At 43.8% G+C, this 136,414-nt stretch overlaps 1 protein-coding gene and 1 long non-coding RNA gene across 6 annotated transcripts; both read right to left on the bottom strand.

Moving 5' to 3' along the window:
- Nucleotides 1–42,752: 42,752 nt before the first annotated feature.
- Nucleotides 42,753–121,947, bottom strand: LOC129813879 (capping protein, Arp2/3 and myosin-I linker protein 3-like). Of its 3 annotated transcripts, none has more exons than XM_055866471.1 (40): nt 121,577–121,947; nt 119,667–119,761; nt 103,717–103,764; nt 103,489–103,548; nt 103,124–103,245; nt 99,684–99,778; nt 99,303–99,373; nt 98,624–98,697; nt 89,791–89,866; nt 89,553–89,641; nt 89,253–89,347; nt 86,619–86,705; nt 65,039–65,148; nt 64,873–64,950; nt 64,137–64,213; nt 60,896–61,000; nt 60,409–60,478; nt 60,236–60,317; nt 60,036–60,132; nt 59,889–59,943; nt 56,223–56,395; nt 55,825–55,893; nt 55,365–55,458; nt 55,080–55,178; nt 54,868–54,987; nt 51,970–52,083; nt 51,569–51,744; nt 51,386–51,473; nt 51,101–51,214; nt 50,951–51,017; nt 47,503–47,690; nt 46,631–46,710; nt 46,431–46,550; nt 46,093–46,270; nt 45,472–45,874; nt 45,245–45,354; nt 44,933–45,158; nt 44,712–44,780; nt 44,247–44,358; nt 42,753–43,544 (listed from the first exon to the last, which is right to left on the bottom strand). In XM_055866471.1, the coding sequence occupies exons 1-40, from the start codon at nt 121,632–121,634 to the stop codon at nt 43,538–43,540; spliced, it is 4,251 nt and encodes a 1,416-aa protein (XP_055722446.1). In that variant the 5' UTR covers nt 121,635–121,947; the 3' UTR covers nt 42,753–43,537. The 3 variants fall into 3 exon arrangements, with proteins under 3 accessions (XP_055722446.1, XP_055722448.1, XP_055722447.1); XM_055866473.1 differs by having other exon boundaries at nt 121,596–121,947; XM_055866472.1 differs by lacking the exon at nt 44,247–44,358.
- Nucleotides 121,948–129,186: 7,239 nt separating this feature from the next.
- Nucleotides 129,187–134,630, bottom strand: LOC129813878 (uncharacterized). Of its 3 annotated transcripts, XR_008753199.1 has the most exons (5): nt 132,791–134,625; nt 132,486–132,554; nt 130,988–131,133; nt 130,747–130,794; nt 129,187–130,566 (listed from the first exon to the last, which is right to left on the bottom strand). It is a non-coding gene; the product is annotated as an uncharacterized LOC129813878 (long non-coding RNA). The 3 variants fall into 3 exon arrangements; XR_008753198.1 differs by having other exon boundaries at nt 130,747–131,133; nt 132,791–134,630; XR_008753200.1 differs by lacking the exon at nt 130,747–130,794 and having other exon boundaries at nt 132,791–134,621.
- Between the last annotated feature and the right edge of the window lie 1,784 nt (nt 134,631–136,414).

Below are 136,414 nucleotides of genomic sequence, written 5' to 3'. Positions count from 1 at the left end.
ATGCCATTTTAAAAACATGGGATGCTCTTTGCTATAATATTATTGTCAGACCCAAGTATGGAGATTTAATTGGTCATTCCTTGTTAAAATGACATCTCCCTCTATTAATGAATGTGCTCCTATTGTCCCTGTTCAAGTTATTTTGTCCAACCTCCAGATAAAAACAAGCAATTCTCTATTAACACTTATAAGTCAAGGAATGTCTTTCTTCAAGGTTACAGGAAGGAGAAGGAGACTATGCCGACTGAAGGCCTAACAAATAGCCTATATGACCAGCCAGGTCACTCGAGATCCAAAGTGACATCCAACATTCATCCACGTCCCCAGGAAGTCGGGAGATGCCTTCAAAACCGGTCAGTCGAGGTAACAGTGAACGCTATTATCATGAAGTAAGCTTGCGGCTTGCTAGGGCGTTGTGGACAAGGATGGCGGATGGGGGTAAACCGCAAGCTTGTTCAATCCCAGCGATAGGCACTCATGTTAGATTTTTTTTTTTTACCCTACCCCAGACATTAACCCTTACCTTAATCAGTGGTGGAAAAGGTACCCAATTGTCATAGTTGAGTAAAAGTAAAGATACCTTAATAGAAAGTTACTCAAGTAAAAGTGAAAGTCACCCAGTAAAATACTACTTGAGTAAAAGTCTAAAAGTATTTGGTTTTAAATATACTTAAGTATCAAAAGTAAATGTAATTGATAAAATATTCTTAAGTATCAAAAGTAGTAGTAAAAGTATAAAGAATTTTAAATTCCTTATATTAATCAAAGCAGACAGCACCATTTTCTTGTTTAAAAAATGTACAGATAGTCAGGGGCACACTCCAACACTCCAACAATATTTACAAAATATGCATTTGTGTTTTGTGAGTCCGCCAGATCAGGAACAGTAGGGATGACCACATGTTCTCTTGATAAGTGCGTGAATTTCACAATCTTCCTGTCCTGCTTAGCATTCAAAATGTAACAAGAACTTTAGGTTGTCAGGAAAATTGGATGGAGTAAAAAGTACAATATTTTCTATAGGAATGTAGTGAAGTAAAAGTTGTCAAAAATATAAATAGTAAAGTAAAGTACAGATACCCCAAAAAACGACTTTAGTACTTTAAAGTATTTTTACTTAAGTACTTTACACCACTGACCTTAATCGTTCGGAATCTACATTTGATGTTTAAACCCCCCATGACAAACGTTGAATACAGAAGTCAAACTGTGACAAACCATGACATATTGTTGATATGACATGCTGTGTGATCTGAATGGGTGTGTGTGTGTGTATGTGTCGTCAAGTAATTTTCCCTTGAAGGCTTTGACAAGGTTGTACATCTGATGTGCAAAAAGGCCCTTCCCTTGTAGTTTAGAATTCAGTTCATTCATGAACAGATTGCCTCGCCTGGTTCACCAACTACTTCTCTGATAGAGTTCAGTGTGTCAAATCGGAGGGCCTGTTGTCCGGACCTCTGGCAGTCTCTATGGGGGTGCCACAGGGTTCAATCCTCGGGCTGACTCTCTTCTCTGTATACATCAACGATGTCGCTCTTGCTGCTGGTGATTCTTTGATACACCTCTACGCAGACGACATCATTCTATATACCTCTGGCCCTTCTTTAGACACTGTGTTAACTAACCTCCAGACGAGCTTCAATGCCATACAACTCTCCTTCCGTGGCCTCGAACTGCTCTTAAATGCAAGTAAAACTAAATGCATGCTCTTCAACCGATCGCTGCCCGCACCTGCCCGCCCATCCAGCATCACTACTCTGGACGGTTCTGACTTCTGAACTCTACAAATACCTAGGTGTCTGGCTAGACTGTAAACTCTCCTTACAGACTCACATTAAGCATCTCCAATCCAAAATTAAATCTAGAATCGGCTTCCTATTTCGCAACAAAGCATCCTTCACTCATGCTGCCAAACATACCCTCATAAAACTGGCCATCCTACCGATGTCATTTACAAAATATCCTCCAACCCTATACTCAACTAATTGGATGCAGTCAATCACAGTGCCATCCGTTTTGTCACCAAAGCCCCACATAGTACCCACCACTGTGACCTGTACGCTCTCGTTGGCTGGCTCTCGCTTCATACTCGTCGCCAAACACAATGGCTCCAGGTCATCTACAAGTCTCTGCTAGGTAAAGCCCCGCCTTATCTCAGCTCACTGGTCACCATAGCAGCACCCACCCATAGCACGTGCTCCAGGAGGTATATCTCACTGGTCACACCCAAAGCCAATTCTTCCTTTGGCCGCCTCTCCTTCCAGTTCTCTGCTGCCAATGATTGGAACAAACTGTAAAAATCACTGAAGCTGGAGACTCTTACCTCCCTCACTAGCTTTAAGCACCAGCTGTCAGAGCAGCTCACAGATCACTGCACCTGTACATAGCTCATCTGTAATTGCCTTACCTCCCTTATCCTACCTCATTTGCACATACTGTATATAGACTTTTTCTACTGTATTATTGACTGTATGTTTGTTTATTTCCTGTGTAACTCTGTGTTGTTGTATGTGTCGAACTGCTTTGCTTTATCTTGGCCAGGTCGCAGTTGCAAATGAGAACTTGTTCTCAATTAGCCTACCTGGTTAAATAAAGGTGAAATAAAAAATAAAAAAAGGGCCATGATGTCCACGGGGAAGGCAAAATCAGCCAACCATTCTTTATCTTGCAGTTCAGGGATATCCACATATTTTCCTTTCATTTGCAAAAACTTTGCAATCTCCGACTTCAGGTCCCACACCCTTTTAAGCACCTTCCCCAAACAGCCATCTCACGTTTGTGTGGTATGCATGACCCGACTCTGTCTCTTCCAACAGTGAGACAAACTACCTGTGGTTAACAGATTTTGCTCTTATGAAGTTTATCACTTTAGTGACTGTATCCACAACATGGCTCATTTTCAGAACACATTTACAGAACACCTCTTGATGAATGCAGTAAAATACTTTTCTGATCTGGGTTCAGCTCAGCTACTTGATCTTGTATCCTTTTCAAAAGGCCAACATTTTTTCCTGTCAAGTTTGGGCCCCCATCAGTGGTCACACTGGATAACTTTTCAAAACTCAGTTCCAGCTTTGCCACACACTTATTAACCTCCTCCAATAAATCTTTCCCTGTGGTTGTGCTCTTCATTGACTGCACTGAAGCAAGCTCCTCTGTAATTTCAAAGTCTGGGATTATGCCTCGTAAGAATATCAACAACTGTGCCGTGTCACGTGCATCACTGCTCTCATCCAGGGCCCAGGAGAAACAGGAGAAATCCTTTAACTTGTCTTTCAACTGTTCGTCTTGACAGGGAAACATTTTTAAACAGCTCTTCCTTGTCGGGGCAAAGTATTGCTGCAGAGTCAATGAAACATTCTTTAATGAATTTACCCTCAGTGAATGGCTTGATATGTTTAGCAATTCTATTTGACAGTACATAGCTAGCTCTCGCAATTCTGTTGTTCGCTGAATGCAGTTTTGTGAAAAGTCCCTGCTGGTTTTGCAACTGAGAAAGCAACTCTTTCGGTGCACTTGTCCTCTGCTCAGAAGACATATTCCTATATTTCTCTGCATGCTTCTTCTGGAAGTGTCGGGACAAGTTGTATTCTTTCAAGACAGTGATGCTCTCTTTGCACACTAAGCGCACAGCTTTCCCTGATACCTCAATAAAGAAATATTTCGATGTCCACTCTTGCTGGAACACCCTGCATTCATTGTCTACTTTGTTAGCTTTGAAAAACTTAGCTTTGACCTTTTTTTTGCACAATTTCTAGCTGGCTATTATTTGTAACTGTGACATGTGTCAGCCTGTCAGTCACTGTCTGTCCTCGTACAGTTGTCATTTATACGTGCCTTCAAAATAAATGTCCCACAAGCGGTGGGAGTTAAATCATTACACAAAGGCGAGTATTCATTGGGCTTTTAATTTGAATAACAAATATGTTTTTCAAAACTTTATGATCGCAAATTCTTTATGTGATCTAAGCATGATTCCACGGGCCACATTGAGTCAGGTCGCAGGCTGCACGCAGCCACCAGGGCCGACCTTACACTAAAAGGGCATTGTCACAATTTCACAGTATTTTTCCAATCTCAGTGTGTAAATATATATAAAACACAGAAAAAATATGTTTTTGACTGCACTGGGCCTTTAAGATTATGCACAGCATGCAATTAAGGCCCAGTTAGATGAAGGATCAATGGTATGTCCACTATATCAGTATTCTTCATGATTGTATTATTGGTTTGGGAGGCATGTTTATAATACTAACTGTGTTGTTCAATGATGGCATAAATGGTTCTCACCTGTCAATCATGTTGTTGTCTTCTCTGTGAGAGAAACCCTAACAATATATTTCATGCCCCTCTGCCTTCATTGCTGTAATTTCATTCCACACACACACACTTTACCACTTGATCAGCCCCCTGAATTACGCTCTCTTCATTTTTTTCTTCCTCTCCCTCTCTCTGCCAGGCCCCCCACCTAGTCTCTCCTCCCTGTGTGAGGAGTCTGAGTTGCTAAGTGACAATTGCAACGTGATTGGAAATCTAAGATTCTAAGCCTCTGCTTTTATGACACATCACATGTATGATGCTTTAACTCTTCTGTTTAAAGTGTCTCAAACACACACACAGTGACATATGTAGGCTAAAAGGTATAGCCTGTTAGAAGAAAAGTAATTGTGCCATAAACTGTGTAAGCATGTATGAAATCAAAATTGGTTGTGTAATTGCATTGTGTGTGTGTATGTGCTCATCTCACTGGATCAGCCTGAGTGGCAAGGTGTGCTGGGAGGAGGCGAGGAAAATGTGGTGGCAGCGCGGAGGTGATACGCCGGTGCAGGCTTCCCAAGCATTTCCTCTGACAATAGGAGGGCATGGAGCTGACGCACCACTGGGCAAGAAAACAAGAAGGAGAGGGGTGGGTTTCAGCAGGATGCTAAACACACCAACATGATGTCCGACATAGTGGTTGGACATCATACCTCCCAGAGTAGAGACTCCTATGTGTCGGGGAAGCAGACGAGTTGAGGTAGGAAAAGGGGCAACGGGAGACCCTTTCACGCCTGAATGATTGTTGGCTGGTAGGCGAGGCAGCAGAGCTGACACTGACGAATTCCAGGGTGTAGTAAGGCAGCCAGATGATGGCGAAGAACAGCGTGAAGAGGATCAGGAGCGCCGTGGCCTTCTTGTTGCGGTGGTCTGCAGTCATCGTGCCCCGGCATCAAAGCAGGTGGTTGATGATGAGTCCAGAGTTGAGGGCAATGCAAAGGAGCAGCGCCACGTAGTAGACCAGGAAGGCTGGCACCAGGAAACCCAGCCACAGACTACATACACCCACCGTCAAAATGGATATAGGTGGGGAATGGCCATGGTGACAGAGACTAGCGAGATCACTGCCACGATGCCGGCACTAAAAGAGCAGGAGAGAGGAGAACATATAGCGGAGGTGGATACAACTGAGTGTAGATGAGTAGTGTAATTCCATAATTCCATAATTCCATTCCTATACTTCCACTTCAGTGGGGCTGGTGGTGTTCTAGCAGGTGGGGCCACTATGCAGTACCTGAGCATCGACAAGGTTTTCAGACTAAATACTGTATATGCACTCCGGCCGTCAGGGATGTGATGAAGCCCGGCAGCATATTTTGCAGCATCAATTTTGAATTTGGAATGAAATTGTGAAATATGGTTAATTTCAGTCGATTTGCTTGTCCATAGAATTGAGTTGGAAGACTATTGTCCCTGGTTGGATTTCTCTTTTTATTGTTTTAAATATAGGATCATTCACGTGATGCTTTCAATGTTTTCATCCATTCCGCGCAAAATAAAGGTTAGGTCATGTCTTGCCTTCAGGTCTTGCCACCAATCTCCTCCTTGTGCGCTATTTTCGATAGTGCCCGTTATTGTTAACTTAAAATTCACCCTGTGAGAAGGATGCAGGGGTGACCAAAACAATGAACAAGCTGGCTGAGGTTTTTAAGCCAATATTTCTCATTCAATGACTATACTATGAAGTCACACAGATACGGTCCCCTAGCTCCCAGTCCTGGGAGCTGTCGCTGAGAGGGACGCAGGTCAGGGTGAGCAGGGTGCCCAGGTTGGCCAGGCTCAGTTTGAGGAGCAGCACGGAGCTGGGCTTGGAGCGTCGCCATGGGTTACACATCAGCACCAGCCACATAAGCAAATGACCTCCGACCCCCACCAGGAGGGAGAGCACTCTGACCAGGAGCAGCACCAGGGAGAAGGAGATGGTGGTGTTGGTGAACACCATGTTGAAGAGCGGGTTCACTATGGCTGGCATGGTGGTGGGAGACACTGCACTATAGAGGAGGGGTGACAGGAAAGGTGGAAGGAAAGGTTATAGGAGGGGTGGAAGGAAGGGTGATAGGAGGGGTGGAATCAAGGGTGATAGGAGGACTGGAAGGAAGGGTGATAGGAGGGGTTACATCTCAAGGATGATCAATGGAAACAGGATGCACCTGAGCTCAATTTCGAGTCTCATAGCAAAGGGTCTGGATTATGATGTAAGTAAGGTATTTCTGATTTTATTTTTATCTAAAAACCTGTTTTTGCTTTGTCATATGGGGCCACCCGGGCCTCCCGGGTGGCGCAGTGGTCTAGGGCACTGCATCGCAGTGCTAGCTGCGCCACCAGAGTCTCTGGGTTCGCGCCAAGGCTGGGCTGGGTTCGCGCCCAGGCTCTGTCGCAGCCGGCCGCAACCGGGAGGTCCGTGGGGCGATGCACAATTGGCATAGCGTCGTCCGGGTTAGGGTTAGGGAGGGTTTGGCCGGTAGGGATATCCTTGTCTCAATATGTAAAATGTAATAAAATGTATGCACTCTACTGTAAGTCGCTCTGGATAAGAGCGTCTGCTAAATGACAAAAATGTAAATGTAATGTATTGTGTGTAGATTGATGAGGAACATTTTTATAAAATCCATTTTAGAATAAGGCTGTAACGTAACAAAATGTGGAAAAAGGGAAGGGGTCTGAATACTTTCCGAATGCATTGTTGATACAGTATCTTGGTGAGAAATTTAATTTGGAATGGGAAATGTCCTGGAATTAGTCTCTCCTCCTTACAATACCCCAAAAAGTTTGGAGGGCTCTCTTTACCCTACTTTAAACTCTACTATTAGGCATTCCAGCTGAGGTCACTGACTATTTGTCTTGACTCTTCATCTGATATGCCTTAGCGGAAAATAAAGGAAGTCAAGTCACATCCAAATAAAATTCAGGATCTTCCTTCTTCTGGGATAAAGCAAAAAACGTCCTAATCTTTTATGGGATCTATTATAAAAAATAAATGGACTGTTTGGTACCAAATCAATAATTATCCGGGCACAACTTTCAATTTTAATGAGTCATCACCTTTTTGGAATAACAATTTTATTTTATCTGGCTTCATGCCCTTTACATTCCCTCATGGTCTCAGCAAGGTAGTGAAGGCCATCTTCAACATGCAAGGGCTTCTTTCCTTTCAAGGTCTGAAAGTCATATTCTCTCCCTAGTTCTTCCTGTTTTTTGTATTATATATACATTTTTTTATTATCTCAGACTCCGTACAGCATTGAAAACCTACGGTGTACCATGAGACACCAAACCAATCTCCCAATCTTTATTGAATTCACTTTCATGTTCAGTGGTGTCCTCATTGTATGATAGGTTAGTAACTCATAATATAAAACATCTACTTGTTATGGAGATCTGGGAGAAGGACCTACAAAGTGCAGGGTTTGAATGGGATTGGACCACGATATGGAGCGATATTTGTACCTCTTCTAAGAGACTTGCCCATCAACTTATTCATTTCAAATTTACTCAAAGGTTTTATTTTATCCAGAGCAAAGGCTCAAAATGAAGCTTGTGGATAGTGATTTATGTAATACATGTACCCAATCTGAAGTGGGCAATTAAATGCAAAGGTTTTGGAGCTGTGTACAGGTCAAGTCTCTTAGGGTTCATGTTGTTATTGTTTTAAATTGTATTCTTGGCAGGATCCTACCGGTTTGCCCATCCCTCCTCCTGGATTGTAGCCCTAGCATTTCCTTATTGTAACGTTCGTCTTGTGGTGCATGAACGGACCAAGGCGCAGCGGGTGATGAATACATACCGAATTTATTTACAACAAGACGAAAACACTAACGAACACTAGAACAAACTACAAAACAATAAACGAAGTCAACAGACTTGAAACAAATGAACTTACATATAGACGAAGAACAGACGAACAGGAACAGACTACCTAAAACGAACGAACAAACGAAACAGTCCCATGTAGATTACACAGACACAGGAACAATCACCCACAAACAAACAGTGAGAACAACCTACCTTAATATGGCTCTCAATCAGAGGAAACGTCAAACACCTGCCTCTAATTGAAAGCCATACCAGGCAACCCATTAACCCAACATAGAAAACACATAACATAGACTACCCACCCCAACTCACGCCCTGACCAATTAAACACATACCAAACAACAGAAAACAGGTCAGGAACATGACACTTATCTTATTCATTTACACATTTAAGTCATTTAGCAGACGCTCTTATCCAGAGCGACTTACAAGTACATACATTCATACTTTTTTATACTAGTCCCCCGTGGGAATCGAACCCACAACCCTGGTGTTGCAAGCGCCATGCTCTACCAACTGAGCCACACGGGACTTATCAAGAGAGGCGGATTGTTATGGCTGCATTAACAGCAGGCAAATATACTAGTTGGTTTGAACCGGGTATTTCCCTTTGCAGATGTTGGTTGCTTATGTACTTGGACATTGCGCAGCTGGAAAGATCCACTGCCAGACTGCGTGGGGCCAAGCCTAAAACTCTGGTCAATATGTCACATGCTATCTCCCACTGGCAAGAGCTAATTTAACAACAATGTGAGATAGCATTACCCTGCTCTGTTTTTTTCTCAGTTTACCTATGCGGCTCTGGGTTGGTTGGGAATTACATTTAAATAAACCGTTTTAATTGGGAAATACTGAAAACTATTTGTCTTCAATCTATGAGGTCATTAAAGATCCCATGGCACTTATCGTAAGAGTAGGGGTGTTAACCCCGGTGTCCTGGCTAAATTCCCAATCTGGCCCTCAAACCATCATGGTCACCTAATAATCCCCAGTTTACAATTGGCTCATTCATCCCCCTCCTCTCCCCTGTAACTATTCCCCAGGTCGTTGCTGCAAATGAGAACGTGTTCTCAGTCAACTTACCTGGTAAAATAACGGTAAAATAAAAAAAATAAAAAAATATTTCATTTAGTCGTTTTTCATTTGCATGTTGTTTTAGATATTTTTTTAGATTTTGTTTGTTTGTTTTCCCTTATTGAACTGTACATTGTTCAAACATTAGAGAGGCACACAAATTGATTTGAGGGAAGAATCAGACATGTTTTAATAATTTATATTATTATCACATTTATTATTAATCTATTAATAGTTTCTGTTTGTCTGGTTCTGGTTGGCTGCAACCTATTATAGCATCTCTCAACTGAATCACATCACAACATAGGCCCCACACGTCATCACACAAACACAAAAAGACATCACATCTGCTCTCAGGGAAAGCAGCAGTGCAGCAGCACAGCATGGACACAGACTGTTTAGACTACCCATCAGCCGTAACAGCATTATGTGTCTGAATGAGATTCAGGCTGAGGAAGGGAACAGGAACAAGCTGACCACTGGGAACCGACTGTTACTGTGGTAAACAACCTCCAGTTTTACCTTGTCAGCTTGATGAGTGAAGACACCTACCTGTATAGGTCCCCCCCCCAGGAGACTGAAAAGATTTGGCATTGGTCCCCAGATCCTCAAAAAGTTCTACAGCTGCACCATCGAGAGCATCCTGACCGCCTGGTATGGCAACTGCTTGGCATCCGACCGTAAGGTGCTACAGAGGGTAATACTGCCCAGTACATCACTGAGGCCCAAGTTTCCTGCCATCCAATACCTATATACTAGGCGGTGTCAGAGAAAGGCCCAAAAAATTGTCAAAGACTCCTGTCACCCATGTCATAGACTGTTTTCTCTGCTACCACACGGCAAGCGGTACCGGACCGCCAAGTCTAGGTCCAAAAGGCTACTTAACAGCTTCTACCCTAAAGCCATAAGACTGCTGAACAATTAATCAAATGGCCACCCAGACTATTTTCATTGACCCCCACCCCCTTGACTAACCTTGTAACCCCACACATTGACTTGGTACTGGTACAGGGGGTAAATATTTTCTTAAAACTGCATTGCTGGTTAAGGGCTTGTAAGTAAGCATTTCACAGTAAGGTCTACACCTGTGTGACAAATAAAATTTGATTTAATTTGAAAAATGGAACATCAAACATATGGAAACCACATTTGACTCCATTCCAGCCATCCCATAGCCACCTCTGCTAGAAATACACTGGACAAAAGTATGTGGATAACTGCTTATCAAGCATCTCATTCCGAAATCATGGGCATTAATATGGAGTTCGTCCCCCCTTTCCTGCTATAACAGCCTCCACTCTTCTGGTAAGGCTTTCCACTAGATTTTGGAACATTGCTGTGGGGACTTGCTTCCATTCAGCCACAAGCACATTAGTGAGGTCGGGCACTGATGTTGGGCGATTAGGCCTGGCTCGTAGTCAGCGTTCCAATTCATCCCAAAGCTATTCGATGGGGTTGAGGTCAGGGCTCTGTGCAGGCCAGTCAAGTTCTTCCACACTGATCTCGACAAACCATTTCTGTATGGACCTCACTTTCTGCATGGGGCATTGTCATGCTTAAACAGGAAAGGGCCTTCCCCAAACTGTTTCAACAAAGTTGGAAGCACAGAATCATCTAGAATGTCATTGTATGCTGTAGCATTAAGATTTCCCTTCACTGGAACTAAGGGGCCTAGCCTGAACCATAAAAAACAACCCCAGACCATTATTCCCCCTCCAACAAACTTTACAGTTGGCACTTTGCATTTGAGTAGGTAGCGTTCTCCTGGCATCCCCCAAACCCAGATGGTGAAGCGTGATTCATCACTCCAAATGAATGTGTTTCCACTGCTCCAGAGTCCAATGGCGGAGAGCTTTACACCACTCCAGCCGATGCTTGGCATTGTGCATGGTGACTTTAGGCTTGTGTGCAGCTGCTTGGCCAAGAAAATCAATTTCATGAAGCTCCCAAAGAACAGTTCTTGTACGGAAGGACGTTGCTTCCAGAGGCAGCTTGGAACTCGGTAGTCAGTGTTACAACCGAGGACAGAGGTGCTTCAGCACTCAGCGGTCCCGTTCTGTGAGCTTGTGTGGCATTCCACTTAGTGGCTGAGCTGTTGTTGCTCATAGACGTTTCCACTTCACAATAACAGCACTTAAAGTTGACCGGGTCAGCTCTAGCAGGGCAGAAATGTTATGAACTGACTTGTTGGAAAGGTGGCATCCTATGACAGTGCCACGTTGAAAGTCACTGAGCTCTTCAGTAGGGCCATCCTACAGCCAATGTTTTCCTAAGGAGATTGCATGTCTGTGTGCTTGATTTTGTACACCTGTCAGTAATGGGTGTGGCTGAAATAGCTTAATCCAGTTTTTGAACGGGTATCCACATACTTTTGTATATATTCTGTACATTGGGCCTAAAATGATTTGTTCCACATATTGGTACATTGAAATAAAATCCATTCTCCATTACGTACATTTAATAATAATAACATTCTGTAGGCAGACCAAAACATACAGATATGCTATATCTCTGGTTGAATAACTGAGATGATGCAGAACCATCTGCAGGAAAATAATCATCTCAAATGTTTTAAATTCCCCAGCAAAAAATGTACAAATTGTCACTAACATAAGGGGTAACAAATATAAAATCACTGACCACAAACAAAACAAACAGGTGGGTTTATATGCTCCCGAGTGGCGCAGCAGTATAAGCCACTGAATCTCAGTACAAGAGGCGTCAATACAGTCCCTGGTTTGAATCCAGGCTGTATCACATCCGGCCGTGATTGAGAGTCCTATAGGTCGGCACACAATTGGCAAAGCGTCGTCCGGGTTTGGTTGGGGTAGGCCGTCATTGTAAATAAGAACTTGTTATTAACAGACTTGCCTAGTTAAATAAAGGTTAAATAAAATAAATAAACATATAGAAGGGGTTCTGAAAGACACTCATGCGGGTGTCCACTACAAGTTGACTAGAAACCCCAACTGGAACCTAAAAGACACCCACCATGAGCACCCACTAAATTTGCCCAAGAACAGGGAAAACAAATTAAAACTCACTCCAAACTCAAAGACAGGAAGCAAATCAAAAAGTGGAGCAAAACAACAGGGAAGATCAAATTATTGTTTGTCTAGAAATCAAATAGGGAGAACAAACTAAAGATGTTAACCTTCCACATCACTCAAGACAACTGAAGCACTGGGCCAGCCACTCTCAATAGCACCTGGGCCAGCGCAGGTGAAATGCCAAACCACTAACAAGATGCCAAACCAGCACAGGTGTAACACATACTGACTAACGAGGTGACACCAATCGGTGCGCACCACGTGCTAACGTCCAACCTCTAAATATAAATGGATAAACCAAAGCCTGTAACAAGTTGAAAGTTACAGAACCAGTCAAAAGTTTGGACACACCTACTTATTTTTCTTTATTTTACTATTTTCTACATTGTAGAATAATAGTGAGGACATCAAAACTATGAAATAACACATATGGAATCATGTCATCACCAGGAAAATGTTAATCAAATCAAATCAAAATATATTTTAGATTTTAGATTATTCAAAGTAGCCACCCTTTGCCTTGATGACAGCTTAGCACACTCTTGGCATTCTATCAACCAGCTTCACCTGGAATAATTTTCCAACAGTCTTGAAGGAGTTCCCACATATGCTGAGCACTTGTTGGCTGCTTTTCCTTCACTCATAAATAACCCTTACACAGCCCTTACACACAGTGTGTTGGGTCATTGTCCTGTTGAAAAATAAATGATAGTCCCAATAAGCGCAAACCAGATGGGATGGCGAATTGCTGCAGAATGCTGTGGTAGCCATGCTGGTTAAGTGGTGCCTTGAATTCTAAATAAATAACTGACAGTCTCACCAGCAAAGCACCCCCACAACATAATATCTCCTAATCCATTCTTCACAGTGTGAACAATACATGTGGAGATCATCGGTTCATCTACTCTGCTTCTCACTGTCACAAACACACGGCGGTTGGAATCAAACATTTCAAATTTAGACTCAGACCAAAGGACAGATTTCCACCGGTCCACATGTCCATTTCTTGTGTTTTTTGGCCAAAGCAAGTCTTTCAACTTATTGGTGTCCTTTAGTAGTGGTTTCTTTGCAGCAATTCGACCATGAAGGCCTGATTCATGCAGTCTCCTCTGAACAGTTGATGTTGAATGTTGAGATGTGTCTGTTGAACTCGGTAAAGCGTTTATTTTGGCAGAAATTTCTGAGGCTGGTAACTCTAATGAACTTATCCTTTGCAGCAGAGGTAACTCTGTGTCTTCCTTTCCTATGGCGGTCCTCATGAGAGCCAGTTTCATCATAGCACTTGATGGTTTTTGCGACTGCACTTGAAGAAATGTTCAATGTTCTTGAAATTTTGCGGATTGTCTGATTTTCTTGTCTTAAAGTAATGATTTGGACTGTCATTTCTCTCTGCTTATTTGAGATGTTCTTGCCATAATATTGATCTTTTACCAAATAGGCCTATCTTCTGTATACCACCCTTACGTTATCACAACACAACTGATTGGCTCAAACGCATTAAGAAGGAAAGAAATTCCACAAATGTACTTTTAACCAGGCACACCTGTTAATTTAAATACATTCCAGGTGACTACCTCATGAAGCTGGTTGAGTGAACGCCAAGAGTGTGCAAAGCTGTCATCAATGTCAAAGGGTGGCTACTTTTTGCTTTCTACATGATTCCATATGTGTTATTTTATAGTTTTGATGTCTTCACTATTAGTAAAAATAAAGAAAAACCCTGGAATGAGTAGGTGTGTCCAAACTTTTGAATGGTACTGTATATATTGATGTATGGTAGCCGCTGACAAAGATACTGAGAATGTGTTTATATCATATTTAAAATGTTAACCCTCTGAACAAATGTGTGAAAAACACAGCAAAAATTAAAGACTGAGTGAAAGTAGGAGAGACAAAAGTGATAAAATGTAGAACAGAGATATGGAACGAGGTGAAAAGGGGGCTGAAGAAGGGTGAGGAATACAGACTAATGGAAAACAGACGGCTAAAATAATTGTGCATAGCTTTAGACACATTGACTTCTGGCTGAACTGAATTACAACAATTTATGGCCACTATTAAATCATCTCAACTTCACCGTGCTCATCATTTTGTATGTTTAACCAGGATTGTTTATTTAACACTTTGCAGTGATAATCCAAGGGGAATTCACTCTTATTCGATCCCATAACCATTACATGACATTATATAACTATGACTTCAATCATTATAACATCCAGTTGAAGTCAGAAGTTTACATATACCTTAGCCAAATACATTAAACTCAGTTTTTCACAATTCCTGACATTTAATCCCAGTAAAATGTCCTGTTTTAGGTCAGTTAGGATCACCACTTTATTTTAAGAATGTGAAATGTCAGAATAATAGTATTTCATCAGACCAGAAGACATGCCTCCAAAAAGTATGATCTTTGTCCCCTTGTGCAGATGCAAACCGTAGTCTGGCTTTTTTATGGCGGTTTTGGAGCAGTGGCTTCTTCCTTGCTGAGTGGCCTTTCAGGTTATGTCGATATAGGACTCGTTTTACTGTGGATATATATACTTTTGTACCTGTTTCCTCCAGCATCTTCACAAGGTCCTATTCTGTTGTTCTGGGATTGATTTGCACTTTTTGCACCAAAATACGTTAATCTCTAGGAGACAGAACGCGTCTCATTCCTGAGCGGTATGATGGCTGCGTGGTCCCATGGTGTTTATACTTGCGTACTATTGTTTGTGCAGATGAACATGGTACGTTCAGGCGTTTGGAAATTGCTCCCAAGGATGAACCAGAATTGGGGAGGTCTACAATTTTTTTTCTGAGGTCTTGGCTGATTTCTTTGATTTTCCCGTGATGTCAAGCAAAGAGGCACTGAGTTTGAAGGTTGGCCTTGAAATACATCCACAGGTACACCTCCACTTGACTCAAATTATGTCTTTTAGCCTATTAGAAGCTTCTAAAGCCATGACATCATTTTATGGAATTTTCCAAGCTGATTAAAGGCACAGTCAACTTAGTGTATGTGAACTTCTGACCCACTGGAATTGTGATACAGTGAATCATACGTGAAATAAGCTGTCTGTAAACAATTGTTGGAAAAATTACGTGTTTCGGCGCACAAAGTAGATGTCCTAATCGACTTTCCAAAACTATAGTTTGTTAACAAGAAATTGGTGGAGTGGTTGAAAAACGAGTTTTAATGACTCCACTCCAACCTAAGTGTATGTAAATTTCCGACTTCAACTGTAATTGGTGGAAACATAAATGAATATAAAGACAAGAGTGTGCATACTGAAATAACAGTAGGAAGATTGATAGACTGAAGGACTGTAGCAGAAGGCAGAGAAATCAGGTTGTTTATAGGTGTGTCACTCACCGTGACCAGGGTCCTGCTCAAGGGAAAATCCATCCTTTCACCATCAGAGGCTTTGCTGCGTACAAAGAGAGAGAGAGAAGAGGGCAAACACCTGTGTCCTTCCCTATATTGTCCCTCACTTGCCTCCCACCCTCTCACATACACTGTACACTCACATATGCGCATACACATGTGCATATGCACACACACACACACACACACACACACACACACACACACACACACACACACACACACACACACACACACACACACACACACACACACACACACACACACACACACACACACACACACACACACACACACACACGCACACAGTGTAGTTCACAGGTAATGAGCTGTGGCTCAAAGGCAGAGGTCTTAATCTGGTGTACAGTATTTTTCTGTCTGACCACTCAATAAAATTATTATATCAAATCAAACTGTATTTGTCACATGCGCCGAATACAACATGTGTAGACCTTACCGTGAAATGCTTACTGTAAGTAAGCCCTTAACCAACAGTGCAGTTGAAGAAAGAGTTAAGAAAATATTTACCAAAAAACGAAAGTAAAAAATTATAAAAAATATCACAATAAAGTAACAAAAACGAGGCTACATACAGGGTGTACCAGTACCGAGTCATTGTGCGGGGGTGTACAGGTTAGTCAAGGTATTTTGTACATGTAGATAGGGGTGAAGTGACTATGCATAGATAATAAACAGCGAGTAGCAGCAGTGTAAAAAAACAAATGGAGGGGGGTGTCAATGTAAATAATCCGGTGGCCATTTGATTAATTGCTCAGCAGTCTTATGGCTTGGGGTTTAGAAGCTGTTAATGAGCCTTTTGGACCTAGACTTGGCGCTCCAGTACCGATGCCGTACGGTAGCAGAGAAAACAGTCTATGACTTGGGTGACTGGAGTCTTTGACAATTTTTTGGGCTTCCTCTGACACCGCCTAGTGTATAGGTCCTGGATGGCAGGAAGCTTGGCCCCAGTGATGTACTGGGCCGTACGCACTACCCTCTGTAGCGCCTTTATAGTTATTAAAGGAGTCCTCCATCTCCATCTCCTATTTTCACGTTGTCCACCTCTTTTCCCCTGTTCTTTCGCTATCCCTTCTCCTTTTCCCCCAAACCCTCCCACATCCCCCACATGCTGACATTTATATCTCTCTGTCTATCTCCCATCTCCCTCTCTCTTCCCCAGCATATGTTTCACTTCTGTTATTTTCTCCCTTTGTCCCCCTCCTACTGCTGACCTTTCTTTCTCTCGGACTCCCTACCCCCTCTCTCTTCCCCTCCCTCCCCCTCCCTCTTTCCCTCTCCTCTGTTTGGTCCTCTAACCCAGTGGCAGTCTAAGATAAGAAATCCACCTTTTGTTAAGTAAACACTTTACAAACAAAACATCCAGGTGTGGAGGAGAGAGAAAGAGAGCGATAGATAGAGAGAAAAATAAGGAACATATTATACAGTAATATACAGTATGCTCACCGTACTGTCAAAAACATCCATTTGATACAGTATACGTCAAGAAACGACATATGCTGTGGGAGACAGCTAGGCAAGTGTGTTACCTAAACAATATTTATTTATGTTATAAATAAAGGAACGGAAGTTAAGCGAGCTTCTCCACATGATGTGTGTCTCAGACAGAAGCACTATGGCACTCTGTGGTACACAGGTTCATTTAAACTCATTATGAACCTTCCGCTGTTTACACACCATTGTCAAGTGCATCGCCAATATAACCTATCTACCACTATCACTTTCCTCTGCTGCTCAGGTGTGTGTATGTGTGTGTGCGTGCAAATCTGTGGGTGGTTGTGAATATTAAAAGTTTCCACTTAACTTGACAGGAAGCATAATGGTTTAGAATTATAGCTACTATTCTTCACAAAAGATCCAAGTCTAAAATGAACACACACAACTAACTCATATCTTCACTGGTTCCCCAAACCTAAATTGAGCTTTGTTCTGGCCTGAAAACAATTTAAATTGTGCTTTTCCATTAAGAATAATGCTTTTTCATCAAGGACTAGGCTAAATGTAGCCAGTATCTTATCTCCAATTCTAAATGCTTGCAATGTATTGAGGTATAAATGCCAAAAGCAACCTGTGTGTGGTGAGTACAACTCACATTGATAAAGAGCGCCACCAACTGGTGGTGGTCTCCAAAAGTGGCGCTGTATTTTTCCATCTCCACGCTCCTTCCAGCTGTAAGTCACAATCTTATTGATCAGTAAACACAAATCCAAAACTAAGTGACTTTCTGCCTGTTAAAGGTCAGAACAATAACCAGATAGTGATGCACTGAGAAAGAGATTCATTGATAGCAGACCAATAGTGGAAGCCATTGTTTGAACAGATAATGATTCTACAGATAAAGTGATGAAAGATGGGGCATGCATGTTCTACCCTGATGAACGCATTGACATTTTATATGAAATCTGTCAAGGTCACACAGAGATTATATGATTTATTTGTGGCCTCTAAGGTATTATTGCATGGCCCTACTGAAGGGAATTCATCTCATCTTGAGGGGACAATCATATCTGGCTTCACTAGAATGACAACTCACTGTTTGAAAACAGATCACTGGCGTGTAGGCTATACTCTATAATAATTAAAATTCAAGTAGTTTATTTGCCATTTGTAGGTATTAAAAGGAATAGATACATGTACATTGGAATTCTTTGTTGTATCGATATATAATATAGACTATACACTGTGTTCTTCAATTGGTAATTTTGACAAGACACGTATGGTCAAGAATAATTTTGGTCTTGACATGCCTTCAGAAAAGTACAAACCCCTTTACTTTTTCCCCATTTTGTTGTGTTACAGCCTCGCCCCTCCCAAAAAAGCAGACATTGAATATCCCTTTGAGCAACGTGAAGTTATTAATTACACTTTGGATAGTGTATCAATAAACCCAGTCAATACAAAGACACAGGCGTCCTTCCTAACTCAGTTGCCGTAACGGAAGGAAACCGCTCAGGGATTTCACCACGAGGCCAACAGTGACTTTAAAACAGTTAGAGTTTAATGGCTGTGACAGGAGAAAACTGAAGATGGATCAACAACATTGTAGCTACTTCCCAATACTAACCTAATTGAAAGAGTGAAAAGAAGGAAGCCAGTATAGAATACAAAGAGTCCAAAACATGCATCCTGTTTGCAAAAAGGCACTAAAATAATACTGCAAAACAATGTGTCAAAGAAATTAAATTTATGTCCTGAATGCAAAGTGTTATGTTTGGGGCAAATCCAACACAACACGTCACTGAGTATCACTCTTCAAATTGTCAAGCTTGGTGGTGGCTGCATCATGTTATGGGTATGCTTGTCATCGGCAAGGACTAGCAAGTTTTTTGGGGGATAAAAAGAAACAGAATAGAGCTAAGCACAGGCAAAATCCTAGAGGAAAACCTGGTTCCGTCTGCTTTCCAACAGAACCTGGGAGACAATTTCACCTTTCAGCAGGACAATAACCTAAAACACAAGGCCAAATCTACACTGGAGTTGCTTTCCAAGACAGCATTGAATCCTGCTGAGTGGCTTAGTTACAGTTGACTTAAATAAGATTGAAAATGTATGGCAATATTTTGCAAATGGCTGTCTATCAACGATCAACTTAACAGAGCTTGAAGAACTTTTAAAAGAATAATCTGTAAATATTGTACAATCCAGGTGTGCAAAGCTCTTAGAGACTTACCCAGAAAAAAACGTAGCTGTAATCGTTGATAAACGTGATTGTAACATTCATTGACTGAAGGGTGTGAATACGTGTGTAAATCAGATATTTCTGTATTTACTTTTCAATAAATATATATATTTTTTCCCTTTGCCATTATGGAGTATCATAATATATCATAGTGTGTAGTATCATAGTGTGTAGTTAAATGTAAAAAAATAAAAATAATTCTCAATTCAGGGACTAACAACAAAATGTGAAACAAGTCAAAGGGTATGAATACTTTCTGAAGGCACTGTATGCACCCTATACTCTGACAGTAAGAATGATTGTGTTGTGACTTTCAAAGTAACTTTTTTCAATTCAAGGTGATACCAAGAAATCTCATTATCAGCTATATAGGGAAAGGGAGATACCGAATTAGTTGTACAACAATGGATTCAACTGAAATGTGTCTTCTGTATTTAACCCAACCCCTCTGAATCAGAGGTACATAATATTTTTACAATCATGAAACCCCGTCATGGGATTATGCTAGAGTAACTGGAAGGCATTTTCAGGTGAAAGCCAACACGTCACGAACAGCCATTTGATACGGGTGTTCCCTTGAGTCTAGATTGATGGGAAAGGATGCTGCACAGTTGCGGTTACTTCCTTGTCAAACTAAGAATTTTAGGTTTCAAATGAATTGTTGCAGAGCACGTTGTTGGCAAGGAACTGATTGTATGGCATTTAGATCAGAGGTGGCTGGTGGAACTTAAAACTGTGAGGACAGGCTCATAGTAATGGCATTGTCTCAAACATAACACCTGGTTTCCAAGTGATAGATATCATTCTATTCATTATTTTGAGCCGTCCTCCCATTACCAACCGCCTCGGATTTAGATTGACATCGCTTACGCGAAAAGGTATTTAGACTCTTTACTGGAACAGGTGATGCTACTGCCTTGTGTATACAAGAGCAATTGTGAATTATAACAGTCAACACGTGGCATGTTGGCTAAGAGCTGATTGGAATGAGACAATCACTTGACTGGAAAACTGTATGTAGGCCTCCTGTTCATTAGGGCACACCATAGCATAAAATGTTTCCAATTAATCCTGGTGGTTTTTATAAAAACATTTTTTTAAACAAATGTTGTACATATTTATTTACACAACATGAATATTAATACAGGGCAAGATTAACAGGCTTTCCTGTAGACCCGAGACACTATTAAATTGGTATTCCATGAATTTCTGGAAAAGGAAAATAAATAATTAATAATACACACATTCAAGATCAGTGGCCCAAAAAATAAAATCACTAAATGAATTAATGTTAGGGACGAGAATGTTACAAACAGCACCCCATATAGGACTGACCTCCACAATGGAGAAGTGGTTGATAGCCGTGGTGAGCACACTGGCTAGGTTGTTCGCCACAGCACAATCTGGTACCTGTGAAGAAAAACATGTGTGTTTCCATGTTAGGCCTTTCCTGTAAAATTAAGCTATGCAAATGAATCACAACAAAAGCAGTTGAAAACAACAATGCTGATTTCATGTGGGTGTGAAGTGGTATTGGGCAAAGGAGCACTCCGTTGCTTGGAAGCGTCTAGCTCCTTCACGGCGTCTTCATATCCCAAGGTCACCTTCTTCAGCAGCTTGTGGTGGTTCAACACACTGCCGAGGTGAGATCTTGCATAGAGACCCAGACCGTGGGTGATTGACCGTCATCTTGAACTTCTTCCATTTTCTAATAATTGCGCCAACAGTTGTTGCCTTCTCACCAAGCTGCTTGCCTATTGTCCTGTAGCCCATCCCAGCCTTGTGCAGGTCTACAATTTTATCCCTGATGTCCTTACACAGCTCTCTGGTCTTGGCCATTGTGGAGAGGTTGGAGTCTGTTTGAGTGTGTGGACAGGTGTCTTTTATACAGGTAACGAGTTCAAACAGGTGCAGTTAATAAAGGTAATGAGTGGAGAACAGGAGGGCTTCTTAAAGAAAAACTAACAGGTCTGTGAGAGCCGGAATTCTTACTGGTTGGTAGGTGATCAAATACTTATGTCATACAATAAAACTAAAATTAATTACTAAAAAATCCTACAATGTAATTTTCTGGATTTTTGTTTTAGATTCCATCTCTCACAGTTGAAGTGTACCTATGATAAAAAATTACAGACCTCTACATGCTTTGTAAGTAGGAAAACCTGCAAAAGCGGCAGTGTATCAAATACTTGTTCACCCCACTGTATACCCAGGGTCGTTACAGTATATTTTGTGCAGAGTTGGATGGTGAACCGTGCATTGCATGACGTGCAATTTTGTACTGTTTCTATCAGAATAAAGCTCCATGACTGGTGCTACAAATTGGAGTTTGTGTTGATGATTGATTGTACACAACTCAAGAAGAGTACTGTTACAGTGGTGCTGTGACCGTTCTTCTGGATCGGATCATCCTTCGCTGGATTTCCATCTCAGAACTTCGCCGTGGTTGCCGTTGAAGAATCAGAATCAGAATCTGGATCCAAGATGGCGTAGCAGTGAAGACGTGTTTTTGTTTCGTCCTCTCGTGTACTTTTGTATTTTTCTTCTTATTTGTATATATTTCAATTTTATTTTAACTCTTTTCCATTTTTAATTCGATTATACCTTCCGGTAACCTGCCTCACCCAATGTGATACGGAATCTTTATTATTTTTAATTTTAGAACACATTCAAGAACCACCAGAAGCTAACAAGCTAATTAGCTACAAGCTATGTAGTCATTGTTAGCCACTGCTAGCGGCTTTTACCTTCTGCACAGATACCAGCCCTGTTTTTAGCCTGGATAATACTCACCGGTCTACCAGTATTGGACTGTCTCCACTACAATGCCGGATTCCTGCCGTAATCCTTGGACCACTACTTCTGGTCTTCACAGCTAGCTAGCACCCACCGTGGCACCCGGTACAGAAGCCATCCGTGAGCCAGGCGCATCTCCTGGCTAGCAAACTAAATTCTACAATACCTCTTTCGCCATCTGGCTTGGATCCTCTGTCGACACGGCGCCCCGCCGCACCACCACGACTGGTCTGCCGACGAATACTCCATCCGCTGTGCCTTTAACCGGCCTCCATCGGAGCAGATGCTCCTACTAGCCCCGGGCTACTAACTTTAAACGCTGTGTCGCCCGCGTGCTAGCGTAGTGGCCACTACTCCGCGGCTTCCCTGTTCCATCTACTGCTGCCCACTGGACACTATGATCACTTGGCTACATGGCTGATGCCTGCTGGACTGTCCATTAATCACGGTACTCCATTCAGTTTATTTTTTATCTGTCGGCCCCAGCCGACTCAGGCTCTGTGTGTATTTAATCCGCCCTTCTCTGCCTAGTCCTCGCCATTTTACCTGCTGTTGTTCTGTTAGCTGATTAGCTGTTGTTCTCTCACCTGTTGTCTTAGCTAGCTCTCCCAATCAACACCTGCGATTACTTTATGCCTCGCTGTATGTCTCTCTCAAATGTCAATATGCCTTGTATACCGTTGTTCAGATTAGTTATCATTGTTTTAGTCTACAATGGAGCGCCTAGTTCCACTCTTCATACCTCTGACACCTCCATTGTCGCACCTCCCACACATGCGGTGACCTCACCCATTATAACCAGCATGTCCAGAGATACAATCTCTCTTATCATCACCCGGTGCCTGGGCTTACCTCCGCTGTACCCGCACCCCACCATACCCCGGTCTGCACATTATGCCCTGAATCTATTCTACCACGCCCAGAAATCTGCTCCTTTTATTCTTTGTCCCCAACGCTCTAGGCGACCAGTTTTGATAGCCTTTAGCCGCACTCTCATCCTACTCCTCCTCTGTTCCTCGGGTGATGTGGAGGTAAACCCAGGCCCTGAATGTCCCCAGGCACCCTCATTGTTGACTTCTGTGATCGAAAGGCCTTGGTTTCATGCATGTCAACATCAGAAGCCTCCTCCCTAAGTTTGTTTTACTCACTGCTTTAGCACACTCTGCCAACCCTGATGTCCTTGCCGTGTCTGAATACTGGCTTAGGAAGGCCACCAAAAATTCTGAGATTTCCATACCCAACTATAACATTTTCCGTCAAGATAGAACTGCCAAAGGGGGAGGAGTTGCAATCTCAGAGATTGCCTGCAAAGTAATGTCATACTTTCCAGGTCCATACCCAAACAGTTCGAACTTCTAATTTTAAAAATTAATCTCTCCAGAAATAAGTCTCTCACTGTTGCCGCCTGCTACCGACCCCCCTCAGCTCCCAGCTGTGCCCTGGACACCATTTGTGAATTGATCACCAATCTAGCTTCAGAGTTTGTTCTGTTAGGTGACCTAAACTGGGATATGCTTAACACCCAGGCAGTCCTAAAATCTAAGCTAGATGCTCTCAATATCACACAAATCATCAAGGAACCCACCAGGTACAACCCTAAATCCGCAAACATGGGTACCCTCATAGACATTATCCTGACCAACTTGCCCTCCAAATACACCTCTGCTGTCTTCAATCAGGATCTCAGCGATCACTGCCTCATTGCCTGTATCCGCTACGGGTCCACGGTCAAACGACCACCCCTCATCACTGTCAAACGCTCCCTAAAACACTTCTGCGAGCAGGCCTTTCTAATCGACCTGGCCCGGGTATCCAGGAACGATATTGACCTCATCCCGTCAGTTGAGGATGCCTGGTCATTCTTTAAAAGTAACTTCCTCACCATCTTAGATAAGCATGCCCCGTTCAAAAAATGAAGAACTAAGAACAGATATAGCCCTTGGTTCACTCCAGATCTGAATGCCCTCGACCAGCACAAAAACATCCTGTGGCGGAGTGCAGTAGCATTGAATAGTCCCCGCGATATGCAACTGTTCAGGGAAGTCAGGAACCAATACACGCAGTCAGTCAGGAAAGCAAAGGCTAGCTTTTTCAAGCAGAAATTTGCATCCTGTAGCTCTAACTCCAAAAAGTTCTGGGACACTGTAAAGTCCATGGAGAACAAGAGCACCTCCTCCCAGCTGCCCACTTCACTGAAGCTAACACGGTCACCACCGATAAATCCATGATAATCGAAAACTTCAACTAGCATTTCTCAACGGCTGGCCATGCCTTCCTCCTGGCTACTCCAACCTCGGCCAACAGCTCCGCCCCCCCGCAGCTACTCGCCCAAGCGTCCCCAGCTTCTCCTTTACCCAAAACAAGATAGCAGATGATCTGAAAGAGCTGCAAAACCTGGACCCATACAAATCAGCTGGGCTTGACAATCTGGACCCTTTATTTCTGAAACTATCCGCCGCCATTGTCGTAACCCCTATTACCAGCCTGTTCAACCTCTCTTTCATATCGTCTGAGATCCCCAAGGATTGGAAAGCTGCCGCGGTCATCCCCCTCTTCAAAGGGGGAGACACCCTGGACCCAAACTGTTACAGACCTATATCCATCCTGCCCTGCCTATCTAAGGTCTTCGAAAGCCAAGTTAATAAACAGATCACTGACCATCTCGAATCCCACCGTACCTTCTCCGCTGTGCAATCCAGTTTCCGAACTGGTCACGGGTGCACCTCAGCCACGCTCAAGGTACTAAACGATATCATAACCGCCATCGATAAAAGACAGTACGGTGCAGCCGTCTTCATCGACCTGGCCATATTCTCATCGGCAGACTCAGTAGCCTCGGTTTTTCTGATGACTGCCTTGCCTGGTTCACCAACTACTTTGCAGACAGAGTTCAGTGTGTCAAATCGAAGGGCATGTTGTCTGGTCCTCTGGCAGTCTCTGTGGGGGTAACACAGGGTTCAATTCTCGGGCCGACTCTTTTCTCTGTATATATCAATGATGTTGCTCTTGCTGCGGGCGATTCCCTGATCCACCTCTACGCAGACAACACCATTCTGTATACTTCTGGCCCTTCCTTGGACACTGTGCTATCTAACCTCCAAACGAGCTTCAATGCCATACAACACTCCTTCCGTGGCCTCCAACTGCTCTTAAACGCTAGTAAAACCAAATGCATGCTTTTCAACCGTTCACTGCTTGCACTCGCCCGCCCGACTAGCATCCCCACCCTGGACGGTTCCGACCTAGAATATGTGGACATCTATAAATACCTAGGTGTCTTGCTAGACTGTAAACTCTCCTTACAGACTCATATTAAACATCTCCAATCCAAAATCAAATCTAAAATCGGCTTCCTATTTCACAACAAAGCCTCCTTCACTCACGCCACCAAACTTACCCTAGTAAAACTGACTATCCTACCGATCCTCGACTTCGGCGATCTCATCTACAAAATAGCTTCCAATACTCTACTCAGTAAACTAGATGCAGTTTATCATAGTGCCATCCGTTTTGTTACTAAAACACCTTATACCACCCACCACTGCAACCTGTATGCTCTAGTCGGCTGGCTCTCGCTACATATTCGTCGCCAGACCCACTGGCTCCAGGTCATCTATAAGTCCATGCTAGGTAAAGCTCCTCCTTATCTCAGTTCACTGGTCAAGATAACAACACCCACCCGTAGCACGCGCTCCAGCAGGTATATCTCACTGATCATCCCCAAAGCCAACACCTCATTTGGCCAGCTTTCCTTCCAGTTCTCTGCTGCCTGTGACTGGAACGAATTGCAAAAATCGCTGAAGTTGGAGACTTTTATTTCCCTAACCAACTTTAAACATCTGCTATCTGAGCAGCTAACCGATCACTGCAGCTGTACAAAGTCCATCTGTAAATAGCCCACCCAATTTACCTACCTCATCCCCTTACTGTTTTTATTTATTTACTTTTCTGCTCTTTTGCACACCAGTATCTCTACTTGCTCATGATCATCTGATGTTTTATCACTCCAGTGTTAATCTGTTAAATTGTAATTATTCGCTCCTATGGCCTATTTATTGCCTACCTCCTCATGCCTTATGCACACAATGTATATAGACTCTTTTTTCCCCCTACTGTGTTATTGACTTGTTTATTGTTTACTCCATGTGTAACTCTGTGTTGTTGTCTGTTCACACTGCTATGCTTTATCTTGGCCAGGTCGCAGTTGTAAATGACAACTTGTTCTCAAATAGCCTACCTGGTTAAATAAAGGTGAAAAAAATTAAATAAATAAATAAAAAGTGAAGACGTTGCTGGTGCAGTTTATGGCAGTATCGCATTTCGCCACAAGAGGGTGCTACTGCAACGTTTTATTATCGAAATGGATGATTTCTCTGGGTGAGACTCTCTTCACGGATAAACAATATAATTTGTGTTACTTGTTTATTTGCAATTCTAATGTATATCTGATATAAGTAGGGTAAGTTTTACCTGTGTACTAGATATAGGTTAGATTTTGACGTTTTACATGCTATTTACATTTTTATTAGTGTGTTGATTTCCCATTGTAAGATGGAAGGTGTTGGGAGAGGTAGGAGTCTGTCATTTAATCTGTCACCATCTGTTGGTAGGGGTTCAGACAAAATTCCAGTTTCTTCTACACCTACGCCTAAACTGGAGGGTTTTGGGAGTTTTGATGATAGTTTACCCATGGAAACGCACAAGGATGGGTATGAAAGAGTTTTGCCAAATACAGGGAGTGGGGAGGTCTCCATGGTTTTCATAGCAGACATAGTACAGCAGATTGGTCATTCCATTGGGGAGAACATTGCCTCCTGTTTGGAGTCAAAGGCAATTGTTGGACATGAGTGGGAGGATATGGCCATGGTTTACATGCATAAGAGGGGTGTATCTGTGATGGACCAAGCAGTTGAGGTCATGGGTAGGCTTATGGGAAGGGCCCGCGATGTTGTGAAAGTGGGCATACCCAGCAATCCCTCCGTTGATTTATCTAAAGGCCCGAGTCCCATCTTTGACATACTGAAACAACACTTTAGTGACACTGCTTTTTCAAGCCCCTCGCTGACTTTTATGTCACATTCCCTCTGACTGATGAACAACCATTTGAATATTGGCTCAGACTGAACAGGGCTATGGAGGTTGCTGAAGATTGTCTAAAGAGACAGAAGAAAAGTGTTGAAGACCCATCTCGTGAGCTCACAGTCATGTTCATCAGACATTGCCCTAACGCTGAACTGTCGCTTATCTTTAAGTGCAAGCCATTACAGCAGTGGACCGCTGCAGATGTTCATGAGAGGTTGGATGAATACAGTAGGGAGCAGAGGTACTCTCACTTATCTAAGGTGACCCTAGCCATCGCAACAATGAAGCAGGAAGTTGGTGCTGTCATGCCAATCACCATGCCTGCTGTGAGGCCCCACATAGAAGTACCTAATGCGTTGCCTTACCCAGCCCAGACTATTCAGGGCTCAGCTGAGCCAATGGAATGTATCCTTGCAATGCTGGAGCGTGTGTTGGAGCAGAGGCCACAACAGTCTGACCGTCAGTTCCAAACAGGGATTGGAGCAAAGTGAAGCCTAATGGGCCATGTAACGTGTGCGGGGATGCTGGACATGATACTTACTTTCAGTGCAGGGCCAATCACCTCTGCTTTCTTTGTCATGTAGCTGGCCACGCACGTTCTGCTCTCAGTGCCCCAAGGCCGCAGCTCTGAGCACAGCTGGTGGAGTCCCTACAGTAATCACTGCTCAGCTCCCGGAAAACTAGTAGGCCTGCATGTAGAAGGGGAGAGTGTTGGGCCTTTTGTAGAGTCCCCATCGGTGAGAGTTGTTGATTTGGAGTCTGTATATAAAAGTGTTTGTGACGAAATGGAGATTGAGAATAGTATCATAATGCAGAACACACAGAGACTTTCCCCATATGATGATTTATTCTATGCCAAGGTGTTAATAGGACGAGAAGTAGAAGTGAGAGCTATGCTTGACAGTGGGTCCATGGCTTGTACCTTGAGCTCTAGGGTCTTACCTGAACTGTTGCATGCAGGAGTGTTGAAAAGTCCATCATTGAGTCCTACAGAGGTAGTCTTGGTTGGTTGTGGTGGGTTGAAGACGAGGCCTTTGGGAGTATGTGAGCTGGAGATGGAGGTGTACGGATGTAGAGTTGCCGTGCCTACACTGGTGGTTGAATGCCGGATCTCCTAAAGCACTTGATTCGCCACCTGAAGACTAATGGAGCACTCTGGAAGAGGGTTTATACTCTGTGTGTGACGGGGGTGAGGAGAGCAAGCTAATCAACATTATGGCTAATGTGGAGAGATGGAGAGACGGTGAAGTACCTGACAAAGTAGGGTAGGCTGTGACTCTAGAGCCTATGGAGGAGCACTTAGTCTGGGGCAGACTACGAAACACTCAGAATCTATCAGCGGGCAGTGCTGTTCTCATTGAGCCCAGCAGTTCAAGGTCAACACGGGGGAATGGGTGGCTCCCTGTTAGAGTGATAAACCCTTCTCAGAAGACAGTGACATTGAGACGAAACGCCACTCTAGCCGATGTCTTTCCTTGCATGGCTCTAGAGGACTTTGACTGTTCGTGTGTGAATGATGATTCATCAGCAGCTTTACAGCAGCAAGTGCAGAGAATGGCTGATATACTCACTGACTGCCAAGATGACACTGACTGATGACGGTTCCAGCCAACTTCACGATACTGACAGACCTGACAGTTGAAGCAGTCCTGAGGTCTTACGTGACTTAGGTTTGACTGATATTGATGTCGACTCCTATCAAGTGTCTCCTGCTGGTAAGAAGAAACTCATCCAGCTCATAGCTGAGTACCAGTCCATTTTTTTCCAGGCACAAGTTGGATTGTGGAAAAGCTTTCGGATGTCTTCACCGCATTCAACTGAGTGATGAGAAACCCTTTCGGATGCCCTACCGACGCCTTTCACCAAATCATTATGAGAAGCTCAAACAAGCATTGAATGAGATGGAAGAACGTGAAATCATAAGGAAGTCTAGTTGTGAGTTCGCCTCTCCACTTGTCCTTGTATGGAAGAAGTCTGGAGACCTGAGACTCTGTACCGATTTTCGTTTTCTGAATGCTCGCACCATCAAAGACGCTCACCCACTGCCTCACCAGGCTGACGTGCTGGCCGCTTTAGGTGGAAATGCTTTTTTCTCGACAATGGACCTTACCTCTGGCTACTACAATGTGGAAGTGCATGAGGATGACCGGAGATTCACAGCTTTTACGTCGCCATTTGGATTGTGCGAATACAATCGTATGCCACAGGGGTTATGTAATAGTCCTGCAACCTTTATGAGGATGATGCTAAACATCTTTGGGGATCAGAACTTTCTTAGCCTGCTGTGTTACCTTGACGATGTCTTGGTCTATTGTGGTGGATTAATTTCTGTATTACCAGAGGAGAGAGAGCGAGACAAACTTCACACACCAGTCAGAGTTATACTTAAACTACTTCTTTAATAATAATTAAGCTTTGCAATAGCATTTGACTTTCAACAATTCACTATTTCTAATGAATTGTTGAGAGTGTCAACATAATGGCAACTGAGATATTTTATAGCAAAGATCCACCCCCCTAGTCGACATGACAAACCATAGATAATAGGAACTGTTCACAAAGAAAGACTTTTACTTGAGAGAGGAGTATCCCATAGCCAGATAGCATTCGCTATAAATTATCGTTCAGTTTGGTCTCTAAGACGAGGTTCTCGTTCCTGGTACTTCATAGTACAAAAACACCAGCTCATCCAATGGCATATATCAATTATCAACTCTAGATACTCCCATATCAAGTAAACCCCCTCTTGACCCCACTCCTGGACAAGCTCACTGAGGGGAGTGGGCCTCTAGGTCATACACTATCCCAGGATAAGTGTAAGATGAGAGAGGACCTACAATGTTTCCAGACACTGCCATACACCTCCCCCAATGGGAAAAGAAGGGAGTGACTGGCGCACAGACATTGTGGAGACAAGTAATTGGTTCCCCATTAATCACGCCATCCCGTCACATGGTTTAAGAATAGGTAAAAACACATTCACATATGAAGACAATGTTCCATTCTATCCTCTTCCCTTTCTGATATTCTGCATAGCACCAGGGACATGTGAAAGACAAGCCTGACCTCTCCCCTCTCTGGGCCCCAAGTCAATGAGCCCTAGCTGATGGAAAGTGCAACTGCCAACACTATAGTCCAAAGGGATACATTCTAATGACAAGTATCTCACATAAGCATATTATGCAAACAAAACATCTTATCTATGTTACCCAACTAATTCTGATTCATCCTTGGTTTCTCAAATGATTGCCTCGTCTGGTTCACCAACTACTTCTCTAATAGAGTTCAGTGTGTCAAATCGGAGGGTCTGTTGTCCGGGCCTCTGGCAGTCTCTATGGGGGTGCCACAGGGTACAATTCTTGGAGCGACTCTCTTCTCTGTATACATCAATGATGTCGCTCTTGCTGCTGGTGAGTCTCTGATCCACCTCTACGCAGACGACACCATTCTGTATACTTCTGGCCCTTCTTTGGACACTGTGTTAACTACCCTCCAGGCGAGCTTCAATGCCATACAACTCTCCTTCCGTGGCCTCCAATTGCTCTTAAATACAAGTAAAACTAAATGCATGCTCTTCAAACGATCGCTGCCTGCACCTGCCCGCCTGTCCAACATCACTACTCTGGACGGCTCTGACTTAGAATATGTGGACAACTACAAATACCTAGGTGTCTGGTTAGACTGTAAACTCTCCTTCCAGACTCACATCAAACATCTCCAATCCAAAGTTAAATCTAGAATTGGCTTCCTATTCCGCAACAAAGCATCCTTCACTCATGCTGCCAAACATACCATTGTAAAACTGACCATCCTACCAATCCTCGACTTCGGTGATGTCATTTACAAAATAGCCTCCAAAACCCTACTCAATAAATTGGATGCAGTCTATCACAGTGCCATCCGTTTTGTCACCAAAGCCCTATATACTACCCACCACTGCGACCTGTACACTCTCGTTGGCTGGCCCTCGCTTCATACTCGTCGCCAAACCCACTGGCTCCAGGTCATCTACAAGACCCTGCTAGGTAAGTCCCCCCTTATCTCAGCTCGCTGGTCACCATAGCAGCACCCACCTGTAGCACGAGCTCCAGCAGGTATATCTCTCTGGTCACCCCCAAAACCAACTCTTCCTTTGGCCGCCTCTCCTTCCAGTTCTCTGCTGCCAATGACTGGAACGAACTACCAAAATCTCTGAAACTGGAAACACTTATCTCCCCCACTAGCTTTAAGCACCAGCTGTCAGAGCAGCTCATAGATTACTGCACCTGTACATAGCCCATCTATAATTTAGCCCAAACAACTACCTCTTTCCCTACTATATTTATTTATTTATTTATTTTGCTCCTTTGCACCCCATTATTTATATCTCTACTTTGCACATTCGTCCACTGCAAATCAACCATTCCAGTGTTTTACTTGCTATATTGTATTTACTTCGCCACCATGGCCTTTTTTTGCCTTCACCTCCCTTATCTCACCTCACTTGCTCACACTGTATATAGACTTATTCTTCTACTGTATTATTGACTGTATGTTTGTTTTACTCCATGTGTAACTCTGTGTTGTTGTATGTGTCGAACTGCTTTACTTTATCTTGGCCAGGTCGTGTTCTCAACTTGCCTACCTGGTTAAATAAAGGTGAAATAAATCAAATAAAAAATAAAATCCGCCACACTATGCACCCACTGAAGATCTGGCTATACAGCGCCTGGAAATGGTTTTTGAGCGTCTCAAGGCTCACAACCTGAAGTTGGCGCCAAAAAAGTGTAACTTTCTGCAGAGGTCTATGAAGTTTCTGGGGCATATAATTAGTACGGATGGTGTAGCTACAGACCCTGAGAAGGTGAGGGCCATTACAGGAGTAACAGAAGCTGATCTGATGGAAGATGGCACTGACATTCCATCTCAGAAGAAATTGAGGTCATTCCTTGGGATGGTGGTGTATTATCAACAGTTCATTGAAGGTTGCTCGAGCATCGCAAAGCCTCTCTTTGGATTGACTACTGGACACAAGGCTCCTCGCTGGAAAAAGAAGCAACGCTCACCTGTCAGGAAGTTGATGGCTGCCGACTGTACAACAGAATGCAGACAGGCCTTACTCCAGCTAAAGCAAGCCTTACTGGACCAGGTTTTGTTGGCCCACCCCAACTTCAACAAACCCTTTCTACTCTCGGTGGATGCGTCCAGCAACGACTTAGGTGCTGTGCTGTCCCAGGTGCAGGAACAGGGAGCTACAGCGAGACCTATAGCCTTTGCGAGCAAGTCCCTCAGTTATGCGCAGTCGAGGTATCCTGCGCACAGGCTCAAGTTCTTTGCCATGAAATGGGCTATCTGTGACAAGTTCCACCACTGGCTACGGGGACAGCAGTTCACGGTATGGAAGGATAATGATCCCTTGACATACATTCTGACCAAAGCAAAGCTTGATGCTTGTGAACAGAGACGGGTCGCCAAGCTGGCGCCGTACGTGTTTGACATCAAGTACATCCCTGGAAAAATAAATGTTGTTGCAGATGCTTTGAGCAGAGAGCCCTTCGTACAACCCAGTGCACTCCATCGCCTGACAAATGTCCCGTTCCTAGACCTTACTAGCTGAAGCTAACGCTGTGCGCACAGACATAGTGCAAGATGTGTTTCGCTGGTCCAGCCACCCCTTTGACAAAGCCTCTGACTCGAACGAAGTGGTGATTAGCTGTCAGGCTACTGTTGACCCATCTGGTGCTTTATCAAGACATGAAGTTGCAGCTGTTCTTCATTCACAAAGGTGCTGCGTGGGTGAAGTGGGCTCACATGCACTGCTGTTGCCACAGCTTCCACAGGCTGCTATGCCATCAGAGCAGACCGATGTCGATGTTCTGCCACACGACCCACTGATGAGTAACAACGTGAGCGACTGATGAGTGACAACGTGATCAGCAGAGTGATCTTCTGTGTGGAGAGGGGGAGAAGAGCATCCCTGAGAGAGCGTGCGCATGAGAGTGTTGAGGTTTTGTGACTTCTCAGATGTTGGGACAAGTTGACCATGAAGATGGGTATACTGTATCTTGTTTCGAAGAATGTGGTTACAAAGAGGAAAACTTATCTGTATGTGGTTCCAGCCTCCATGAAAGCAATGGTGTTGAATGGTGTCAATGATGAAGCTGGCCACCAGGGCCAACTGAGAACAGTCTACCTGACTAGACAGAGGTTCTTCTGGCATGGCCTGGAGAGGGAGGTAAAAGCATATGTGAAGTGCTGCAGGAGATGCGTCGTGAGCAAGACTCCTGATCCGGAAGCAAGAGCTCCTCTTGGGAAAAGAGGGTGTCAAATAAGGGAGTTGCAAACATAGGATCTGTGCTCCAGTATTCTTTTAGGGAGGTCTTCTTCACTATCCCCATGAGAAGGACTGTCACCAGGACGGTATACATTTCACGAATTGTCGTTGTCACCATTTAGCAAGTTTCCCCCTCACCTCACTGGCTCTCTCTTCTCCTGTAGCTCCAAGGCATAGCAATTGGTCTCCTCTACTATGTCTCCCACCAGCTCCTCTGTCAGAAACAACTTGAAGCACTCTGCCTCAGATGGAAATGGCAAGGGGCGTTGCGCTCCAGACCGGGACTCATCAATGCAAACAGCAGAGCCAGTGGCGGTCAGTGCCGTTTAAGATGAGGGAGGACGATTTGTTTTTCATGAGTGGCCTTATTTCCATTGCAGCATATTGGATGACTCTCATTCATATTTATATTTTCATATAATTATTTTAATGATTTCTTCATTGGCAAAGTGGGCAAACTTAGGCAGGAAATGCCAACAAGAAAGAGTGAGCCATTGTATTCATGCATATAAAAACTAATAATGAAAGAAAAGCTTTGCAAGTTTGAATTATGTAAAGTTAGTGTGGGAGAGGTTTAACAATTATTGTTATGGATCAATAATGGCAAACCTCCTGGCATTGACAAGTTAGATGGAAAGCTACTGAGGATGGTAGCTGACTATAGGCCCTCCTATCAGTCATATCTTTAATCTGAGCCTAGAGAAAAGTCTTTGTCCTCAGGCCTGGAGGGAAGCCAAAGTAATTCCACTACCCAAAAGTGGTAAAGCGGCCTTTACTGGTTCTAACAGCAGACCTATAAGCTTGCTGCCAGCTCTTAGCAAACTGTTGGAAAAAATTGTGTTTGACCAAATACAATGCTCTTTCTCTGTAAACAAATTAACAAAAGACTTTCAGCATGCTTATAGAGAAGGGCACTCAACATGTACTGCACTGCCACAAATGACTGATGATTGGTTGAAAGAAATTGATAAAAAGAAGATTGTGGGAGCTGTACTGTTAGATTTCAGGGCAGCCTTAGATATTATTAACCATAACCTGTTGTTGAAAAAACTTGTGTTATGGCTTTTCAACCTCTGCAATATTGTGGATTCAGAGCTATCGATCTAATGGAACTCAAAGGGTTTTCTTTAATGGAAGCTTTTCTAATGTCAAACATGTAAAGTGTGGTGTACCGCAAGGCAGCTCTCTAGACCCTCTACTCTTTTCTATTTTTATCAATGACCTGCCACTGGTATTAAACAAAGCATGTGTGTTGAAGGGGTTAAACCAAGGCCTCATACCTTTTTAAAGGGTTAATAAATTGTGTTATGATAAACTGTAAGGTCTCCTCTCAGGAGACCTCTGTGTGTGTGTTAAAACCTGTTTTGAGTGATATGCCCTGCAGACACTATCAGAAGGCAGAAACCACCTCTGCTCATATTCCTCCTGTCTGAGGTGACTGTCTGAGGTTCTGGGAATACATCTGGTTTTCTGAGAACACAAGGCCACTGCAGGCTTGACGGAAACCGCCACCTGGCAGAAGATGCTTAGACGTATCTGTTGTGAAATGTCAATGGGGAGGCTATATAAGTTGCAGGATGTCTTAGACACCTTGCAGAACCCGGGGAGAGCTATCATATACTGTACTCTGTACCAACTTCTGCCTACAACTGTATTACTAAAGGATCATTTTAATACTTAAACAAAGAGTCTGTTTCCTTTCTACTATCAATATATACGTTTGATCGTTATATAGACCTGGTCATCTGTTGAAGAAATTGACCAACAGCGAGCTTGCCAGGAGCGAGTGACCACTTCGCTGGACTGACCATTGATCCACGTGCAAACGCTACAAAATTATAAGGTAAGCAGACGCCTGTTATATCTAAAGTCTGTAATGAAGACTGACATGAAAATATAATAACCATCTTAACCGTAAAAATATACATCGAGACACATACAGTATATATACACACAGAAATTCCCAGCCGTCCCGTCTTCAGTCAGCTGTTTGTATAATTTAAAAAAATAGAATATATATATACTGCAAATTTAGAAAAGATTAAATAAAAACTGAAATATCACATTTACATAAGTATTCAGACCCTTTACTCAGTACTTTGTTGAAGCACCTTTGTCATTGATTACAGCCTCGAGTCTTCTTGGGTATGACGCTACAAGCTTGGCACACCTGTATTTGGGGAGTTTCTCCCATTCTTCTCTGCAGATCCTCTCAAGCTCTGTCAGATTAGATTGGGAGCGTCGCTGCACAGCTATTTCAGGTCTTTCCAGAGATCTTCGATCAGGTTCAAGTCCTGGCTCTGGCTGGGCTACTCAAGGACATTCAGAGACTTGTCCCAAAGCCACTCCTGCGTTGTCTCAGCTGTGCGCTTATGTGTCTTAAACTGAGGAGTGGCTTCCGTCTGGCCACTCTACCATAAAGGCCTGATTGATGGAGTGCTGCAAAGATGGTTGTCCTTCTGGAAGGTTCTCCTATCTCCACAGAGGAACTCTAGAGCTCTAGACCATACTTGGTGACTGTCGTGGAAATATTTGCTCAATCATATTTCACAAATACCGGAGCCAGTGAGTTCAAATAGACTTCTATTACTACATAATAAAAATCGAGAATGAATGAATACAACATGAATACAACTCCCTTTCCAGTCTTGGCACACACGTTTTATACATTATTCCTCCTTACATCACACTCACAGTAACTCCTCTTAAGTTAAGTCAGAGCCAAGTCACAAACACACACAGCCATTTTTTCAGCCAAGGATAGGAGTCACAAAAAGCAGAAATATAGATAGAATTAATCGGAAGCTCTCTGCCAGACCACTCAGTAAAAGAGCTCCTATGAGCCCCTCCTTTAAAGTAGAATCCTAAAACCAGTATCTAAAGACGGTGACATCTAGTGGAAGCCCTAGGAAGTGCATGCACATCCATAACTAACAGGGATTTCAATTGGCATTGTTTTGAAAATCGATTTCTCACTTCCTGTTTGGATTTCTTCTCAGGTTTTTGTTTGCCATATGAGTTCTGTTATACTCACAGACATAATTCAAACAATTTTAGAAACTTCTGAGTGTTTTCTATCCAATACTACTAATAATATGCATATATTAGCATCTGGGACAGAGTCGGAGGCAGTTCAGTTTGGGCACGCAATTCAACCAAAAGTGAAAATGCTGCCCCCTATCCCTAAAAAGTTTTAAGGACTCATCCCATCTGGCATTTAGCCCCGTTATCTTATTGCCTTGCACTACGTTTAGTTTGGTTTCATATTAGAGCATGGAACCCGTAGAGCCACAGAAATAGACAGACCTGTTCTCAACTTAAGACAGGTGCATACATGTAGGACTCTAGCCACAGTCCTCGGTACTTCACAAAAAATAACCAGACATGTCATGCTGCTAACTCCTCTGAAAGGGACACCCATGTTCTGGGAAAAAAACAAGAGGTGTAACCATAGCAACAGTACATAGTACTGGACTTCCGGCGCCGACAGAGATGGCCGCCTCGCTTCGCGTTCCTAGGAAACTGCAGTATTTTTTTTTACCACAAGCATTTCGCTACACTCGCATTAACATCTGCTAACCATGTGTATGTGACAAATACAATTTGATTTGATTTGATTTAGGAGGCCATAACACAGTTACAGGAATAACCAGTCGTGTCCAACCCCAGACAGGTGCATGTCTAATGGTGTCTAATGACCCAGAGCACATATAGAGTACACTCGTTTTGCTGGCTCCTTCTGAAATAAATAATTGCCACATATGTACTGGAAAATTCACAATATGACCTCCCTGCAGTCTCATCTTTCCATATACTGTAGTGGTCATAATAGTTTGTAGGCCAAACCGTTCAGACGCTACAGACGTTTTTGAGAGAAGATCGATTTTTGGGATGTCTCTTGGTAGCCCTGCCACTTTCCACCGCAGATGCAGAAGGCTGACATTGGCGGTTTGAGACACAGCCCATGCAATATCTCTATCTTAAACAGATGGATTTTGATAGGGTTGTTTTTATTATGTAATTTGATTAATATGTGAGATACAGTTGAAGTCGGAAGTTTACATACACCTTAAGACATTTAAGCTGTTTTTCACAATTCCTGACATTTAATGCTAATAAAAACTCCCTGTCTTAGGTCAGTTAGGATCACCACTTTATTTTAAGAATGTTAAATGTCAGAATAATCGCAGAGTGAATGATTTATTTAAGCTTTTATTTCTTTTAACACATTCCCAGTGGGTCAGAAGTTTACATACACTCAATTAGTATTTGGTAGCAATGCCTTAAAATTGTTAAACTTGGGTCAAACGTTTCGGCTAGCCTTCCACAAGTTTCCTACAATAAGTTGGGTGAATTTTGGCCCATTCCTCCTGACAGAGCTGGTGTAACGGAGTCAGGTTTGTAGGCCTCCTTGCTCGCACACGCGTTTTCAGTTCTGCTCACAAATGTTCTATAGAATTGAGGTCAGGGCTTTGTGATGGCCACTCCAATACCTTGACTTTGTTGTCCTTAAAAGCCATTTGCCACAACTTTGGAAGTATGCTTGGGGTCATTGCCCATTTGGAAGACCCATTTGCGACCAAGGTTTAACTTCCTGACTGATGTCTTGAGATGTTGCTTCAATATATCCACATAATTTTCCTGCCTCATGATGCCATCTATTTTGTGAAGTGCACCAGCCCCTCCTGCAGCAAAGCACCCCCACAACATGAGGCTGCCACCCCGTTCTTCACAGTTGGAATGGTGTTCTTCGGCTTGCAGGCCTCCCCCTTTTTCCTCCAAACATAACGATGGTCATTATGGCCAAACAGTTCTATTTTTGTTTCATCAGACCAGAGGACATTTCTCCAAATAGTACGATTTTTGTCCCCATCTGCAGTTGCAAACAGTGGTCTGGCTTTTTATGGTGGTTTTGGAGCAGTGGCTTCTTCTTTGCTGAGCAGAATTTCAGGTTATGCCGATATAGGACTCGTTTTACTGTGGACATAGATACTTTTGTACCTGTTTCCTCCAGCATCTTCACAAGGATCTTTGCTGTTGTTCTGGGATTGATTTGCAGTTTTCGAACCGAATTATGTTAATCTCTAGGAGACAGAACGCGTCTCCTTCCGGAGCGGTATGACGGCTGCGTGGTCCCATGGTGTTTATACTTGCAAACTATTGCTTGTACAGATGAATGTGGTACCTTCAGGCATTTGGAAATTGCTCCCAAGGATGAACCAGACTTGTGAAGGTCTACAATTTTTTTTCTGAGGTCTTGGCTGATTTCTTTTGTTTTTCCCATGATATCAAGCAAAGAGGCAATGAGTTTGAAGGTAGGCCTTGAAATACATCCACAGATACACCTCCAATTGACTCAAATTATGTCAACTAGCCTATCAGAAGCTTCTAAAGACATGAAATTATTTTCTGGAATTTTCCAAGCTGCGTAAAGACAGTCAATTTAGTGTATGTAAACTCCCGACACACTGGATTTGTGATACAGTGAGTTATAAGTGAAATAATCTGTCTGTAAACAATTGTTTTCAACATTACTTGTGTTATGTACAAAGTAGATGTCCTAACCGACTTTCCAAAACTATAGTTTGTTAACAAGAAATTTGTGGAGTGGTTGAAAAACGAGTTTTAATGACTCCAACCTAAGTGCATGTCAACTTCCAACTTCAACTGTATATGTTTTTTTAGGGGGTTGATCAGCTTTGATATTGCAGATACAGTAGATGGTGGCTTTTATCATTGTAATTTTCTGCATCATTTTTTTAATCACCATATATTTTTTTGTAAATATGAAATATATATTTTTTGTAAAAATATATTTTCCTTTATTATTTCCCCTAACCCTACCACCCCTCCCCAGTAAACTAATGAACAACAACAGTTAGGCTTCTACTTCCAGTATATACATACTATAAACATTCCACAGACACAGTATATTTTAGATTAGTTATCTTTGTTTTTTTCTATTTGCCATATATATTTCAACTGTGCTGTGATGATTCACAAAACTTTTGAACCTATATACATTTTATGTACACAGTATATCTTACATTATATTTACTTGTGTACATTTGTATTATTTTCCAATTTAGTGGACTCTCCTGCACCCTCTTGTAATGAGGGAATGTACCTGCCCATGTTCGTGCAGCTGACACTACGTAATGGAGAGCATCTTAATGCAGAGGTCAACAAGGAGCTGGAGATCAGGGTCAAGGCACAGGCTACACACTCAATGTAAGGGACAATATCCATGAAGTCTGTATTACAATATTACACCCATGATCGTATTTCTACAGTGTATGTGTAGCATATGGGGATGTGTGAAACCTCCTTACTCTCTCCTTACTCCTTGCTCCTTACTTGCGTCGCCAAACTGTAAACTTTTCGGTGGCACTGACTGGTAAGGTGCTTTCAGGAGGGTGGTCACGTGTGCTAGCAAGGAAGAGGTCCTGGGTTTGATCCTCGGTGTGAGCCGAATCAGGTGGAAGTGTTACTCGCTAAGCAAGCAGCTTGACGTCATTTACACATGCTGCAAAACAGTTCACGTTCACTAAACTGTACCACTATAGCACTTTGGAACTATTTCAGTGATTTGAATAATATGGAATCAAGTACACTACATGACCAAAAGTATGTGGACGTATGCTCGTCGAACATCTCATTCCACAATCATAGGCATAAATATGGAGGTGGTCCCCCCTTTGCTGCTATAACACCCTCCACTCTTCTGGGGAGGCTTTCCACTAGATGTTGGAACATTGCTTTGGGGACTTGCTTCCGTTCAGCCACGAGAGCATCAGTGAGGTCGGGCACTGATGTTGGGCAATTAGGCCTGGCTCGCAGTCAGCGTTCCAATTCATCCCAAAGGTGTTCGATGGTGTTGAGGTCAGGGCTTTGTGCAGGCCAGTCAAGTTCTTCCACACCGATCTCAACAAACCATTTCTGTATGGACCTTGCTTTGTCATGCTGAAACAGGAAAGGGCTTTCCCCAAACTTGGAAGCACAGAATCATTTAGAATGTCATTGTATGCTGACACTGGAACTAAGGGGCCTAGACAACTGTAAAGTTTGGTGGAGAAGGAATCATGGTCTGGGGCTGTTAGGCCTGGCTAAAAAATTAAAAAAGGTAAAGCAGACATCCACCTCAAACCGACATCCACCTCACCTCAAAGCCCCAGACCATTATTCCTTCTCCACCAAACTTTACAGTTGGCACTATGCATTGGGGCACATAGCGTTCTCCTGGCATCCGCCAAAACCAGATTTGTCTGTCAGACTGACAGATGGTGAAGCGTGAGTCGTCACTCTAAAGAACGTGTTTCCACTGCTCCAGAGTCCAATGGCGGCGAGCTTTTCACCACTCCAGCCGACGCTTGGCATTGCACATGGTGATCTTTGGCTTGTGTGCAGCTGCTCAGCCATGGAAACCCATTTCATGAAGCTCCCAATGAACAGTTCTTGTGCTGACGTTGCTTCCAGAGGCAGTTTGGAACTTAGTAGTAAGTGTTGCAACTGAGGACAGAGATTTTTACACACTCAGCGTTCCCATTCTGTGAGCATGTGTGGCCTACCACTTCGCGGCTGAGCCATTGTTGCACTTAGACATTTCCCCTTCACAATAACAGCACCTGCAGTTGACCGGGGCAGCTTTAGCAGGGCAGAAATGTGATGAACTGACTTGTTGGAAAGGTGTCCACGTACTTTTGTATATATAGTTTATCTTGCTGTATGATTTTACTGTATTGTTTACTGTATAAGATCACCAAAAGGTCTAAACACCAAGAGTAAATCCTACTTCCTACTGATATCTCTGAATTATTTAGCGTGCTAAATCATCCAGTATAACTTCTGTATCCAAAAGTTAAACAATTTGCATAGAGAATGTACCCTCTCTCCTCTGTCAACATTTTTATCTTGTGAACAGTTCTTTCGCGCAATCTCTTCTGTTTGGCTTTTCTAATTTAATAATTTGTAAATGCATTATAAAACATCAAATGGGTGATAACAAATTGGTCAAAATAGTGTGATAGCCTGTCAGTGCTCGTCAAATGGTTAGCCACTATTTACCTCCAGCTATTAACCATTTGTAAATGCACTTACAAATATGCATAATATTGAACCCTCCAATGAGGAGATGGGAGAGGAAGGACTTGCAGCGCGATCTGCGTCAGAAATATACCTGATTTCTATTTTAGCCCTTGGCAATGCAGACGCTCGTGAGCAGTGTGTCCAATAATTGAATAACGTAGATTTCTACATTTATTTTGCAACGCGCACGCGCACGCGACGCGAGCGATGTGGTCAGCCTATTACACTTCAGCTCCACTATAAGCGCCCGTGCATCATTACAATGTGACATTCTACCTGCAACACGGAGAGTGTAGAGGACCAGAGGGGAAGAGCATCTTTATTATATCTTCCTCTACTGTACTGTACCATATTCATCGATTATGGGTAAGTACAATAGCTTTGGTTCAGTTTTTCACAAGAACTCAAATTGTTGCTGGTGATCCTCTAATTACACATGTTGCTTTTGTTTCCATTGTGAACATAGTCAATGTAGATACCGTTTCTGCTAGCTAGTAACTTATTGACTTCATAAATGTTAGTAAAATAACCAGTGGTGTCTAATTGAGGCCATTTGCAACCAAAATCAATTTTTTTTCTCATTATTTACAATTCACAAGTTAGAATGAACATAAGTATCAGCCGTCAAATTGAACCTCTGCGATTCTTGAGCTTGGACGCGAGTGCAACACGGGCAGCATAGCAGCTTTCATTGATTTCAAAGGAAGCATTCCCTCAACGGCTTATGTCTGACTGCAACGCTGGATGCCCAATGGCTGTAGTGTAGAAGGGCAGTTAGGTTGCTTCAACACAGGCAGCCCAATTCTGTTATTTTTTCACAATTGGTCTTTTGACCAATCACATCAGCTCTGAAAAATATCTGATGTGATTGGTCAAAAGACCAATTGGTGTAATTATATATATTTTTAAATCAGAATTGGGCTACTTGTCTAAACTCAGCCTGACTAACTTGTCTCATCCAAGTAATGGTTTCATCACTCAGCTCAAAGTATTTGGCCACCTCTGCTGGCACTATATAGCACTGCTCCAAAACCCATGGATGCAATTTTCCTAGTGGGCCAAATCTCACACACCCCAAAAATATATAAGAGTTCCTAATGCAGAAGTCAGGTTGGGGTGTTTTTTGTCCCCAAGAGAGTGCATCATCAGTTTGGTTCCTTTGGTAAAATCATTTTTTATTGATTGTTTAATCATATATGGATTTTTTGAAAATATACTAATTTCAGTCCTGTAAAATGTATTTAAAACAGATTCAAACAAACTGCAATTATGTTCCATTGATCAACTGATAGATTACTGTAATAATGATAAACAATACACATCATCGTCTCAATCTTCACTTATCATACACCATAGGGAAAACATCCTTAAAACATCCAATCATATTCATTATAACCTTATTGTAAATAAAAACATGAAGTTACCTGTTACCATGTAATGACTTAGTAATAACAATGGTTAGTGCAGTTTGTTTACTTATATTCAATATTGATATAATACTGGTTTAGAATAAATACCAACTCATTCTTACAGCAGCAGTATCACAAATTGTCAATGAAAGAAAGACGAGGGAGAATGAGAAATATGATCAAAGAATTTTGTACAACAAGAAGTGCAAGAAATAACAGCATGAGAATACCAGAGGGCCCTCAGACACCTGTGTGTGTGTGTCCTCTGTAAAGGAATGAAAGTGCAACTGAGTATGAGAAAGTTAAAAAATCATGCATGTTTAGCCAATATGAGTGAAATTACTACTGTATACGAGGATAACCACAGTTGGGTCTATGGTGACCAAGTTCATAACTTCCCTTTTCTATCTATCTGTCTCACGCTCACTTCACGTCTCACGCTCTCTTCACATCTCCCGACAGTTGTCCTGAACATTGTCTTTGCCTCCTGACGGTTGTTATCATGACGTCTCACCGGTGCCGGGCTCTGGACATTCAGGACCTAGACAGCACACAGACAGAGTTGAATGTCAGGGTCCTGGTTTGGTCTAATCTAATCTGCCATTAAAGGGATAATTCAACATTTTGGCAAATTAGGCCTTTTTTCTACTTAGATGCTCCTGTAGACGTCCAATCATTGTGCTAATGCTAATTAGAAATGGCTCCAGAAATGACATTTACCTTTCTTAATCTGACTCTGGTTAAGTAGAAAAATGGGCTTAATTGACAAAATGTCAACATTTGAGTCATTTAGCAGACGTTCTTATCCGGAGCGATTTTCAGGAGCAATTAGGGTTAAGTGCCTTGTTTCAGGGGCACAGACAGATTTTTCTCATAGTCAGCTCGAGGATTTGAACCAGCAACCTTTCAGTTAAGTGCCGAACGCTCTTAACCGCTAGACTACCTTCCGCAAAGAATCTCCCCAAACACTCATCCTGTCTGGGATTTTTCAACTAGATTTGAATGCCCATCATGGCCCAGTGTCTGGGACACAGTCAACTAGATGTTAATGGCCCAGTGTTTCCTGACCATGTGACACATTGGGTTAGGGTTAGACTGTCATGACATGTCAATTCTCTTTCACCCCTGAGCCATGAAAATAAGGCTTTGAACAGGCTCACACACACACACAAACAAACTACAGTATGACCATTCAGACATGCACATACGGTATGGGGCGAGGTCCAGAGATACAGATACATACACCCAGTGTCCAGAGATCTGTTTCTGTTCTGGGGGAGTCTGGGGTTTTTTCACAGGGGATTCGCGATCTGAGAACCCCCTCTCCAGATCATTGGGACTGTCCCGTTCCATGCCTGAAGGAAAATGATATGAGACACACACAGGGCCACACAGATGGTGACTGGGTCACACAAGGGCCTGTTGCAGGAATGTAGCAGTCATGATAAACATCCTAAGAGATCTACTGGAATGTCCATGGCAGAGCAATGGACCAAGTATATAACAGAGACAATGAGACTGCATTCAATGACTGAAATAACAAGAAAATAAATGCATCAAATCAGAAATCTGACTTGAAAATATATCGTAAAACAAGCACATTCGTGCAAACATCTGTAGACAAACATGCATGTACAGCACACATTCACACATGCAGTGAACCTGCTCACACACACACACACACACATGCTCTTGGTCACACACATACCTGCATCACATGAGTTTGCTTTCCTGTTGTGATGTGCCTTCAGTGGAAAACCATTTGTTCCTCCCTCATCTGATTGAATTGTCAAAATGTCAACCTTAGCCATCATCAACAACATTTTCATAGCCATTAATGATTTGTTGGTCAGGAAAGGAACCAATTATCATTACAATAAATAATAATTTCTTAAAACCATCTTCAATGGTATTTCATCACAGTGGTACCTTGACAACCAGCAGGTGGTAGACGCAGCTTGGTAGACGCAGGTGGCACAGGAGGCAGGCTTTTCATCTCATTAGTTCCTTCATCTTGAGTGACAGAAGGACCAGACAAATCAAAAGTGGGCTTGGCAGAGGCAGTTGGAACAGGAGGCGGGGTTCTCTCATTGGCTGTTTCCTCAGGTGGAGTGACAGCAGACGGTGTCGTTGGAGAAGTCTTATCTTTACCAGGCTGTGGAGAGAGAATGCACACGTAGTTAGATACAGACTACCGTACACAAACAACGATACAAGCAATTAGGGGAGACACACACCCACCTTTTCAGGAATGGGAGGACGCTGTCCTTCTGCTCCTCTATCTTTCTTTTCATTCTTCTCCTCTTCTACCCCGTCTCCATCTATCCATCCTACACCATCTGTTGCTTTCTCTTAAAAGGAAGAAAGTGTGAAACATAGGTTAAATTGTCATTTTGTTACAACTCTACATCCATGGCACATGCAGCACCCGGAGCCATAAAAGCATCTAGATATTTATGTTGCAGTACCGGAGCTCCCCTGCAGGTGTCTCTGTCTCATGCTGGCCAGACTGGGCTTGCTGCTCTGAGAAGGGGGTTCTGATTTCTGTCCACAGGGGGCTCCCTCCTGCCTGTCTAACGTCTCTGTCCCCTTTGTCCCTCTGTCCACCTCCTTCTGTGTGTCTGTCTGAGCGCTGGGCATCGGCAGGTCCTGACTGACTGGATCTGTCTGTCTGTCAGGCTGACTGTCAGGCTGTCTGTCTGTCAGAGAAGCGGAGGGCATTGCATGTCCATTGGCATGGGTCTCTGTCTGAATGTCTGATGTAGTCGATCTGTCAGTGTCTCTGTCCACTGGTCTGGTCTCAAAGCTACTGTCTGAGTCCTCATCTTCTGCTCCGATACAACTGTACACCATGCTGACCAGGTCTGAAGGCTGGAAGGTGGGAGAGAGAGGGAGAGAGCGAGGGAAAGAGAGAGAGAAAATTGTAAGGCTTAGACTGTGTTGTATGAAATAGATTACATAGAAAGTAAAAGCATACATGCTGTACTATGATAATGAGTGGGATAAACCAGGAGATGACTAGTCAGGTCAAGTAAAATTCTTGGCCCTATTCATGAGCTAGGGACAGACCTACAGTGGTATGTTCCTACCTGTCTCTGTGTGAGACAGTGGGGGCTGGGGCTGGCCCCCCTCATCCCAGGCAGTGGTACGCCCTGGATGGGCTTGGGGGGCGGCATCATCCTCCTATTGGCCCCCACCTCAATCATGGCCTCCACCTTCCCAGGATCCTTAGGGTGCTGAATCATAGAGTACACATTCTCTGAGACACTACAGAGAGAGAGAGACAGACAGACAGACAAACAGAGGGAGAGCGCGAGAGAGAGAGAAAGTTGATCCGTTTATTAAATAGTTGTTGGTAACAATTAATAAACCATTTATAACAAGGACATGTAATCATGTGTATGACTTTTCATGACTCCCTCCGTACTCCGTTTCCTGATTGGAGATGGTGGAATTGCGATTCTTGCGGAACCCAGAGAAGATTGACAGCACACTGCGTCTCTTCTTCCTCCTCAGGGACTGAGCATGATGAAGTGATGACAGCTGACTGGTGGGGAGAGATACAGATATGGGTACCGGGTCAGTGAGAGCACTAGTGTGTGTGTGTGTGTATTGTGTAAATCCTACCTGTCAGTCAGGACTCTCTTGGTGTAGAAATCAGGCAGTCCATCCTCCAGCAGGTTGACTCCTCCGTTCTCTGAACAGTGCTGAGAGGACAGAGATAACAGGCTTACAATACAGCCAAACACACACACACACACACACACACACACACACACACACACACACACACACACACACACACACACACACACACACACACACACACACACACACACACACACACACACACACACACACACACACACACACACACACACACACACTACAGCCACCAACAACATGTTTCCGTCTTACTGAAACTACTGCAGTGCTGACACAGCCAATTATAATTTACAATGACTGGCTGTAGGACTATTCCCTATATAGATCACTACTTTTGACTAGGTCCCATAAGGCTCTGGTCAAAAGAAGTGCAATATATAGAGAAACTGGGTGCCATTTGGGATGCAGCTGAGGAATCTGATAGCCTGCCAATAGAGAGCTCTATTCAGAGCTCAGGATTCCTCATGACTAGATCACTAACCTGGTTTAACGACTAAAAAAAACAAATAGACAAACGTTGCCTCGCAGATTGAAGAATGTCATAAACAATGTGACAGATTCACAGTCATAAAGGTACTTATTTTTGGAATGCCTCAGGCGTGAAAAAAAAACAGGATGACAAATTTGAGCATAAAAGGAAAGTGGATTTTAACTGTGAGGTAAATAGAAAATAAAGTAAACCCTGTTTGACTCAGATGCTAGGTCCAGCACCCACCCCTCGTCCATACCCCCTACGCACTTGTGAAGATATGAGAAGTTTGGACAGGTACAGTATTGTAGAAGCAATATGGTGGAAAGTCCTAGAGGTTGCTATGAGCCCAAAGGTGACTCACTGTGTCCAGAGGGACTTGTCCTCGGCTGTGCCTCCGAGGGGGGCGCGGCCTGGCGTGCGTCACGTGGCGCAGTGGTGCACCATGGGTAGGCAATGTGGATAGACACTCCCATGATGCTGAGCGGGACAGGGGGGCAGAGTGAGACAGGGCCGAGGGAGGAGGAGAGGAGGTGGGATCATCTCCCAGACCTGAGAGAGGGAAAGAGGGGTGGGCCAAATCAAATCACTTTTTTTTTGTCTCATGCGCCCTGAATACAACAAGTGTAGACTTTACCGTGAAATGCTTATGTACGGGCCCTTTCCCAACAATGCAAAGTTAAAAAGTAAAAGCAATGTGCGAAATAAAAAAGGAAATAGTAACACAATAAAATAACAATAGCGAGGCTATATACAAGGCGTACCGGTACCGAGTCAATGTGCAGGGATACGAGATAGTTGAGGTAATATGTACATACTGTATATGTAGGGGTAAAAGTGACTGGGCAATCAGGATAGATAATACACAGAGTAGCAGCAGCGTATGTGAAGGGTGTGAAAGTGTGTGTGTGTGTGTGTGTGTGTGAGGGTATGTAGTGTGAGTAAATAGTCTGGGTAGCAACTTGATTAACTGTTCAGCAGTATTATGGCTTGGGGGTTTAAGCTGTTCAGGAGCCTTTTTGTCCCAGACTTGGTGCTCCGGTATCGCTTGCAATGCGCTAGCAGAGAGAACAGTCTAAGACTTGAGTGGCTGCAGTCTGACAAATTTTAGGTCTTCCTCTGACCCCGCCTGGTATAGAGGTCCTGGATGGCACGCACTATCCTCTGTAGCGCCTTCAATCAATCAATTAATCAAGTTTATTTTATATAGCCCTTCGTACATCAGCTAATGTCTCGAAGTGCTGGACTGCCTTGCAGTCAGATACCAAGCAGTTGCTATACTAAGCAGTGATGCAACCAGTCAAGAAGCTTTCAATGGTAGACCTGTACAATCTTTTCAGCCTGAGGGGGATGAGGCGTTTTCATGGACCATGATAGGTCCATAGTGATGTGGACACCGAGGAACTTGAAGTTCTCAACCCACTCCATTACAGCCCTGTTGATGTGAATGGGGGGCATGCTTGGCCCTTCGGTTTTCTGTAGTCCACAATCAGTTCCTTTCTCTTGCTGACGTTGAGGCTGACAGGTCTCTGACCTCTTCCCTATAGGCTGTTTCATCATTGTCGGTGATCAAGGTTACCACTGTTTCGTCATCGGCAAACTTAATGATGGTGTTGTAGTTGTGTGCGGCTACGCAGTTGTGGGTGAACAGGGAGTACTGGAGGGGACTAAGGACGCACTCCTGAGGGGCCCCCGTGGTGAAGGTCAGTGTGTGTTGTTGTCTACCCCCGTCTACCCACCTGGGGGTGGCCTGTTAGGAAGTCCAGGATCCAGTTGCAGAGGGAGATGTTCAGTCCCAGGATCCTTAGCTTAGTGATGAGCTTGAAGGACACTATGGTGTTGAACACTGAGCTGTAGTCAATGAACAACATTCTCACGTAGGTGTTCTTTCGTCCAGGTAGGAAAGGACAGTGTGAAGGGCAATAGGGATTGCGTCATCTGTGGATCCGTTGGGGCAGTATGCGAATTGGAGTGGGTCCAGGTGATGGGAGCCATGACCCGCCTTTTAAAGCATTTCATGGCTACAGATGTGAGTGCTACGAGGCTGTAGTCATTTAGACAAGTTACCTTGGCATTCTTGGGCACAGAGACTATGGTGGTCTGCTTGAAACATGTAGGTATTACAGACTGGACCAGTGAGAGGTTGAAAATGTCAGTGAATACACATGCCAGCTGGTCAGCGTATGCTCTGAGTAGGCATCCTGATAATCCTTCTGGCCCTGCGGCCTTGTGAATGTTAACCTGTTTAAAGATTTTACTGACAACTGCTACGTAGAGCGTGATCACAGTCATCCTGAACAGCTGTGCTCTCATGCAAGGTACGGTGTTGCTTGCCTCGAAGTGAGCATAGAAAGCATTTAGCTTGTCTGGTAGGCTTGTGTCACTGGGCAGCCCGCGGCTGGGTTTCCCTTTGTAATTTATGATAGTTTGCAAGCCCTGCTACATCCAATGAGCGTCAGATCTGGTGAAGTAGGATTCTATCTTAGTTCAGTTGACTCTTTTTCTTGTTTGATGGGTCGTCGTAGTGGGATTTATTATTAAGATTTATTAAGTGTTCGATTTAGTGTCCAGCTCCTTCAAAGTGGCAGCTCTAGCCTTTAGTTCAGATGCGGATGTTGCCTGTAATCCATGGCTTCTGGTTGGGATATGTACGGTATGGTCAGTGAGGGGACGACGCCATCGATGTACTTACTGATGAAACCAGTGACTGATGTGGTAAACTCCTCAATACCATCGGATGAATCCCGGAACATATTCCAGTCTGTAGCTTAGCATCCGTGTCGTCGGACAAGTTCCATATTGAGGGAGTCACTGGTGCTTCCTGCTTTAGTTTTTGCTTGTAAGCAGGAATCAGGAGGATAGAGTTATGGTCATATTTGCCAAATGGAGGGTGAGGGAAAGCTTTGTATGAGTCTCTGTGTGGAGTAAAGGTAATCTAGAGTTTTCGCCTCTAGTTGCACAGGTGACATGCTGATAGAAACGAGGTGCAACGGATTTCAGTTTTCCTGCATTAAAATCACCAACCACTAGGAGCGCCACCTCTGGGTGAGCATTTTCTTGTTTGCGTATGGCCCTCCACAGCTCATTCAGTGCAGTCTTAGTGGCAGCATCGGTTGTTGTGGTAAATATACCACTACAAAAAATATAGATGAAAACTCTCTTGATAAATAGTATGGTATACAGCTTATCATGAGGTATTCTAACTCAGGTGAGCAGAACCTCAAGAGTTCCTTAATATTATAGATTAGAGACACACCAACCTTGAGTTTGCCCAACGCTGCCGTTCTGTCCTGCCGATGTATTGAAAAAACAGCTAGATTTATATTTTTCATGTCCTTGTTCAGACACGTCTCGGAGAAACATAGTATATTACAGTCCTTCAGATCATGTTGATAAGATAGTCTCGAACGGAGCTCATCCAGTTAATTCTCCAGTGACTGCACGTTCACCAATAGAACGGATGGTAGAAGCGGTTTATCCATTCACCAACATAGTCTCGTCAGGTGTCCTGCACGCCGGCCTCTATAACACAGCCTCCGAGTGTTAGGGATTTGGGCCTGGTCCGGAATGAGCTGTATGTCCTTTGCTGCCGACTCATTGAAGTAGAAATCCTCATCCAAATCGAGGTTAGTGATCACTGTTCTGATGTCCAGAAGCTATTTTCGGTCATAGGAAACAATATGTACAAAATAGTGCAACTAGTGAAACAGCTGCTGTTCTCTCCAGCGCCATTCTCGTCAAACTTATGTTAATGCACATATAATGCCCTGTAAAAAAGACTAATATTGATTTAGTTAATCAGGTGAGCTTACTCAGTCTGGTGGACACGGGCCGGATTCTTCGCGTTCTGGCGCTGCGCTTCTTGATGGCAATGGTGTCCTAGTAAGACAGAGAAAGGAAAGGAAACGTGATAGAGCAATGGAAAAATGCAATCATACACGCACAACCACCCACACACGTACGATGTTCATGCCCAGGCCTTCCTCATCAGGGAAGTCCAGTGAGTCTGTGATTCTGATGGTGTGTCTGCCTGTTCCACCATCATCCCAACGCTTCACATGGGACACCTGACGAAGCTGAGAAAACAAAGCCATCTACTTGTTAAGACTACATGAACTGGTGTGAGAAAAAGAGTAGACAAAACTGAGACTGCACTAAGTCACTGTTATAGATACATTTGCATATTTTTCAGCCAGATCAAGACTCTGAGACACAGATAGAGAGAGATAGTGTGCGTGTGTTAGTACCAGGGCTTTGTGAGTGGTGTAGAGTTCCTGAAGGATCTGATCCACTATGGAGTTGGTCAGATAGGAGACCACAGACAGCTTCACCTCCCTGAGAGAGAGAGAAAATACTTCCTTCAAATTCCTTCTTTCTCTTTAGTCTAGACCCTTTTCATCTCCTCTCGCATTTCTTCTTCCCACACTTACTCCAGGGCTCTGTTGATGTCCTGTGCTGCTCTCTCCATCAGGGCGGTGCGGATGGTGGAGCGAGGGATAGAGACGCGTTCTGAGATGGAGGAGAGCGGAGGGTTGAGTCTCTCTGCTGCAGAGGAGGACATGGGACACAGCTCCCGACACAGAGACACCATGGAGTCCACTATCACCTGGGAATAAACGGAAGTCAGTCATTATAGCAATCAATATGTTAGTCCCTAATTCAATAAGTCCTGTCTCTGATAAGAATCACAGTACCCGTATTTCCTTATCAGCAACCTTGACCAGGTTTCCTGGAAGGGAATACATCTATCCATCTACAGTATCTATTTCTGATTTAATCCATCATAGTCCAACTCCAACCATGCAGGGGAGAGGAGTGTTAAGTAGTCTACCTGTAGTTCCTTATCAGCAGCCTTGGTCAGCTCTCCTGCCAGAAAGTCCAGTTTCTGTCTGACAGGCCCATCCACTGAGAGAACATGAACCAGCTCACACAGAGACGGGTATAGCTGAGAGGGATAGAGAAGAGCTTAGAATATATAAACACACACATACAGTATAGCTGAGAGGGAGAGAGGGGAGCTTAGAATATATAAACACACACACACACAGTATAGCTGAGAGGGAGAGAGAAGAGCTTAGAATATATAAACACACACACACACACAGTATAGCTGAGAGGGAGGGAGAAGAGCTTAGAATATATAAACACACACACACAGTATAGCTGAGAGGGAGAGAGAGGAGCTTAGAATATATAAACACACAGTATAGCTGAGAGGGAGAGAGAGGAGCTTAGAATATATAAACACACACACAGTATAGCTGAGAGGGAGAGAGAGGAGCTTAGAATATATAAACACACACACACACACACACACACACACACACACACACACACACACACACACAGTATAGCTGAGAGGGAGGGAGAAGAGCTTAGAATATATAAACACACACACACAGTATAGCTGAGAGGGAGGGAGAAGAGCTTAGAATATAAACACACACACACAGTATAGCTGAGAGGGAGAGAGAAGAGCTTAGAATATATAAACACACACACACACAGTATAGCTGAGAGGGAGAGAGATGAGCTTAGAATATATAAACACACACACACACAGTATAGCTGAGAGGGAGAGAGAGGAGCTTAGAATATATAAACACACACACACACAGTATAGCTGAGAGGGAGAGAGAAGAGCTTAGAATATATAAACACACACACACAGTATAGCTGAGAGGGAGGGAGAAGAGCTTAGAATATATAAACACACACACACACAGTACAGCTGAGAGGGAGAGAGAGGAGCTTAGAATATATAAACACACACACACACACACACACAGTATAGCTGAGAGGGAGGGAGAAGAGTTTAGAATATATAAACACACACACACACAGTATAGCTGAGAGGGAGGGAGAAGAGCTTAGAATATATAAACACACACACACACAGTATAGCTGAGAGGGAGAGAGAGGAGCTTAGAATATATAAACACACACACACAGTATAGCTGAGAGGGAGAGAGAAGAGCTTAGAATATATAAACACACACACACAGTATAGCTGAGAGGGAGAGAGAGGAGCTTAGAATATATAAACACACACACACAGTATAGCTGAGAGGGAGAGAGAGGAGCTTAGAATATATAAACACACACACACACAGTATAGCTGAGAGGGAGGGAGAAGAGCTTAGAATATATAAACACACACACACAGAATAGCTGAGAGGGAGGGAGAAGAGCTTAGAATATATAAACACACACACACACAGTATAGCTGAGGGAGAGAGAAGAGCTTCGAATATATAAACACACACACACAGTATAGCTGAGAGGGAGAGAAAGGAGCTTCGAATATATAAACACACACACACACAGTATAGCTGAGAGGGAGAGAGAAGAGCTTAGAATATATAAACACACACACACACACAGTATAGCCGAGAGGGAGAGAAAGGAGCTTAGAATATATAAACACACACACACAGTATAGGTGAGAGGGAGGGAGAAGAGCGTAGAATATATAAACACACACACACACAGTATAGCTGAGAGGGAGAGAGAGGAGCTTAGAATATATAAACACACACACACAGTATAGCTGAGAGGGAGGGAGAAGAGCTTAGAATATATAAACACACACACACAGTATAGCTGAGAGGGAGAGAGAGGAGCTTAGAATATATAAACACACACACACACAGTATAGCTGAGAGGGAGGGAGAAGAGCTTAGAATATATAAACACACACACACACAGTATAGCTGAGAGGGAGGGAGAAGAGCTTAGAATATATAAACACACACACACACAGTATAGCTGAGAGGGAGAGAGAGGAGCTTAGAATATATAAACACACACACACAGTATAGCTGAGAGGGAGAGAGAAGAGCTTAGAATATATAAACACACACACACAGTATAGCTGAGAGGGAGAGAGAGGAGCTTAGAATATATAAACACACACACACAGTATAGCTGAGAGGGAGAGAGAGGAGCTTAGAATATATAAACACACACACACACAGTATAGCTGAGAGGGAGGGAGAAGAGCTTAGAATATATAAACACACACACACAGTATAGCTGAGAGGGAGGGAGAAGAGCTTAGAATATATAAACACACACACACAGTATAGCTGAGAGGGAGAGAGAAGAGCTTCGAATATATAAACACACACACACAGTATAGCCGAGAGGGAGAGAAAGGAGCTTAGAATATATAAACACACACACACAGTATAGCTGAGAGGGAGGGAGAAGAGCGTAGAATATATAAACACACACACACACAGTATAGCTGAGAGGGAGAGAGAGGAGCTTAGAATATATAAACACACACACACAGTATAGCTGAGAGGGAGAGAGAGGAGCTTAGAATATATAAACACACACACACACAGTATAGCTGAGAGGGAGGGAGAAGAGCTTAGAATATATAAACACACACACACACAGTATAGCTGAGAGGGAGAGAGAAGAGCTTAGAATATATAAACACACACACACAGTATAGCTGAGAGGGAGAGAGAGGAGCTTAGAATATATAAACACACACACACACAGTATAGCTGAGAGGGAGGGAGAAGAGTTTAGAATATATAAACACACACACACACAGTATAGCTGAGAGGGAGAGAGAAGAGCTTAGAATATATAAACACACAGTATAGCTGAGAGGGAGGGAGAAGAGCTTAGAATATATAAACACACACACACACACAGTATAGCTGAGAGGGACAGAAGGAGTGGTTTAGAATATACACTAACACACACTTACCGCACGAGAGTTTCTGGCCTCCTTCAGGACCTGTCTGGCAGCCTGCAGCTCCTGTCCTTCTTCTGAGCCTCGAAGAACACACATCTGCTGGTGTACGCGTACACACAGCCGCTCCATCACCTGACACACGCATACACACTGCCGTCAGTCTGTGGAGTTTTGACTTAAAGACTGTCTTCTCGTAAAAATCACAGTGCACACAGTATTCGTACCTGTTCAGCAGTGCTGGTGACCAGGCCCTGGTGTAGACGCAGAGCCTGTTTCTGAGAGAACCTCTGGGTCTGGTTGTTCCTCAGCAGAGCATGCTGGATCTGACAGATGGAGGGAGGGTATGTGATGTAAGAAGAGTGAAAGAGAGATGGTTTTACAAAGTAAACTGAACAGAGGAGAAATAAGTACATATGAGAGATGGATATGAGACATAAGCTGTTGAAAACAGTCATGATGTCAAGGTGTGATTAAGTCATGGTGTGATATCACACCCCCAGGTAACCCACCTTGGTCAGTGCTTGGTCAATCTTCTCAGGTGCGCTTCGGTATGCCTGTGTCACATCACTGAGGGGGATTGGCATGTACTGCAGGGTGAAGTTACTGTAAAGAGAAAGTGAGAAAGGGATAAACGAAGAATCATTAAAAATCCATAACTTTGATATGAATAATTACAGCTACCTTGCCTTTAACTAGTACAGAATGGAAAGGCTTGAGGCAGTAGCGGATAGTGTTGTAATATATTAGCCTCTTTATGTGAATCCTTGTCACGAGAACTCACACAGGCAGCCCTACCGCACAAACAGGTCAGAGTGCTGATGAAATGCTGTGTAATGACAAACACTTGACTGCAAAGCAAGCTCAAAGATACGTCTGTCTATGGACTTTAATGAGAGTCTCTCGTGTTCAAGTTTGTTTGAGTGAGTGGGAGAAAGAGGGTCTGTGTGTGTGTGTGTGTGTGTGTCTCACTGTTCCAGGCCCCGAGCCACATCTTGGAATCCTGTAGCCGTGGTGTTATTGCGATCCCACGTCACACTCCTTAGAAGGATCAAATGGGAGGAAGAAAAAAAAGAAAGAAAGATATAAATGGAGACAGAAATAGATCAATAATTGACTTCATAACTATGTCTACAGCTCACATACATGACACCTGTCAAATTACAAATTCAGAATTGCAAAACATGAATAACCTTACAAGTGCTAATAAGTTGCAATGTGTTCACTACAGAGTGTACTGCAAAGCCGTAACACAAACCGCCTCAATACATTTTCACTGCATTAGCTACAGCATAGCAACTGTATAATGAGCCCCCCCCCCCCCCCCCCCCCAAATCCGCTTTCCCCTCCCCTCCCTCATTCTCTCTTACCTGAGTGTAGTGTTGATTTGCAGGGCTTTGCTGAGCATCTTAGCCCCCGCATCCTCCAGGCTGTTCCCACTCAGATCCACCTTGCGTAGGCAAGCATTGCTTCCCAGAGCATTCACCATCACCGTGCCCCGAGAGCGCAGGCGCGAGTCAGCCAGAGAAAGGGACTGCAGGGCCTGAGGAAAGAAGGGGGCGGTGAGGTTTAGGGTCATGAAATAGTGTGTATGAAGGGCGGTGGGGTTTAGGGTCATGAAACAGTGTGTATGAAGGGCGGTGGGGTTTAGGGTCATGAAATAGTGTGTATGAAGGGCGGTGGGGTTTAGGGTCATGAAACAGTGTGTATGAAGGGCGGTCAGGTTTAGGGTCATGAAACAGTGTGTATGAAGGGCGGTGGGGTTTAGGGTCATGAAACAGTGTGTATGAAGGGCGGTGAGGTTTAGGGTCATGAAACAGTGTGTATGAAGGGCGGTGGGGTTTTATGGTCATGAAATAGTGTGCATGAAGGGCGATGGGGTTTTATGGTCATGAAATAGTGTGTATGAAGGGCAGTGGGGTTTTATGGTCATGAAATAGTGTGTATGAAGGGCGGTGGGGTTTTATGGTCATGAAATAGTGTGTATGAAGGGCAGTGGGGTTTAGGGTCATGAAATAGTGTGTATGAAGGGCGGTGGGGTTTAGGGTCATGAAATAGTGTGTATGAAGGGCGGTGGGGTTTAGGGTCATGAAATAGTGTGTATGAAGGGCGGTGAGGTTTAGGGTCATGAAATAGTGTGTATGAAGGGCGGTGGGGTTTTATGGTCATGAAATAGTGTGTATGAAGGGCGGTGGGGTTTAGGGTCATGAAACAGTGTGTATGAAGGTGCAGTGGGGTTTAGGGTCATGAAATAGTGTGTATGAAGGGCGGTGGGGTTTAGGGTCATGAAATAGTGTGTATGAAGGGCAGTGGGGTTTAGGGTCATGAAATAGTGTGTATGAAGGGCGGTGGGGTTTAGGGCCATGAAATAGTGTGTATGAAGGGCGGTGGGGTTTAGGGTCATGAAATAGTGTGTATGAAGGGCGGTGGGGTTTAGGGTCATGAAATAGTGTGTATGAAGGGCGGTGGGGTTTAGGGTCATGAAACAGTGTGTATGAAGGGCGGTGGGGTTTAGGGTCATGAAATAGTGTGTATGAAGGGCGGTGGGGTTTAGGGTCATGAAATAGCGTGTATGAAGGGCGGTGGGGTTTAGGGTCATGAAATAGTGTGTATGAAGGGCGGTGGGGTTTAGGGTCATGAAATAGTGCGTATGAAGGGCGGTGGCGGGTTGAATAAAGAGAAAACAATACATAAAAAATTCATGAATATATAATTATTGTGCAATACAGTGCATTCAGAAAGTATTCAGACCCCTTGACTTTTTCCACATTTTGTTACGTTACAGCCTTATTCTAAAATTGAAGAAATTGATTTCCTCATCAATCTACACACAATACCCCATAATGACAAAGCGAAAACAGGTTTTTAGAAATTTATGCAAATATATATATAAAAAATAAAAACCTTATTTAAATAAATATTCAGACCCTATTGAGCTCAGGTGCATCCTGTTTCCATTGATCATCCTTGAGATGTTTCTACAACTAGATTGGAGTCCACCTGTAAATTCAATTGATTCAGGAAAGGCACACTACCTGTCTATATAAGATCCCACGTCAGAGCAAAAACCAAGCGATGAGGTCAAAGGAATTCTCTGTAGAGCTCCTAGACAGGATTGTGTTGAGGCACAGATCTGGGGAAGGGTACCAAAACATTTCTGCAGCATTGAAGGTCCCCAAGAACACAGTGGCCTCCATCGTTCTTAAATGGAAGAAGTTTGGAAACACCAAGACTCTTCCTAGAGTTGGCCGCCTGGCCAAACTGAGCAATTGTGGGAGAAGGGCCTTGGTCAGTTAGGTGACCAAAAACCTGATGGTCACTCTGACAGAGCTCCAGAGTTCCTCCGTGGAGATGAGAGAACCTTCCAGAAGGACAACCATCTCAGCAGCACTATACCAATCAGGCCTTTATGGTAGAGTGGCCAGACGGAAGCCACTCCTCAGTAAAAGGCACAACAGCCAAAAGGCCCATAAAGATTAAGACCATGAAAAACAAGATTCTCTGGTCTGATGAAACCAAGATTGAACTATTTGGCCTGAATGCCAAGCGTCACATCTGGAGGAAACATGTTCTGTGTGCTTAAGGTCGTTGCCCTGTTGAAAGGTGAACCTATGCCCCAGTCTGATGTCCTGAGCGCTCTGGAACAGGTTTTCATCAAGGATCTCTCTGCACTTTGCACCTTTCATCTTTCCCTCGATCCTGACTAGTCTCCCAGGCCCCTGCCGCTGAAAAACATCCCCACAGCATGCTGCCACTTTAATCAGTACAACAGTTTTCAGCTGTGCTAACATAATTGCAAAAGGGTTTTCTAATGATCAATTAGCCTTTTAAAATGATAAACTTGGATTAGCTAACACAACGTGCCATTGGAACACAGGAGTGATGGTTGCTGATAATGGGCCTCTGTGCGCCTATGTAGATATTCCATAAAGAATCTGCCGTTTCCAGCTACAATACTCATTTAAAGTTGTATAAATTCTCTTTATTTTCTTTTTTTTCTACTGTGTCATTGCTTGTTTATTGTTTACTCCATGTGTAACTCTGTGTTGTTGTCTGTTCACACTGCTTTGCTTTATCTTGGCCAGGTCGCAGTTGCAAATGAGAACTCGTTCTCAACTAGCCTACCTGGTTAAATAAAGGTGAAATAAAAAAAATAAAAAAAAATACAATTTACAACATTAACAATGTCTACACTGTATTTCTGATCAAAAATATGAATGCAACGTGTAAAGTGTTGGTCCCATGTTGGTCCTACCTCTTTAAAGGTATCTGTGACCAACAGATGCATATCTGTATTGCCAGTCATGTGAAATCCATAGATTAGGGCCTAATAAATTTATTTCAATTGACTGATTTCCTCATATGAACTGTAACTCAGTTAAATATTTGAAATTGTTGCATGTTGTGTTTATATTTTTGTTTGGTCTATTTAAATTCCGGACTCTGACATTATTCGTCCTGATATTTCTTAATTCCTTTATTTTTATTTTGGCGATTTGTGTGTATTGTTTTGTATTCTTACAGTAGGTATTATTGCACTGTTGGAGCTAGAAACACAAGCATTTCACTGCACCTGCGATAACATCTGCTAAATATGTGTATGCGACCAATAAAATTTGATTTGATCTAAAAAGGCCTGTAAAAAAAAAAAATCACTCCTCCATCTCTGATTGTACAGCGTATGTTTTATATTTGCGGGCTAAGGTCGGATGCAGGCCTTAGATTCTCACTTTATCACATATAGTCGGGTGGTTGGGGATGGGTTATTGGCAATTGCAGGCGGATAAACAAACAGCTGACTGGCGCATCCCTAGTGTGTGTGTGTCTTTGAGTGCTGTATGTTCATGTTATTTTTGTGAGTTATCAGCATCAACAGCAGTAAATAATGGTGTCAGTTCATTATCATACTAGGGTATGGCAGTGTGTGGGTGAGAAGGTTAAACATGTGAGTACATAAATATACCTGTATCGTACATGTATGAGTGTGTAGGAGAGTTTGTATGTCTCAGTGTGTTCAAATGCATTATACAACTCACACACTCTTCATCTTGCACTAGCTGAACTAGTTTCTGCAGAATGTCATGTAGTACCCTGCAGACAAAGAATTGGCAGTGTAAGACAAAACATCCATCTTCCCAGGGTGTGTTTCTGAGTGCCTGTGGTGAATGCATTACTGTCCCTACCTGCCCTTGATGTTGAAGTTCTTGCCCAGCAGCAGGTGTTTGAGGGAGGGGTGTCTGGAGAAGGCTGGGATGACACCCAGCAGGTCACCATCCAACCCTGAGATCAAAGACAGAAACACAGAATAATCCATTTTAACTGCCATATGTTAGCCCTGAAAAGGCCCATAAGACTGTTGCATGCGTATGGGTCACTCTCTCACCGTTGTCTGATATGTCCAAAGTTCCGATGCAGACCACTCTAGGAAACAGCTCCTGGAGCACCCCGGCACCTGCAGACCTCAGCTGAGAGAGGAAAGGGGAGAGAGAGAAGACTAAATCAAATGGAGAGACAGGAAGGCAAGGTAATTCAGACTGTAGCAGACGGGCACTTCACCTCACAGCTGCTGATGTCCAAGTGTAAATCAGTGATGTGAGGATTGGAAGACAGGCCCAGGAAGAGAGCTCTGAAAAATGGAAGAAGGGAGAGAGAAGCGGTCAAGAAACGTCAATGCATAGCAAACTAATTTCATTTTTCCCCTTAATTGCTGTGACTAATTTTTCATACATTTTCCTCAAATGAAACCACGTGGCTTTTCTATTCACACACTGAGTGGTTCTGCAGCAGTCTTAAAGGCTTTTGGAGAAAAGGAGCTTAGAGATTACTAAAACTACTTTGCCAAGGACCAGTACGTGCTTAAAGGGAAAAATGCAAGAGGTGTGGTAAAAAAAAAACACACCTTCACTTGATAGGAAGTTTAGATTTACCAACAAACATGATAAGGAATTCATGTAGGGTAGGTAAATAAATGATAGACTGAGTTAGCTGGTCTTGAGTGAGTCCGTCATTTTGGCAGTTGGCCAGAGCGGAGTCCCTATCTCACCTCAGGGTGTCCAGAGGAAGCTTCATAGAAGACAGGTTGACGTGTGTGAGACTAAAGGCTGAGCTGAAGAACTGCCTGAAGACAGGAAGAGTCTCCCTCACTTTCCTGAAAGATAAAGAGACAGGGAGAAAGGTAGGGAGGGGGAGAGAGGTAGGGAGGGGGAGAGAGAGAACAAATGAGAGACAGAAATAAGTGAGAAGAATAGACATTAAGGCTAGGTCACCATTATTGCACAGTCAACTGCAGTAAATGGCAGGCCTTCAAATAACTACTAAACTCGGCAAAAAAGGAAACGTCCTCTCACTGTCAACTGTATTTATTTTCAGCAAACTTAATGTGTAAATATTTGTATGAACAAAAGATTCAACAACTGAGACATAAACTGAACAAGTTCCACAGACAAGCAAACTAACAGAAATGGTATAATGTTTGCCTGAACAAGGGTGGGGGGGGTCAAAATCAAAAGTAACAGTCAGTATCTGGTGTGGCCACCAGCTGTATTAAGTACTGTAGTGCATCTCCTCCTCATGGACTGCACCAGATTTGCCAGTTCTTGCTGTGAGATGTTACCCCACTCTTCCACCAAGGCACATGCAAGTTCCCGGACATTTCTGGGGGAAATATCCCTAACCCTAGCCCTCACCCTCCAATCCAACAGGTCCCAGACGTGCTCAATGGGATTGAGATCCGGGCTCTTTGCTGGCCATGGCAGAACACTGGCATTCCTGTCTTGCATGAAATCACGCACAGAACGAGCAGTATGGCTGGTGGCATTGTCATGCTGGAGGGTCATGTCAGGATGAGCCTGCAGGAAGGGTACCACATGAGCGAGGAGGATGTCTTCCCTTTAACGCACAGCGTTGAGATTGCCTGCAATTACAACAAGCTCAGTCCGATGATGGTGTGACACACCGCCCCAGACCATGACGGACCCTCCAAATCGATCTCGCTTCAGAGTACAGGCCTTGGTGTAACGCTCATTCCTTCAACGATAAACGCGAATCCGACCATCACCCCAGGTGAGACAAATCCGCGACTCGTCAGTGAAGAGCACTTTTCCCCAGTCCTGTCTGGTCCAGCGACTGTGGGTTTGTGCCCATAGGCGACGTTGTTGCCGGTGATGTCTGGTGAGGACCTGCCTTACAACAGGCCTACAAGCCCTCAGTCCAACCTCTCTCAGCCTATTGTGGACAGTCTGAGCACTGATGGAGAGATTGTGCATTCCTGGTGTACCTAGGGCAGTTGTTGCGATCCTGTACCTGTCCCGCTGGTGTGATGTTCGGATGTACCGAACCTGTGCAGGTGTTGTTACACATGGTGTGCCACTGCGAGGATGATCAGCTGTCCGTCCTGTCTCCCTGTAGCGCTGTCTTAGGCGTCTCACAGTACGGACATTGCAATATATTGCCCACATCTGCAGTCCTCAGGCCTCCTTGCAGCATGCCTAAGGCACGTTCACGCAGATGAGCAGGGACCCTGGGTATCTTTCTTTTGGTGTTTTTCAGAGTCAGTAGAAAGGCCTCTTTAGTGTTCTAAGTTTTCATAACCATGACTTTAATTGCTTACTGTGTGTAAGCGGTAAGTGTCTTAACGACCGTTCAAAAAGGTGCATGTTCATAAATTATTTATGGTTCATTGAAAAAGCATGGGAAACAGTGTTTAAACCCTTTACAATGAAGATCTGTGAAGTTATTTGGATTTTTACGAATTATCTTTGAAAGACAGGGTCCTGAAAAAGGGACGTTTCTTTTTTTGCTGAGTTTATAATATCAGAGAATGTGAACAACACGAAACAGTTTAACTTACAAAAATAGTTTTGTATCAAACCATCTGCTAACACAACTAGGCGTGAAATCTTTTCCTCGTGGACCCAGACACACACTTCAGCGGCCCATATGTGGTTGTACACCAGATGAAGAATAAACGAATTCTAAGCATGTTGAAAAAAGTCCTCTGAGCCATAGCAGATAACAGAAGCATCCAGGCATTTAATTGTAATATAGGGGACGGTATGTTCCTAAATTGTAGAACGCATAACTAACACCCATTTTAGCCTGACCATTCAAATAATTAAACACAGAAGAAGTGGAGAGAGGCAGAAAGATAAAGAAAGAGATAGCAGACAAGGGGTTTATGGGGGCTCATGCCAGAGCATGACATTATGAAAACAGGTCTGTGTTCCCAACATGTGCTATCCGCCCTATGGGCTCATCAGCATAAATCCTGTAAGACGGGGCTGCAGGCAAGAGACTTGGGCTGGCTTTAGTCACATAGAGATGAGCAACAGATACACACAGCACAGAAGGTCCAGGGTAAACACTGCACACTGTTACAGTCAATGCTCTGGAGGAAAGAAAGACAGAGAGACAGAGAGAGAAAGAGAGAGAGAGGATAGCGCTGGCTGTTAATATTCATGAGTTTTCCCTCTTATCAGCTCAAACAGATTTATGTCCCGTGTCATGTGGCGCGATCAGAGCTCAGGCAGAACCACCACGGCTCTAGTGACTGCTGCCACACATACAGCTGATTACCATGACCTAGTGAAGGACAGACACACAGAAAGGGAGGGAGCGAGCGGAGAGCGAGTGAGAAAACAATCAAGAGAGATGCAATAGAGAGAGAGAGGCATGAGAGGGATGGAGAAAGAGAGGATAGAGAGGGATGGTGAGATATAGATGTATATTAATAGTAGAAAGAGAGAGAGAGAGATAAATAGTAGAGAGAAAAGAGCTGGAGCGAGGGAGGTGAGTGGGTGAGTGAGAAAATGGTGGTGCGAGAGCCTGGGGATTTGAACAATAATTCCCTTCTAAAAATAGTCTAATTTTTCAGAAACTTTTCGATAATGGAGTAATCTGCAGAGCAGCGATGGGGTTGCTGCTCTGCCAGTCCTGAGGGAGGCCAGGTGAGAGATGGATCTGCTGCTCCAGATTATTCTGATCCAAACTAGTTAAACACTGGCTCAGAGACAGAATAGATAGATGAGGGGGCAACTTGTACAGTTGTACACATTTCTATCTAATTCGGTCTAGGTGGTAGGTACAGGGGTAAATGCCCATCTGTGATAGAATGTCTTGTGCTGACTCCTTGGAGTCCATGTAGACTGGAATGTCTACATGGACACTTTCCACAGGGATGATAAACTGTCATGTAGGCTTACTGGTTGTTGCCCCTCAGGGATAAATAAAGATAAGTGAATAGAATTGGATTAAGGTCCATTCAAGGGGATAGACAGACACCTCACCTGTGAGAGAAGCAGTTCTTGGAGAGATTCAGGTAAGAGAGATCAGCACAACATCCCCTCAGCAGAGCGCCAAATAACTTTTATGGAGAGAAACCAATACATTAGTAATCATTATGTTTACACAACAACAAATACATACAAATATCAATCATGAAAATAAGCTTTGCAGTTTCATGGTCATTTTCCTAAGAGTCAAGATTACAATCTGTTAGCAAAAATGCAAATGTTCTGACAAATCTATTAACAATACAATACAATTACAATTTCAAAAAGTCCACCAGACTCTCGACAGGGGAGATTACATTGGAGAAAACAAGAAATGAAACCAATAACATCGTCACGATAACTCATCCATAAAGAGAGTGTTCTCCTTTCATCCCAAAAAGACCCCAGAGGAAGAGGAGTGAGTTGGGAACAAGTAATGACAGAACAGAAGCTTTCTGTCTCAGAATACATTAATATTCATGCTCAACATTAGAGGTAAATTCTTCCTGTTTTTAGGGCAGAATGTTCCTCCCAAAGTTATACAGATGAGATGTCATGCTCATACGTTTGTAAACTACAGAACTGTATATAGCCCAATTAGCGCATCCACACCTCCACTTCAATTACTACAAAGTCCACTTCATTATGCGTGTTAGTTAGACTATCCTGATCATAGATCAGACAGTGTATGTTAAGCGTCTTTAACTGTATGATCAAAGCATGAAGCAGTCAGAGTGGAGACACTACTAACCGATTCCACAGTGCAATCGGTCCCAGAGAGGTCCAGATGTAACAGGCAATTAGTCTGGGCTAGGAACAGGTACATGTTCTGGAGAGTGATAAACAGAGAGACAGTCAGTGTGTTTGTGTATGTTGCATGCCTGTACTGTACATGTGGAGTTTATGTGTGGTCTCACCGTAGCATCCTCCCCAGACAGAATCCCAGGGTTTTTACTCAGGTCCAGGTGAAGCAGAGAGTTGGTGTAGTCATCACTGGAGCAGAGGGCCTGTGAGAGAGACACCACACCTGAGAGAGAGACAAATTAATTAATTAAGAAATAGTCTGTTGACATAGAGAAAATACGGTAACCGCAGCAGCGGAGGGAAAGAGTCACTAATCACATAAAACCCTCATCTGAAACAAAATCAGCACTATTAACCAGACAACTATCAGAGCCATCCACTAATCACATAAAACCCTCATCTGAAACCAAAATCAGCACTATTAACCAGACAACTATCAGAGCCATCCACTAATCACATAAAACCCTCATCTGAAACCAAAATCAGCACTATTAACCAGACAACTATCAGAGCCATCCACTAATCACATAAAACCCTCCATCTGAAACCAAAATCAGCACTATTAACCAGACAACTATCAGAGCCATCCACTAATCACATAAAACCCTCATCTGAAACTGAAATCAGCACTATTAACCAGACAACTATCAGAGCCATCCACTAATCACATAAAACCCTCATCTGAAACAAAATCAGCACTATTAACCAGACAACTATCAGAGCCATCCACTAATCACATAAAACCCTCCATCTGAAACCAAAATCAGCACTATTAACCAGACAACTATCAGAGCCATCCACTAAACACATAAAACCCTCATCTGAAACTAAAATCAGCACTATTAACCAGACAACTATCAGAGCCATCCACTAATCACATAAAACCCTCCATCTGAAACCAAAATCAGCACTATTAACCAGACAACTATCAGAGCCATCCACTAATCACATAAAACCCTCATCTGAAGCTAAAAACAGCACTATTAACCAGACAACTATCAGAGCCATCCACTAATCACATAAAACCCTCATCTGAAACAGAAACAGCACTATTAACCAGACAACTATCAGAGCCATCCACTAATCACATAAAACCCTCCATCTGAAACCAAAATCAGCACTATTAACCAGACAACTATCAGAGCCATCCACTAATCACATAAAACCCTCATCTGAAACCAAAACAAACGTATGTGGATATAATCGGCCCAACACATTAGAGCAGCAAATTAAAATCTATTTTTAAATCTCTTCATTGCAGAAAATCAAGTTTCTTCTTAATAAGAGAAACAAAATAGTAAGAGCAGGTTTAGTAAGCAAGTGAACTCAATACATCCTAATTTGGCCAAAATGAGGGCAGACATGCAGGGCAAGACTTTGTACTTTCATGTTGGCTTTGAAGCCTGGAACGAAAGTCTACAGTTAGAGCAATGAAGCAAAGACTGTTAGTAACCTAGCCCTGTGCTCTACCAAACTGTTAGTAACTTAGCCCTGTGTTCTACCAAACTGTTAGTAACTTAGCCCTGTGTTCTACCAAACTGTTAGTAACTTAGCCCTGTGCTCTACCAAACTGTTAGTAACTTAGCCCTGTGCTCTACCAAACTGTTAGTAACTTAGCCCTGTGCTCTACCAAACTGTTAGTAACTTAGCCCTGTGCTCTACCAAACTGTTAGTAACTTAGCCCTGTGTTCTACCAAACTGTTAGTAACTTAGCCCTGTGCTCTACCAAACTGTTAGTAACTTAGCCCTGTGCTCTACCAAACTGTTAGTAACTTAGCCCTGTGTTCTACCAAACTGTTAGTAACTTAGCCCTGTGTTCTACCAAACTGTTAGTAATTTAGCCCTGTGCTCTACCAAACTGTTAGTAACTTAGCCCTGTGTTCTACCAAACTGTTAGTAATTAGCCCTGTGCTCTACCAAACTGTTAGTAACTTAGCCCTGTGTTCTACCAAACTGTTAGTAACTTAGCCCTGTTCTCTACCAAACTGTTAGTAACTTAGCCCTGTGTTCTACCAAACTGTTAGTAACTTAGCCCTGTGTTCTACCAAACTGTTAGTAACTTAGCCCTTTGCTCTACCAAACTGTTAGTAATTAGCCCTGTGCTCTACCAAACTGTTAGTAATTTAGCCCTGTGCTCTACCAAACTGTTAGTAACTTAGCCCTGTGCTCTACCAAACTGTTAGTAACTTAGCCCTGTGCTCTACCAAACTGTTAGTAACCTATCCCTGTGCTCTACCAAACTGTTAGTAATTTGCCCTGTGCTCTACCAAACTGTTAGTAATTTGCCCTGTGCTCTACCAAACTGTTAGTAACCTATCCCTGTGCTCTACCAAACTGTTAGTAACCTAGCCCTGTGCTCTACCAAACTGTTAGTAACCTATCCCTGTGCTCTACCAAACGGTTAGTAACCTAGCCATGTGCTCTACCAAACGGTTAGTAACCTAGCCCTGTGCTCTACCAAACTGTTAGTAACCTATCCCTGTGCTCTACCAAACTGTTAGTAACCTATCCCTGTGCTCTACCAAACTGTTAGTAACTTGCCCTGTGCTCTACCAAACGGTTAGTAACCTATCCCTGTGCTCTACCAAACGGTTAGTAACCTAGCCCTGTGCTCTACCAAACGGTTAGTAACCTAGCCCTGTGCTCTACCAAACTGTTAGTAACCTAGCCCTGTGCTCTACCAAACTGTTAGTAACCTAGCCCTGTGCTCTACCAAACGGTTAGTAACTGGCCCTGTGCTCTACCAAACGGTTAGTAACCTATCCCTGTTCTCTAGCAAACTGTTAGTAACTTTCCCTGTGCTCTACCAAACTGTTAGTAACTTAGCCCTGTGCTCTACCAAACGGTTAGTAACTTGCCCTGTGCTCTAACAAACTGTTAGTAACCTATCCCTGTGCTCTACAAAACTGTTAGTAACCTAGCCCTGTGCTCTACCAAACTGTTAGTAACCTATCCCTGTGCTCTACCAAACTGTTAGTAACTTTCCCTGTGCTCTACCAAACTGCTAGTAACTTAGCCCTGTTCTCTACCAAACTGTTAGTAACCTATCCCTGTTCTCTACCAAACTGTTAGTAACCTATCCCTGTTCTCTACCAAACTGTTAGTAACCTATCCCTGTTCTCTACCAAACTGTTAGTAATTTAGCCCTGTGCTCTACCAAACTGTTAGTAACCTAGCCCTGTGCTCTACCAAACTGCTAGTAACCTAGCCCTGTGCTCTACCAAACTGCTAGTAACCTAGCCCTGTGCTCTACCAAACTGTTAGTAACCTAGCCCTGTGCTCTACCAAACTGTTAGTAACCTAGCCCTGTGCTCTACCAAACTGTTAGTAACCTAGCCCTGTGCTCTACCAAACTGTTAGTAATTTAGCCCTGTGCTCTACCAAACTGCTAGTAATTTAGCCCTGTGATCTACCAAACTGCTAGTAACTTAGCCCTCTTCTCTACCAAACTGTTAGTAACTTAGCCTTGTTTTCTACCAAACTGTTAGTAATTTAGCCCTGTGCTCTACCAAACTGTTAGTAACCTATCCCTGTTCTCTACCAAACTGTTAGTAATTTAGCCCTGTGATCTACCAAACTGTTAGTAATTTAGCCCTGTGCTCTACCAAACTGTTAGTAATTTAGCCCTGTGCTCTACCAAACTGTTAGTAATTTAGCCCTGTGCTCTACCAAACTGCTAGTAATTTAGCCGTGTGATCTACCAAACTGCTAGTAACTTAGCCCTGTTCTCTACCAAACTGTTAGTAACTTAGCCTTGTTCTCTACCAAACTGTTAGTATTTTAGCCCTGTTCTCTACCAAACTGTTAGTAATTTAGCCCTGTTCTCTACCAAACTGTTAGTAATTTAGCCCTGTGTTCTACCAAACTGTTAGTAACCTATCCCTGTGCTCTACCAAACTGTTAGTAACCTAGCCCTGTGCTCTACCAAACTGTTAGTAACCTCGCCCTGTGCTCTACCAAACGGTTAGTAACCTAGCCCTGTATTCTACCAAACTGTTAGTAACCTCGCCCTGTGCTCTATCAAACTGTTAGTAACTTACCCTGTGCTCTACCAAACTGTTAGTAATTTAGCCCTGTGCTCTACCGAACTTTTAGTAACTTTCCCTGTGCTCTACCAAACTGCTAGTAACTTAGCCCTGTTCTCTACCAAACTGTTAGTAATTTAGCCCTATGCTCTACCAAACTGTTAGTAACCTAGCCCTGTGCTCTACCAAACTGTTAGTAACCTAGCCCTGTGCTCTACCAAACTGTTAGTAACCTAGCCCTGTGCTCTACCAAACTGTTAGTAATTTAGCCCTGTGCTCTACCAAACTGTTAGTAACCTATCCCTGTGCTCTACCAAACTGTTAGTAACCTAGCCCTGTGCTCTACCAAACTGTTAGTAACCTAGTCCTGTGCTCTACCAAACTGTTAGTAACCTAGCCCTGTGCTCTACCAAACTGTTAGTAACCTAGCCCTGTGATCTACCAAACTGTTAGTAATTTAGCCCTGTGCTCTACCAAACTGTTAGTAACCTAGCCCTGTGCTCTACCAAACTGTTAGTAACCTAGCCCTGTGCTCTACCAAACTGTTAGTAACCTAGCCCTGATCTCTACCAAACTGTTAGTAACCTATCCCTGTGCTCTACCAAACTGTTAGTAACCTATCCCTGTGCTCTACCAAACTGTTAGTAAACTAGCCCTGTGCTCTACCAAACTGTTAGTGATTTGCTCTGTGCTCTACCAAACTGCTAGTAACTTAGCCCTGTTCTCTACCAAACTGTTAGTAATTTAGCCCTGTTCTCTACCAAACTGTTAGTAATTTAGCCCTGTTCTCTACCAAACTGTTAGTAATTTAGCCCTGTGTTCTACCAAACTGTTAGTAACCTATCCCTGTGCTCTACCAAACTGTTAGTAACCTAGCCCTGTGCTCTACCAAACTGTTAGTAACCTCGCCCTGTGCTCTACCAAACGGTTAGTAACCTAGCCCTGTATTCTACCAAACTGTTAGTAACCTCGCCCTGTGCTCTATCAAACTGTTAGTAACTTACCCTGTGCTCTACCAAACTGTTAGTAATTTAGCCCTGTGCTCTACCGAACTTTTAGTAACTTTCCCTGTGCTCTACCAAACTGCTAGTAACTTAGCCCTGTTCTCTACCAAACTGTTAGTAATTTAGCCCTATGCTCTACCAAACTGTTAGTAACCTAGCCCTGTGCTCTACCAAACTGTTAGTAACCTAGCCCTGTGCTCTACCAAACTGTTAGTAACCTAGCCCTGTGCTCTACCAAACTGTTAGTAATTTAGCCCTGTGCTCTACCAAACTGTTAGTAACCTATCCCTGTGCTCTACCAAACTGTTAGTAACCTAGCCCTGTGCTCTACCAAACTGTTAGTAACCTAGTCCTGTGCTCTACCAAACTGTTAGTAACCTAGCCCTGTGCTCTACCAAACTGTTAGTAACCTAGCCCTGTGATCTACCAAACTGTTAGTAATTTAGCCCTGTGCTCTACCAAACTGTTAGTAACCTAGCCCTGTGCTCTACCAAACTGTTAGTAACCTAGCCCTGTGCTCTACCAAACTGTTAGTAACCTAGCCCTGATCTCTACCAAACTGTTAGTAACCTATCCCTGTGCTCTACCAAACTGTTAGTAACCTATCCCTGTGCTCTACCAAACTGTTAGTAAACTAGCCCTGTGCTCTACCAAACTGTTAGTGATTTGCTCTGTGCTCTACCAAACTGCTAGTAACTTAGCCCTGTTCTCTACCAAACTGTTAGTAATTTAGCCCTGTGTTCTACCAAACTGTTAGTAACCTATCCCTGTGCTCTACCAAACTGTTAGTAACCTAGCCCTGTGCTCTACCAAACGGTTAGTAACTTTCCCTGTGCTCTACCAAACTGCTAGTAACTTAGCCCTGTGCTCTACCAAACTGTTAGTAACCTAGCCCTGTGCTCTACCAAACTGTTAGTAACCTAGCCCTGTGCTCTACCAAACTGTTAGTAACCTAGCCCTGTGCTCTACCAAACTGTTAGTAATTTAGCCCTGTGCTCTACCAAACTGTTAGTAACCTATCCCTGTGCTCTATCAAACTGTTAGTAACCTAGCCCTGTGCTCTACCAAACTGTTAGTAACCTGGTCCTGTGCTCTACCAAACTGTTAGTAACCTAGCCCTGTGCTCTACCAAACTGTTAGTAACCTAGCCCTGTGCTCTACCAAACTGTTAGTAACCTAGCCCTGTGCTCTACCAAACTGTTAGTAACCTAGCCCTGTGATCTACCAAACTGTTAGTAATTTAGCCCTTTGCTCTACCAAACTGTTAGTAACCTAGCCCTGTGCTCTACCAAACTGTTAGTAATTTAGCCCTGTGCTCTACCAAACTGTTAGTAACCTATCCCTGTGCTCTACCAAACTGTTAGTAACCTAGCCCTGTGCTCTACCAAACGGTTAGTAACTTGCCCTGTGCTCTACCAAACTGTTAGAAACTTGCCCTGTGCTCTACCAAACTGTTAGTAACCTAGCCCTGTGCTCTACCAAACTGTTAGTAACCTATCCCTGTGCTCTACCAAACTGTTAGTAACCTATCCCTGTTCTCTACCAAACTGCTAGTAATTTAGCCCTGTGCTCTACCAAACTGTTAGTAATTTAGCCCTGTGCTCTACCAAACTGTTAGTAACCTATCCCTGTTCTCTACCAAACTGCTAGCAATTTAGCCCTGTGCTCTACCAAACTGCTAGTAATTTAGTCCTGTGCTCTACCAAACTGTTAGTAATTTGCCCTGTGCTCTACTGTCACGTTCCTGACCTGTTTTCTGTTAGTTTTATGTGTTAGTTGGTCAGGACGTGAGTTTGGGTGGGCATTCTATGTTTTCTGTTTCTATGTTGGTGTATTGGGTTGCCTGGTATGGCTCTTAATTAGAGGCAGGTGTTTGGCGTTCCTCTAATTAAGAGTCATATTTAGGTAGGCGTTTTCACAGTGTTCGTTGTGGGTGGTTGTCTCCTGTGTCTGTGTATATGTTTGCACCATACGGGACTGTTTGCGGTTTGTTCGTTTTATGTAGTCTGTTCCTGTTCATTGCGTTCTTCACTTTATATGTAAGTTCGTCGTTCAGGTCTGTCTGCATCGGTTATTTGTTTTGTTTGTTTATGCAAGTTTAGTTTGTTTTTCCGTCGTGTTCAATAAATCATGTCATTTCACTACGCTGCGCCTTGGTTCGATCACTACTCCTCCTCTTCTGATGAATCACCGTCCATGGGAACAGCTGGAGGCAGTTCAGAGAGCGGAGGAGAAGAGAGAGAGGAACCGGCGTTATGAGGGGACGCGTCTTGCACGGAAGCCCAAAAAGCCCGTGAGTAACACCCAAAAATTTCTTGGGGGGGGGGGGGGGGCTAAGAGGTAGTGGGCCAAGGGCAGGTAGGAGACCTGCGCCCACTTCTCAGGCTAACCGTGGAGAGCGGGAGTACGGGCAGACACCATGTTACGCAGTAGAGCGCAGGGTGTCTCCTGTACGTGTGCATAGCCCGGTGCGGGTTATTCCACCTCCCCGCACTGGTAGGGCTAGATTGGGCATTGAGCCAGGTGTCATGAGGCCGGCTCAACGCGTCTGGTCTCCAGTGCTTCTCCTCGGGCCGGCATACATGGCACCTGCCTTACGCATGGTTTCCCCGGTTCGCCTACACAGCCCGGTGCGGGTTATTCCACCTCCCCGCACTGGGCGGGCGACCGGGAGCATTCAACCAGGTAAGGTTGGGCAGGCTCAATGCTCAAGAGAGCCAGTACGCCTGCACGGTCCGGTATTTCCGGCGCCACCTCCCCGCCCCAGCCTAGTACCTACAGTGCCTACACTACGCACTAGGCTACCAGTGCGTTTCCAGAGCCCTGTTCCTCCTCCACGCACTCTCCCTGTAGTGAGGGTATCCAGTTCGGTGCCTCCAATTCCGGCACCACGCACTAAGCCACCTGTGCGTCTCCAGAGCCCTGTACACACTGTTTCTTCTCCCCGTACTAATCCTGATGTGCTTGCCCTCAGCCCGGTGCCACCAGTGCCGGTACCACGCACCAGGTGTAGAGTACGCTTTGAGAGTCCAGTGTGCCCTGTCCCTGCTCCCCGCACTAGCATGAAGGTGCGTGTCCTTATCCCGGTGCCTCCAGTTCCGGCACCACGCACCAGGTCTACAGTGCGCCTTATCCGGCCAGAGCCATCCGTCTCCCCAGCGCCATCTGAGCCATCCGTCTCCCCAGCGCCATCTGAGCCATCCGTCTCCCCAGCGCCATCTGAGCCATCCGTCTCCCCAGCGCCATCTGAGCCATCCGTCTCCCCAGCGCCGTCTGAGCCATCCGTATGCAATGAGCCTGCAAAGCCGCCCGTCTGCCATGAGCCTGCAAAGCCACCCGTCTGCCATGAGCCTACAGAGCCACCCGTCTGCCAGACAGGAGCCGCTAGAGCCGCCCGCCAGACAGGAGCCGCTAGAGCCGTCCGTCAGACAGGATCTGCCAGAGCCGCCAACCAGACAGGACCTGCCAGAGCCGCCAACCAGACAGGATCTGCCAGAGCCGCCAACCAGACAGGATCTGCCAGAGCCGCCATTCAGACAGGATCTGCCAGAGCCGACAGCGAGCCATGAGCAGCCAGAGCCGTCAGCGAGCCATGAGCGTCAGCGAGCCATGAGCGTCCAGAGCCGTCAGCGAGCCATGAGCAGCCAGAGCCGTCAGAGAGCCATGAGCATCCAGAGCCGTCAGCCTGCCATGAGCGTCCAGAGCCGTCAGCCTGCCATGAGCGTCCAGAGCCGTCAGCCTGCCATGAGCGTCCAGAGCCGTCAGCCTGCCATGAGCGTCCAGAGCCGTCAGCCTGCCATGAGCGTCCAGAGCCGTCAGCCTGCCATGAGCGTCCAGAGCCGTCAGCCTGCCATGAGCGTCCAGAGCCGTCAGTCAGCCATGAGCGTCCAGAGCCGTCAGTCAGCCATGATCTGCCCCTCAGCCAGAAGCGGCTAGTAATCCAGAACTGCCCCTCAGTCCAGAGCTGTCTCTCTGTCCGGAGCTGCCCTTCAGTCCGGAGTTTCCCCTCTATCCTAAGCTACCTCTTTATCCTAAGCTACCTCTTTATCCAGAGCTGTCTCTCTGTCCGGAGCTGCCCTTCAGTCCGGAGTTGCCCCTCTATCCTAAGCTACCTCTTTATCCTGAGCTACCTTGTCCCGGAGCTGTACTTTATCTTGGTGTTGCCCCTTAAATTAGGTGGGGGAAATAAGAGGGTGGTCATGATAAGGGGTAAACGTAAGCTGGGATTGACTATGGTGGGGTGGGGACTTCGTCCAGAGCCTGAGCCACCACCGTGGTCAGATGCCCACCCAGACTCTCCCATAGACTTTCTGCTGGTGCGCCCGGAGTTCGCACCTTGAGGGGGGGGTTATGTCACGTTCCTGACCTGTTTTCTGTTAGTTTTATGTGTTAGTTGGTCAGGACGTGAGTTTGGGTGGGCATTCTATGTTTTCTGTTTCTATGTTGGTGTATTGGGTTGCCTGGTATGGCTCTTAATTAGAGGCAGGTGTTTGGCGTTCCTCTAATTAAGAGTCATATTTAGGTAGGCGTTTTCACAGTGTTCGTTGTGGGTGGTTGTCTCCTGTGTCTGTGTATATGTTTGCACCATACGGGACTGTTTGCGGTTTGTTCGTTTTATGTAGTCTGTTCCTGTTCATTGCGTTTTTCACTTTATATGTAAGTTCGTCGTTCAGGTCTGTCTGCATCGGTTATTTGTTTTGTTTGTTTATGCAAGTTTAGTTTGTTTTTCCGTCGTGTTCAATAAATCATGTCATTTCACTACGCTGCGCCTTGGTTCGATCACTGCCGTTACATCTACCAAACTGTTAGTAATTTGCCCTGTGCTCTACCAAACGGTTAGTAACCTAGCCCTGTGCTCTACCAAACGGTAGATAACCTAGCCCTGTGCTCTACCAAACTGTTAGTAACCTATCCCTGTGCTCTACCAAACTGTTAGTAACCTATCCCTGTGCTCTACCAAACTGTTAGTAATTTAGCCCTGTGCTCTACCAAACTGTTAGTAACCTATCCCTGTGCTCTACCAAACTGTTAGTAACCTATCCCTGTGCTCTACCAAACTGTTAGTAACCTATCCCTGTGCTCTACCAAACTGTTAGTAACCCATCCCTGTGCTCTACCAAACTGTTAGTAACCTATCCCTGTTCTCTACCAAACTGCTAGTAATTTAGCCCTGTGCTCTACCAAACTGTTAGTAACCTATCCCTGTGCTCTACCAAACTGTTAGTAATTTGCCCTGTGCTCTACCAAACTGTTAGTAATTTGCCCTGTGCTCTACCAAACTGTTAGTAACCTAGCCCTGTGCTCTACCAAACGGTTAGTAACTTGCCCTGTTCTCTACAAAACTGCTAGTAATTTAGACCTGTGCTCTACCAAACTGTTAGTAACCTATCCCTGTTCTCTACCAAACTGCTAGTAATTTAGCCCTGTGCTCTACCAAACTGTTAGTAACCTATCCCTGTTCTCTACCAAACTGTTAGTAATTTGCCCTGTGCTCTACCAAACTGTTAGTAATTTGCCCTGTGCTCTACCAAACGGTTAGTAACCTAGCCCTGTGCTCTACCAAACGGTTAGTAACCTATCCCTGTGCTCTACCAAACTGTTAGTAACCTATCCCTGTGCTCTACCAAACAGTTAGTAACCTATCCCTGTTCTCTACCAAACTGTTAGTAATTTAGCCCTGTGCTCTACCAAACTGTTAGTAATTTGCCCTGTGCTCTACCAAACTGTTAGTAACCTAGCCCTGTGCTCTACCAAACGGTTAGTAACCTATCCCTGTGCTCTACCAAACGGTTAGTAACCTATCCCTGTGCTCTACCAAACGGTTAGTAACCTATCCCTGTGCTCTACCAAACAGTTAGTAACCTATCCCCGTGCTCTACCAAACTGTTAGTAACCCATCCCTGTTCTCTACCAAACTGCTAGTAATTTAGCCCTGTGCTCTACCAAACTGTTAGTAACCTATCCCTGTTCTCTACCAAACTGTTAGTAACCTATCCCTGTTCTCTACCAAACTGTTAGTAACATATCCCTGTTCTCTACCAAATTGTTAGTAACCTATCCCTGTTCTCTACCAAACTGTTAGTAACCTATCCCTGTGCTCTACCAAACTGTTAGTAACCTATCCCTGTGCTCTACCAAACTGTTAGTAACCTATCCCTGTTCTCTACCAAACTGTTAGTAACCTATCCCTGTTCTCTACCAAACTGTTAGTAACCTATCCCTGTTCTCTACCAAACTGCTAGTAATTTAGCCCTGTGCTCTACCAAACTGTTAGTAACCTATCCCTGTGCTCTACCAAACTGTTAGTAACCTATCCCTGTTCTCTACCAAACTGTTAGTAACCTATCCTTGTTCTCTACCAAACTGTTAGTAACCTATCCCTGTGCACTACCAAACTGTTAGTAATTTAGCCCTGTGCTCTACCAAACTGTTAGTAATTTAGCCCTGTGCACTACCAAACTGTTAGTAATTTAGCCCTGTGCTCTACCAAACTGTTAGTAATTTAGCCCTGTGCTCTACCAAACTGTTAGTAATTTAGCCCTGTGCTCTACCAAACTGTTAGTAATTTGCCCTGTGCTCTACCAAACTGTTAGTAATTTGCCCTGTGCTCTACCAAACTGTTAGTAATTTGCCCTGTGCTCTACCAAACTGTTAGTAACCTATCCCTGTGCTCTACCAAACTGTTAGTAATTTAGCCCTGTGCTCTACCAAACTGTTAGTAACCTATCCCTGTTCTCTACCAAACTGTTAGTAACCTATCCCTGTTCTCTACCAAACTGTTAGTAATTTAGCCCTGTGCTCTACCAAACTGTTAGTAACCTATCCCTGTGCTCTACCAAACTGTTAGTAACCTAGCCCTGTTCTCTACCAAACTGTTAGTAACCTAGCCCTGTTCTCTACCAAACTGTTAGTAACCTAGCCCTGTTCTCTACCAAACTGTTAGTAACCTAGCCCTGTTCTCTACCAAACTGTTAGTAACCTAGCCCTGTTCTCTACCAAACTGTTAGTAACCTAGCCCTGTTCTCTACCAAACTGTTAGTAACCTAGCCCTGTTCTCTACCAAACTGTTAGTAACCTAGCCCTGTGCTCTACCAAACTGTTAGTAACCTAGCCCTGTGCTCTACCAAACTGTTAGTAACCTAGCCCTGTTCTCTACCAAACTGTTAGTAACCTAGCCCTGTGCTCTACCAAACTGTTAGTAACCTAGCCCTGTTCTCTACCAAACTGTTAGTAACCTAGCCCTGTGCTCTACCAAACTGTTAGTAATTTAGCCCTGTTCTCTACCAAACTGTTAGTAACCTAGCCCTGTGCTCTACCAAACTGTTAGTAACCTAGCCCTGTTCTCTACCAAACTGCTAGTAATTTAGCCCTGTTCTCTACCAAACTGTTAGTAACCTAGCCCTGTGCTCTTCCAAACTGTTAGTAACCTATCCCTGTGTTCTACCAAACTGTTAGTAATTTAGCCCTGTGCTCTACCAAACTGTTAGTAACCTATCCCTGTGTTCTACCAAACTGTTAGTAATTTAGCCCTGTGATCTACCAAACTGTTAGTAACCTATCCCTGTGCTCTACCAAACTGTTAGTAATTTAGCCCTGTTCTCTACCAAACTGTTAGTAATTTAGCCCTGTGCTCTACCAAACTGTTAGTAATTTAGCCCTGTTCTCTACCAAACTGTTAGTAATTTAGCCCTGTTCTCTACCAAACTGTTAGTAATTTAGCCCTGTGCTCTACCAAACTGTTAGTAATTTGCCCTGTGCTCTACCAAACTGTTAGTAATTTGCCCTGTGCTCTACCAAACTGTTAGTAATTTGCCCTGTGCTCTACCAAACGGTTAGTAACCTAGCCCTGTGCTCTACCAAACGGTTAGTAACCTATCCCTGTGCTCTACCAAACTGTTAGTAACCTATCCCTGTGCTCTACCAAACAGTTAGTAACCTATCCCTGTTCTCTACCAAACTGTTAGTAATTTAGCCCTGTGCTCTACCAAACTGTTAGTAATTTGCCCTGTGCTCTACCAAACTGTTAGTAACCTAGCCCTGTGCTCTACCAAACGGTTAGTAACCTATCCCTGTGCTCTACCAAACGGTTAGTAACCTATCCCTGTGCTCTACCAAACGGTTAGTAACCTATCCCTGTGCTCTACCAAACAGTTAGTAACCTATCCCCGTGCTCTACCAAACTGTTAGTAACCCATCCCTGTTCTCTACCAAACTGCTAGTAATTTAGCCCTGTGCTCTACCAAACTGTTAGTAACCTATCCCTGTTCTCTACCAAACTGTTAGTAACCTATCCCTGTTCTCTACCAAACTGTTAGTAACATATCCCTGTTCTCTACCAAATTGTTAGTAACCTATCCCTGTTCTCTACCAAACTGTTAGTAACCTATCCCTGTGCTCTACCAAACTGTTAGTAACCTATCCCTGTGCTCTACCAAACTGTTAGTAACCTATCCCTGTTCTCTACCAAACTGTTAGTAACCTATCCCTGTTCTCTACCAAACTGTTAGTAACCTATCCCTGTTCTCTACCAAACTGCTAGTAATTTAGCCCTGTGCTCTACCAAACTGTTAGTAACCTATCCCTGTGCTCTACCAAACTGTTAGTAACCTATCCCTGTTCTCTACCAAACTGTTAGTAACCTATCCTTGTTCTCTACCAAACTGTTAGTAACCTATCCCTGTTCTCTACCAAACTGTTAGTAACCTATCCCTGTGCACTACCAAACTGTTAGTAACCTATCCCTGTGCACTACCAAACTGTTAGTAATTTAGCCCTGTGCTCTACCAAACTGTTAGTAATTTAGCCCTGTGCACTACCAAACTGTTAGTAATTTAGCCCTGTGCTCTACCAAACTGTTAGTAATTTAGCCCTGTGCTCTACCAAACTGTTAGTAATTTAGCCCTGTGCTCTACCAAACTGTTAGTAATTTGCCCTGTGCTCTACCAAACTGTTAGTAATTTGCCCTGTGCTCTACCAAACTGTTAGTAATTTGCCCTGTGCTCTACCAAACTGTTAGTAATTTAGCCCTGTGTTCTACCAAACTGTTAGTAATTTAGCCCTGTGCTCTACCAAACTGTTAGTAATTTAGCCCTGTGCTCTACCAAACTGTTAGTAATTTGCCCTGTGCTCTACCAAACTGTTAGTAACTTTCCCTGTGCTCTACCAAACTGTTAGTAACCTATCCCTGTTCTCTACCAAACTGTTAGTAATTTAGCCCTGTGCTCTACCAAACTGTTAGTAACCTATCCCTGTTCTCTACCAAACTGTTAGTAATTTAGCCCTGTGCTCTACCAAACTGTTAGTAACCTATCCCTGTGCTCTACCAAACTGTTAGTAACCTAGCCCTGTTCTCTACCAAACTGTTAGTAACCTAGCCCTGTTCTCTACCAAACTGTTAGTAACCTAGCCCTGTTCTCTACCAAACTGTTAGTAACCTAGCCCTGTTCTCTACCAAACTGTTAGTAACCTAGCCCTGTGCTCTACCAAACTGTTAGTAACCTAGCCCTGTGCTCTACCAAACTGTTAGTAACCTAGCCCTGTTCTCTACCAAACTGTTAGTAACCTAGCCCTGTGCTCTACCAAACTGTTAGTAACCTAGCCCTGTTCTCTACCAAACTGTTAGTAACCTAGCCCTGTGTTCTACCAAACTGTTAGTAATTTAGCCCTGTTCTCTACCAAACTGTTAGTAACCTAGCCCTGTGCTCTACCAAACTGTTAGTAACCTAGCCCTGTTCTCTACCAAACTGCTAGTAATTTAGCCCTGTTCTCTACCAAACTGTTAGTAACCTAGCCCTGTGCTCTTCCAAACTGTTAGTAACCTATCCCTGTGTTCTACCAAACTGTTAGTAATTTAGCCCTGTGCTCTACCAAACTGTTAGTAACCTATCCCTGTGTTCTACCAAACTGTTAGTAATTTAGCCCTGTGATCTACCAAACTGTTAGTAACCTATCCCTGTGCTCTACCAAACTGTTAGTAATTTAGCCCTGTTCTCTACCAAACTGTTAGTAATTTAGCCCTGTGCTCTACCAAACTGTTAGTAATTTAGCCCTGTTCTCTACCAAACTGTTAGTAATTTAGCCCTGTTCTCTACCAAACTGTTAGTAATTTAGCCCTGTGCTCTACCAAACTGTTAGTAATTTAGCCCTGTGCTCTACCAAACTGTTAGTAATTTAGCCCTGTGCTCTACCAAACTGTTAGTAATTTAGCCCTGTTCTCTACCAAACTGTTAGTAATTTAGCCCTGTGCTCTACCAAACTGTTAGTAATTTAGCCCTGTTCTCTACCAAACTGTTAGTAACCTATCCCTGTTCTCTACCAAACTGTTAGTAATTTAGCCCTGTGCTCTACCAAACTGTTAGTAACCTAGCCCTGTTCTCTACCAAACTGTTAGTAACCTAGCCCTGTTCTCTACCAAACTGCTAGTAATTTAGCCCTGTTCTCTACCAAACTGTTAGTAACCTAGCCCTGTGCTCTTCCAAACTGTTAGTAACCTATCCCTGTGTTCTACCAAACTGTTAGTAATTTAGCCCTGTGCTCTACCAAACTGTTAGTAACCTATCCCTGTGTTCTACCAAACTGTTAGTAATTTAGCCCTGTGATCTACCAATTTGTTAGTAACCTATCCCTGTGCTCTACCAAACTGTTAGTAATTTAGCCCTGTGCTCTACCAAACTGTTAGTAATTTAGCCCTGTGCTCTACCAAACTGTTAGTAATTTGCCCTGTGCTCTACCAAACTGTTAGTAACTTTCCCTGTGCTCTACCAAACTGTTAGTAACCTATCCCTGTTCTCTACCAAACTGTTAGTAATTTAGCCCTGTGCTCTACCAAACTGTTAGTAACCTATCCCTGTTCTCTACCAAACTGTTAGTAACCTATCCCTGTTCTCTACCAAACTGTTAGTAATTTAGCCCTGTGCTCTACCAAACTGTTAGTAACCTATCCCTGTGCTCTACCAAACTGTTAGTAACCTAGCCCTGTTCTCTACCAAACTGTTAGTAACCTAGCCCTGTTCTCTACCAAACTGTTAGTAACCTAGCCCTGTTCTCTACCAAACTGTTAGTAACCTAGCCCTGTTCTCTACCAAACTGTTAGTAACCTAGCCCTGTTCTCTACCAAACTGTTAGTAACCTAGCCCTGTTCTCTACCAAACTGTTAGTAACCTAGCCCTGTTCTCTACCAAACTGTTAGTAACCTAGCCCTGTGCTCTACCAAACTGTTAGTAACCTAGCCCTGTGCTCTACCAAACTGTTAGTAACCTAGCCCTGTTCTCTACCAAACTGTTAGTAACCTAGCCCTGTGCTCTACCAAACTGTTAGTAACCTAGCCCTGTTCTCTACCAAACTGTTAGTAACCTAGCCCTGTGTTCTACCAAACTGTTAGTAATTTAGCCCTGTTCTCTACCAAACTGTTAGTAACCTAGCCCTGTGCTCTACCAAACTGTTAGTAACCTAGCCCTGTTCTCTACCAAACTGCTAGTAATTTAGCCCTGTTCTCTACCAAACTGTTAGTAACCTAGCCCTGTGCTCTTCCAAACTGTTAGTAACCTATCCCTGTGTTCTACCAAACTGTTAGTAATTTAGCCCTGTGCTCTACCAAACTGTTAGTAACCTATCCCTGTGTTCTACCAAACTGTTAGTAATTTAGCCCTGTGATCTACCAAACTGTTAGTAACCTATCCCTGTGCTCTACCAAACTGTTAGTAATTTAGCCCTGTTCTCTACCAAACTGTTAGTAATTTAGCCCTGTGCTCTACCAAACTGTTAGTAATTTAGCCCTGTTCTCTACCAAACTGTTAGTAATTTAGCCCTGTTCTCTACCAAACTGTTAGTAATTTAGCCCTGTGCTCTACCAAACTGTTAGTAATTTAGCCCTGTGCTCTACCAAACTGTTAGTAATTTAGCCCTGTGCTCTACCAAACTGTTAGTAATTTAGCCCTGTTCTCTACCAAACTGTTAGTAATTTAGCCCTGTGCTCTACCAAACTGTTAGTAATTTAGCCCTGTTCTCTACCAAACTGTTAGTAACCTATCCCTGTTCTCTACCAAACTGTTAGTAATTTAGCCCTGTGCTCTACCAAACTGTTAGTAACCTAGCCCTGTTCTCTACCAAACTGTTAGTAACCTAGCCCTGTTCTCTACCAAACTGCTAGTAATTTAGCCCTGTTCTCTACCAAACTGTTAGTAACCTAGCCCTGTGCTCTTCCAAACTGTTAGTAACCTATCCCTGTGTTCTACCAAACTGTTAGTAATTTAGCCCTGTGCTCTACCAAACTGTTAGTAACCTATCCCTGTGTTCTACCAAACTGTTAGTAATTTAGCCCTGTGATCTACCAATTTGTTAGTAACCTATCCCTGTGCTCTACCAAACTGTTAGTAATTTAGCCCTGTTCTCTACCAAACTGTTAGTAACCTATCCCTGTTCTCTACCAAACTGTTAGTAACCTAGCCCTGTTCTCTACCAAACTGTTAGTAACCTAGCCCTGTTCTCTACCAAACTGTTAGTAACCTAGCCCTGTTCTCTACCAAACTGTTAGTAACCTAGCCCTGTGCTCTACCAAACTGTTAGTAACCTAGCCCTGTTCTCTACCAAACTGTTAGTAACCTAGCCCTGTGCTCTACCAAACTGTTAGTAACCTAGCCCTGTTCTCTACCAAACTGCTAGTAATTTAGCCCTGTTCTCTACCAAACTGTTAGTAACCTAGCCCTGTGCTCTTCCAAACTGTTAGTAACCTATCCCTGTGTTCTACCAAACTGTTAGTAATTTAGCCCTGTGCTCTACCAAACTGTTAGTAACCTATCCCTGTGTTCTACCAAACTGTTAGTAATTTAGCCCTGTGATCTACCAAACTGTTAGTAACCTATCCCTGTGCTCTACCAAACTGTTAGTAATTTAGCCCTGTTCTCTACCAAACTGTTAGTAATTTAGCCCTGTGCTCTACCAAACTGTTAGTAATTTAGCCCTGTTCTCTACCAAACTGTTAGTAATTTAGCCCTGTTCTCTACCAAACTGTTAGTAATTTAGCCCTGTGCTCTACCAAACTGTTAGTAATTTAGCCCTGTGCTCTACCAAACTGTTAGTAATTTAGCCCTGTGCTCTACCAAACTGTTAGTAATTTAGCCCTGTTCTCTACCAAACTGTTAGTAATTTAGCCCTGTGCTCTACCAAACTGTTAGTAATTTAGCCCTGTTCTCTACCAAACTGTTAGTAACCTATCCCTGTTCTCTACCAAACTGTTAGTAATTTAGCCCTGTGCTCTACCAAACTGTTAGTAACCTAGCCCTGTTCTCTACCAAACTGTTAGTAACCTAGCCCTGTTCTCTACCAAACTGCTAGTAATTTAGCCCTGTTCTCTACCAAACTGTTAGTAACCTAGCCCTGTGCTCTTCCAAACTGTTAGTAACCTATCCCTGTGTTCTACCAAACTGTTAGTAATTTAGCCCTGTGCTCTACCAAACTGTTAGTAACCTATCCCTGTGTTCTACCAAACTGTTAGTAATTTAGCCCTGTGATCTACCAATTTGTTAGTAACCTATCCCTGTGCTCTACCAAACTGTTAGTAATTTAGCCCTGTTCTCTACCAAACTGTTAGTAACCTATCCCTGTTCTCTACCAAACTGTTAGTAACCTAGCCCTGTTCTCTACCAAACTGTTAGTAACCTAGCCCTGTTCTCTACCAAACTGTTAGTAACCTAGCCCTGTTCTCTACCAAACTGTTAGTAACCTAGCCCTGTGCTCTACCAAACTGTTAGTAACCTAGCCCTGTTCTCTACCAAACTGTTAGTAACCTAGCCCTGTTCTCTACCAAACTGTTAGTAACCTAGCCCTGTGCTCTACCAAACTGCTAGTAATTTAGCCCTGTTCTCTACCAAACTGTTAGTAACCTAGCCCTGTGCTCTACCAAACTGTTAGTAACCTATCCCTGTGTTCTACCAAACTGTTAGTAATTTAGCCCTGTGCTCTACCAAACTGTTAGTAACCTATCCCTGTGTTCTACCAAACTGTTAGTGATTTAGCCCTGTGTTCTACCAAACTGTTAGTAATTTAGCCCTGTTCTCTACCAAACTGTTAGTAACCTAGCCCTGTGCTCTACCAAACTGTTAGTAACCTAGCCCTGTGCTCTACCAAACTGTTAGTAACCTATCCCTGTGTTCTACCAAACTGTTAGTAATTTAGCCCTGTGCTCTACCAAACTGTTAGTAATTTAGCCCTGTTCTCTACCAAACTGTTAGTAACCTAGCCCTGTGCTCTACCAAACTGTTAGTAACCTAGCCCTGTTCTCTACCAAACTGTTAGTAACCTAGCCCTGTTCTCTACCAAACTGTTAGTAACCTAGCCCTGTTCTCTACCAAACTGTTAGTAACCTAGCCCTGTGCTCTACCAAACTGTTAGTAACCTAGCCCTGTTCTCTACCAAACTGTTAGTAACCTAGCCCTGTTCTCTACCAAACTGTTAGTAACCTAGCCCTGTGCTCTACCAAACTGCTAGTAATTTAGCCCTGTTCTCTACCAAACTGTTAGTAACCTAGCCCTGTGCTCTACCAAACTGTTAGTAACCTATCCCTGTGTTCTACCAAACTGTTAGTAATTTAGCCCTGTGCTCTACCAAACTGTTAGTAATTTAGCCCTGTGTTCTACCAAACTGTTAGTAATTTAGCCCTGTGCTCTACCAAACTGTTAGTAACCTATCCCTGTGTTCTACCAAACTGTTAGTAATTTAGCCCTGTGTTCTACCAAACTGTTAGTAATTTAGCCCTGTTCTCTACCAAACTGTTAGTAACCTAGCCCTGTGCTCTACCAAACTGTTAGTAACCTAGCCCTGTGCTCTACCAAACTGTTAGTAACCTATCCCTGTGCTCTACCAAACTGTTAGTAATTTAGCTCTGTGTTCTACCAAACTGTTAGTAACCTAGCCCTGTTCTCTACCAAACTGTTAGTAACCTAGCCCTATTCTCTACCAAACTGTTAGTAACCTAGCCCTGTTCTCTACCAAACTGTTAGTAACCTAGCCCTGTGCTCTACCAAACTGTTAGTAACCTAGCCCTGTTCTCTACCAAACTGTTAGTAACCTAGCCCTGTTCTCTACCAAACTGTTAGTAACCTAGCCCTGTGCTCTACTAAACTGTTAGTAACCTAGCCCTGTGCTCTACCAAACTGTTAGTAACCTATCCCTGTGTTCTACCAAACTGTTAGTAATTTAGCCCTGTGCTCTTCCAAACTGTTAGTAACCTATCCCTGTGTTCTACCAAACTGTTAGTAATTTAGCCCTGTGTTCTACCAAACTGTTAGTAATTTAGCCCTGTGCTCTACCAAACTGTTAGTAATTTAGCCCTGTGCTCTACCAAACTGTTAGTAATTTAGCCCTGTGCTCTACCAAACTGTTAGTAATTTAGCCCTGTGCTCTACCAAACTGCTAGTAACTTAGCCCTCTGTTCTACCAAACTGTTAGTAATGAACCACATACAGTGGCAGAACTAACTCTGCTTTACCAAACTACTGCCACCATGTAGTAGATTATGTTAATCCCTAGTTCGCCTAGAATAAAAAAGAAATTAGCAGACAGGCATGTTGCATTGTGCTGTACTCAGAGGCAATCCTTCTTCTGTAAATCTATCTAGTTTCAATGTTTATTTGTCACGGGCACAGTGTCAAATAGTACAGTAAAATGTTTTCTTGCAAACTCTTTCCCAACAATGCAGTATTCACTATCAAGGTGAGTAAATATATAAACTCAGCAAAAAAAAGAAATGTCCCTTTCTCAGGACCCTGTCTTTCATAGATAATGAGCGGGATCGATTTGGAGGTGGAGGGTCCGTCAGGGTCTGGGGCGGTGTGTCACAGCATCATCGGACTGAGCTTGTTGTCATTGCAGGCAATCTCAACGCTGTGCGTTACAGGGAAGACATCCTCCTCCCTCATGTGGTACCCTTCTTGCAGGCTCATTCTGACATGACTCTCCAGCATGACAATGCCACCAGCCATACTGCTCATTCTGTGCGTGATTTCCTGCAAGACAGTAATGTCAGTGTTCTGCCATGGCCAGCAAAGTGCCCGGATCTCAATCCCATTGAGCACGTCTGGGATCTGTCGGATCGTAAGGTGAGGGCTAGGGCCATTCCCCCCAGAAATGTCCGGGAACTTGCAGGTGCCTTGGTGGAAGAGTGGGGTAACATCTCACAGCAAGAACTGGCAAATTTGGTGCAGTCCATGAGTAGGAGATGCACTGCAGTACTTAATGCAGCTGGTGGCCACACCAGATACTGACTGTAACTTTTGATTTTGACCCCCCTTTGTTCAGGGACACATTATTCAATTTATGTTAGTTACATGTCTGTGGAACTTGTTCAGTTTGTCTCAGTTGTTGAATCTAGTTATGTTCATACAAATATTTACACAAGTTTGCTGAAAATAAATGCAGTTGACAGTGAGAGGACGTTTCTTTTTTTGCTGAGTTTATATATAAATAGATTTGAATCATAAATGTGACAAACATAAGAGAACATAAACCATAGGACCCTGTATGGCTCAAGAGTCCCATGTGTCTTTTTTTCTCTCCTGAAAACCCCAGGCCCTATATGAGGTCATGAGGTTCTGAGAGCAGTGGAGCGGTGACCACCACACGGGGGCACTGTGGCCCAGGGGACAGAGAGGACAGAGGGATGAACACACCTTTAGAGGAGAGGGACGTTTTGGAGAGGTTGAGCAGACGAAGGCCTTTGTTGAGGCGACACACCAGTTGGATGAGGTTCGACACTCCTGGAGATAACCGCATATGGGAGTAAGTTGTCAGAGTGAAAGAAACACACACACACAGAGACACACTCTTGACAACCCTTGACAACACCATACACTACCGGTCAAAAGTTTTATAACACCTACTCATTCAAGGGTTTTTCTTTATTTTTACTTTTTTCTACATTGTGGAATAATAGTGAAGACATCAAAACTATGAAATAACACATGTGGAATCATGTAGTAACCAAACAATTGTAAAACAAATCGAAATATATTTTACATTTGAGATTCTTCAAATAGCCACCCTTTGCCTTGAGGACAGCTTTGCACACTCTTGGCATTCTCTCAACCAGCTTCATGAGGCAGTCACCTTGAATGCATTTCAATTAACAGGTGTGCCTTCTTAAAAGTTAATTTGTGGAATTTCTGTCTTTCTTAATGCGTTTGAGCCAATCAGTTGTGTTGGGACAAGGTAGGGGAGTATACAGAAGACAGCCCTATTTGGTTAAAGACCAAGTCCATATTTTGACAAGAACAGCTCAAATAAGCAAAGAGAAATGACAATTCATCATTACTTTAAGACATGAAGGTCAGTCAGTCCGAAAAATGTCAAGAACTTTGAAAGTTTCTTCAAGTGTAGTCTCAAAAACCATCAAGTGCTATGATGAAACTGGCTCTCATGAGGACCGCCACAGAAATGGAAGACGCAAAGTTACCTCTGCTGGAGAGGATAATTTCATTAGAGTTTACTGCACCTCAGATTGCAGCCCAAATAAATGCTTCACAGAGTTCAAGTAACAGACACATCTCAACATCAACTGTTCAGAGGAGACTGTGTGAATCAGGCCTCCATGGTCGAGTTGCTGCAAAGAAACCACTACTAAAGGACACCAATATTAATAAGAGACTTGTTAGGGCCAAGAAACCTGAGCAATGGAGATTAGACCGGTGGAAATATTTCCTTTGGTCTGGAGTCCAAATTGGAGATTCTTGGTTCCAACCGCTGTGTCGTTGTGAGACGTGGTGTAGGTGAACGGATGATCTCCGCATGTGTATTTCCCACCGTAAAGCATGAAGGAGGAGGTGTTATGGTGTGTGGGTGCTTTGCTGGTGACACTGTCTGTGATTTATTTAGAATTCAAGGCACACTTAACCAGCATGGCTACCACAGCATTCTGCAGCAATACGCCATCCCATCTGGTTTGGGCTTAGTGGGACTATCATTTGTTTTTCAACAGGACAATGACCCAACACACCTCCAGACTGTGTAAGGGTTATTTTACCAAAAAGGAGAGTGATGGAGTGTTGCATCAGATGACCTGGCCGCCACAATCCCCCAACCTCAACCAAATTGAGATGGTTTGGGATGAGTCGGTCCGCAGAGTCCGACTCTCGCTACATATTCGTAGCCAAACCCACTGGCTCCAGGTCATCTATAAGTCTTTGCTAGGTAAAGCTCCACCTTATCTCAGCTCACTGGTCACCATAGCAACACCCACCAGTACGCGCTCCAGCAGGTATATTTCACTGGTCATCCCCAAAGCCAACACCTCTTTTGGCCGGCTTTCCTTCCAGTTCTCTGCTGCCAATGACTGGAACGAATTGCAAAAATCACTTAAGTTGGAGACTTATATCTCCCTCACTAACTTTAAGCGTTAGCGGTCAGAGCAGCTTACCGATCGCTGCAGCTGTACACAGCCCATCTGTAAATAGCCCATCCAACCAACTACCTACCTCATCCCCATATTTGTTTTTGTTTTTTCCCATGTGTAACTCTGTGTTGTTGTTTTTGTCGCACTGCTTTGCTTTATCTTGGCCAGGTTGCAGTTTTAAATGAGAACTTGTTCTCAACTGGCCTAACGTTACCTGGTTAAATAAAGGTGAAATAAAAAATTAAATAAATAAAAGAGTGAAGGAAAAGCAGCCAAAAAGTGCTCAGCATATGTGGGAATTCCTTCAAGACTGTTGGAAAAGCATTCCAGGTGAAGCTGGTTGAGAGAATGCCAAGAGTGTGCAAAGCTGTCATCAAGGCAAAGGGTGGCTATTTGAAGAATCTTGTATAAGACTTTTTTGGTTACTACATGATTCCTTTATGTGTTTTTTCATAGTTTTAAAGTCTTCACTATTATTCTACAATGTAGAAAATAGTAAAAATAAAATCAAAACCCTTGAATGAGTAGATGTTCTAAAACTTTTGATTGGTAGTGTGTACATGGTCAGCAAAATCAGCACACACACATATGTGCATAATCTACGCAGACAAAAAACTAATCTAGTACATGGCGTCTACAGGCACACAGACACACAGTGATGTGAGTGGGAGTGACAGGTGTCAGAAAGGCACATTCTGATGTACTAATGAGAGTTCTTGGCACGCAGACAACCCTGACTCACAATGGAGGACACACACACACACACACACACACACACACACACACACACACACACACACAATCTGCAGAGTAAACAGCAAACACTGAGAAAGATGGACCCAGACTGGCATTCACACACATTACTGATGCTGAAAAAGAGTGAATGAGTAACAGAGTGCCTCTGAGGCTCCTGTACCTTGGTTGTCCAGGGGGTTGTGGGCCAGGTTGAGTGAGTGGATCACAGAGGCAGGATTTTCAGACAGAGCTGTCGCCATTTTCTGAGGGAAGTCTCTAAAATAGTCAATATGGAAAGAAGATGGATTAAAAATTGTTTTGATGCTTGCTGTGATACATTATACATCAGAGTAAGTCTGAGTCATGGTAGAGAAAAATCTAAAGTCAGGAGTGAAGTCAGAATGGCAAGACAGGAATAAGACAGATAAAAGAGGAGATGAAAGAGAGAAATGACATATCAGGAGAATGGGAGGAGTCTCACGATTTGAGGCCAGCGTTCTCCAGAGTGAGTTCTTCCAGACTGCTGGACTTACTGACGGTGTGAAGGACCTGCTCCACCACCTCTGACCCCTGGGGCGACACAGAGAGAGACTGTTACATGAACAGGCCCAGCTCCTGTTCTAACCAACTAGGAAAGAATGAAAACCTGGTAGCCTTGTCTAAACACAGACAGAAAACTAGATATCACATGCAATCAGTAATGTAGAGTGGATAGTTACAATGCGCATGTCTTTGCAGTAGAGTTTGGTGAACCAAGTGTTGTACGCCATGGAAGCAACCATCACCGCCAGGTCCCTGAAATAGACACAATTTCAGCCTTAGATTAAAAAAATGAAATACATTCCTACAGCCAAACAAAAACAATTATCCAGCAAAACAACTTTATCAGTGAGAGCCGTAGGGATGGATTGGAAAATTATGTATGATTCTGCAGCACACTCTCCCTGTTGGGGCGGTGGGAAAGAGCGAGATGGAGCAAAACTGATAGCGAGAGAGCCCGAGGAAGGAGAGAGGGCAGAGAGGGGGATCGATGGGCTGACTGAGGGAGGCCAGGTCAGTGGATTACTCAGTGTGAGGTTCCACAGAGCCGTGTTTTGATCCTAGCCAACGGCCTAAAACCGTTTTATCCTGCCCAACACACCATGTGTCCAGTAGGAGGGAGAGACAAAGGGATGCAGGGAGATAGACAGACAGGGGGGCGGAGGGAGAGAGAGACAGGGGGCGGAGGGAGAGAGAGACAAGGTAACGGAAGGAAAGCGAGAGAGACAGAGGGACGGAGGGAGAGAGAGAGACAGAGGGAGAGAGAGAGACAGAGGGAGAGAGAGAGACAGAGGGAGAGAGAGAGACAGAGGGAGAGAGACAGAGGGACAGAGGGAGAGAGACAGAGGGACAGAGGGAGAGAGACAGAGGGACAGAGGGAGAGAGACAGGGACGAAGGGAGAGAGACAGGGACGAAGGGAGAGAGACAGGGACGAAGGGAGAGAGACAGGGACAAAGGGAGAGAGACAGGGACAAAGGGAGAGAGACAGGGACAAAGGGAGAGAGACAGGGACAAAGGGAGAGAGACAGGGACAAAGGGAGAGAGACAGGGACAGAGGGAGAGGAACGGGGACAGAGGCAGGGGGACGGAGGGCAAGAGACAGTTGGACGGAGGGCAAGAGACAGGGGGACGGAGGGCGAGAGACAGGGGGACGGAGGGCAAGAGACAGGGGGACGGAGGGCAAGAGACAGGGGGACGGAGGGCAAGAGACAGGGGGACGGAGGGCGAGAGACAGGGGGACGGAGGGCAAGAGACAGGGGGACGGAGGGCGAGAGACAGGGGGACGGAGGGCGAGAGACAGGGGGACGGAGGGCGAGAGACAGGGGGACGGAGGGCGAGAGACAGGGGGACGGAGGGCGAGAGACAGGGGGACGGAGGGCGAGAGACAGGGGGACGGAGGGCGAGAGACAGGGGGACAGAGACAGAGGGAGAGAGAGACAGGGGGACAGAGGGAGAGAGAAAGTGGCAGAGAGAGGAAGCAGCAAACAGAGACCAACAGAGAGAAAGTGGCAGAGAGAGGAAGCAGCAAACAGAGACCAACAGAGAGAAAGTGGCAGAGAGAGGAAGCAGCAAACAGAGACCGGCAGAGAGAGGAAGCAGCAAACAGAGACCAACAGAGAGAAAGTGGCAGAGAGAGGAAGCAGCAAACAGAGACCAACAGAGAGAAAGTGGCAGAGAGAGGAAGCAGCAAACAGAGACCAACAGAGAGAAAGTGGCAGAGAGAGGAAGCAGCAAACAGAGACCAACAGAGAGAAAGTGGCAGAGAGAGGAAGCAGCAAACAGAGACCGGCAGAGAGAGGAAGCAGCAAACAGAGACCAACAGAGAGAAAGTGGCAGAGAGAGGAAGCAGCAAACAGAGACCAACAGAGAGAAAGTGGCAGAGAGAGGAAGCAGCAAACAGAGACCAACAGAGAGAAAGTGGCAGAGAGAGGAAGCAGCAAACAGAGACCAACAGAGAGAAACTGGCAGAGAGAGGAAGCAGCAAACAGAGACCAACAGAGAGAAAGTGGCAGAGAGAGGAAGCAGCAAACAGAGACCAACAGAGAGAAAGTGGCAGAGAGGGGAAGCAGCAAACAGAGACCAACAGAGAGAAAGTGGCAGAGAGGGGAAGCAGCAAACAGAGACCAACAGAGAGAAAGTGCAACATATTGAGATAGAGCTCTTAAAAGGGAATGCCCTCAATTACATTAGGGCCCAGTCCAGTGTATGGCTGAGGGCTGCGTTCTCATTTCACATGCCACCATGGAGAGGACTTCCCTCTGGCTGGCCAAATTATGTGTGTGGTGTGCGTGTGTGTACACTCCACAACCTCTCCCAGTGTTCCCCACCAGCCAACAGCAGCACCCTCTTACCCTGGATTACTGGAACGATTTCCCTGAATCAACAATTCCACTAAAAGGGTGAGCTTCTCTTCTAGTCCATGTCTACGAGCGCTATCTATCCCCTTGGGGCCTGTAAGGCACTAGAGTATGACAGACTGCCAGCTATACTCCAGAGACACACACACACGCACAGGAACCAGGTTTAGCTCGCTGTGGGGGTGAAGTTTGAACCCCCTGGGTTATTCCTGCAGGGCCAGACAGGCAGCAGAGAGAAAGGTGTCCACAGGAAGAATGAAATAAAATATAGTAGAAGAGTACAGCAGTCAGCAGACAAAGCATGGTGTCGGAGGCTGTAACTGTAGAAGGCAGAAATCAGAAGACATTGGGGGAATGTGAAATGACGGCCCAGAGTGATGCACCACAAATGCCTCCTGGTAGGGAGACAGGGAAGTCGGACAGTCAGAGGGTCAGCCTACAGGACGTGCTGGAACTAGAGCACCTGACAGTCACTTCATAGGACTACAGTCAAGTCTCAAATCACCTGCACGTTATTCTCATGTCATATTCACATCTCAGAAAAGGTGGTGTATTTGTATTTGTTATGCTGCCAAAGCAGCAGCTGCTCTTCGTGGGGTCCAGCAAAATGAAGGCAGTTTATACAATTTTAAAGACATTACAATACATTCACAGATTTCACAACACACTGTGTGCCCTCAGGCCCCTACTCCACCACTACAGTACTAAATCCATGTTTATGTATAGTGCGTATGTTATCGTGTGTGTGTGTGTGTGTGTGTGTGTGTGTATATGTCTGCCAATGTTTGTGTTGCTTCACAGTCCCCGCTGTTCCATACGTTTTTTTAATCTGTTTTTTAAATCTAATTTTACTGCTTGCGTCAGTTAATTGATGTTAGAACAGAACAGGTAGTGTACCTGCTGTCCAGGGTTACAGAACAGGTGGTGTACCTGCTGTCCAGGGTTGCCGAACAGGTGGTGTACCTGCTGTCCAGGGTTACAGAACAGAACAGGTAGTGTACCTGCTGTCCAGGGTTACAGAACAGAACAGGTAGTGTACCTGCTGTCCAGGGTTACAGAACAGAACAAGGTAGTGTACCTGCTGTCCAGGGTTACAGAACAGAACAGGTGGTGTACCTGCTGTTCAGGGTTACATAACCTTACAGGTGGTGTACCTGCTGTCCAGGGTTACAGAACCTTACAGGTGGTGTACCTGCTGTCCAGGGTTACAGAACATTACAGGTGGTGTACCTGCTGTCCAGGGTTACAGAACAGGTGGTGTACCTGCTGTCCAGGGTTACAGAACAGGTGGTGTACCTGCTGTCCAGGGTTACAGAACAGGTGGTGTACCTGCTGTCCAGGGTTACAGAACAGAACAGGTGGTGTACCTGCTGTCCAGGGTTACAGAACAGAACAGGTGGTGTACCTGCTGTCCAGGGTTACAGAACAGAACAGGTAGTGTACCTGCTGTCCAGGGTTACAGAACAGAACAAGGTAGTGTACCTGCTGTCCAGGGTTACAGAACCTTACAGGTGGTGTACCTGCTGTCCAGGGTTACATAACCTTACAGGTGGTGTACCTGCTGTCCAGGGTTACAGAACATTACAGGTGGTGTACCTGCTGTCCAGGGTTACAGAACACGTGGAGTACCTGCTGTCCAGGGTTACAGAACACGTGGTGTACCTGCTGTCCAGGGTTACAGAACAGGTGGTGTACCTGCTGTCCAGGGTTACAGAACAGGTGGTGTACCTGCTGTCCAGGGTTACAGAACAGGTGGTGTACCTGCTGTCCAGGGTTACAGAACAGAACAAGTGGAAAACTGTTTTCTGCCCCTCCCAAAAGATAGAATTTGTAGATAATTGGCCCTTTTTCTGGGACTCACCCACAAACAGGACCAACCCTGGCCTGCTGAGGAGTGACGGACTCCATCCTAGCTGGAGGGGTGCTCTCATCTTTTCTACCAACATAGACAGGGCTCTAACTCCTCTAGCTCCACAATGAAATAGGGTGCAGGCCAGGCAGCAGGCTGTTGGCCAGCCTGCCAGATTAGTGGAGTCTGCCCCTAGCACAGTCAGTGTAGTCAGCTCAGCTATCCCCATTGAGACCGGGTCTGTGCCTCGACCTAGGTTGGGCAAAACTAAACATGGCGGTGTTCACCTTAGAAATCTCACTAGGATAAAGACCTCCTCCATTCCTGCCATTATTGAAAGAGATCTTGATACCTGTTACGTCTTGATACCTGTAACGATACCTTGATACTTGTTTAGTGTTGGTCAGGACGTGAGCTGGGTGGGAATTCTATGTTGTGTGTCTAGTTTGTCTGTTTCTGTGTTCAGCCTAATATGGTTCTCAATCAGAGGCAGCTGTCAATCGTTGTCCCTGATTGAGAATCATATAGAGGTGGCTTGTTTTGTGTTGGGATTTTGTGGGTGGTTGTTTCCTGTTGCTGTGTCTGTGTTTGTGCACCACACGGTACTGTTTCGTTTTGTTTAGTCTGTTCGTGCGTTCTTCGTTTTATGTTAGTTCGCATGTTCAGGTCTGTTGACATCGTTTGTTGTTTTGTAGTTTGTCTTGTATTTTCGTATTCGTTATTATAATTAAATTCATTATGTCTACATACCTCGCTGCGTGTTGGTCCGATCCATGCTCCTCGTCGTCTGAGGAGGAGAACGACTTTGACAGCCGTTACAATACCTCACATCTCAAAATAGGGCTACTTAATGTTCGATCCCTCACTTCAAAGGCAGTTATAGTCAATGAACTAATCACTGATCATAATCTTGTGATTGGCCTGACTGAAACATGGCTTAAGCCTGCTGAATTAACTGTGTTAAATGAGGCCTCACCTCCTGGTTACACTAGTGACCATATAATTGTATTTCAATTTACAAAAAAAATTATGACGTTTTCGTCTTTTGAGCTTCTAGTCATGAAATCTATGCAGACTACTCAATCACTTTTTATAGCTACAGTTTACAGGCCTCCTGGGCCATATACAGCGTTCCTCACCGAGTTCCCTGAATTCCTATCGGACCTTGTAGTCATAGCAGATAATATTCAAATTTTTGGTGATTTTAATATTCACATGGAAAAGTCCACAGACCCACTCCAAAAGGCTTTTGGAGACATCATCGACTCAGTGGGTTTTGTCCAACATGTCTCTGGACCTACTCACTGCCACAGTCATACTCTGGACCTAGTTTGGTCACATGGAATAAATGTTGTAGATCTTAATGTTTTTCTTCATAATCCTGGACTATCGGACCACCATTTTTTTACGTTTGCAATCGCAACAAATAATCTGCTCAGACCCCAACCAAGGATCATCAAAAGCCGTGCTATAAATTCCCAGACAACACAAAGATTCCTTGATTCCCTTCCAGACTCCTTCTGCCTACCCAAGGACGTCAGAGGACAAAAAATCCGTAAACCACCTAACTGAGGAACTCAATTTAACCTTGTGCAATACCCTAGATGCAGTTGCACCCCTAAAAACTAAAAACATTTGTCATAAGAAACTAGCTCCCTGGTATACAGAAAATACCCGAGCTCTGAAGCAAGCTTCCAGAAAATTGGAACGGAAATGGCGCCACACCAAACTGGAAGTCTTCCGACTAGCTTGGAAAGACAGTACCGTGCAGTATCGAAGAGCCCTCACTGCTGCTCAATCATCCTATTTTTCCAACTTAATTGAGGAAAATAAGAACAATTCGAAATGTATTTTTGATACTGTCGCAAAGCTAACTAAAAAGCAGCATTCCCCAAGTGCGGATGGCTTTCACTTCAGCAGTAATACATTCATGAACTTCTTTGAGGAAAAGATCATGATCATTAGAAAGCAAATTACGGACTCCTCTTTAAATCTGCGTATTCCTCCAAAGCTCAGCTGTCTTGAGTCTGTACAACTCTGCCAGGACCTAGGATCAAGAGAGACACTCAAGTGTTTTAGTACTATATCTCTTGACACAATGATGAAAATAATCATGGCCTCTAAAACTTCAAGCTGCATACTGGACCCTATTCCAACTAAACTACTGAAAGAGCTGCTTTCTGTGCTTGGCCCTCCTATGTTGAACACAATAAATGGCTCTCTATCCACCGGATGTGTACCAAACTCACTAAAAGTGGCAGTAATAAAGCCTCTCTTGAAAAAGCCAAACCATGACCCAGAAAATATAAAAAAAACTAAATCGGCCAATATCGAATCTTCCATTCCTCTCAAAAATTTTTGAAAAAGCTGTTGCGCAGCAACTCACTGCCTTCCTGAAGACAAACAATGTATATGAAATGCTTCAGTCTGGTTTTAGACCCCATCATAGCACTGAGATTGCACTTGTGAAGGTGGTAAATTACCTTTTAATGGCGTCAGACCGAGGCTCTGCATCTGTCCTCGTGCTCCTAGATCTTAGTGCTGCCTTTGATACCATCGATCACCACATTCTTTTGGAGAGATTGGAAACCCAAATTGGTCTAAACGGACAAGTTCTGGCCTGGTTTAGATCTTATCTGTCGGAAAGATATCAGTTTGTCTCTGTGAATGGTTTGTCCTCTGACAAATCAACTGTACATTTCGATGTTCCTCACAGTTCCGTTTTAGGACCACTATTGTTTTCACTATATATTTGACCTCTTATGGGATGTCATTCGAAAACATAATGTTAACTTTCACTGCTATGCGGATGACACACAGCTGTACATTTCAATGAAACATGGTGAAGCCCCAAAATTGTCCTCGCTAGAAGCCTGTGTTTCATACATAAGGAAGTGGGTGGCTGAAAACCTTCTACTTTTAAACTCGGACAAAACAGAGATGCTTGTTCTAGGTACCAAGATACAAAGAGATCTTCTGTTGAATCTGACGATTAATCTTGATGGTTGTAAAGTCGTCTCACATAAAACTGTGAAGGACCTCGGCGTTACTCTGGACCCTGATCTCTCTTTTGACGAACATATCAAGACTGTTTCAAGGACAGCTTTTTTCCATCTACGTATTATTGCAAAAATCAGAAACTTTCTGTCCAAAAATGATGCAGAAAAATGAATCCATGCTTTTGTTACTTCTAGGTTAGACTACTGCAATGCTCTACTTTCCGGCTACCCGGATAAAGCACAAAATAAACTTCAGTTAGTGCTAAACAAGGCTGCTAGAATCCTGACTAGAACCAAAAAATTTGATCATATTACTCCAGTGCTAGCCTCTCTACACTGGCTTCCTGTTAAGGCAAGGGCTGATTTTCAAGGTTTTACTGATAACCTACAAAGCATTACATGGGCTTGCTCTTACCTATCTTTCCGATTTGGTCCTGCCGTACATACCTACACGTACGCTACGGTCACAAGACGCAGGTCTCCTAATTGTCCCTAGAATTTCTAAGCAAACAGCTGGAGGCAGGGCTTTCTCCTATAGAGCTCCATTTTTATGGAATGGTCTGCCTACCCATGTGAGAGACGCAGACTCAGTCTCAACTTTACTGAAGACTCATCTCTTCAAGTGGGTCAAATGATTGAGTGTAGTCTGGCCCAGGAGTGTGAAGTTGAACGGAAAGGCTCTGGAGCAACGAACCGCCCTTGCTGTCTCTGCCTGGCCGGTTCCCCTCTCTCCACTGGGATTCTCTGCCTCTAACCCTATTACAGGGGCTGAGTCACTGGCTTACTGGTGCTCTTTCATGCCGTCCCTAGGAGGGGTGCATCACTTGAGTGGGTTGAGTTACTGACGTGATCTTCCTTTCTGGGTTGGCGCTCCCCCTTGGGTTGTGCCGTGGCGGAGATTTTTGTGGGCTATACTCGGCCTTGTCTCAGGATGGTAAGTTGGTGGTTGAAGATATCCCTCTAGTAGTGTGGGGGCTGTGCTTTGGCAAAGTGGGTGGGGTTATATCCTTCCTGTTTGGCCCTGTCCGGGGGTATCAATGGCTGGGGCCACAGTGTCTCCTGACCCCTCCTGTCTCAGCCTCCAGTATTTATGCTGCAGTAGTTTGTGTCGGGGGCTGGGGTCAGTTTGTTATGACTGGAGTACTTCTCCTGTCTTATCCTGTGTCCTGTGTGAATTTAAGTATGCTCTCTCTAATTGTCTCTTTTTCTCTTTCTTTCTCTCTCTCGGAGGACCTGAGCCCTAGGACCATGCCTCAGGACTACCTGGCATGATGACTCCTTGCTGTCCCCAGTCCACCTGGCCGTGCTGCTGCTCCAGTTTCAACTGTTCTGCCTGCGGCTATGGAACCCTGACCTGTTCACCGGACGTGCTACCTGTCCCAGACCTGCTGTTTTCAACTCTCTAGAGACCGCAGGAGCGGTAGAGATACTCTTAATGATCAGCTATGAAAAGCCAACTGACATTTACTCCTGAGGTGCTGACTTGCTGCACCCTCGACAACTACTGTGATTATTATTATTTGACCATGCTGGTCATTTATGAACATTTGAACATCTTGGCCATGTTCTGTTATAATCTCCACCTGGCACAGCCAAAAGAGGACTGGCCACCCCTCATAGCCTGGTTCCTCTCTAGGTTTCTTCCTAGGTTTTGGCCTTTCCAGGGAGTTTTTCCTAGCCACCGTGCTTCTACACCTGCATTGCTTGCTGTTTGGGGTTTTAGGCTGGGTTTCTGTACAGCACTTTGAGATATCAGCTGATGTACGAAGGGCTATATAAATAAACATTTGATTTGATTTGGTATACCTGCTGTCCAGGTGGCTGAAGTCCAACAGGTTGAACTCCCTGTTGTCTTGAGAGTGATAGATAGTGTCCACATCCTGAGAGAGAGAGAGAGAGTCAGATTACAAATGTTGTATGATGATACCAGCGACACTATAATACAACTCCATTAATGTCGTACTACATCCGGTGGATGTATTGTGGATATGGTACAGAGTGGTATTCTATTTTTCTTTTTTTTTCTTCAACATTTCCCCCCAATTTCATGATTACGATCTTGTCTCATCGCTGCATGACTTCGAAACACGACTCACCCAGCCGCGCTTCTTAACACCTGCTCGCTTAACCCGAAAGCCAGCTGCACCAATGTGTAAGATGAATCACTATTCAACTGACGACCGAAGTCAGCCTGCAGGCGCCCGGCCCGTCACAAGGAGTCGCTAGAGAGCGATGAGCCAAGCAAAGCCCCCCCGGCCAAACCCTCCCCTAACCCGGACGATGCTGGGCCAATTGTGCGCCGCCATATGAGACTCCCAGTCACTTCCGGTTGTGACACAGCCTGGGATCGAACCCAAGGCTATAGTGACACCGCAACACTGCGATGCAGTGCCTTAGAACGCTGCGATGCAGTGCCTTAGAACGCTGCGATGCAGTGCCTTAGAACGCTGCGCAGCTTGGGAGGCCCACAGAGTGGTATTCTTACCCACTGCACTTCCTCCTTACAGCCAATGCCATTATAGTCACACAGAGCTGCGTAGGTCTCAGAGAAACCGCCTGAGAGAGCGAAAGTGAGGAGAGTAAAAGGAGAAGGGGCAAGAGATGAAAGAGAAACAGAGCAAGGGGGGGAAGTAAATATTGAGGTGAGATTAAAGACAACAGCATGAAAGAACTTCAGTTAAAAGAGATTAAAATCATAACTGATCAGATACAGTCATAGATTCATTAATTCATGAATTAGTACAATTATGCTCCTGGTGAATTTAAAATGTGTCACTGACTGAACAGATTGAGTGAGTGAGTGAGTGAGTGAGTGACTGACTAGCAGAGTGATTACTCTGACTGATTGACTGAGTAGGCGGCTCACCACAGGTTTTCTGAGTCTCGACAGATGATTCAGAGTTTGGTGAAAACTTTTGGACTCCATCAGAGACGTCCCCCTCTGTTCGACAGATGGCTGGACTGAAAGAGAGAGAGAGATGAGGGAGAGAAGAAAAAGAAAGATATTAACTTAGTGAAAATATGGATATAGTACTTATTACAGATGTTTGTGACGTGACTGTACTACTACATTAAATGCAGAGTATCCTTAATCAAGTTGTATAGTAGATCCAACCCTATTGTCTGGCGTTCTCTCTAACCCTAATCATCCTTAGTTCAATAACCCTAACTAACCTTTAATCCATTACTTTAACTTCTTATGGCTGCAGGGGCAGTATTGAGTAGCTTGGATGAAAGGTGCACAGAGGTGCCCAGAGTAAACGGCCTGCTCCTCAGTCATAGTTGCTAATATATGCATATTATTATTAGTATTGGATAGAAAACACTCTGACGTTTCTAAAACTGTTTTAATTATGTCTGTGAGTATAACAGAACTCATAAGGCAGGCAAAAACCTGAGAAGTTCCACTTCCTGTTTGTTTTTTTCTGAGGCTGCTAGATTTTCAACCAAGCTCCCAATGAAATTACAGCGAGATATGGATGAGTTTTGACTTCCTACGGCTTCCACTAGATGTCAACAGTCAATAGAACTTTGTCTGATGACTCTAATGTGAAGGGGGGTCAAAGGAGACAGGAATGAGTAATCACTGCCATGAGGTGACCACGCATTGAACACGCGCGTTCACGTGATAGGCAGCTCCGTTCCATCTCTCAACTGAAGTCAATGTAATTCTCCAGTTGGAACGTTATTCAAGATGTATGTTAACAACATTCGTAAGATTGATTCAATACATTGTTTGACATGTTTCTACTGACTGTTACGGAACTTTTGGACATTTCGTCACGTTATAGTGGACGCGCTTTGTGACTTTGGAATTGTTTACCAAACGCGCTAACCAAAGTAGCTAATTGGACATAAATAACGGACATTATCGAACAAATCAAGCATTTATTGTGGACCTAGGATTCCTAGGACTGCATTCTGATGAAGTTCATCAAAGGTAAGGAAACATTTATCATGCATTTTCTGGTTTCTGTTGACTTCAACATGGCGGCTAATTTGGCTATTGTTCTGAGCGCCGTCTCAGATTATTGCATGGTTTGCTTTTTCTGTATTTAAAAAAAAAAATCTGACACAGCGGTTGCATTAAGGAGAGGTATATCTATAATTACATGTGTATAACTTGTATTATCATCTCCATTTATGATGAGTATTTCTGTTAAAACGATGTGGCTATGCAAAATCACTTGATGTTTTTGGAACTAGTGAACGTAACACGCCAATGTAAACTCAGATTTTTTTTATATAAATATGAAGTTTATCAAACAAAACATGCATGTATTATGTAACATGAAGTCCTATGAGTGTCATCTGATGAAGATCAAAGGCTAGTGATTCATTTTATCTCTATTTCTGCTTTTTGTGAAGCTATTTAGCTGGAAAAATGGCTGTGCTTATTGTGGTTTGGTGGTGACCAACATAATCGTTTGTAGTGCTTTCGCTGAAAAGCATATTTGAAAATCGGGCACTTTGGTGGGATTAACAACAAGATTACCTTTAGAATTATATAAGACACATGTATGTTTGAGGAATTTTAATTATGAGATTTCTGTTTTTTGAATTTGGTGCCCTGCACTTTCACTAGCTGTTGTCATATCGATCCCGTTAGCGGGATGCAGCCATAAGAAGTTCTTACTCGAGCTCCTTTAACTACAGTTTCTCTGGATCCTGTTAAATTATCTGATCTGCTGGAAAACAGTCCTTTTGGAAGATGATATACTGTGCTGTGGATGAGCCTCTCAGAGGTCAATACCCAGAACACAGCCAATCCTTTTTTTGTGAACAACTTTGTATTGTTATAAAAAAAAATGTTTTAATAAAATAAGCATTATTTGTTCTAACTCCCCTCTCCCCTTCTCAGCAGGTGCAACCCATTCCTATTCCTCCCTCTCTCCACACCTCGGGCTCATGTTGTGGAAATATCTATGTATAAAACAACATCATGGGTAACTCATCTTATGTTTATATAATTGTTTGTGGGACCACGGCACACATGAATAGAATCAGCCTGCATACAGTACATCGATATTCTATACTGATATTCAAAATACAATTTATAAATTCAATCACACAAGCTATAGAGAGCTCTATTGAAAGAATGTCCAGAAAGTTTTGTAGCCATTGAGTTATGCTGAACTTCTGTGGAGGCTTCCATCTGGTCACTAACACTATTTTTGTTGCAGTTAGTCCAGACAACCATACTCGTTTCTGGGGTACTGTGAGAGTCAGTGAAGAGTCATCATTCAACAATAATATAATGTAGAGATGGAGAATGGCAGTGCCAACTATGCTTGACACAGACCTGGCAACCTGTGACCAGAAGGTCTTCACACTGGGGCAGTCCCACATCATGTGACCAGGAGGACTTCACACAGGAAGAGTCCCACATCATGTGACCAGAAGGTCTTCACACTGGGGCAGTCCCACATCATGTGCATGTAGCTTCCAATGTTCATTTGAGAACACAACAATTTGGAAAAGGAGCAAGTTTAAATTGGCAGCGTTTCCGCGGAGTCAAATAAAATTGGTGATTTAATTTGTAGTGTATTAGTTGATTATTAACATTTCGGAGAACACTGGGACAAGGTTCCAGACTCTTTTCCAATCTGTATTTTGTTTGTAGTCCTTAACATCTGTATTCCATACTGTAACTATTGACATTGGTTTACAGAGGTCACTCTTCTTACAGACAACATAGCAAGGTTGGTAGTAGTAGGGGATAGTAAATTATAAGTAGGACCCTGTTGTGTACTAACTTCTAAACTTGAAATATCCTTATTCATTTTACCATATTAGAACTGAGGGTATGGAAATCTACCGAGTGCAGAAAGTAAATTCTATCAGAACATGTTATTGTTAAATCTCAGGTATCCTATGGAGAGGAGAAGAGCCACAGTCTGGTTTCAGTCAACAGGTAAGGTAGGACAGCCGTGATTTGGGTAGGGGTGAAGAATTTGGGTCGAGGTCAGATCAGATGAAGTGAGAAAGAACAGGCATCACTAAAGTCTTGTCTAGCAACAGATATGTATTGGCTGTCCAGATGTGCAAGGAGGAGACTCAGCATAGGAGGAAGGTATAAATATTTGTGTTTTTGTAAATATGTCATTGTCTTATATATGTCTTTGTCTTATGCAACTGTGACCCAGTTGGTGAATAAACTTAGTTTGAGCTTTACTAGTCGTCGGGGAGTTTTACTCTGTTCATTTAGAATCTAACAACCCATAGTGTCTTCTTTTCAGGTCACATGGTCCAGAAAAACTATTGGCCCTTGCTATGAGTAATATGAATAAAACAAGGTAGACTTACGCATACATAGAGTTGTTGAATATTCTTGAGAGGGCATAGTTGACATGGTTCATCATATGATCAAGGTGGTCTTGTGACTGCAGCCTCAATGAGTGGGTTGACTTGTCTGTGTCTATTACAACCTGAAAGGGGGAGTTGACATCATTGAGATGAGACTTCAGTGACCAGACACTTAAGCAGAGCAAAGGAAATGATCATTTCAGAAGACAAAAATCAGCATAGCTGAAACTAATTTATCCTGATTAATAAACACCCTTGGGAATATAGTTGTGACTGAAACCTTTAAAGAGTTTTGATAAACAAATATTTATGGAAAAATTGAAATTAGGCAGATGGTTGGTTTAGGGAATACACTAGTTTCTCACCTGATGATCTGGATAAGTGTTCATTGCCCGAATCTCCAGGAAGTTGAAAGTAACCTCCATCTGAAATCCGATTGATAGTTATTATAGTGATCAAAATGACCAAGTTCTCTTTACTGACTCATTTTTTGGATAATCTTCCACACAAACATCATCATCCTCACAAGCATCATCATACTCATAAATCAAAAACAACACTATTAGTCTATTAAAAGTCAAATGGTGAAATACCTTGGAGACTTTGACAGCAAATAGAAAGAGTCGCCATGTTGCCAGAACCTGAAAGGAAAATAAGATGTATTTAGCTGTCAGCCGGAAAGAAATACAAATAATACATTGCAACAAATAAAGCACTAACACCAATAAAGAGGACCAATCATTGTCCGATCATTCAAACATAACATTACTCTGTCATGTCTAGACATTACTTCCTAGATTCCAAGAACACAGGATGAGATGTTACTATCCTTTGTGCAAGCACTTCCAAGAGTTCATGAACAGTGAGACTGGTGAAATTTGGGGAGCGCATCGTCAGTAGTGTACCTTTGGTTCCTAGGGTGTTTCGGCCTTTCACACTATACACCCTCCCCAAAGGCGGCCAGCGACAGGGTGATCAATCCTACGCTTGCGTCCCATTCCCAATTAGTCATAGGAGTTGCCTTGTTGTTGATAGCCAACATCCCATGGGACTATGCATGGCAGGGGCGTCTTCCTCCCTGACTCAAGCATTGTTGACCGCATACCTCCTGGCCCTCTCACTTCGGGGCCCAGCTGGGGTCTTTCCTCTTCATGCAGAGCCATTGACTGCTGCCTTCTCCCGCCTCTGATACAGCTTTGATTGCCGAACGCTGGCTCTGGCCCTTAATTCCCAGGTCTCTAAGCAGTCTGGTTGTAGATGTTGCCACAAAACCTCTGCAGCCCACCTCCACTGGTCGGACTTCTGTGTTCCAGCCATGATGCCGTGCTTCGGCAGCTAGATCGGCATAGCGCAGATGTTTTCGCTCATAAGCCTAATCTACTGAGTCCTCCCAGGGTACTGTGAGCTCAATGATGAAGACCTTCTTGAGCGAATGGGACCAGAGCACCATGTCAGGTCTTAGGGTGGTGGTTGCGATCTCCGGAGGAAACACATGTTGCCGGCCAATGTCAGCTAGCATTTTCCAGTCGCGGGCCAAGCGCAGCTGGTCTCGCTCTTATGGTGTAGAGCCGCTCTTCGGTGGTTTAGCCCCTTCACGGACAAAGGTCGTCCGTAAGGGGTGTGATGCTGCTGGGGCTGGTAGGGAGTTGGTGGCAGCACGCTTGTCCTCCAGAGCGGACGCAAGGTTTTTAAGAACTTGGTTGTGACGCCAAGTCTAGTGTCCTGGGGTGAGGCTTGTTTTACACCCTGTGAGAATGTGCCTGAGGTTGGCTGGCATGGAACAGAGGGCACAGTCCGGATCTTCACCATACCATTGGTGAAGATTAACTGGTGTTGGAAGGACGTCATATGTTGCTCTGATGGAAAAGCTCAACCGCCTCGCTTCCATGGCCCACAGATCCTTCCAGCTGATCTTCCTCTTCTCCACACTGTCCCATCGAGTCCACTGTCCCTGTTTGGCAAGAGAGACTGCCTTGGCCCACCTTGCAACCTCCTCCTGATGGCGTACTTCCTGCACTACCATCTTCCGCCGCTCCGGTGCAGTGGCCTTACTCCAAGCAGCACGGCTAGTTAGCCCAAGGCCTCCTCTCCCTTGTTGATCATGACCCACAATGTCAGCATGTCTGAGGGCTGCTGTTGCCTCCTGGACTGCTTTTCCTGGCCTCCATTTGCGCCCAGTTGCCAAGGTCGGCGCGTTGTTGCTCACCACTGGGTTTCGAGATTCATTCAGTGTCATCTGGAGCCTGGTTTTTGCACACTTGAATTCCTCTGTTAGACTGGTGAGGGGCAGCTTGAGGACACCATCTCCATAGAGGCCTATGGTGGTAAGGCATCGTGGAACTCCGAGCCACTTCTTTAAGTAGCCTGTGACTCCTCTTTCCATCTTCTCCACTGTTGAGATTGGAACCTCATACACTGCTAGGGGCCACAACACCCGGGGTAGGAGACCAAACTGCAGACACCAGGCCTTTAACTTTCCAGGTAGCTGGGTGTTGTCGATGGACTGTAGGCTACTACTGATGTCTTTGCGCAGCTGTTGCACCTGGTCTTTGTCCTTCAGGCTTGCATCATACCACCTTCCAAGGCTTTTTACCGGCTGCTCAGACACTGTTGGGATTTGGTCATCTCCGATGAAGAATTTCAGGTCAGAGAGTACTCCCTTCACAATCGAGATGCTGCGTGACTTGGATGGTTTAATCTTCATACGGGCCCAGCTGATGTTCTCCTCGAGTTTTCTGAGCAGTCTCCTGGTGCATGGGAGAGTGGTGGTCAATGCTGTAATGTCGTCCATGTAGGCTCTGAGTGGAGGGAGGCGGAAACCAGAGTCGACTCGCTGTCCACCAGCAACCTTTTTTGAGGATCTGATGATAACCTCCATTGCCATTATGAATGCCAACGGAGAAATGGTACATCCCGCCATTATACCTACATTCAGGCACTGCCATGAGGTGGTGAAGCAGAACTGCAGATCCTGGAAGTACGACTTCACCAGCGTTGTGATGGTGTCCGGTATGTGGAAAAATCTGAAGGCAGACCACAGGAGTTCATGGGGCACAGAGCCAAATGCATTGGCGAGGTCGAGGAAGACTACGTGGAGGTCCCTTTTCTCCACCTTGGCCATTTGGATCTGGTGCCAGATCATGCTGGAGTGTTCCAAGCAGCCAGAGAACCCTGATATTCCTGCCTTTTGCAGGTACTCGGACATCCTCTGGGCAATGACCCTAAAGAAGATTTTACCCTCGACATTCAGTAAGGAGATTGGGCGGAATTGGCTGATGTTCACTGCATCCTTCTCCTTAGGGATCAGGACCCCGCCTGTGTCATAGCTTGAATTGATTTAGGAGTAGGGAGTTGAGGAGACATAGGAGGAAACAGGAGAAAAAGGCGAAAGAGTCCATTTCATCCAGAGCAGAGGATTATCAAATCATCACTTAGTGGTTGGCAGGAGTGAAAGTGTGCATATATTCAAAGTTCCGTCTGCAGAAATAATTTATCTCATTCATAATTCAAACTACAAATTAGCATACTCCATCCAGGCCTTTATCACACACACCCTGCATCCCTAAGTCTATACTTCTTTGCCCTCTCCTCCCCAAGTCTTAACCCAATTCCAGTCGGTTCTCCCTTTCTTTAACACCTCTCCTCTCTTGCCCCCTGCCATCCCTCCATTTACTTCTCCATCACCATGGAAATATGTTCAGTATTCCATCGGACTATCTTCTTAATCTTCCCATCTCACCAGTCACCTTTCTGTGTATTGTGCCCTCCCTCCCTCCCCGGCCCCGCCGACCCCCGCTCACTACCCTCTCTTATTCGCTAGGAGTTTTCTATTCTTTTTCTGCTCTGTCGCTTTCAATTCCTCAAGGCCTCTCTGTGCTGAATCGTTCATGGAACCCCACCGTGTAACGTAAAGAGAGAGGAGGAGAGAAAGGGAGAGAGAGAGAGATGGCAGCACCAGATTTCCCATTAATAAAGTACTCAGATTGAGCATCTCTTCACCCTATTCTTAGCTAAGTTAGCACGTTGGCAGTGGATCAAGCTGTATCTGATGAGACGGCCAGGCAGCCAGGAAGCAGACCCTGAGGTCTGTCAGAGGAGAGACAGGCAGCCTCACCAAACCCCCTTTGAAACAAGGCCTTCTGAGAGCCCCTATTACAGAGATTGTTACTCATGTCAGAATGCTCTGACAAGTGTGGAAAACTCGGTTATATAAACCTGATCAGAGAACAGCGGAGGAGGAGAGAACACTGTGATGATGGCTGAACCGCTCAGCGGGAGAGGGACCGGGGGAGAAAAAGAGACAGTTATGCAGATCTCTCATCAAAGCCTTTGTCAGACACAAAAGATCAGCGCGTAAACACGGGCATCAATAATGTAGGCCTTTCGGTGGGCTTTGATTTGATTGACTGGGAGGTTGAACATAGCCCGCCGTGGATTTCTCCTGCTCACATATCATTCAACACCTATTGAGATATCATTATTAAAACAAATCAATGGAGTGGTTTTGGTGTTTGTTACAAAATATATGTCAATGAAGATCAGGGTAAACATTTTGGGTATTACATTCAATGTTCCCTCTAAGCTGCGGACATGTGAGGATGCACACTTCCTCCAATACTGCGGCGCAGAAGAAATGCCATTCCACGCAGAGACGAGAACTTCACTGAGTTCGACCCATTAGTTTGCACTATATAGATTGCTTTTTCAAGTGAATGCGCTTTTCAAATGAGTTCAGACCAGAGCGTAGTGTGTGCACATTTGTTCATATTCTTTGTGAGTTATTAGCGCAGTTATACACTGCTTAAAAAAATAAAGGGAACACTTAAACAACACAATGTAACTCCAAGTCAATCACACTTCTGTGAAATCAAACTGTCCACTTAGGAAGCAACACTGATTGACAATAAATTTCACATGCTGTTGTGCAAATGTAATAGACAAAAGGTGGAAATTATAGGCAATTAGCAAGACACCCCCAAAAAAGGAGTGATTCTGCAGGTGGTGACCACAGACCACTTCTCAGTTCCTATGCTTCCTGGCTGATGTTTTGGTCACTTTTGAATGCTGGCGGTGCTCTCACTCTAGTGGTAGCATGAGACGGAGTCTACAACCCACACAAGTGGCTCAGGTAGTGCAGTTCATCCAGGATGGCACATCAATGCGAGCTGTGGCAAAAAGGTTTGCTGTGTCTGTCAGCGTAGTGTCCAGAGCATGGAGGCGCTACCAGGAGACAGGCCAGTACATCAGGAGATGTGGAGGAGGCCGAACAATGAACAACTCATTTGTTTCATACTTTCAAGGTATGCCGAAGTGAAAATCTAGTTTAGTGGACCTAATCAGAGACAGCGGTCAGAGCAGACTTTAGGAAACAACTGTCCAATCGCAACCTTGGAGAAAGGGAAAAGATAACTTTGCCCTACTGCCTGTGAAATCTCATCAGACCTCTCAGACATATAGAGGACTTTCCTAGCTGCTCTGATATGACCAATCAGAAACCTAATAGCCCAGAGGAGAGGACTTTAACTGAGCTGGATAAGTGCTGTTGGCACCCCTTACGAGGTCCAGCAGTCACCCATAACCCACCTCACCATTGCAGGGCAGAACATCCCTTTATCATCTACAATCTCTAATCTGGGCATTAAGCTGAACTTCTCTCTGACCTTCCTTTGATCACATCAAACATCTGTGCAAAGCGTCATTCTTTCACCGTAAAAGGAAAAATCTACCCCAAAACTCTTTTGGTATTTGTTTCATTCGTCCATTGTTGATATAGTCACAGAATATGTTTTGTATGCCTTGGTCTCATCAAGGCTGGACTACTGCAACGCAATCTTCATCAGGATCCCTGGCAGGAGTCTCCAGAAGATCCAGTACATTCAGAATGGCGCTGCCAGGATCCTGATTACATTTGTTCATTACAGTCATTTAGCAAACACTCTTATCTAGAGTGTCGGCTCAGGGATTTGAACAAACAACCTTTTGGTTACAAGGTAGGCTACCTGCCGCCTCCTGATAAGAGTGTGTAAACATCAAGAAATCACCCCCGTCCTGGCATTTCTGCACTGGTTCACCATCTCAGAATCGAGTTCAAAACCATCCTGTTGACATTCCAGTGCATCGATTTCAGTGCACCCATTCCCCACCCACAACCTCAGATTAAGCGATAGCCTGCTCCTCCACTCCCCCAGGACGAAGCTTTGCTCCATGGGGGAATCTGGCTTTCTGCTCGACCTGAATGCACCACAGATCCTAGACTCCTTTAAAAATGGCCTAAAAAGCCTGTTATAGCGGTGTTCCTTGTTGTCCTTGTCCCTTGTAGCGTCAGCTGTGTTGTGTCAGTAGCCCTGTCTAGTTGTGTCCTTTGTCTACATCTTGTTTTAATTAATTTTAATGTACTCACTGTAGCATTGATATCGTTTTTCAATGAAAAATGCGTTATAAATTCACTGTATTATTAATATAATTTTTTGTGCTGCAATGTGTCACTTTTTGAGCGACCTGACCAAATTCACACAGAAAGATCTGTCATTCTAATTGAAAGCAAGACTAAGAAGTGGTAGATCTGTTCTGTGTGTGCTATTTCTATGCTTCCCATTCTTAAGTTTAGTTTTAACATCTTTTAGTTTCGGTTTTGTATACCAGCTTCAATCAGCTGAAAATACAATATTTTTGGTTATTGAAAAGATATTGCACAGTGGTTTAGATGGTACAATGATTCTCTGCACTGCTTGTTTTGTCACCTACTGTATACTGAAATTAGGCAAACTGTTAGAACAACCAGGAAATGGCAGAGCGATTTCTGCATATTACACCTTAAACTACATGTAGTTGAACTAGTAATTTAACTACATTTTGCAGTAGCTTGGTAGTAGTTTAACTAAATTACATGATGGTAGTGTTTTTAGCCTATTACGGAAACTACTTCAGTTTATTTTAGTAAATACTTTAACACTTATTTTTCTGAACTGCATTGTTGGTTAAGGGCTTGTAAGTAAGCATTTCACTGTAAGGTCTACACCTGTTGTATTCAGCATATGTGACAAATACAATTTTTTTATTTGAAAATATGGGTGAAGTAGGCAAGAATTTTCCTTCTATTTTTGTCATCAGACCAGCCTAGTTTTCACTTGAAACAAACTTACACACTGTTAACATCCGACTCCAGAGTGAAAGGTTATTTCAAATATATTTATAAAGCCCTTTATACATCAGCAGATGTCACAAAGTGCTTACAGAAACCCAGCCAAAAACCCCAAACAGCAAGCAAATGCAGATGTAGAAGCACATTGGCTGGTAAAAACTCCCCAGAAAAGGCAGGAACCTAGGAACAAGTCTAGAGAGGAACCAGGCTGTGATGGTGGCCAGTCATCATATGGCTGTGCCAGGTGGAGATTATAAAGAGTGCAAGGCCAGATCGTTCTTCAAGATGTTCAAACGTTCATAGATTACCAGCAGGGTCAAATAATAATCAGTGGTTGTAAAGGGTGCAACAGGTCAGCACCTCAGGAGTAAATGTCAGTTGGCTTTCATAGTCAAGAATTCAGAGGTTGAGACAGCAGGTGTGTGTGTATATGTATGTAAATAAATGAGAGCGAGGGGGAGTCGAAACAGCAGGTCCAGGACAAGGTAGCACATCCGGTGAACAGGTCATGGTTCCATAGCCGCAGGCAGAACAGTTGAAACTGGAGCAGCAGCACTACAAGGTGGACTGGGGACGGGGACAGCCAGGAGTCATCAGGCATCCATTTGTTTGTATGGGTTACCTTTAAACTTGTGGGGGTTGTAGAGCAAAACAGAAAACACAATCGTGTCCGTGAGTGTCTCCTTTCCATAAAGTGCTCATAACAGCTTGTAGGCCAAACTGTTGGGATGCTAAATTTTTGGGGATGTCTCATGGCCTGACAAACATCGCTGTAGTTTGGCCATGTTCCATCGGAAGGCCGACATAGTCGGATGGGGTGGATTGAGACGCAGCCCATTCAAAAAAACTTAAACTGACGGATTTTGATGGTGATTTTTTTATTATGTTACTTAGATTGACACACGGGTGCGTCAATAGACTTAAGTAAACTATATTTCCTTAAAGAGCAACTTCCCCTAAAAAACAACTAATCCCTTTGAAAAAAACTGTCTATTTGGCATCAATATGAGTCAGAATAATTTATTCTAGTGTCAAAATACTGCAAAGTGTAAATAAGATAATTTTGGTCATAAAGTCAGTCTCGTCTAAAGCAGAGTTTGGAACCTCAGTGCGTCACAGAGTAAATTAAGGATGGGTATGAATTACAATTATGTCAACAAATCATACCCCACTTTGCAAAACTCCACGTGCAAATCACCCCTCCGCTTCCCTTCATTGAATGGGGTTCCGTTGTTAAATCGTCCCAACGTGGTCAAAGGAGCATGGCCGTTTTAGACTGAAAAGCCCTATATGGATTGACCATGCAATGATTGCTTCCAGCAGGATGCACAGCCAACTGGTTTGCATGCCCTGCCGAAGGACCATATGTGAAATAGGTGGTTGGAGTGCATTGGTCCCCAGTGGTGGTGAGTATATCGGTAGCTAGACCATGTATATTTTGATCATCATTACCATAGCTGACGTTAGCTAGCAAGCTACTCTAACTAACCTACCTCAATACAAATCACATTTTATTTGTCACGTGTCGAATACAAAACAGGTGTAGACCTTACAGTGAAATGCTTACTTACAAGCCCTTAACCAACAATGCAGTTAAGGGGGGGGGGGGGGGGGGGGGAGTGTTAAGTATTTACTAAATGAACTGAAGTAAAATGGGGGTACTTTTTAATATCTCAATTATGTTAGCATTGTGGCGTAACTACAATGTTGTTGATCCATCAGTTTATCACAGCTATTAAACTCTGTAACTGCTTTAAAGTCACCATCAGCCTCATGGTGAATTCCCTGAGCGGTTTCCTTCCTCTCTGGTAACGGAGTTAGGAAGGACACCTGTTTCTTTGTAGTGACTGGGTGTATTGATACACCATCCAAAGTGTAATTAATAAAGTGTAATTAATTCACCATGCTCAGAGATATTCAATGTCTGCTCTTTTTATTTTTACCCATCTACCAATAGTTGCCCTTCTTTGCAAGGCATTGGAAAAGCTCCCTGGTCTTTGTGGTTGAAATATACTGCTCGACTGAGGGACCTTACAGATAATGAATTGTATGTGTGTGGTACAGAAATTAGGTAGTCATTCACAAATCATGTTAAAAACAGAGGGAGTCCATGCAATTTAATCACATTTTTACTCCTGAATTTATTTAGGCTTGCCATAAAAAAGTCAATAAGAATACTTATTGACTCAAAGCTTTAAGCAAGACATTTCAGCTTTTCATTTATTAATTTGTAAAAAAAAAACGAAAAAAAAACAACATTTCACTTTGACATAATGGGTTAGTGTATAGGCCAGTGACAAATACATATATATATTTTTATTCTCCATTTAAATCATAACAACATGTGGAAAAAGTCAAGGGATGTTAACACTTTCTGAAGGCACTGTATATGTGTGTAAGATATCACCATTCCCCAACTGCCATTGGTAATAGAACAGTGACTGTATATGTGAGTAAGATATCACCATTCCCTAACTGCCATTGGTAATAGAACAGTGACTGTGTAGATGTGTAAGATACCACCTTTCCCTAACTGCCATTGGTAATAGAACAGTGACTGTATATGTGAGTAAGATATCACCTTTCCCTAACTGCCATTGGTAATAGAACAGTGACTGTATATGTGAGTAAGATATCACCTTTCCCTAACTGCCATTGGTAATAGAACAGTGACTGTATATGTGTGTTCACAGAAACATGTTTAGAGCCAGCACATTGGGGACTTGCAAGATGATGTGATGAAGTCCAGACTGACTTGATAGGGATGTTTCTGAATGGAAAGATACCTGACACTCGACATTCAAATGTTACACAACTTTTCCATGTGTTGTCTTTTTTTTAATGATTGAATCTAATGGTATCAGTATATGGGGAAGGAGAAACCCTGTGTATTCTGCACCAAGATCAGCGGTCTCCTGTTGCATACGGGACACCACACAGGAAGGTATGACCACTGACATGTTTGTCAAGGTAGCCTTACTACCACCAGACAAAACTCAGATAAGCTCAGTATCAGAATCTGGGAATGACAATGATAGGTGCACATTGCTATATTACACTGCTTCTATGGTATTATGTAAATGGTTGTTTAATCTACATGGACCTGTTAATACATTTGAAAATTATCAAAACACTTAGTTTAGAATGTCTACATAAATTCAGCAATTGCATTCTCAAATAAAATAAAATGTTATTTGTCACGTACACATGGTTAGCAGATGTTAATGCGAGTGTAGCGAAATGCTTGTGCTTCTAGTTCCGACCATGCAGTAATACCTAACAATTTCACAACAACTACCTTATACACACACAAGTGTAAATATATCCTTCCTGTTTGGCCCTGTCCGGGGATATCATCGGATGGGGCCACAGTGTCTCCTGACCCCTCCTGTCTCAGCCTCCAGTATTTATGCTACAGTAGTTTATGTGTCGGGGGGCTAGGGTCAGTTTGTTATATCTGGAGTACTTCCCCTGTCTTATCCGGTGTCCTGTGTGAATTTAAGTATGCTCTCTCTAATTCTCTCTTTCTCTCTCTCGGAGGACCTGAGCCCTAGGACCATGCCTCAGGACTACCTGGCATGATGACTCCTTGCTGTCCCCAGTCCACCTGGCCGTGCTGCTGCTCCAGTTTCAACTGTTCTGCCTGCGGCTATGGAACCCTGACCTGTTCACCGGACGTGCTACCTGTCCCAGACCTGCTGTTTTTAACTCTCTAGAGACAGCAGGAGCGGTAGAGATACTCTTAATGATCGGCTATGAAAAGCCAACTGACATTTACTCCTGAGGTGCTGACTTGCTGCACCCTCGACAACTACTGTGATTATTATTATTTGACCATGCTGGTCATTTATGAACATTTGAACATCTTGGCCATGTTCTGTTATAATCTCCACCCGGCACAGCCAGAAGAGGACTGGCCACCCCTCATAGCCTGGTTCCTCTCTAGGTTTCTTCCTAGGTTTTGGCCTTTCCAGGGAGTTTTTCCTAGCCACCGTGCTTCTACACCTGCATTGCTTGCTGTTTGGGGTTTTACGCTGGGTTTCTGTACAGCACTTTGCGATATCAGCTGATGTAAGAAGGGCTATATAAATACATTTGATTTGATTTGAATGAATAAGAATATGTACATAAAAATTAATATGGATGAGCGATGGCCAAACAGCATAGGCAAGATGCAGTAGATGGTATAGAGTACAGTATATATGTAACAGTATAACTTTAAACCGTCCCCTCGCCCCGACACGGGCGCGAACCAGGGACCCTCTGCACACATCAACAACGGTCGCCCACGAAGCATCGTTACCCATCGTGCCACAAAGGCCGCGGCCCTTGCAGAGCAAGGTGCAACACTACTTCTAGGTTTCAGAGCAAGTGACGTAACTGATTGGAACGCTAGTAGCGTGTACCCGCTAACTAGCTAGCCATTTCACATCCGTTACATATACATATGAGATGAGTAGTGTAGGGTATGTAAACATTATATAAAGTGCCATTGTTTAAAGTGACACATTTATTACATCCAATGTTTTATTATTAAAGTGGCTAGAGATTTGAGTCAGTATGTTGGCAGCAGTCACTCAATGTTAGTGATGGCTGTTTAACAGTCTGATGGCCTTGATATAGAAGCTGTTTTTCAGTCTCTCGGTCCCAGCTTTGATGCACCTGTACTGACCTCGCCTTCTGGATGGTAGCGGGGTGAACAGGCAGTGACTCGGGTGGTTGTTGTCCTTGATGATCTTTTTGGCCTTCCTGTGACAACGGGTGGTGTAGGTGTCCTGGAGAGCATGTAGTTTGCCCCCGGTGATGCGTTGTGCAGACCTCACTACCCTCTGGAGAGCCTTGTGGGCGGAGCAGTTGCCGTACCAGGCGGCGATACAGCCCGACAGGATATTCTCGATTGTGCATCTGTAAAAGTTTGGGAGTGTTTTTGGTGACAAACCAAATTTCTTCATTCTCCTTAGGTTGAAGAGCCGCTGCTGCGCCTTCTTCGCCAAGCTGTCTGTGTGGGTGGACCATTTCAGTTTGTCCGTGATGTGCACGCCGAGGAACTTAAAAAAACTTTCCACCTTCTCCGCTACTGTCCCGTCAATGAGGATAGGGGGGTGCTCCCTCTGCTGTTTCCTGAAGTCCACGATCATCTCCTTTGTTTTGTTGACGTTGAGAGTGAGGTTATTTTCCTGACACCACACTCCGAGGGCCCTCACCTCCTCCCTGTAGGCTGTCTTGTCATTGTTGGTAATCAGGCTTACTACTGTTATGTCATCTGCAAACTTAATTGAGTTGGAGGTGTGCGTGGTCATGCAATCATGGGTGAACAGGGAGTACAGGAGAGGGCTGAGCATGCACCCTTGTGGGGCCCCTGTGTTAAGGATCAGCGAAGTGGAGGTGTTGTTTCCTACCTTCACCACCTGGGGTCGGCCCGTCAGGAAGTCCAGGACCCAGTTGCACAGGGTGGGGTTCAGACCCAGGGCCCCAAGCTTAATGTTGAGTTTGGAGGATACTATGATGTTGAAGGCTGAGCTAGAGTCAATGAACAGCATTCTTACATAGGTATTCCTCTTGTCCAGGTGGGATAAGGCAGTGCGATGGCATCGTCTGTGGATCTATTGGGGCGGTAAGCAAATTGAAGTGGGTCTAGGGTGTCAGGTAAGGTAGAGGTGATATGATCCTTGACTAGTCTCTCAAAGCACTTCATGATGACAGAAGTGAGTGCTACGTGGCAATAGTCATTTAGTTCAGTTACCTTTGCTTTCTTGGGTACAGGAACAATGGTGGACATCTTGAAGCAAGTGGGGACAGCAGACTGGGATAGGGATTGATTGAATATGTCCGTAAACACTCCAGCCAGCTGGTCTACACATGCTGAGGACGCGGTTAGGGATGCCGTCTGGGCTGAGAGTAGCTTAACGTCTTCCATTGAGAAGTAATTGGTTGCTTGGTAAACTTTTCAGAGTAGCTTCCCTAACACTGCTTATAAAATGCCTCATGAGCTTAGTTCAACTGTCGTACCCCATCAGAACCCAAAATATAAGCTTCAAAATGTTTGTAAACAATGTAAACAAACTCTATAGCCTCCCAAGGTGGTTAAAACTATATTTTTTGATGAATGAGTTACTCTTCTCCATGCCAATCCCTCAGCTTTTTACCAAAACTAAGGCAGGGTAACGACTTTGTTCTTGTTTAAATTAAGGATCTAGCTATAACCTGGCTGTCTGAGACATACACAGATAATTTTAAAGTGATGGGGGCTACAGAGGTGCCCTTCCAGCAATGATTGCACAAAGTCAAGAGCTCTCAGTTCAAAGAGCCAGGCAGAGCCAGAGTGGGTATGTGTGGAGGGAGCAGGGCTGGGAGGGAAGGAGGGGGCTGGCTTATGTTAATCATAAGCCATTAAGCTTTGGGCCTGCACTTCAAAACGGAACCTGCCATTCAAAAGCTGTCTCTGAGCAGCAACGTGTCACAACTCTGTCTCCGGGTGACTGAGAAGTCACGGAATGTGCGAGTTCTGGCCATTGTGATCTGGGATCCCATCTCTCTGGCTCCGCCGAAGACAACTTTTAAGGACGTGTACACACACACACACACACACACACACACACACACACACACACACACACACACACACACACACACACACACACACAAAATCCCCAAGAGACATTCTGCTTTCACCCAGGTGAACCCAGCATCAAAAAGGACAAAACCTTCCATCTTCCATGGCAGAGAGCCTGACAGAGTGAGGCTGCAGCTGCCCCAGGTCCTGCTCTATAAGCAGCCTTTAAATAAGACACAGAGAGAGAGAGAGACAGAGAAATAAATAGAGGAGGCAAATGAGGGAGAAAACGCACAGCTTAAAAAAATAAACACACATATTTTGCTCACACAAAAGGCTGCACAGCTCTAAATCAAAGAAACGTGCAACTGAGCCCTGTGGAACCTCAAAGGGCTATAGGAGAGTGGAGGGGGAGAGAGAGGGGGAGGGGCAGTGAGAAATAAGATGAGGCCGCTGTCAGAACAGAAGCCCTCCAGATAAGAGCACTCAAATCTTAGCAAGTTGTACACTATGGGAGAACAGCGAGAAGGTCAACAGTCACAATACATATGCCTTCCAACAGGTACAGAGACCAATACATCCTCTCTCTATAGACAGAGTCATATCCCTGTAATAAGACATCTATCATCAGATCAAATCACACCACCATTAGATGCCTGCCATCTAGAGACATTGAGTCATTACGGCATACCTCAACAGGTACTTGAACAATGATGTGCATCTGCCAATTCATTAGGATGTGCTAATACATATGGAAGCATGGTATTCTGCTGTGATTAAGAGAAACAGTCATCTTTCTCTCCTGCAGCTGAATTCCTCTACAAGTAGCCTAAGCTGTCATGGAAATGGACAGATCCCTCCTTGTAGCTACAGGAGAAGAGACATCTAATCTCATGATGAAGACTGAAAAGGAATGTGGAAATGTAGGTGGAGCCAAAACATCCCAATGTGTTTGGAGTGTCACTCTAGCAATCACAGCCCAGAATTAGGGCCATTATTAGTGTGGAGAGAGGGAGCAAGGAACCAATGGAGGGCGCAATGGAGCGACAGATAAAGATAACTAATGGACGCCAACGGGGCGACAAAAAGGCATTAATTGGGGCATCAAAACATAATCCTTCCGTTCCATCAACTCCTTTCTCCCTCTCCTCCGCTGCTCTGAGCTCTCATCCCCCCTTTTCTCCTGGTGCCCCCCTCGACTCCCATCACCCCTCCCTCCTCTCATCACCTCCCCTCGGTCTTTGAAGATGTTTTGTTCCCTCTGTGTGTATGTTCCAGTTTGTATGTGCATGACAGGGTGTGTTGTGTGTCTGGGAGCATGTTGGTACTCTTTGTAACATTGCCCTCGGCACAGTAAGGGTGTCTTGCTGAGCATACCATGTGTCTGTCTGAATGAAACACGCTAGGAGGGTGAGAATGGTTGTGTGTGTGTGTGTGTGTGTGTGTGTGGCACAGCATGACGGCTGGTACAGTAGACACACAGACAGCTGGATGCCAGCACGGCCCCAGAGAGAGAAAGAAACAGTGAGAAAGACTGGGAACGAGGGACAAACAGAGTAGATTCTCTGTAGTACATATTCAACAACCAGCTTCTACATGCATGCCTGTGTGTGTGTGTGTTTAATATACAGTACACTTTGTTCCAAAAGCTTTGTCCATTAAAAGACTTTTACATATGCACAATACACATGTAGGTCTATGCCTGGTTCTACTCTATTTACTTGCCATCATGTCGTAAGTATTTTGAGAAGTTGTATCAGTAAAACCCATTTAGACTAACATTCTCATAAGGCCTAACTGAGTTCTGCCAGATAAAGGAGGGAAGGAGAAAAGAAAGGGAGTAGAGGGGGAGGGGTGACGGGAGCATAATAGAGATGGACAACTAGAGGGGAAGATAGGGAAACAAAGACTAGTCAAACAAAAATAGAGGGGGGAGTGGTAATGACAGCTAGTGAGATAGAGGTAGAAAGGAAAGAAAACTGCACAAATGAGAAGGGGGGGGTGAAGGGTTGAGAAGAGGGGGAGAACAAGAATAACAGAGAGAAAGACAGAAAATAGTTAAGAGTCCCGTCCGTTCTCAAATCTCGTGTGCCTTCTCTCCAGCACCAGTTAAAACTCAGCAGGCAAAGGAAATGAGCTCATGGTCTCTTCACTCATTTCCCACTCTTGTGCCCAGTGTGTGTCATTAGTAACTGATACAGGTGACTAATTGAAGAAGAGGTCTCAATTGCAGCGGTGTGTATTGGCTTGCACAAGCTGCTGGGACACTTCTCAGTATGCCTACACTACCAGTGGCATGAGCACACACACACACCTCTGGCGTTGGAGGCACACTGCCACTTTTAATAAAGGTTGAAAAGATGGACTCAATTACCCATGGTGTCCAGTTGGCTCCTTACGCCTTGATCACACCGACATTGCGAAAAATAGTATGCAGCATCATTTGAATGTGTGCAACAAAAGTTCAACATAAACCTTCTGCCACCATTTCTGTCAAGCCTTCTATGCACCCAGTTTGACACATACCTTCAATAAATCCAAAGTATTCTCCACACAGAACACACTGCAACTGCCTCTGCAACGCAATGCTGCAAAGCAAACGCAGCGTTCCCTTGGAAATGAATTTACTTCTGGTGAACCAAAATGCAATGACGCTGTCAGTGTGATCGAGGTGTTAGGGAGTGTGTGGACCCAAACATTTTTTTATTATTATTATTATTATTTATTTATTTTACATTTACCTTTAAAAATGGATTGAAATGTAATTGAAAGTTTGAAATGCACTGCATTGACTTGAGGTATACAGTACAGAATTCTGCCAGTAAAGTTTGATTGTGAAGGGGCCTCACCAGTATCTTGTCCTCTGATTTGCCGTTCTTGGTGTCCTGCTTCACAGCTCGCACAAACTTGATGGTTTGTTTATCAATGAGCCTCCTGATGCTCTCTGTGGATAGAAGGCATCAAAGAAAAGTCAATCCTGCAGGTAAATTATTCTCACAAACTCTTATACACAACATTACAAACACACCACAACCTTGTCACACAACAAGAGGAAACAAAACCACGAAACTGATTTTATATTTAGCCCCAGGGAGGGAACTGATATGATTCTGAATAGTGGAGGTACGGTAGGAGACAAAAAGACAGAGCGACATGTCAGACATTAACTAAATGTAATATGAAAGAAGTCTTATCAAAGACTATATCAAAAATAGTTGATATATCATAATATTTCTAAAACTGTCATATCCAAAAGAAACCCTAAGCAATCAAACACACACATCCTTCTCAAACCCAGTCTGAATCTACCCAGTCTCCCACTGGATAGATCCAGTCTCTCACTGGATAGCAATATTCTTCATTCTCACTTGTCACATTCAATCACATTCATGAACCCGGGTCTTCCCAATACTCACATAGCCCGAGAGCTTTACAAGCAGAGAAGTGGGGGATGGGGATAGAGAGAGAGACGAGGAAGGATCAGAGAAAGACCAGCAGAGAGTTAATGCAGCTGTAATCAACGTTAATCTCGGTAAAATCCAATCACTTAAAGCCCTTAACACTGGGCATTCCCACAAACGGCTGGACACAGCATATGCTGCACCACCATTAGAGAGCGAAGTAGGGAATGGGAGAGAGATGGGAGAGGATGAGTTAAAACCCTGCCTTGATTGTCTAATGGACCTGCTCAACACACAACCCTTCCTTCCACACTCCCTGTACTTCTAGCTGTGACTGGTCATTACAAAAGACAGATGCAGGGGGGACAGAAACAAACAAAAGACAGATGCAGGGGGGACAGAAACAAACAAAAGACAGATGCAGGGGGGACAGAAACAAACAAAAGACAGATGCAGGGGGGACAGAAACAAACAAAAGACAGATGCAGGGGGGACAGAAACAAACAAAAGACAGATGCAGGGGGGACAGAAACAAACAAAAGACAGATGCAGGGGGGACAGAAACAAACAAAAGACAGATGCAGGGGGGACAGAAACAAACAAGGGATTTATTTGCCATCACGATAATTAACAGTGAGAGACCAATGGTGTCAGTCGATGTGTGTGTCATACAATCCCATTGTGCTGGCATGTGTGACCAATGTGAATGTGATTGTGTTCGTCACAAGAGTGTATAAATATAACTCTCCCTGTCGCTCTGTGTGTTATGAGCAGTGTTGTGCTGAGCGCTGCACACCATCAGGGCACTATAGACTAGCTCTTCAGTGGAGAGGACCAGCCTCTCAATGCAGAAACTTACGCTTCACACAAAAATGCTTATTCGCACAGAACCCCCCCCCCCCCCCCCCCCCCCCCCGCTCTACCCACACACACACACACACACACACACACACCACTTCAAAGCACCCAGAGACGCACGCACAAGGGCCTTACCCACAAAGCGCAGGCACGCATTTGCAGAAATGTACACAAACCAACTCGCTGCTGAACAAGAACCGTTTACAGTATGATTGTTTATCGTATCAGGTTATCGTTCCTGACGTAGGCTTACACAGCCATTGGCCTGCCCTATGAGTGCATGTCATTTGCCTGCGGCAGCGGCACTAACACTTAAGATCACACACGCGCAAATAGATGCCAAAGAGTGACATTTTCAATAAAATAACCATTCGAATTCATACGAGTGATAAGCTGCGTAACATGCGTACTAATTACATTCTGGCGAATAAACGCGGTCTGTCAGCTACAGCGTGTATCGAGCTTGACAGTGATTTTTAAAAGAGCAGTTTTGAGTTTACCTGTAATTTCCCTGCTGACCTTAATGAAAACTGCAGCGGTGGTCTCTTTAGAGGCCATAGTGCGCTCCGGCTCCGGCTCCGGCTCCGACTCCGACTCCCCTACCCTACCCTACCCTCTTCCCTTCTCTTCTCTTCACTTCACTTACTCACTCACTCCCCCTCTCTCCGCTTCTTATAATCAAGGGAGAGAACCGCTAATGCGTTTCCACTGGCAATCCGAGAGTCGCGCGGACGACTCCAGAGAGAGAGATGCGTCAGTTATTTTTTAAAGGTCCAATGCAGCCATTTTATCTCAATATCAAATCATTTCTGGGTAATTATTACCTTACTGTGATTTTTTTTATTTCTCAAGCAAGAATTGTGCTCCTACTGTCTGAGAGTGGTCTACGTGGGGAGGGGAAAACTGAAAACTTATTGGCAAAGAGGTTTGGATTCCCTTCCTTATTGGTCAATTCACGAATTTATCACCGGGTGATGTCAGGCCAAAACTCCATCCCACCAAAACAGGCTGAAATTTCAGTCTTTTCAAACTAGCTCTTACACTAAAAGGGCGTTATCATATTTTTCACAATTTCACAGTATTATTCCAACCTCATAGTGTGGAAATATATATAAAACACAAGAAATCACGTTTTTGACTGCACTGGGCCTTCATTCTAGAGAAAGATAATGATGGCGATATTGAGTCTCCACAATCTCAATACTAATACTAATGACATTGATACAATGATAATTATAATATTTATTACCTTAAATAATAATAACTATTTTGCTTCATTAGACCAAAAACTATTGGCTTATTTGATGAATATAAAGAAATAGCCTACAGTAGACCGAGGCCTAGCTCCTATGGTCACCCTTGGCCATGAAGCCTATTTCTTCTACATGAGCTGGATGATTGCCAACAAGTAAGCTATTGTACCATATGGTAATACATTTAGAGGTGAAAACTGGAGAGCAATTGAGGCAAATATGTTGAGACTGTTTCAAGGGCAAGCCAGGTTCTGGCCATTCAGTTATCTGTATTGGAATCAATATTTTTGAAGATGTGGATGCCTTCACGTAACATAACAACATACTACAATGCATCAATCTTCACAGTATGGTACAGACATGAGTTTTGTTAAGCACAAATCCATTCAGTTTGCAGACACTACCCCCTCCCTTTGTACTCTTGATAGGATTGGTAAAGAGGAGTACAAAGGGCTCGAGAGGCCAGGTTGGATCAAGCAGTAAATAAATCCCAAAGCAGCAAGAGGATAATTCCACCCATCGCTCGTCGAAGTCATTTCAAATGCAATTTCTACGATTGTTCACTGCATAGTGTGTACTTCCCTCTCGTGTCTTTCACTCATTTTAGCAGACACTCTTATCCAGAGGGACTTACAGTAGTGAGTGCATACATTTTCATTCATACTGGTCCCCCGTGGGAATCAAACCCACGACGCTGGTGTTGCAAGTGCCATGCTCTACCAACTGAGCCACACAGCACTCCGCAGACTTAAGTGGACAATGAACCCATGTGTGTGAGCATGCACCTTGCACAGTGCCTTCAGAAAGTATACACACCCCTTGACTTTCTTCACATTCTGAGCAGGTGTTTTGCATGTTATATTGGCATTAATATGTGTCACATATCAGTTTGCAAACAATGTAAAATAAATAAATAATAATAATTGAGTTAATAAAGCCGCATACAAACATGGTCTCTTTTTTGTTTTCTTGAGTAAGGCAGCTCCAAAATGCAGGTGTTTCAGCCTAGCTCAGTGCTTTCTGTGGAGGTGTTTCAGCCTAGCTCAGTGCTTTCTGTGGAGGTGTTTCAGCCTAGCTCAGTGCTTTCTGTGGAGGTGTTTCAGCCTAGCTCAGTGCTTTCTGTGGAGGTGTTTCAGCCTAGCTCAGTGCTTTCTGTGGAGGTGTTTCAGCCTAGCTCAGTGCTTTCTGTGGAGGTGTTTCAGCCTAGCTCAGTGCTTTCTGTGGTGGTGGGGAAGCCAGCGGAAAATACGGAGTGTAGGTCTTGGTAATGTTCTCTAGTTGCGCCATGATTAGCTCAGTGTTCTGTCACTCGTGGGGACAGTACCTCACCGCCAAGCCATAGAGTTACATTAGAAGTGTCCATCCAAGAAGGCTCAAGGTCATTGGCCACAAATAAAATGACGTCAAATCACGTTATATCTACAGTAGCTTTGATTGGACTGATCATGTCAATATCATACTTTCAAAGCTATTAGTCATCATCATGTATCAAGTCGACAATCTACTGGCAAATCCTTTTTAATCCTTGTCATATGAAGAAAAATAATTAAGATAACTGATAGATAAAACGTATCGGTGCTCATCGGCCATTGGACATAAACATTACACAACAAGTGGGAAATCGTAAATTCAACAATGAGGGGTTTGGAAGGAATCAGTAACAGTGGCTAACTGCAAGCATTGCAAAGCAATCACTAGTCTGCTATTCAGTGGAGTGGCTGTGTGATCCCAAATCTGGGATCAAGTGTCTCTTTTCCAAGTTTAAAATGATAGACATTCAACATTGGCCATCCTTCCAAAGAAGCATGATTTGTGCCGCGCTCAAAACAACTGTTAACTCAGAACTGCGAAAAATGTACTTCGGCCTACTGTTCTGACTTGGTGGTGCACATGTAGCCCATGACCTGTTTTAGAGAAATGTAATCATCAAATTTTGTAAGAGCTTTCATTGTCTGCTTATACAGAATGCCCCCTTTATTTATCCTACGGTTCTGACTTGGTGTACAGGGAGAACACTGTTAGAACGGCCCATGTTCTGAATTCTGTCGCTGTACATTTCAAAAGAGTTAAATCTATAGCTATATTGACTACGTCTGTCCTAGCTTGCTCATTAATATCTTAATCGAAATTACGGATTGCCTCTTATCCGCTTGTCGTCCCCTTATGCCATAGTTTGTACATCTCAATTGTCATTATAAACCACATTTGTTTAAGCAAGTCAGCCATATCTGCTATGTTTTTATAAAAGGCAGTAAATGAGGCTGAATGAACTGTTTTGCTGCCAGACAAGGCTCTGCTGATAGCCAGATGTAGCAGTGGTAAGATGTTGAGACTCCTGTTGGGAAAGCTTTCTGTAGGACCGAACAATTTGTGGGAACTGTTTGTCACATAGTGCAATTAATGTATTGTTTCGTTTTGTGTAGTGGCTTTGCTGACACTATCTAGGGGGGACCTTTGTGAAGGTTCCTAGACCAGGGTCGGGGGCGAGGGTCGCCACTCAAAGGACGCTAAGGAGGGGGACAAAGACAATTGTGGAGTGGTGTCCTCGTCCTGCGCCGGAGCCGCCACCGCGGACAGATGCCCACCCAGACCCTCCCCGTGAGTTTTAGGGGTGCGTTCGGAGTCCGCACCTCAGGAGGGGGGTACTGTCACGTCCTGACCATAGTTCTTATGTGTTTTGCTTGTTTAGTGTTGGTCAGGACGTGAGCTGGGTGGGAATTCTATGTTGTGTGTCTAGTTTGTCTGTTTCTGTCTTCAGCCTAATATGGTTCTCAATCAGAGGCAGCTGTCAATCGTTGTCCCTGATTGAGAATCATATATAGGTGGCTTGTTTTGTGTTGGGGAGGTGGGTGGTTGTCTTCTGTCTTTGTGTTCTGCACCAGATAGGACTGTCTCGGTTTTCACATTTGTTATTTTTGTATTTTGTATAGTGTTCACGTTATTGTCTCTTCTTTATTAAATCATGTTGAACACTAGCCGCGCTGCATTTTGGTCCTCTCCTTCATCCCAGGAAGAAAACCGTGACACAGTGACTACTGTAACCCGGCCACTTAGGAACATTCACTGTGTTTTTTGGCTTTGTGTTTAAGTTATTGTCCTGCTGAAAGGTGAATTCATCTCCCAGTGTCTGGTGGAAAGCAGACTGAACCAGGTTTTCCTCTAGGATTTTGCCTGTGCTTAGCTCCATTATTTGTCCTGAAAAACTCACCAGTTCTTAACTATTACAAGCATACCCATAACATGATGCAGCCACTGATGCAGCCAACACTATTCTTCTATGGAGAGTGGTACTCAGTAATGTTGAATTGGATTTGCCCCAAACATAACACTTTGTTATCAGTACAAAAATGTAATTGCTTTGCCACATTTTTTGCTGTATTACTTTAGTGACTTGTTTTGGAATATTTTTATTTTGTACAGGCTTTCTTCTTAACACTGTCAATTAGGTTAGTATTGTGGAGTAACTACAATGTTGTTGATCTATCCTCAGTTTTCCCCTATCACAGCCATTAAACGCTGTAACTGTTTTAAAGTCACCATTGGCCTCATTGTAACGATTTTCTTCTTCTGACGAGGAGTATGAAGGATCGGACCAAAATGCAGCGTGGTATGTGTCCATTTTAAATTTATTAAACTGACCACAAAAATAACAAAGGAGAAAACACGAAAAAATGAAACAGTCCTATCACGTGACGAAACACAAAACAGGAAACAACTACCCACAAACACAGGTGGGAACAGGCGACCTAAGTATGGTTCTCAATCAGAGACAACGATTGACAGCTGCCTCTCATTGGGAACCATACCAGGCCAACACAGAAATACAAAACATAGAACAAAACATAGAATGCCCACCCCAACTCACGCCCTGACCAAACCAAAATAGAGACATAAAAAAGGAACTAAGGTGAGAACGTGACACTCATGGTAAAATCCCTGAGCGGTTTCCTTTCTCTCTGGCAACTGAGTGAGGAAAGACGCCTGTATCTTTGTAGGGACTGGGTGTATTAATACACCATCCAAAGTGTAATTAATAACGTCACCATGCTCAAAGGGATATGCAACATCTGCGTTTTTAATACCGATCTACCAATAGGTGCACTTCTTTGAGAGGCATTGGAAAACCTCCCTGGTCTTTGTGGTTGAGTGTGTGTTTGACATTCCGTACATGCAACTCATTATGTGACTTGTAAAGCACATTTTTACTTTGAACTTATTTAGGCTTGCCATAGCAAAGGGGTTGACTCAAGACATTTCAGCTTTTTATTTTTAACAAATTTGTTAAAAAAAAATTGAAAAACATAATTCCACTTTGATAATATGGGGTATTTTGTTTAGGCCAGTGACAAACATCTCAATTTAATCCATTTTAAATTCAGGCTGTAACACAACAAAATGTGGAAAAAGTCAAGGGGTGTGAATACCTTCTGTAAGCACTGTACGTACACACACAGTTCGGGTTTAGCTTGCGTGTGTGAGGGGTTGAGTGTGTGTTTGTGGAGGGCACAGACGCAGCTGGCTCTGGTGTTATCCCGAATACTGGCCCTGAAGGGGCCCCATGGCCACATAAACATGTGTGTGTGTCTGTGTGTGCATGTGTGAGAGGAGACCTTTGTGTCTGTGTCTCGCAAATATGTCACTGGAGTAAAATACCCCAGTGGGGAGCATAACAGCAGAGAGAGAAGGGGGAGGAAGGGAGGGAGCGAGGGGAGGAGGATGATGAGAGAGGGACAGTGAAAACTGGAGGTCTATTAAAAGGTTTAGGGTCTCTTAATAGTCTAAGTGTCTCCATCCCCTTGTCTCCTCTCCTTCTGGAATGTTCTTTCCCTGTCCAGTTTTTCAACACTAGTGCAGATGGCCACTGTAGACTGTCACACCCTGATCGGTTTCACCGGTCTTTGTGCTTGTCTCCACCCCCCTCCAGGTGTCGCCCATCTTCCCCATTACTCCCAAGATATTTATACCTGTACTCTCTGTTTGTCTGTTGCCAGTTCATTTTGTTTCGTCAAGCCTACCAGCGTTTTCCCCGTGCTCCTGTCTTCCCAGTTTTGACCATTCTGCCTGCCGTTCGGTACCTTGTTACACCACCCAGGATTACTGACCTCTGCCTGCCCTGACCCTGAGCCTGCCTACCGTTCTGTACCTTTTGGACTCTGCTCTAGATTACTGACCTCTGCCTGCCCTTGACCTGTTGTTTGCCTGCCCCCCAGTTTTTGTAATACACTTTTGTTACTTCAAAACTGTCTGGGTCTTCTCCTGAGCCTTGACAGTAGACTATTGAGATTAACCCCTTGAGAGGTTAACTGAGGTGAGACAGGCCGGCATGGGGTCCTGGTTTCACAGGGTTAAAGACTTCGGCTGTTGACACACACTTAAAAGTAAGATCTCAACCTTTAAATCAATCAATCTAATCAAATCAAGTTTATTTCATAAAGCCCTTCGTACATCAGCTAATATCTCGAAGTGCTGTACAGAAACCCAGCCTAAAACCCCAAACAGCAAGCAATGCAGGTGTAGAAGCACGGCGGCTTACTCATGAATATAGCCTCTCAAAGATAAGAGCAGATAGGTCCTTAGTGTACTCTCAACTACTCTGTCTGTACGGATCTATGCATTTATGAACTTTCCCAGTAAAATAGCTCGGACATGGCATTTCCACTCAAATGTACAGTTGACTGTTCTTTTGACCGCCATGCATGGTCCAATAGATTGTATAATTACAGTCAGAATGCGAGAGGCACAAAATGTCAAAACACATTTTCAATCAGCGCATTTTCAATTGCACAGTGGTGCTTAGCTAAAGAAGGTTTACGAACTGTATCCATTTCATCATTTTGTGCCTTGATATTTTCCTTACAGTCTATGGTACACCAGGATGTGTGAAAGTAGGATAAGACAATTAATGCTTCATATGCTAATAGGCCTTCCAGTGCTTATGGTGTGCTGCCCTCCTCTGGTGACAGGGTAAAATCACATCCATTTCCTCTATTCCTTATCACGTAGATGAAAGTTGGCTGATACTGACATGAGAGTGTTGCATATAGTAAATTCTATAATTATGTTCACTGTGCTGTACCCATTCTTCACCATGGAATCCCGGTTTGTCACTGCGTTTGAGTGTACATGTCAAAGCAAACCCAATCAAAGTTTATTTGTCACGTACACTAATTAGCAGATGTTAAAGCAGCAAAATGTTTATTAGCCAATTACTGCAAAGTTGGCTAGGAACTAGAAACGGGGGGCGGGGGGGGGGGGGGGGGGGGGGGGGGGTGTCTGTCGGCGCCATCTTGTTATATAAAATCAGTGATGAGGGGGCCTCTGGGAGCTTACACCATTATAAAACCTCCACCCCAGGCAACATGGGGTAGGGCCCAAATGCTCTTCAATTGGCTGAGAGGTCTACATGGGTGACCTTCACATCAAGGTTCACGTTGTGACCCGACAGATGCACAGCAAAATATGCAGCCTGTCAGTCATACAAGCCCACAGAGAATGAAATGTGTGTCTATCCCACCCTAAACACTCTGAATGTCAGACAGTGGGAGAGATAGAGAAACAAGAATGTAGGCCTATTAGTACCATCCTGTTACCAAAGAGTGTGTTTACTTGTCCATCATGCTATTGAGACTACATACGTCTTGATGATAAATGTTGATGTGTAAGAAAAAAGGGTCAAGTGGGATTGTAAAAATGCATTTGTAGAGCAACTACAGTAGGTTTATTGCCTATAATATATTTATGGTGATACAGCCTATTAGCCTGGTGGATCCAGCCTGACCTCTTCGTTCACCATTGTTTAAAGTGAAATAGAATGGTGAACGCAGCGATCAGGCTGGATCCACCAGGCTAATCCACGGTGCTTGCAACGCAAGGGTTGTTGGTTAGATTCCCACGGGGGACCAGTACAAAAAATGTATACACTCACTACTGTAAGTCACTCTGGATAAGAGAGTCTGCTAAATGATTAAAATATAAAAAGCTCTGACTATGATTTGTACATTAATCAATTAATAACAGAAAAGTTACAGAAAGCTTTTATTCACCCAGTCAAGTTCTAATCCTACCGACAGTTGTTGCTTTCACAATAAGAATAAGCATAATAAAACACTCAATGTTAAGGTAGTGCATCTTGAACAACAAGAGAGCATACCGGTAGGTCACAGGGCATCTAAATATTCAGCAACAAAATGAACAAGAGGCCACTTAGCAGAACACAGTGGCTCTAAAACTAGCACAGGAATAACACATACTGGACTTGATAAGCAAAAGAAAAAGGCAAAAGACAGCTCTCCACTGAGCTCTCAGAGAATATTGATATATCACACTAGGATAAATACACTTGTAAAGCCATTTGCTGTTAGGTCTTTGGGTCTTTCATCGTCTTTTGTGGCACACAAGGAAAGGGCAAGATGTAATCAATGTTTCACCAGGAAGGCTCTGTGGGGACGAGGCTACTCCGTTTCAGAGAGCTCACTCCAAACCCTGTGTAGAGGGGTTGTGTGAAGGTGGTCTCGAACTTGTAGAGGTGGACCATGGTGCTGTCTGGAACCTGGACCTTGTAGGAGATCAGACCAGCTGGGTAGTCCACAAACACACCAACCTTCATATCACCATGTTTCTGGGTCATGGGCAGTTTAGTCTCCATGGGACATTTCTATGACGAAGATGATTACGTTATTATCAGTCCAATGTACACTGAAGTCCAATGGAAACTTGTCTTCTGCTTTATTCCAGGCAGCCACACTATAGTGCTTGTTGAGCAGCTTAATGGGTAAATGCCTTGGTCAAGGGCACAACAGGTGATAGCATCTAGGACAGTGATGCCCTTAGGTTGCAGACCCAATCCCAACCAGATGTGTTTTCCCTCAGTTGCTGGTCCACTTCACTAACCTCTAGGACACATTGTGTATGGTTCTCCGCTGGGCCATGGTGGACCTAGCCGTAGATCAAAGTCGGTCGTAAGCACCAGACCTTGCAGTTACGTTCAAAGCGATCGTTGAAAGGGTCTTCTTTCTCATGATGCTGGCGTAGCAAACAACAATAAGGGCCAAGACATAGAGGTTTTCTACCTCCCAGATATAGTGTCCGTCCTTCCGAACCTCTTTACACAGCACCTGGGGGAGCTGTCAAAGCGGTCAGGGTGGGCTGGGGCTCCTTGCAGTGTTGGGCTGAACTGTGTCTGTCAGAACAAGGTTGTATTTGGCCGTGTTGGTGGTCAAGGGTCAGGGTGGTGGCATCTGGAGGTTATAAGAGAACTTGGCTTTATTATGCACATGGGGATAACAACAAACTTGATTAGGTGAAAGTTTCACAGTTGCAGCTGCCGGGTTTGACGTGTGGTCAAGTAATAACAAATCAGATTTATCAGCTTCTGTGTGAAAGACATTAATTAATTTGGAAATCCAAATAAAACTTACAACGCAAGAAATCCGCTCTGGTCATTGGCAGCTCTTCTATTTCCTTTGCTTTAGGCGGGAAGTTGTTGAAAATAGTGAAATAAATTATAAACTAGCAAAGGGTTAAAAAGCAAATATGCTATTCCATCACAATCCCCAAAGAAAGTTCCAGAATACATGAAAATACATTTGACTTAATTCCAATGGTAGTCCTGTGAATGCAGTTTGGTTGGCAAAAGAGTGCACCTATCCTTACACCCACCTCTTTCAGAGAAGCAATCCTTTTTCTTGCAGTCATCATCCAATGTCTCATGAAGAGACAGGATGGATTTCATCCATCTTCGTTTGCCGCCCTCTCATCGCAGCCATTAAAGAGTTGGTGGTTTCCTTGCTGTTTCCCACTGCTTCCTTTTATGACACACACAGAAAATGGAGGAACACACGTCACCAGTGGTGGAAAAAGTACCTAATTGCCATACTTGAGTAAAAGCAAAGATAACTTAATAGAAAATGACTCATAAAAGTCACCCAGTAAAATACTACTTGAGTAAAAGTATTTGGTTTTCAATAAGTATCAAAAGTAAATGTAATTGCTAAAATATTTTACTTTACTTGGCAAGCCATCTAAGAACAAATTCTTATTTACAATGACGGCCTACCAAAAGGCCTCCTGCATGGATGGGGGATTCCCAAAAATTATATAGGACAAAAACATCACGACACTTCATAAAGAGAGACCTAAGACAATGTAGCATCGCAGCAATACATGACAACAAGTTAGCAACAACATGGTAACAGCACAAAACATGTCACAAACACTATTGGGCACAGACAACAGCACAAAAGCAAGAAGGTAGAGACAACAATACATCACACAAAGCAGCCACAAACGTCAGTAAGTGTCCATGATCGAGTCTTTGAATGAAGATAAGTGTCCAGTTAGTTTTTATTTACAGTTTTGATATGTGCTGAGAGAAGGACAGTGTACCATCTAGCCATACTTCCAAGTACTTGTATGTGACTACCTCAAGCTCTAAACCCTCAGACGTAGTAATCACACCTGTGTTCCAAGGTTAATAGCAGAGAAAACTTGTTGGACACTAAGAAAGCTTTGTTGTAGAGCATTTATGACACAATCCAGTATAAGACTATCATCTACATATAAATGGATGAGAGCTTCCAACTTGCCCAAAAAATTTTAAGTATCAAAAGTAAAAGTATAAATAATTTCTAATTCATTATAATAAGCAAACCAGACAGCACAATTTTCTTTTTTAATTTAAAGATAGCCAGGGGCACAGACAGACATCATTTACAAACAACGCATGTGTGTTTAGTGAGTATACCAAATACAGATAAATACTGACTGTTACTTTTTATTTTGATCCCCCTTTTTGTTCAGGGACACATTATTCCATTTCTGTTAGTTACATGTCTGTGGAACTTGTTCAGTTTATGTCTCAGTTGTTGAATCTTGTTATGTTCATACAAATATTTACACATGTTAAGTTTGCTGAAAATAAACGCAGTTGACATTGAGAACGTTTTTTTGTTGTTGCTGTGTTTAGTAAATCTCACTCAAAGCTTTCTTCAAAAGTTGGCAGCCCTGACCTCAGCTGGTTTTAGAATACAAAATAGAAGTGAAACCTAGCTGAGGATTGACATAACATGGTAGTACCCACAAGGGTGCAGAACACTAGAACCTAAGATTATGATGGCAGAGATACCTCACAGACATCTTACTAGCCAACTGTCCCCACCTTTCGTCCATGCAAACTCCCCTTGATAGCTTTCTGGTGGGAGGTTATTTTGATGGCCTCCACTTGTTGCTGCAGAGGGAATGGAATTCAGTTAAGTTACAGGTTATTTGACAAACACATTACTGTGTTCCCTAGGCCTAGACAGAAAGCTAATGATGGGATTGTGCGATATTAAGTTAGTCCTAAATGTAAGGGAGAGAAGTAAACTTCCATACAAAACTGAACTGATTGCAGCACATTCGTTCGTCATAACTAGCTAAGTAGCTTAACGTTATATGTTTTTAGTGAAAATAGCTAACAGTTACCAGTCTTGGGGAAGGGCGCCTCACTGTTTCTGCTGGGACAGTCTTGTGTCCTTTGTGGTCGTCCGTGAGACACGCGTAGCAGATGCACACTTTGTCAGTGCGAGAGGACAACTATCACCTTGTCGTGTTGTGGACAAACTTTCTCGAAGACGTCCCATGGCCATCCCCAACTTGTGCTTCTGGTCGAAGTGCGGTTCACAGTATGAGGCACACCAAACATGACTTCGTAGCTTTTCTTTCTCATAAACGGATGTCGCAAAGCACATCTCTTGGCCGGGTGTAAATGGATCATTTGATCGGGTGGAATACTTCTTCTATGAGGTTTAACGGCGGTTGGCATCCAATTTGTTGCATTACTGCCACTTACTAGACTGGAGTACAACTCCCTTACACTTTGCTTGATAGATAAAATGCAATAAATAAATACCCTACCATCTAACACTACACTCACGAATTATATAAAATAAAATGAACCACCCTACTCCACTAATTAAATGTATTTATTCCTACCTCATGTCATCATCCTGAAAGGACTGGACATCACCAGAACACATCCTGTAACGCTTCTGATGTCAAGTCTTGCACACCCAAATACCTTTCTGCAGCTGCCACCACAACCTCCATATTCTGCGACTTGCGTTCCATCCCTGCCATGCTAAAACATTTTTTTACCTGTCCTTATATCACTTTTTGTCTTATCCCACTGTACTGGTATATCTACTACTCTCACCACTCCTCCCCCTTAATCCATCTTCCTCTACTTTCTTCACTGCCTCAGCATATGACAACTTCTGCACTACTCTAACCTCAACCTGCCTCTATTGCAGAGGACATGTCTGATCCCCAGCTCCATGGGCACCCCTACAATTAACACATTCCACTACTTTCCACAATACTTCAAATGACTTTGTCTCATGCCCTTCTGCACACTTCACACCTTGGACCCTCCCTCCTACACACTGCTGCCACATGTCCATAAGCTTGACATCTGTAACATCATAATGTATTCGGCACATCCGCTCGTACAGGATAACTTAACATTATATCATAGCTTCACTTTGTCGGGCAAAGACTCAACTTCAAAACTCAAAAGAACAGACAATGACTATTCTGTTTCCCCACTCTCGCCACCCTTTCTGCGTTGCATCAAACGACGAGCATCACATACACCGGGAATCTTTCCTCTTAGCTGGTCAACTTTTATATTTACTGCTACGCCAGTTATCACTCCATTCATTGGAACCCTTTTCTTGAGAGCCAAACAATTCACCTTTCTTACACCCATTTGTTTTACTATGAGCGTCTTCTCCCTCTGACCAGCAGAAACACAAACAATTATCATTAGACCACTTCTGGTTACCGTCACAGATTCCACATTATCCAACAATTTTTTCACCCACCGTGAAACCACAAATGGATCAGCCAAAAGGCAAGAGTCCACTTTTTCCATAAACTTCCCTCCTACTGTCACAGACTCATCTTTATCCTGACCCCTGTGCATACCTCAGTCTCCGATAACTTCACTACACCTACCACCTCCGATACTTCACCCTCATTCACTTCTATTTCTCCTCCTGTCTTCAGCTCCTTCTGCTTACACATTCTTCCCTTCTTCTTTAACAAACCATCTCCCTTTTTCCCACCATTCTTATCTCTCTTAGACCTTCTCTCCCTCTCCATTTCCCTCCATTCCTCCTCCGTTTTCCAAGTACACGTCTCCTCATGATAATACTGCCCTACTCCTAACCACCATCTCGTTCCCGCATTTTCCAGGGACTCCATTTCCTGGTCCGGCTCCCGGTGGAATACGACCATACCCACGCTTATTTCAGAGAGCACTCCGTAAGCCACGCCCCAGTGAGTAGTGTAAGAAATTGTATTAGATATTGGTAACTTGTTTTAACAACTTCTCAACATTACCTATAAGTTGACACAACATACACACCCCCTCTTTCTCTTGGACATATGCTGGACACATAGGACATATACACGGCACCCACAATTCCCCTCCCCCATGACAATCACACAGACACACCCAACCCATGGTTGGACCTCAGGACAAAGAACTCTCAGGAACCAATGGAACGTGGACACCAGGCCTGATCAGGACTACCCAAGACCCAGATCGACCAATCGGAAGGCCGGACTCGCAGATCTACCTACTTTGCTTGTTGTCTATATAGTACTGAACAATTCTGGAAACTCCCTCTTTTCCGGACGATTCACTAGGAGTCAGACTGAAAGAGCCTTGCTGCAAGATTTTACTAAGATATCTTTACATGTAATTAAACGGCCTTATTATAAAATTATCCACCTCGTCCTATTGTCTCCTCTTGTTCTCCTGTCAACAGTAAACGTTTTACTAACAAACTTGGAAGCAGAGGATGGTCAAAACATATTTGTATACGGCCCAATAGAAAATCCATCGGACAGGAGACGAGAGGGAGAAATTTATCCAGAGGAGAGGTGACCTTTTCGAGGGAGAATCGCGATTCAACACACACAGGAAACTGATCAAAGAGCTCGAAACTAAAGAGGTGAGCAGATGCCCGTTTGACCAAAATCTGTATATTGTATTATAGCCAATATCTAAATTCAATGATCAGGAGTACTGTGGTGAGTGAATTGTTGCTAAATTTATGTGGAATTGTTTAGAATTTAAGGCATTGTGTACAGATATCTAAGTATTAATAGGTCAAAGACTTATTCACATAGTCTGGGCACTACGCGGTATGCTGATCGAGTAGGTGTACAGTGAAGAATAAGCTTTATAACGATTCACACAGTCGGGCCATATTTGACAGTCGATCAGGTAGGGGTTACCGTGAAGAATCCATAATTAAAAGATGGGATCCAAATAGCCGGGCAGTAGTTAGATTTGGCAAATCAGCTAGGTGTTACCGTGAAGACCCATAAAAAATAAAAATAAAAATATATAACGATTCACACAGTCGGGCCATATTTGACAGTCGATCAGATAGGGGTACCGTGAAGAATCCATAATTAATATAATACGTTTTCAAATAGTCGTGCAGTAGCTATACTTAGCTAGGTGTTACGTGAGAAATCTAATGTGTTTTCAAATAGTCGTGCAGTAGCTATACTTAGCTAGGTGTTACGTGAGAAATCTAATGTGTTTTCAAATAGTCGTGCAGTAGCTATACTTAGCTAGGTGTTACGTGAGAAATCTAATGTGAATTCAAATAGTCGTGCAGTAGCTATACTTAGCTAGGTGTTACGTGAGAAATCTAATGTGATATTGTATGTGTAAGTTGTGTTGTAATTGTATGTGTAAGTTGTGTTGTCGCAATGTCGGGGATTGAACGTTCCACGAGACCAATTGCTACTAACTAGCCATATGCTAGTTGAGGCTGTGCTAAAGTGACCGCCGTGTCGATGTGTATATATTGCTGTGAAGCAACTATTTTCTGCTGATGAGTTGACCGGATTTTTCCCTCTCCTGCTGTTGATAAATCCCTAAGGGTGAGAATCAATTTGAAAATTATTATAGAAGCGCGTGAATTACTAGTATATTGTCCCCAAAGGAAATTTCTGAAATGTTTTGGCAAAGTATTTAATTAATCGGAAAAAGTTCCAATTAAATCGGAAAAGTTAATAGAAATA

The sequence above is a fragment of the Salvelinus fontinalis genome, chromosome 17 (assembly GCF_029448725.1).
Source record: "Salvelinus fontinalis isolate EN_2023a chromosome 17, ASM2944872v1, whole genome shotgun sequence".
Lineage (NCBI taxonomy): Eukaryota > Metazoa > Chordata > Actinopteri > Salmoniformes > Salmonidae > Salvelinus > Salvelinus fontinalis.
The sequence above is the reverse complement of the archived record's forward strand: the minus strand, read 5'-3'. Positions and strand labels throughout refer to the sequence as shown.

What these genes read in the sequence shown, in the direction of transcription:
- LOC129813879 (XM_055866471.1), bottom strand. Translation starts at nt 121,634, where the DNA reads ATGGCCTCTAAAGAGACCACCGCTGCAGTTTTCATTAAGGTCAGCAGG. An exon ending in GCCCGTGTCCACCAGACTGA is followed by an intron (nt 47,691 to 50,950) that starts GTAAGCTCACCT and finishes TCCCTCTCTCAG; the next exon opens with GTCTGGGAGATGATCCCACC. An exon ending in ACTGTCTCACACAGAGACAG is followed by an intron (nt 45,875 to 46,092) that starts GTAGGAACATAC and finishes CCCACCTTCCAG; the next exon opens with CCTTCAGACCTGGTCAGCAT.